Source organism: Anser anser (assembly GCF_964211835.1).
Source record: "Anser anser genome assembly, chromosome: 8".
Taxonomy (NCBI): Eukaryota; Metazoa; Chordata; class Aves; order Anseriformes; family Anatidae; genus Anser; species Anser anser.
This window is the reverse complement of record NC_139728.1, coordinates 16,030,268-16,172,715: the sequence shown is the minus strand read 5'-3', so window position 1 is coordinate 16,172,715 and position 142,448 is coordinate 16,030,268. Positions and strand designations below refer to the sequence as shown.

General features: G+C 41.4%; 5 protein-coding genes and 1 long non-coding RNA gene across 28 annotated transcripts in view; 3 read left to right on the top strand and 3 right to left on the bottom strand.

The window, feature by feature from the left end:
• PKN2 (protein kinase N2) overlaps window positions 1-16,694 on the top strand; it is a 53,771-nt gene extending 37,077 nt beyond the window's left edge. The window contains exons 5-22 of the mRNA XM_083847175.1: window positions 388-533; window positions 623-836; window positions 3,544-3,729; window positions 4,050-4,159; window positions 5,489-5,632; window positions 5,770-5,845; window positions 6,163-6,337; window positions 6,598-6,727; window positions 7,156-7,292; window positions 7,389-7,464; window positions 7,552-7,643; window positions 8,614-8,790; window positions 9,457-9,519; window positions 9,605-9,681; window positions 10,991-11,133; window positions 12,408-12,515; window positions 14,112-14,192; window positions 14,272-16,694. Coding sequence (XP_083703301.1) covers window positions 388-533; window positions 623-836; window positions 3,544-3,729; window positions 4,050-4,159; window positions 5,489-5,632; window positions 5,770-5,845; window positions 6,163-6,337; window positions 6,598-6,727; window positions 7,156-7,292; window positions 7,389-7,464; window positions 7,552-7,643; window positions 8,614-8,790; window positions 9,457-9,519; window positions 9,605-9,681; window positions 10,991-11,133; window positions 12,408-12,515; window positions 14,112-14,192; window positions 14,272-14,475 — 2,339 coding nt within the window. The 3' untranslated portion in view covers window positions 14,476-16,694. The remainder of the gene's footprint in view (window positions 1-387; window positions 534-622; window positions 837-3,543; window positions 3,730-4,049; window positions 4,160-5,488; window positions 5,633-5,769; window positions 5,846-6,162; window positions 6,338-6,597; window positions 6,728-7,155; window positions 7,293-7,388; window positions 7,465-7,551; window positions 7,644-8,613; window positions 8,791-9,456; window positions 9,520-9,604; window positions 9,682-10,990; window positions 11,134-12,407; window positions 12,516-14,111; window positions 14,193-14,271) is intronic.
• A 3,870-nt stretch (window positions 16,695-20,564) lies between these two features.
• On the bottom strand, window positions 20,565-41,465 carry GTF2B (general transcription factor IIB). 2 transcript variants are annotated; one of them, XM_083847224.1, is made up of 7 exons: window positions 41,324-41,465; window positions 39,218-39,324; window positions 30,148-30,281; window positions 23,890-24,036; window positions 23,624-23,753; window positions 22,593-22,874; window positions 20,565-21,043 (listed from the first exon to the last, which is right to left on the bottom strand). In XM_083847224.1, exons 1-7 carry the CDS (start codon window positions 41,338-41,340, stop codon window positions 20,910-20,912), a joined length of 951 nt encoding a protein of 316 aa, XP_083703350.1. In that variant the 5' UTR covers window positions 41,341-41,465; the 3' UTR covers window positions 20,565-20,909. The 2 variants fall into 2 exon arrangements, with proteins under 2 accessions (XP_083703350.1, XP_083703351.1); XM_083847225.1 differs by lacking the exon at window positions 41,324-41,465 and adding an exon at window positions 40,566-41,038.
• Window positions 41,466-45,231: 3,766 nt separating this feature from the next.
• KYAT3 (kynurenine aminotransferase 3) lies at window positions 45,232-67,800 on the bottom strand. 13 transcript variants are annotated; one of them, XM_083847185.1, is made up of 16 exons: window positions 67,444-67,800; window positions 64,850-64,926; window positions 63,992-64,036; window positions 63,013-63,113; window positions 59,799-59,857; window positions 58,415-58,559; window positions 55,271-55,420; window positions 54,573-54,659; window positions 53,275-53,397; window positions 53,065-53,185; window positions 50,105-50,181; window positions 49,120-49,209; window positions 48,421-48,607; window positions 47,851-47,924; window positions 47,365-47,451; window positions 45,232-45,941 (listed from the first exon to the last, which is right to left on the bottom strand). In XM_083847185.1, exons 1-16 carry the CDS (start codon window positions 67,662-67,664, stop codon window positions 45,879-45,881), a joined length of 1,707 nt encoding a protein of 568 aa, XP_083703311.1. In that variant the 5' UTR covers window positions 67,665-67,800; the 3' UTR covers window positions 45,232-45,878. The 13 variants fall into 13 exon arrangements, with proteins under 13 accessions (XP_083703311.1, XP_083703321.1, XP_083703315.1 ...); XM_083847195.1 differs by lacking the exon at window positions 64,850-64,926 and adding an exon at window positions 62,674-62,783 and having other exon boundaries at window positions 67,444-67,474; XM_083847189.1 differs by lacking the exon at window positions 67,444-67,800 and adding an exon at window positions 66,960-67,014.
• A 10,577-nt stretch (window positions 67,801-78,377) lies between these two features.
• On the top strand, window positions 78,378-96,512 carry LRRC8B (leucine rich repeat containing 8 VRAC subunit B). Of its 5 annotated transcripts, none has more exons than XM_083847094.1 (5): window positions 78,378-78,598; window positions 90,910-90,964; window positions 91,678-91,773; window positions 92,447-94,608; window positions 95,611-96,512. In XM_083847094.1, the coding sequence occupies exons 4-5, from the start codon at window positions 92,473-92,475 to the stop codon at window positions 95,881-95,883; spliced, it is 2,409 nt and encodes an 802-aa protein (XP_083703220.1). In that variant the 5' UTR covers window positions 78,378-78,598; window positions 90,910-90,964; window positions 91,678-91,773; window positions 92,447-92,472; the 3' UTR covers window positions 95,884-96,512. The 5 variants fall into 5 exon arrangements, with proteins under 5 accessions (XP_083703220.1, XP_083703223.1, XP_083703224.1 ...); XM_083847097.1 differs by lacking the exon at window positions 78,378-78,598 and adding an exon at window positions 79,023-79,082; XM_083847098.1 differs by lacking the exon at window positions 78,378-78,598 and adding an exon at window positions 79,072-79,093.
• A 15-nt stretch (window positions 96,513-96,527) lies between these two features.
• LOC310903607 lies at window positions 96,528-114,913 on the bottom strand. The gene is made up of 2 exons (XR_014587620.1): window positions 112,327-114,913; window positions 96,528-111,369 (listed from the first exon to the last, which is right to left on the bottom strand). It is a non-coding gene; the product is annotated as an uncharacterized lncRNA (long non-coding RNA).
• Window positions 114,914-115,083: 170 nt separating this feature from the next.
• Window positions 115,084-131,725, top strand: LRRC8C (leucine rich repeat containing 8 VRAC subunit C). Of its 6 annotated transcripts, none has more exons than XM_083847089.1 (4): window positions 115,095-115,237; window positions 117,984-118,196; window positions 126,924-127,065; window positions 129,261-131,725. In XM_083847089.1, exons 3-4 carry the CDS (start codon window positions 126,928-126,930, stop codon window positions 131,529-131,531), a joined length of 2,409 nt encoding a protein of 802 aa, XP_083703215.1. In that variant the 5' UTR covers window positions 115,095-115,237; window positions 117,984-118,196; window positions 126,924-126,927; the 3' UTR covers window positions 131,532-131,725. The 6 variants fall into 6 exon arrangements, with proteins under 6 accessions (XP_083703214.1, XP_083703215.1, XP_083703217.1 ...); XM_083847091.1 differs by lacking the exon at window positions 115,095-115,237 and adding an exon at window positions 115,521-115,641; XM_083847090.1 differs by lacking the exon at window positions 115,095-115,237 and adding an exon at window positions 116,203-117,640.
• Window positions 131,726-142,448: the final 10,723 nt, after the last annotated feature.

The window sequence follows — 142,448 nt, the reverse complement described above, 5'->3', positions numbered from 1 at the left end:
TAAATCCTCAGAACATGATTTGGAAATGTGTAAGTCTCAAAACCTCTTTCTTGCCAGATGAATGATGTAAGGGAGTGTAAGGGAGGTTTGGCTTTATACAAAGGCATTTGTCCCATAACTCCCCTAATGACATCTTCTATTTCTTGCATCTTCTAGCAATTACAGCCCTTCAAGGAGTAGTATCTGGTTTTTGGACTGAGGCCTGATTACTTCTTTATTTCTTCAAAATGCAGATGCTTAACATTTTACTGTTGTTTTTATGACATACTTTTACTTGGTCTACCAAATCTGCATTTTTTCTCCTCTGTGTGCATGGGGGAGGGGTTAGTATATAGAAATTAAACAAGGGCATGGTCTTCAATGAAGCTTGTTTCTATTTCTTTTCAGCAAAACCTGTAATAAGCCCTCTTGAACTCCGAATGGAAGAATTACGGCATCATTTTAGGATAGAGTATGCTGTAGCAGAAGGTGCAAAAAATGTGATGAAATTACTTGGATCTGGGAAGGTTACCGACAGAAAGGCACTTTCAGAAGTAATTTATGTCATTACAATTTCTGAAAATTTACTTTAAATGTTCTTTCAAAAGAGGAAAAAAAAATTTAATTTTTGTATTTTAAAAAGGCACAAGCAAGATTTAATGAATCAAGTCAGAAGTTGGACCTCTTAAAGTACTCACTGGAACAGAGATTGAATGAACTTCCTAAAAACCATCCCAAAAGCGGTATAATCATCGAGGAACTTTCATTGGTCTCTTCGCCCACATTAAGTCCCCGTCAAAGCGTAATATCTACTCAGAACCAATACAGTACCCTGTCCAAACCAGCAGCTTTAACAGGTATGATTTCTGGAGCTTTTTATTTTTCTTAGATGGTTTAAAAGAAGTCTTTAGTGCCAACTTTGATGCCTTTCTGGACATTCTTCATTGTTCCTTTTCTAGACTAAGGCATTTAGAATTTTCAAGCATCTGTGAACCAAAAAATGCAGAAAAGTTTCTTAGATTTATTTGCTGACTGTTTTTTAATCCTGTTGGAAAAAAGTCAAGTTCTGCCCTTAAGTTAGGTCACTAGGGAATGTAGTAGTACTAGTAGTGTTGACTGTTTTTTTATCTTTAGATTATCAAGGACTTTAAAAAGTGGTTAAGTATCATTATCCCCATTTTACAGATGGGGAAACTGTGGTGCAGAAGGGTTAAGTGACTTGTCCCTGGTCACTAGTATGGTACCTAGTATGGCAGAACTGGAAATAGGTACCATATTTCCTTCCACTCCCTGGACCACACTGGCTTCCTAGAAGGTGATTTATGCTACCAGAAACTTAGTATCTCCCTCTTTGGTTTATAAATATAACTAACAAAAGTGCACAGGGCTATCAACGCCCCTGTTTTGGGGTAGATTTAATTTGCTGCAAGGGAACATATTTATAAGATGTAACACAATTTCTCATAGTTGGGTTCACTTGGAATTGTTGTCCTTCATTAGAAGTAAACTATTTTAAAAGATGAGACATACTTTAACAAAGCTTTTAAATATTTACCTTCTGATATTCTTAAAGAAAAGCAAATACTTTTGACCACTTTGAGAGTATGTTGGTTTACTAAATTTATTTAATAAGTGTTCACGTAGGAATCATTTATACAGGTAATGTTCGTTTTGTGTCCTAAAAAGTTGTATATGCAACTCTTAAACTAACTGCCAACAGAGAAAGTTGGCTAAAATCTCTAATTTAAATGTTAACTCTCTTTACATGTGTATAACTGACATCAGAATTTAGTTCTGAAATAAGGTTATATTTTAAAAGAAAAAAGAGGAACTCTTCTGCCAAGCTGCAACCATAATACAGTGGAGGAAGTCTACCTGTCTTACATTTTGGTTCAGTAAGATGAGTAACAGAGGGTAAAAAATATCATAACCTCAGACAAGAGCCCTTGTGAAGATGCAGATTCCATCTAACAAAAAAAAATTCCCCTCAGATGATCAGTTACCATGGGCAGGCACAAAATATCATGCCTTTGTTTTAAAACAGCCCTTTTTTCAGTCTTTTCCTGTAATACATAATCATAGTAACAAATAATTCCTCTTTAAAGAGTATCAACTGATACATATTAGGATATATATTAGCACTTTCTAATAGGAAATATCAGAACAGAGCTACATGCTTGTAAAGTTCTTAACGGTTTCACTTTCTTATTAGCTACACAAAGAGCCTTTGTATTGAACTGGATTTAAATGAAGAGCGTCTTTGTATTTTGTGTCTAACGTTTTGTGAAAAATAGATCAATGCTACTGTCATACTTTTTAAAATGCACTAACAGGACTTTCTGATATGTATCCACTCCTTTTACAAGATTATGACCTTTCTGTGTATTAAATTCTTAGGAAAATAAGCAGAGATTTGGAATGAAGTTTTCTTTTACCTTTTAACCTGTTTTGGGAGCCAATAGCATCTCTTTTGTTATGTTTTTGATTATATTATGTCCTCGTAGCATAATATTTAGAGCTGTGGCTTATGATTGTTAGTTCCTTACAAGATGGGATTTCTTCTCGAACTGCTTTGTCAGTGTCTGTTCTGTGGGCTTTAGTGTTGCCAGGCCATTTGTAGGTCAGGTCTGACTTAAGTTTCTGTTACAAAAGAGTACTTCTAAGTTTTGCAGTTACATACATCTGCCACAGAAGCTGCATTATCCTTGGAGCTGTGTTTCTAGATGACTATATGATTATGAACTGACTAATTTCACTGTTTTTAATAGTCAACTTTGTTCCTGTTAGTGATGTCGTAGTTGTACAGATGCTATCTTTACAGGATGAGGTAAGCCTACCATTCTTGAAACCATCTGTTAAGTTCAGATGCTTCTGTACTGCTGGAGGAAGCTCTTTCAAATTAAAACTGAGCCTCTATACCTCATCTGTTCGAAAAAGTTGAAGAGTAGCTTCCTGTTTCAGCTTTTATAAAGCCAGATTCAGTCATGTTAGAACCATTCAGTGGTTGGAAATTACATACTAACTCCTATTTGACTTCAGCATCAAGCAGGCAAATTTGATTTATTTGTCTTAAACGCGTAGTCACAGTAGTCAATATGCTCATTTTAATTATCTAAGTGATTTATCCAGTATTACATGGTTATGTAAGACTCATGGAAAAACTAATACTCTCCCATCAGCAAGGAGACCCATCGCTTTAACTTCTCATTTTATAAAATGACATTACTTACAACTTGAACCCAAGTCAGTTAGATTCCTAAGAGAAGAAAAGTATTTCAGAGGCTAACATTATAGGACAAAAACTTATATCGTGGCATTGTAGTAAACTGTTGCTCCTTCTAGAAGGTTGACTCCCACATTTTTGACCTTTTTTTTAATGCTTATTTTCAGTAGGTTTGTCTTTCTTGGGTCTATCTCTTGATTTTGTCTGATATTTCTGTTATACCCAGCAGGGGTTAGAATATAAGCTATTGCTATAAAACCAATCATTAGTCATTCATTTTGCACACTTGAGCACAGTTGTGTTTTTTTTTTTCTGACAAATAATTGTTTGTCCTGTTCTAGGTACCCTGGAAGTTAGGCTAATGGGTTGCCAAGACATTTTAGAAAATGTCCCTGGTCGATCAAAAGCCACCTCGATTACACTACCTGGTTGGAGTCCGAATGAAGCCAGATCATCTTTTATGAGCAGAACCAGTAAAAGTAAAAGTGGGAGTAGTAGAAACCTTCTGAAAACTGACGACTTGTCCAGTTCAGTATACTTCTCATATTTTTATGCTTATCTTTTATTATGCTTTAATGTGCATGCTGTATTCTTTAATTAAAAATACCAAGTTGTTTTGAGACTTTAAACATAGCTGTTTCTTCAGCTGTCATGTTGTGATGGATTAAAAAAAAAAAAAAAAACACAACAAACAAAAGACCACACTATTATGCCCATAAGAACCAATTAAATATGAGAACTTTTTTCTTTTTCTTTTTTTCTTTTTGAAGGAAACCTACTGAAGATTTTTTTGTTTGTAGAAAATCCTCTTATAGTTTTAATCTGAGTTTGTGTACTTTACTTACAGATGAAGTCTGTGCTGTACTGAAGCTGGATAACACTGTGGTTGGTCAAACCAGCTGGAAACCTATTTCCAATCAGTCATGGGATCAGAAATTTACACTGGAACTAGACAGGGTAAAGATGTGGTCTTACTCCATTGACAGCTAAAGTTGATTATGTAGATTAGACTCATGTTGCTTTATATCATTTTTTTCCTGTTGGTGTGATTACGTGCAAATTTCACATGTGCAAGTATTCCTGTGCTTAACAGAAGGAGTTCCCTGGAGATAAGCTGATTTGCTGGGTTGCCATTCTACAAGTTTTACCTCTTCTGGCATGTGACGAGACATAATATTTTTGTCTAAGACATAACACTTAACATCTTTTTAGTCTGTAATGAAGGTGCTTAAATTTTTATTCAGATCATCAACTTCTCTTTATCAGGAAATTCTCGTATTTGATGGAGTTTAGATATTTTGGGAAAGTTGTATCGTAGAATTTTTAGTATTTATCCATAATACATATGTTCTCATGTGAAGCAGATGGATTCCTTTTTCAGGAGTAATAAACACTGTTAGTGAATTTGGTTTCCTACAACTTTAAACATTATTTGTATGGACTTAAGTATATAGAATGATGCTCTTCTTGACACACCTTTTTAAGAGAATTTCTGTTATGTAGGTTTAATTAATTATTTTTTTTATAGATACCTGATACTCATAGTATCTTAAGGGGATACAAGGACTTTTTTTTCTTCAGCATGAGCAAGTGACTCAAAACTGGTTTAGCTTTTCATGTGAATGAGGCAGTGATTGCCACTGGAGGACTTTCCCAGCAAGGGAGGAGGCTATAGATTTTATAGATTTCTGATTCTTCCTTGCTTTTACCTGTGCAGTCATAATTTAGGAAGATGTCATGAGGCAAGATACAGAAGCAGTTCTTGTTAAAGTTTTTGGCCCCTCTTCATGACCACGTTAAAAAAAAAATGCATGTGTTTCTACAGATGCTGTATAGTCTTACATCATGATGCATAGCCAGATACAAAAGTGTCACTGTACAGCCATGAAATGCAATTTATACTTGTTAATTAAATGGAAAACTAGCAAAGTTGAGCTTTCTAAACACAGTTAAAAATCTCTTCCTGGAGCTTAAGCTAAGATGCATTTAACTAGCACTTTTGTTTGACTGAAAAAGTATGTGTGTTTGTGACTCTCCTTCTATTTTTGGGAGTTTTACACTTACAGTTCTTATTTGGACACTGGATATCACATTTGAACTGAAGCAAAATGTGATTATCCTAGTGAGAGTTTGCTCTGTACAGTTAGTTAGACTTGACACTTTTTTTTTTTTAAGTAAAAGCTTTACATCTTGATCCTTGAGGTACTAGATCTTATGACTGTGGAGAGGTAACTATTGCAGAACAATTACTAATAAGTAATTTCCTGTGTGTGTTTACTGTCATAGTCACGGGAACTGGAAATCTCAGTTTATTGGCGTGACTGGAGATCTTTGTGTGCAGTGAAGTTTCTGAGGTTGGAAGACTTTCTGGATAACCAACGACATGGCATGTGTCTCTATCTCGAACCCCAGGGCACTCTGTTTGCAGAGGTAAGAACGTTTCGTTAGAACACGTGGGCATACATGTAGCTATTATCTTGCAAGATAGTTTAAGACTTTTTCTTAAACATTTAAGAACATGTTTTGTTCTGAAACTTAAATTATAATGTGCATTATTTGAACTGCAGGTTACATTTTTTAATCCAGTTATTGAAAGAAGACCAAAACTCCAGAGGCAGAAGAAAATTTTTTCAAAACAGCAAGGTAATTGTTTAATATAAATACATAAAGCTTAAAAGTTGTACATACCTGTGATATTTTTTTAGTGAGACTTAATGTTCATCTGTGAATAAAATGGCTGATAATCATGTATTTGGTATTGCACTTAGAAATGTTTTGGTTTAGAATTCCTTATTATGCATTAGCATTTAATACTGAATAATTAGGAATTGCTAAGGAGTATGACAAATTCAGTTTGTTCTTCATAAACTATAAACTAATGAATATGATTTTTTGTTTTTAATTATAGCTTTTCATAATAAGTAAGGAAATTACTTGCACTCTTTTCACAATATCCACAGGCAAAACATTTCTCAGAGCTCCTCAAATGAATATTAATATAGCCACTTGGGGAAGGCTGGTGAGAAGAGCTATTCCTACAGTGAATCACTCTGGCACCTTCAGCCCTCAAGCACCAGTGCCTGCTACAGTGCCAGTGGTTGATGTACGCATCCCTGAACTAGCACTGCCAGCCAGGTAGGCATGTCTACCATTTTTAAGTACTTTTAGGAGCAAGAGTAATGGTGAAATGTTGACACACTGATGTATGTAAAATACGTTTATTCTGCGAGACTGAAGACCTTTCATTGTTTTATTTCGGACATCCCATTTTATACACATACAACACACACAAGATGTGCTCTAGGAGAAATACAAACAACATGATTTTAAGTTGGTTTTCATATTATTAAAACTTTCCTTGCTGTATACTGAGGAGTTATTTATTTTCTTGCCAGTGACTCTCCTGTAGCTAAATTGGATTTTGAACTTGAGCCTGAGCCTCCACCTGCTCCACCCCGTGCATCTTCCCTTGGTGAAATATGTGAATCTTCCTCTGAGATGAAGGCTCCTGATATGCCAGCTCAGGTAAGTAAATTTAAGAATTTGGGGCTATATAGTTTAACAAGGTTGTAATATTGGTATTTTTATGATGGACTTCTTCCTGTGCACTTCAGCATTACGCTGCCTGTTGAGACGATTCTGTATGTGTAAGTTATGGATGCCCTGATTACTTGTTTCCATGGTTGGTGTGTTTAATTTCCCATGTCACTGTTTGGTTCCATTGCGGGGAAAAAAAAAAAAATAAAATCCATCAGAGTATTCAGGGAAAAAGTGGTTTTATTAAAAAAGGGCAGAATAATTGGAGGAACAGGTTTCATCATTCTGTTAAAACCTTGCTTATCTATATCATCTTGAGGTATAATGTTTTAGGTTAGATAATTTTTGAGTTAAGAATTTCTGCATCCTTTTACTTCAGCGAGCTTTTAAATTTTCAGACTTATTTTTCCTTCCAGGATGAAGTAACAGCTTTTGATTTTGAAAATGGCAGAAATAGTATTGTTCCAAAACTCCAGCCTGAAATAATCTGTGAGCCTGATGTTCCACATTCAGACATAAAATACACCAACGTCCGAGAGCCTGAAGATAGAAGGTAAAAATGCAATATTTTTAGTGTTGATTATGAATGTTTGTTAAAGTTAACAAACTAGAAGACTCTTTTTTAACGCTTATTTATTTATTTATACAGAACACAACAAAGATTTCAGTTCAGCCTGAAGGATTTCAGGTGTTGTGCAGTACTGGGTAGAGGACATTTTGGAAAGGTAAATGTCAAAAGGCTATATCAAATGTCAAGGTTATATCAAAAAATAGATATAAGACTTAAATAAATTACTTATCTTCTGTTTTAGGTGCTGCTGGCAGAGTACAAAAACACAAATGAGATGTTCGCTATTAAAGCCTTAAAGAAAGGAGATATTGTCGCTCGTGATGAAGTAGACAGGTCAGTTTGTAAAATTTAATACGTGGATTACCTGAATCAGTTGCTTTCTTTCTGCATGCAACACACACATTTGGTAGGGCTTATGGTAGTTAAACTCCATGAAAGAGCAAAACAAGTCATCTTCCTGCACAGTTGGCTGTTACAGACCCTTAGCCTTTGTTCTGGGGCAAGGAGAAAGCAGTACTGGTTATTTTAGTGCCCGTCTTACCATGCCTGTATTTTTAATTTTTCATCCATTCAGATTCTCTTGTAATCATTACTTCTAATTACTTGTTTTATAGACTTCCATCACATTCCAGGAGGACAGTGACTATTTTCTTTGCTGGCAGAAACATATGATGGTATTTCTCAACCTGTAACATACCGTCATACTCTGTCCATCACATTTTGCCTTAAGTCCCATGTATACTCCACTATTATGTTTTCAATCTCTTTGCCCAAGAACTACGATCTTACTCTGTCTGGAAATGAAATGGCAGGTGGAAAACTGTCTAGGTTCAATGCAAGAAGATGCTTTTACAGCTGTTTAATAATTACTGTTTTCATTTGAATTGCAGGAAGACAGATAACTGCATTAAGAATAAGCTACAAATTAACCAACTGGCTTACAGAGAAATAATCGGGAATGATTGTAGACAGATATATAGTCAAAAAAAAGAGTAATATTACAGATATTATACACAGTTAAAATAAAAATGGATTAATGCTAATGCCACATGATACTGATGCATTCTGATTTGGAAGGAGAACTAGCATGATTTAGTCTTCGTGGAACACTGGGTTGCCTATTTCATTTGTGAAACTCAAATGCAACTTCTTGAGTATCCTAGCATCAACTTACTATGTGTGGAAATATTAAAAGTTCTCTCCTAAAAGGAAGAGTATTCTTATCTTCGAGGAATAGAGGAAAAAGCATAAGATCTGTGGTTTGGGATTCAGCTTTAAATTTTACTGATTTTTCTGTTTGCAGCTTGATGTGTGAAAAGCGAATATTTGAAACTGTGAATAGTGTAAGGCATCCCTTCCTGGTGAACCTTTTTGCTTGTTTCCAAACCAAAGATCACGTTTGCTTTGTAATGGAATATGCTGCTGGTGGGGATCTGATGATGCACATTCATACTGATGTCTTCTCTGAACCAAGAGCAGTGTGAGTATCCATCCCTTTTTATGGCATTAATGGAAGGACATTTTGTTCTGTTTCAGTGAACAAGAACTGAAATATTCATCACCACACACCCTCTGTGTTATGTCACTTCAGAAAATACTGTTCAGTTTTTAAAAGGGAAAAGATTCTCATTTTATTAGAAAAAATACATATGCAGGTTTAGTACCTGAATCTAACTTGAATGCAAAAATGGTATACAGATATTTAATGTTTATAATACTTTTTTTTGGTAAAGATCATATTAAAAATTTAATATCATAATTAAAATAACAGGCAAGGACAAAAAAAGGAGTAAGACAAATTAGAAATTCTTCAGTGGCATGGCAGTGAACACTACAGGAAAACTTACCTTCCAGGTTGAAAGCTGCAAGTTTAAACATTTTTGATATTTGACTTTAAAATCCTGACCCTCTATAAAGCTAATGTAGTGGGTAGTATTAGTGGTAGGGGGACAGTTGAACCAGATGATCTTGGAGGTCTTTTCCAACCTTAATGATTCTATGATTCTGTGATTCTAATCTGTAGCTGAAAAGGCAAAAAGTATAATCTTCAGAGGATGGCTAATAAAAGATAAATTACGATGAGCTTCGCATTCTGAAAAGCAGGACTAGAATCCATTAAAACTTTACATTTCAACTTTTTCAACAGATTCTATGCTGCATGTGTTGTTCTTGGACTTCAGTATTTACATGAGCACAAAATAGTATATAGGTAAGTAGTGATTGATGCATTTCTAACAGATGAGTTTCAGCTATTCTGAATAGTACTAAAAAAATTCTCTCAAATATTCATTTAGAGATTTGAAGTTGGATAACTTATTGCTGGACACAGAAGGCTTTGTGAAAATCGCTGACTTTGGTCTTTGCAAAGAAGGTAATGGCTCTTAAATTTCTTTCTTTATTCCTAGGAAAGTTCTGTCATCTCACTTGCTCTTGACTGTTCTGTGAGATTTGTGAACTGCCAAATGTATATAGAAGGAAAAATACGTCTCTGATTGTACACATGGGGAGATGGAAGGAAGTTCCTTAGTGGAGAAAATACCAAGAACATCTGAGCATAGCCTTTTTTTTTAATCTCAGTTGTGAGGAACACCTATTCTGACTCTTAAATAATTTTCTTCATTCTAAAGCTAAGTTGACAATGAAATCAATCCACACCTCAACTTTTACAGTGGTTTGTTTTTCTTTACTCTCAAATAGTTGCATATAAGTATATAGAAATGACAGGCTAAATATACTATAGCTAAAAATGAGAAATTTATCCCAAAAGGGAAGCTTAGATGCTAGAAAGTAACTCTCAAGCATCCAGCTACTGGCAACTAACTTTCAAATAAGACAAAATAAAGGATTTTTCTGTATTGAGGAAAGTGCCTTTGTCAAACCCCATTGGAGGATATGGGGAGGGAAGATTTGACAAAGTATATTTCCTTCTCCAATTTGTATAGCCTGTCTCCCAAATATTCCTCTTTTAGGTAGCCTAAGAGGGAGAGGAATTCTGTAAATTTGGTAGGTGGTCAAACATGATTATTGCTTTTAATATCCTAGGGCAAGTTGTGTGACTTCAGCTACAAATTCCACAAAAGATGAAAGGAAACGAGGACCAAGAAAGCTCTTCAGTTTACTGACTGCTGCTATAAATGGTTTTCTTAAGCGCTCCATAGCACCTCCACGCACATAGTGGCACATCAGTGCTTGTGGTGCTGTTTCTAACTATGCCTTTCTTGCACAGGGCTTATTTTGCTCCAGGTCGTTTCACTACATTCTGTTTTACTTTACTGTGGGTAGCCTTGCCATTGCAGAAGGATCTGCAATAGGCATGTTTGACTGAACTAGGGTACCACATTTTCCTGTACAAGCTAATAAAAACATAGTATAAGATTGCTTGTATCTTTCCAAGATGGTGACATCTTTGTCACGGGGTGACAAAAGTGTAATTGGAGGCTTGATTTGGCTCATTGTATAGGGACAGAGAAGGTTATATTGAAGCACACTTGGAACAAGGGCATGAGAGAGAAGAGTTGGGGGAAATGTTTTATTTACCTCGTTTAGACTGAGGTAACTGAGACAGACCATGACACCTCAGTATCACTTTGCTGAAGTTGTGTTAGGTTTTACTTGCTGAAGGAATGGTTTGTGGACTTGCAGAAAATACTGCTTGCTTTTCATTAATTGTAACCTTTCAGGAATGGGATTTGGAGACAGAACAAGCACATTCTGTGGCACACCAGAATTTCTTGCTCCAGAAGTGCTGACAGAAACTTCCTATACAAGAGCTGTAGACTGGTGGGGTCTTGGTGTACTTATCTATGAGATGCTAGTGGGTGAGGTAAGTTCTAGTAAAGATACAACACAGTCATAAGACAAACCTATGTTAAAAATATTACAAAACTATCATCCTGTCAACATTTAATATGCCCCTATATAACATAGTTATATCAATATACAGTATGCGTAGGCGTACCTAGTTTTACTGTGAGCATTTTAATTTCATTAAGTAGGAATAAATTCTGAGCAGCTCTTTATCTGATACTAGCTACTATAATGCTATAGAAATCAATTAGTCGTGTCGGGGGCTTGAGTTACCAGCTGCTGTGGAAGTGTATGAGTCATAGTTGGTCCAAGATTTAACCTCTAGATTTTTTTTGTTTTGCTTCTAATTACATCATTATGCCTTAAAATCAAATGATGGTAATAGTATATTAATGCCAGTGACTCTAAACAAGAAAATAGCACATCTGGATTGGGGGAGCTCAGTTTCCAGTGTGCAGGGCACAGCAATCCTAACTTTGATTTCAGTTTCCTTGTCTGTTATTGTCAGATTTGGATGCACACAGCTTATAGCAGGCTTCTGCTTTCAAATGTGCTAGGGGAGAAAACCAACTCCTTAACTCGTGCAGCTTGAATGCACATAAACTTTAATTCATAGAACTGGATAGTAGTGAAAGATTATGCCAAATGCAAAGTTACTTATGATTGGAATTGCACATGCACTAAAACAGAATGCCCCAGTTCTGTGTAAATGGGATGGTAAATAACTACTCAGTTGTTTACTATTAATGCATACATAGCCTGGCCTCCTGGTCCATTTTCTAGAGTATCTCCATGATATCTCCATTTTCATCTTATTGATGATAACAAAGATGGTAACTCCTTTCAGGTTTAAGGGGGGGAAAAAGGAGAAAAAGAGTGTGGGTTGCATCTTTCAAGCCACCTTATAGTAGTTTCTGTTCTTAAGCTATAACATGCTAGAGGTATTACAAAAATAAAGTCTTCCACATGTTACTTGTCTCAAAGAAGAGCTAATAGAGGCCTTCCACATTTCCTGTATATCTCGTGTCAGAGTTCAAAAAGATACTACTTCTAGGTTTTACTACTTTTAAAAGTACACTTTAAAGCATAGTCCTTTAATTAAAAAAAGAAGGGGGGAGGGTAATGACTTTGCTCTCTTCCTTATGGAAAAGGACTGTATATTTTTGGGACAAAGGAAAGTTTAATTTTAGGGAGTAACTCCAAGTTGTCAGCTGAATATCTTGTTTTAAATTGTAAATGATTTTTAAGCCTGTTTTAATACTTGTGGGGTTTTTATTACTTACATTATAGTCTCCTTTCCCTGGAGATGATGAAGAAGAGGTGTTTGACAGTATTGTAAATGATGAAGTAAGATATCCACGCTTTCTGTCCACAGAAGCCATCTCTATAATGAGACGGGTAAGAAAGTAATAAAAAACATTACAGTATTTCCCTCTTACCCTGTTTTGTCTCCTACCTTAAGAAAATTAATCACTTTTATAGAGAACAAAGTACTCTTAAGAACCTATATGCGACTATCTTTTCTACAATTAAATTTCAGGCTTGCTTCATTTATGCTGTGCCATGCTGCCTATCACCATTTTTTTTGCCTTAAACGTAATCTCAGTGCCATTTCACTTAATTATTCAGGAGCAAGTTTTTCTTTTTGAAATGTGAAACGCTAAGATTTATTTTCTCCCTGAACTAAGTTTCAACATCATCTCTAACTAGAGAAGTTCCAGTTTCATTTTCTAGCAGAACACCGCTGCATTGACTTGCTTGCTAGATTAACATAGTCACATGAACATTTTAATTTTAAAGACTTTCTAACTAACTCTTTTTGGTTTCATTCCAACTGGCGTAGGGAACTCTATACACGTGGCATCTACAGCTCCGTTCTTGGCAAAGAAAGGCTGATTTTGATTTTTATTAGTGCTATTCCTTATTGTAATGTCTCTACTAGCTTCAGACATCATCTTTAGATGTCTCAGAGGCTTATCTCAGTTGATGGAAAGGCATTTCCTGGGGAGGGTTCCAAGTCTTGGGATTCAGTCTCTTTGCTTAAGCCACTGAATATTGTCAGTCTAGCACCCAGTTCAGCAACGTGAAGCAGCATTAAAGTTAAAGCATGTCACAGTAACTACTGTTACTTATTATTTAAGTTAGAGCATAAATATAGCTCAAAATGAGTGCTTCCTTTCAGATTGTTTTCCTAGAGTAAGGACAAAGAATACAGCTTTAAGGCAGTACTGGAAAAATGTAGTTTTATCTTGAAGTGCCTCTATCTACATTGGCAGGTGGAGAGAGAATACTGCTACACTGCACCCAGAATGCGCACACAGTGAACTTTGTGTTTACAGTTTACTAGTTTTATCTCTTTGTACTGTTCCCATCTGAGCCAATCCTATACTCTCAAATAGTGGGCTTCCATGGGGCCCTTCGCCTACAATTTCACGTTACTTTGATTCCATTGTGGAAAAAGATCACAGTGACAAGGTAGCCTCAAGTAGAGGCTACCTAGAGAACTGCTATATTTGGCTGGGTGTGTGAAGCAGTATCCACCCCTCTCCTGGTAAATCAACTGCTGTGAAATAGCTGGACACAGCAGACAACAGCCTAGTCTCTTTTGAGCCAAGCAAGCTGAAATACCAGCTTATATAGATTCTATGTCCTCTCCAGCAGAAATCAGAGTTAGTATCTCTGTGCTGAACGCTAGTCCCACAGATTACCTCAGGTACTAAGATGCAGTACATATTTGCAGAGTAAGACAGGTGAGTCCGCTCACAGTACATGTTCAGAGCTAGGCTGCTTGTGGAATCTTGCTGTGAGATCCAGGTGTCTTTAAAAGAGCACTGCTGCTCTGTCTACAGCTTTGTCCTCACCTTTCTTTTGAGGACCAAGAGTTTTTCATAGGTCAGGCAGTATGAAGTCACTGTCCATCCAGTCTTGGTGTCGACTCTTACACAGTAGCATTACCCATGAATTTGCACACTAAAATATCACATGTTTTGTCAGCTGCTACGAAGAAATCCAGAACGGCGTCTTGGAGCTGGAGAGAAAGATGCTGAGGATGTGAAAAAGCATCACTTCTTCCGGGTGAGTACAAGCCAGTGTTAGTTCTGAGGACATTAGCGATAGAGATGGGAAACTAAACATCAGTTGGTTTATTTTACAGCTAATAGATTGGAATGCTTTACTGGCCAAGAAAGTGAAGCCTCCTTTTGTACCCACCATTAGAGGACGAGAAGATGTTAGTAATTTCGATGACGAATTTACCTCTGAAGCACCTATCCTCACTCCACCTCGGGAACCAAGGATACTTTCTGAAGAAGAGCAGGAAATGTTCAGAGATTTTGATTACATTGCTGATTGGTGTTAACTTCTAGACACTGTGAAATCCTAGCTGACTGGCTCACAAGAATGCCTCTCTCAGAAGAATACCAACCCTTCAATTGCTCTCTGTGCCACCTGTAGCTTTTTTTTTTTTAAATCACATGAAGACCCTTTTAAGTACTGTTTTAACACTCTTGTGAAGAGTGGCCTCTTTGTATATTGTTTTTTATCTGAGCACTGGAAAGCAGTTCTATGGAGTTCTTAAGCTGAGTGGGTGAATCCAGGCCGTATTGAGCTTCCCACACATGGGCACACTTGGATCTGTACTTTCTCTCACTCTTCTATGGCAGATTACATTGTTTTTTAAGGATCTGCCTTAAGTGGGAAAAGCAGACTTTGAGCTAGGTAATCACTTAACTCTACTCAGCCACATGAAATAGAAGTTTGGGATACTGATGACACTCGCACAGAACATGGTTCTATCTGGAGAAGGCAAACTATTTCAGTTAAATATTATCTTGTGCAGTCTATAAAACTACACATTTCTATGTACACTTTCCTCTTGTGTTCTTAAAATAATGGTATTGAGAACAGCTATGCCTTGTTTTATAAATTTTCTATGGTATTTATTAGGAAAAATGTTAAATGCCTTGCCTCTGAGATAACAACAGTGTAAGTGCTTCCATTAAAAAGAAAAATTGAGGAAAAACCCAGGAAGTTTACCAAAGCCACTTGCCAAACAGTTCTGCCTTCAAGCTTTTTAAGCATGGCTTAAAACCCTGGTTGAAATGAAGAATGTAACAAGGATGTTGCTCAGTCTACCTACACAGAGCGAAGCATACGCGTTTCCCAAGCCCATCCACTTCCATACTCAAACTTACGCCTTTTCCACTCCTGCAGTGGACAGATAAGTTAACCATTCTGTATTTAACCACCTAGATCATCCTGTATCTGCTGTACAAATCATATCACCTTTTAGAAAACATAAGGATTTTCAATGTATACATGCTGTGAACATGTATATTTGGAAGTTGTAATGTATTCTTATGTCCAGGCAAGTAATTTAATTATACCACTTCATTAATTTTGCACAGTGGCCATGTGAACAACATAGAACTCTTGAGCGAAGAAAATATTCGTGTACCTTTAGGCCACTGAACTCCAGAACTTAGATTGGCAGTTACCAAGGGTAAAAGCAATATGTTGTAACAGAATGTATAAATATTTTTGATAAAAACTGTATATTTTATAAACTTCCTAACACTAAAGCTGTACCTCAAAAGTTGGAAAACAATTTAGACCAGACACTGTGTGTACTTGGAAACCAAGACCTGTTTTTGGCACCTGATGTTCTGCAGGCAAAGATGAGTTCTTAGAAAATAAATTTTCCATGCTGTCCTTAGCTCTCACACCACTCAGAGTTTGTGTATTCAATCTCACAGGTGCATCCTAGCCAGGAGTTTGCTGTTGGTGGGCTAAGACAGTGAGAATCAGCACTCGAATTCAAAATCCCTAATTCTATTCATTCAAAGGAAAAATAGAAACCACTTGAGTGTGCAACACTAAGGTGGTTGTTTAAAATCATGATGCTGGACAGACCTGCAGGGTCAGGCAGAAGACAGGCTTAGGGAAAAAAGGGGAGTGGTTCTAAATCAGGCTTGCCCCACCCTAGGAAGCAGGAAGGCATCTTCACCAGCTCTATAAATCATGTCAGGAAGAGGGAGTGAACTTTTCAGCATTACTTCTTTCTAAATTCTAATAAATAAGAAACAAATTATGTTCCTATATCAAGTGGAAACTAAATGCTAAATACTTTTGAGGTACAGTCAGCTTACCCTTTTTGGTTCCCAAATATATATAATGAGCATCTAACAGGGTGCTTAACACTTATGAAAGTATCCTGAAAAATACCTTTTTGTAACTACATCTTGTACAGAAATCTTTTTTTTTAAATCTAAGTAAATCACTAAAAAAAAATTAGATGGCAGGGTATGTTCACCCAGTTAAGCTGAAAGAAAGCACTAATTTTATCTCTGTAGTTTTTTAAATATTTTTAGGCAGATTAAGATTTTAAACCCTAGATTGTAAATATATTTTGCTATACTTTATCTGTATGTGGCTGCTCAAGCACTTTGTAAGGAAATTAGGATATTTTAGAATGGTACACTATGCATTAAAATGAAATGTGCCTTTAACAATGTCATTTTAAGTGTTTTGCAGTCATTAATATCACAAATTAAAGTTTTAAATAGAGTAATTTGTAAATCGTGTCCCAAACATGATTTTGCTGTTTTTTGAAGTGACAAGTCATGGTTTTTTTCTACAGGTAACTTCAGAAAAGAACTTGCACTCAGGAAGGGACTTACAGAAAACCAGCCTCTCAGGGCTAGTTCACTGTACTCCACCCCCACCCACCCACCCACACTTAACCCACTTTTTCTTTTTTCAGTCTAAGTGACCAGCTCTGAACATACCTTCTTTCAAAGTGAAGGAAAGTCATCTTCTCTTGTTTGGGTGAGCAGTCCTTAGCAGAGCAGGAAAAGATCCCATATATTAGGTTCGCCAGCTTGACTTGGCCGCCTTCCCTCACAAGCTTCCTTTGAGGACAGTGGGAGACAACCCTCCCTCCTGGGTATTTCTTCGTTATTTTTCTCCCCACTACATAGGGCAGCTCTGTAAACAAACAAAAACCTGCACATAACCCACAGTAAATCTGTTCTTTAAGCAAGAATGAAACTTTCTTTTCTGAGTTCATTTAGAGAATAAATCTTTTCTACGACTTTAAAGAACAAGCTAAGGTTTCATGAGGCTATTACTTAGAGCCACCTACCTTCAGTACTTAGCTAAGCAGTCATTCCAGAAAGGGCTGGATCCAAATGAAGATTACAGGGAGTTTTAAATAGTCTAAATTGCAGTTCAATTAAAACAGGAAGCACCTAAAGATACCAGGCTGTGTCCTTTGTTGTCTGTGCTGAATCCAATCCTTCAGCTCGCCTGTGTCATCCCAGGCTCCCCGCAGGACCAGCTCCCCACAGCCACCACCTGTACTTCTTAGCAGAGAACCCAAAGCCTACCAACACCGCGACCTGCAGCTGGCCTCCTTGCCTGCACTTCAGGCTCTGCTCATCATACGGGCTTGGCGGCAGCTTGGCTTCGGTAATACAAGTAGTTAGCTAGCAGGCTGGAAGTGCTCAGAGCCCTCTTTGCACCTGGGAATGCGCCCCAAATCAGGCTGCTGAGGTGCCATGACTCTTCCCACTAACAGGAAACACCCAGCTCAGAAGCACACCACCGAACAGTCACCGCTCCCGCTATGCCATCGTAGAGCGGCTCTTTCTGCCACCCACCCCCACTAGCCTTTTCACTTGACACTTTTATTCAGGAAATAGGGAGAGAGCAGCCTCATCATCTAGCAAGTGGTCACCTTCCGTGTTTAGCTCAGTACTCAGATTGTCCACCAGGAAGTCTCTGGCACCCCAATAATAGGCTCTTTTTGCTGTTCCTGGAAAATCAGCATTACTCACTGCTTGCAGTTCCTGGAGGAAGACGGCCTGTGGCCGTGGCCTTAACAGCAAAAGGCAGACAAGCAAGCACCTCTGCCTATTCTCCATCTACCGAGCGACCACACAGAGCCAGCTGGCTCCTGTGCTGCTCCTCAGCCTAAGGGGGCACTGAGCCTACCAGGACAGCTGAAGTCCCAGGAGAAAGGTTCTCACGGAACAGCATCTCTTCAGCTTCACGTCCATCTACCGCCAGTCCAGCTCACAGCAACTGTCTGAGTCCCTCTTCAAAAGCAAGAAGCATCTGACCTAAATAAAACAAAGTATGGTAGCTTGCCACAGGGACATATGTAAAGTTTAAACTCAATCAGAAGAGATATAGCTATCACTTGTAGCTTTAAGGAGATTTAAGATGCCACCAGACATTTGGAGAGTGCTTTTTCAAGGAGCTATGACTACTGCCCAGCCCAAAGCTGCCTTTAAATGATCCGAGGCTTCCAATTTGTGATTGTTAACAGCAGTCTCTGCTGGACCAAAGCTGCTCTCAGCTTCTGGTGCTATCGCGCCGATCATCTCTTTGTTTATACAATTTCCAATTGACACAAGGTAAGAACACACCTCCCTTTCACCAGCAGAGGCAACGTTAGCATGTTCTCCAGCTGAAGGCCTTGGAAGAACTCACCCACGGAGCATCCTGAAGCACTGCACGGCCCAAAACCCAGAAGAGGAAGTCTCACCCTTCAGTGCAGGGCCTGCGACTGCAGGGCAAGGCGTCACAGCTCCAGAGGTCAGAGGCGATTACAACAGCTACAAGAGTGCAGCAGAGCTCCCAGAAGCCACAGAGCTTCCTTACAGAACAGAAACCTTGTCTCCAGCAGCTCACACCTTTCCCTGCACCGAGAACCACTGAGGGTGAACAGCCAGGAACACAAAGAGCTCATTCCTGAAGGAGAAGCTTCTGTGAGAGAAGACACATTTCTTAACTTCATTAAAGCAGCTTACTAAGGTGTTCATAACTGCCCCAAAATGAATTCAAAGTTGTATGATTTTTTCTTCCCTAAAATGCTATACATTAAGCTTAGTCTATTGGGATAAGAGGTAACTGTTCTCCCAGAATACACAGCCCCTTCAAGCATATTCCTCGTTACACCTCTTCAGGCTGCTGTCAGTGCCATCTCCACATCACAGGAGGCGCACGAACCGCCTGCACAAGTGCAGGAAGAGGTAGGGCCCAGCCAGGACAGCGTATCCCTGCCTCTATCTGCTATATTCCATTCTGAATTTCAATCCAGACAGCTTCTGCTGTATGTAACAAACTGCACTCACCCCTCACGTGTCAACTGCTTATTCATAACACCTGAAAGCATTTCAAATAAGAGCATTATCATAAACGTAAGGTTTCAGGAAAAGTACACTCACTCTAAGAGGCCTTTCATCTCTGCATTTCCAAGCTCTAACAGTGCGCTTAAGGCAGGGCCCCGTCCGCTCAAAGCGTCACACCTGCTCCCACCAAGGAGCCAGCAGAAGTATTGAAAACCAAGACCAGGAAAGCCCAGGTAACAGGAAAAGCTGCAACCAAGGTTAAGGAAATAGATTACATTACAACCCTCCGAACAACAGGAACACAGCAGCCTTACACATCTGCACCACGATCATTTTTCATGACTGCAACCAACCGCCTTGGTGCTGTAAAACAACTGTGCCTCTGTGCTTTAAGAAAAACCGGTGAGCTGCCACGTTTCAGTAGTCTTGCTTGGCAGAACAGGATTTAAACCAAACCACCAGGAAAACAGCACGGGCTGTTGACAATCGGTGCTGTTAGCTTTGGACACAAAGCCCTCCCTCCGGATGGCTTAGGACCAGATGTGAAGCAAGCTGACCCCTCAGCTGTTCATTTTGGAAATTAAAATGAATTTGCACCTGTGAGGCAAAATTAGTTCAGGAACCAGAAGACTTCCAGTTAAGGACATTTGTTGCTTTGCACACAAAAGGAACACTGTCAAGAGGCAGCTAGTTTTCAGAGCTATTATAGTTTGGGAAGGACCGAATAACTTCTGGCCTTCGCTTCTTAGCATCTGGTGCATCATTTCACAAGAGTTAAGTGCTCAAGTAGAATATAACAGTGCCAAAAGCTTAACCACTGGCCAGCCAGACTGCAAGGCAAAAAGACGTCAGGACATTGAACAGCAGTATCAGAAACATTTTTGATCTTCCTTTGTACAATACCAAGCACCACAAAGCTGCCAGGAATTCAACCAAAACTAAGCCTGTTTTGTCATTACAAATTCATGGAAGCAAAGCACCGAGACATCAGTGAAAATCAAGGAGAGGCTGTGCCAGGATGTGAGTGATCTTTTCAATACAAGGCTGGAGACCTTCAGCAGCAGTTGTGCAAATATTCAAACTGCTTTTCACCAACTGTTTGCACTCTGGGTTAAAATCTTCCATACTGCAAATTGTAGCTCACTACAAATATTAAAGCCACGGCAGAGATTTCAAATTGTGAGGAAGGTGAGCCTTGTGACTAACTCCGTAAGCACGAAGCTAGCTCTGCCATTCCGTGGCCTGCATTCCAGTTCTCAGTATGCGAACAGCACGTGCACGTCAACTTGTAGTGATACTCACAAGACGTAAGTGTTTTTGGAAAACAGTTTATTCAGGAATTACAGAATATTTTCAATTTTCCAAAATACATTTTACTAGATCCCTACAAAAGAAATCTAAGTAAGTACAACAATATGAAATTAAGTTTGTTGCAACAGTCATTAAATATTTACTTCCACTAATATATACATACAAAATGCCACACAACGAGCTTGTTTACCCTTGGAATGTGTGCTGCGTTCTGGCAGTATCCTCCAGTTCCACAACATGAAGACTCAATATTAACACTTTGTACATCCTTTATTATAGGCAAAAAAAAAAATCAAAAGTTTCTTTTTTTTTTTGTTAATAGAAATTAAAGGAGCCTTCAGCAATCTCACAGCTGTGGTAGCTTGTCTACTGGGGTATCGAACTTGAAGTCTGCTGGGAAGAGATCAGGAGCCCGAGGATAGATCAGCCTGTACGACTGCCTGATTGTAACATCAGCCACACCAGCAATATCACCAATTTCTAAGACAAAAAGCAGAAAAATGGTTAACAGTTTTTATTTTGTTGCCATTTTTATTGAAGAAATCAGCAAACATCATTTACAACTAAGTGCTAGACACTTAGCTTTGTTCCTAACTCTCCCAAAAGCTTGGAAAAAATGTTTTAGCCATGGTGACTAATATTTTGCATATAACAAGGTTGCTTTTCTCATATACCGTAATTCAACTTATGTTATCCATCTTGGATTAAAATCAGTTTCAAATTAATATAGGGCCAAGAGACCAAAAATCATTAAAACCAGCTACTGCAAAATCTACATATACCCAGCAATACTCTGATAAAACGTTGTCAGCATCAAGCTCTTCATTTTTGTGCTTTAATTAAATATAAGCAAAAGCAGCAGAAAACTTGGACATAAGCAAGAAGCAGTACCTTCGGCTGAACATGAAATACATTTACCTTAAAATGCAGGACCAAATACTTCCCAGGTACAGAGCAAACTACTGTTTAACAGGCAAGGAAACACTGAGATGCAAAGGAACTTAAATTGATTCAAGATTTTACAAAGGTTGGAATTTCAAACCTTGAAAGGCCTGGAAGCCCCAACATTGTCCCAGGACTCTGCAGGAGTATGAGGCATGTATGTATCAACTGCAGGCAGATGTATTTTCATTTAACAAAGACTCAAGAGAGAGAATCAAATAGCTCAAGGTGAGCAAGGATGAAGGCACAGTACTGCTTGGGTTCTAGATCACTCCCATGCCCAAGAAACTGCCAACACGATGAAAGTTGCAAGGACAGAACAAGCAGCACTTAATGCAGAACAGAACACCACAACCCGGCAGATAAAGACTATTACTTACCTAAAATAATCTCTCAAGAATTGCTAAATTTTTAACATCTCTGATCTGAACTGGACCAGACAAAGTGACAACTTCTCTCCGTGTGCCACACCAAGTCCTAACAACCAAGGCAGCCGTTGCTCCCTTCTCTCCCCACGCGCTGCCCTCACATGGGCCCAGTTCTCTCGCAACCCAGAGGCCGATCCCTGCTGTTCTGAAGCTCAGGAACAGGCCTGAACTCTTTACTGGCTTTCTAAGGGCTACCCTGCCAGGAGAGGATAATGCTGAGGTGATCTATGGCCAAGCTGTCCCGCAGTCTAGGTGATCTGGGGCTGCCAGAACGATTTGAGACTAGGAGTGTAAGCTAAGGCCACAATACCAGCTACAACTGCCACCATGTTTGCATTTTGAGTATTTTGGAGCAGCAGAACGTACACGTGCCAACGTTAACATGGGTGGTTAAAATTACGCTCATTTGAATGTCCTTACTGCTCTGCCGCATTTCAGAATCCAACTCCTAGTGCCAGAAGAACGTGAGTTCAGTTTCACTGAGCACAGCTCACCGCTCCATTTTTATTGGGGGGGGCAGAAGAGACGTCCTGGTTTGGTCTCTGCCGCACGCCATTGTAACGCCGGCTTACCGCTACCTCCAGTGACTTTACCCAAGTTCTACAGTAACCCTGAATTCTCTTTCAAGCAGTAAGACATTGAATACAGTGAAGTTTTACCTTTTTGTGTCCTTTTCTCTGCAGAAGCTTGTGATGCCATATAAATTGCTGCAGCTGCTACGGAGATAGGGCTTCTCCCAGGAACCAAATCTAATTCCACGGCCTTACGGGCAATGTGTGTGGCTGCCATTTGCACTTGTTTGGGAAGACCCAGATTTGAACAGAATCTTGACATGAAGTCTCCGGTTGTAATCAGATCAACACTGGTTTCCAGAGCTTTCAAAATGAGTTTAAAACATCGGCCTATTTCCTTCTTTGAAATCCTGGACACTGCACATATTTCTAAACAAAGAGAAAAAACAAACTTCAGCTTGACAGCATCTTCTCCCCCAAAATATGCAGATTTAATTCTCTATGCATTAACACCACAAAGCAGGCCAATGTGATTATGGACACCACCACCAAACAAGCTTTGCATACGTATGAAACTCCCAAAATCACTTAAGTCAGTGCAAACTTTTCACGAGTTATTATATAAAATTATATTACATAAATTATATATATAATGTATATAATTATAAAATATGAATTATATATTTATAATTTATTATATATTAATTATATATTAATTTATATTAATTTATTATTTTATATATAGTTATTATATAAAATATAAATTTATATTTCAATAAATACAGGTTGCTTAGTAAGGGAGATTTGATACTCAGTGTCAGAGTCGTATCCTTGTCAGGAAAAGGACGCACATACTGCAGAGCTGCTGGTTCAAATTCAGTCAGAAAAGTCCCCAATTTCCTCAGATTGAGCAATATCTTAAATTTCGCTGACACTCAGAATGACTCTCAGGTGCCAATTTTTAAATGCATTATCACCAAAAATCCCTTGCCTGAGAGCCTTATGAACATAGCAGTTTTTTTCTAGACTGCCTCCCTCCTCCCCAGACCCAAAGCAAGGCGGACCATAGCTGAGAACAACCAATTCAGCAAAGTCCAGAAATGAGAAAATTAACTTCCTTCAGTAACAATAGCTAGATACTTCACAGCAAAATTGAATCTGTACCACTGAAAGCTTACCTTTAAATGTTCTTGGAACACCCTCTTGCCTACAGGCTATGTAGAGACAAGCAGAAGCAATAGCATCATTACTCCTTCCCTTCAGGCTCTTCTGCTCATACACTTGCTTGAATAAATTATTTGTTCGATCCTTCAAAGCAAGAAGACTAAATTTAATTAACTCTAGGCCATTTAATTAGCAGCAATATCAAAAATTCATGTGCTCATTATATTATGCTAACTAAGTCAATGCCAGAACAATTAAAGAAAGAGAGACATGAACTTACAACTATATTTCTAGGGAGGTTGATTCTGTCTGCCATGTTCGTAATTTCTTTAAAAGCGTTCATCATTGCACGATCAGAGCTACTCATAGTTCTACGATTCTGGTACTTCGAATTCCCAAATTCGTCAAAACTTGCTGCACCTGTGCCCTGAAAAGAAAGATTTTACTGTCAATAAAACATAATCAACTTCCTCCTCATTTCAAGAACGAACAAGTTCCAGCTTTATAAATCCCAATTCATGGCATTAGGTTGGAACAATTGCACAAATACACATGACTGAAGTAAATCATACCATCGAGCACTGTGCCAACCATCATGCTCTATATGCTGCACAAGTCTCAAATCATGAATTGATTTCCAAGGACCACCAATTATGCAAGTATTTTTCTTTCCTAATGTAACAATGGCTTAAAATATGACTAACGTGTAGCCAGTGTACGCATTTCAATACTCCGATCACCAACGCTGAGGTCCAAGATTCAGTTTTATGCAACCCATATGTCACTGGGCTACATCTGCAGCACGGCAGACTGGCAATTGAGAAAAACAAAACTTTATGGCCAGCCGGAGACCGCTTGTTACAATGACAACTCAAATATGTTAGTGAAGGCATGAGCCAAGAGAACATCCAAATCAACAACCAATTCAAAACTTATCTGAGGCTTTGCCTACAAGCAGTAGCAAGTGTTAGTTGTGGCAAATGTGAAAACCCATATATTCTGCCTTCACAATACAACCAAAGAACCTCTTAAAAGAAAAGCTTCAAGTCTTAGGAGAAGTAAAAGCCACCAACTCAACCCAGGAGCTTCAAAACAAGGTTCCAACAGGCATTGTCTTGTACCTTATAACTGACAGTGCAAATTGCATACTTCTAAAAGTTCCCAACTTTACCCAACTAAGAGGGTTTAAAATGTTTAAGGTGTTCAATTACTTATCGTGCTGAAATATGCCTTTAACAAATAAAGCCATATCAGATTAGCAATGGCCGATAACGACATGGCCTGTAAGTTCAGGGGAGCAATCTCTCTAATTATACCACACCCTGGCACCACGTTACTCCCCTGAGCTGCCCAGGCAGAGCCAGAGCACTCATTTCTTCTTTCCCAACCCAAGCTCTCTGGAGCTGCTGCTCTATTTTAAAGCAGCCTCTAATTCTGTCCTCTCTCCTTGGTGTATCTGCACATAATGTACGTTCTTTGGCTGACACTAACAACGCTCACTCCTTACCATTCACTTACACTGTTCCACTTCGCTATACCGAGGACTCCAGCTACATCCCATTCTCAACGAGCTCAGCAGATCCCTCTGTCATCGAGACCCACATCTCTGGTGCACACGTACTTCGGTACTGCTGTGGAAAGCTAGGCCTCTAGCTAAGAAACCTCTCTCTCAAGTTTCCCTATAGCCCCTTGAACAGGCCCCGTGTGACAGCTGTTAGATCCTGAGACTGTTCTTGGCTTTTTTCCTACTCCTTCAAACATCCTTGCCAACGAAAGAACCACAGAGAAACAATCCTGGCACCAACATAGCAGAGGGAGCTCCGAAGACAATCCTACTTCCCTGACTGGATGAATACCTCCACCTACCCAAAGGTTCCCAGGAAGGTTTAAAGGTAAACAACAAGCACAAAGAGGGCACAACAGCCTTCACGCCTGTTCAGGCCTTTAAAGAGCTTTACAAACACATCTGTAGCACTAGCCCTTTCTTTTAGAACCCATGCCAGAACAACATTCCTTGGCCCAAAACACATGTCTCTGGTCAAAAGACTCCTTCCTGGTCATTGCTCGTGTCCCTGCTGCCTGCAATGTTCCCTGTAACATTCACATGCATCACGGCCTCCTGGCCTAGTGCTATGCAGAAATACTTACCAGAATGGCATTTGCTCAAAATCTTGTGAATAAGGGAGTAATGACCACAGCCAAAGGGCCCCAGTCCCTGTTTATTCAGACCTCACACCAGGTAACCCTTTCCCAGGAAACAGCGCTCAGTTCTCGTGCCATGAAGTATGCCCCGTCACCACAAGGATTTTCACCAGTCCACCATAACAGCCCATGAAATACATGTATATTTAATGTTCTCATTAACCTCCCCATTTTTAACTTTCTGGCTGGTTACCTTTTCCTTTGAATGTCTGCTTACACGTACCAAACCACCAGTGCAGCCACATCCAAGTACTGTTAGCCAGAGGACTTCACCCTGACTGCATCAACACCTTCCAAGAGCGATCCCCAACGTACAGCTCACAACTATAAAAGGGTTGGAAAATACTCTTCCATTGCAACTGCTTAAGTTAAACCACAGCAATTCTCCCTGCATTTGCTATTTAAATGCATCATCTACTTTCCTTCTGAATCCTTCAATTGAGGGACAATGCTTTGTTGGCTTCAGCTCCTCACAACCATGTTAGGAGTCCCTTCCCCTACATGGGCAAAACCAGAAGCCATACAGTTTTAACTGAAATCCAATAGGCTTTAAGAATTAGGCATCTTTTGGCTGTGTCCTTTATAAGGCGTCTACTCATACCTCAGCAAGAAAGGTGTCAGTCAGGAGTTCCAACCTTTTGGCTTTCAAACAGAGCCAAAACCTTCATGCGCTCTTTTTCTGTCCTGAAAACAGCCTCAAAGACAGCTAGAGTCAAAAACCAGTTCAGTAAACATCGGTGATCTCTAGAGACGCTCAACGGAGGTTAGGTTTACAGCGCTGGCATCCAACAGCTTTGCAGCCTAGTATATCTCCTTTAAGAGCAGAAGGGAGAAATATCTCCAGCATCGCCGACTTGAGGCTATCCACAGCACCAAGGAATGCACCCGTATCAGGCAGTCTGCTTGCCCAGTACAACCAGCTCATTATACAGTCTGGAGGTAACCATGGATCCTTTCTTCTTTCACATTCATCAGCCCTTGGTATCTTGCCACTGCTTATCAATACGGCACTTTGAGATCCAGGCCACGCAGTCTGACAACACCCAGCTTCCTTTCAGAGGCACCTGATCAAAGGATAGGAATTCTATACTAAGAGAATGCATTAGTTTCCTGTTCAGCCAACCTAAATGCTCTTGTAACTGCAGTCACTACAAAAAGGACTAAATTAACAACAAAGCATGACAAAAGACAACTTCTCCCACAAGATCTGTAGCAAAACTGCAAGTTTTCTTTTTAGACTCAGGGAAAAGAGGCTGATGTATGTAAGCTGCTTCCTCAGTTATTTCTCTTGAATTTTGCATGAAGATTTTAGAAATAACCATGATATCCTGGCAATCGAGTCACAACACCAGACCTCACCACGTCTCCAATTGATCTGCATTGTCATCAAATCAATCGCAGCACACTGCTTCAGAGGCATACAGTTCTGTGTCAATACCCTAAAGATCTGTCTGAAGAATGCCAGCCACTTCCACCACAGCCGGCTATGCTATTCATCCTCCTCTTCACAGACAAATTAATCTTTCTTCCAGCACAGGCTTTTGCTACTTCAGACAGATGGGTCCCATAAGTACTAAAACCAATTAGGAATTAATCCATTTGTATGGGCAGAACAGCCTCTCTCTTGCTGCTAGCAGACACAGACCACGCTCCCCCAGCAGAAAGGAGTCCCAGAGCAGGACCTCCTGACTCCAAAGAGGAAGGACTGGCAAACCACTCCGAGGCAGAACTGACCCCCTTCTTTTGCTATCCCAAGTTCCATTGTAACTGGCAAGTGGTTCGGGCTCTGTTTTCCCCTATATCCTCAGACGTTTGCAATGGATGTGTTTTGTTATATGCTATGAAAATAATCAATCTCCTTCACTTCTGGCTTTTCCACAACACAGGTTTTATTTCTGTTGCTGTTGTTTTGTTCGCTTGTTTTGACTATTCCATTGCCAACAGCTACCCCAAGCAGACAGAAATAACTGTTTCCTGCCCTGCGTGAAAGGCTAAAGGGATTTCAGACACACATCCGAAGTCCACTCCAAGCCATTCTAGGAATTGTTGTTAACCGAGAAAACAGAATCTCATCCTGCTTCGTCGTCTGGAATTTCTGAAGGCTGTTCTTTCTTCTTTTGGATAGTACTTACCTTCCTCTTGATTGCACCAATTTCATTGCTTGACCACTCTACACATCCAGGTCAATTCTCACACCAGACTACTGCTGGCACAGACTCCAGAAGACTGCTTTAAAAATGTGCTACTCGCCTGGTTCAGTTATTTTTGCTGCAAAATTCACTCTTCCTGCACTGACAGAAATCTTCTTCAGCATCTTCTGATAAACTATCCTCTTCCTTCCAAATAACTGATGAAAAAGGCAGCTCCTGATACAAAGTTCACATCAGTGAGCTGACATTCCAGAGCCCCTGGTTCAGTGGCAACACAAAGACAGGAACTCTCGTCCAGAACATATCCTGGTTTGTCACAGACAATTTCCTGTAGAAAACGTCGTCTCTTCTTTGGTTCCTCCCCTTGTAAATGAAATACCCACGGCAGGACAGATTGTACCCCGAAATTCTCCATGGCAGTTCTAGTGCTTGGACATTTTCATGCATGGTTCTCATAGGCTGTATCACGCCTCTGACAATCCTGCACACCAACTTCACTAAATTGCTCTCTGCTACTGCTGGTTTAGTCACGTCTGTCCTGGGGTGTTCTGGTTTAACGACAAAGCTGTTTCATTTATTGAATCTTCATCTCTGATTATTTTTATTTTTCATTGAAAAACAAACTTTCACAGGTATTTCTCTAGGTCTTTAATTCTCTCATTGGGGCAACTATCACTGTTATTCTAAATAAGCAAGTAAACCCCAAGAAGGAGGAGGGTTAACAGCTCAAGTCATGGTTCAGCTGGATATGAATGCTATCCAGCAGAAACATCTTTTGTCTTCTCCAACATGCAAGTTCTGAGAAGAGCTGAGGTGATCATCCTACCTACCGAATCAAACCAAGTTCCCAGAAACACACCCTGTATTTGTACAGTCCCAAAAATAAGACAACCATGTGAACCTGCAGCAAACTGTCCATTTCTCCGCCTGTTAATAAAGGTGCATTTCTGATCTTTACCATAGCTCACCAAATCTATGACAGAAATCCAAGCCCTGAGGATTATCATCTTCCTGAATCTATTAAGGTACCATTAAAAACTCCAATGACTCCTTTTCCCATTAGGATTCATTGAAAAGAGGACTAGTATCATTCATAAAGGTGCTAATGCCCTTTAAGAACCCACCTGACTGCTGCCGGAGTAGTCAATGCATATATTTATTGCACAATTATCTGATTCTTTCTAGGACTGTAGGAAATTCACTGAGTTACTAGAAGTTTACCCAAACTTTGCACAGTTTTAAGAAACTAACCGTATTTCTTTGGTAATCATTAAATATTACAGGTTCCCAACTAATGGCTGAAGACCATCTCCCTACCATGTATGAATATCTACGAAATGGACACTTTCTTAAAAATAAATAGAAATACTCTACTAAAAACAGGCTATAATTGCATATGCTCATTTCATTAAATTACTGCAAAAGATATCAGATGATATCTGTAAAGATCAGACAGCAAGAAACATTCAGGAAATGCACAAATATGAATTTGCAACTTGCAGTAGGAAATATAACAAAGTACAGCAATGAAAGCTTATCTGGGTCACTATTTCATTAGGGGGAGTGTATTTGTGCTATTAATCTTGCTCTCTCTTTCTCATGGGAAACATCAGGATAAGGCTGTATCACAAAACTTCAAGCCAAACATGCACTGAATACTTTCTTCTGCAGCAGTTATGCCATAGAAAATTCTACATTTAGTGCTTTAATGTAACATTAACTGAGAAAGAAGGTACAACATGCATGTAGCTCTCCAGGTCTCACCGAATACAGTTTTTAATCACAAAAAAGGTAGCTCGAGTTTGCAGTACAAGCCATCGAGACCTCAAAACTATGTATCTGTTAATTCACAATTACCTAAAATACACAAAGTATTAGAATGTTAAGTCACAGTATTTGTTGTTTTGTTTGTTGCAATTAAACATTACAACATCAGCTCTTCTATCTACAGCAGCATATCAAGGGGTGGCAACTAACGCCACAGCACTGCAAACTCTTCTTGAAGCATTCAGCCCCTTCCTGCTACCAGAGACAGCCCCGGTTACACACCACTGAAATGCAAGAGTACCGTTTAGACAAAACACCTTTGTAAACACATTCTCTGAATAGTTTCGGTATGGACATACAAATACATACTTGACATTAAAATGTTCAAGCTTAGTAGAATTTTTTATTTTAAATTTTACCTTGCCAATCATTGTACTCAAGTCACCATCACTCAGCAAAGGATTCTGGGTATCCCCAACTCGAGATGGGTCTTTTGTCGCTTTGTCATTGCTGAAAGTTCTCCACTCTGACCCAACGTCTATGACCCGGTCACCTGAGATCACAGAAAGCAATAGTTTGCATTAGTGTATTATTTTGAAACATCTCATGAAACATTGTTAGGCATCTGAGCCCTCAGTTATAAAAACGCAACCTTTGTCATTTGCAAACAGAACAGTAACTTGCAGGACAACATACCAAAATGTTTAGGCTTTCCAAGTTAAGCGGAAGGCAATATAAAAAAAATATGCAACAGGAGCTGTATAGAAAATTATATATCTAGAGAGATGCATTCAGAACACCAGGAGTTACAGCCATCCTTAAAGAATACCGCAGGTTATCTTCAATACAAGTAAGAATCAAGACCTTGATTTCCAGCTGCAGCTCATGGTTGCCTATGGACATCCTCAGGGCTTACACAAGTGAGTAAGTTATCTTACATTTTCCACGTGATACAAGTGCTTGTGAATTATCAGGCACAATGTCATCAAGCTGTAGCAAATCAGTTCTGTGCGTGAGCTCCATGTCCTTGGTACTCCAAAACGTTACTGTGGGTTAGAAGGCGGCGTATACAACATTTTGCAGCTCAATTTTGTTCCTTAAGGGAGTTCTAACCCTGCCCAGCTCCACTTCATTTATGATACTTGACAGAATCAACTGAAAATACATACACACAACCCTTTCTTAAACTCAAACTACCCCTGGATTTGTATCTGGAAGAGTTTAAATACAGATTCAGAACAAGTAGAAAAAGCACTAAACCCCCCAGTCTCTGAATGAACGAAAACTTTCCTTGGTCTCCTCTCAAATTCATCTACATGTTCCCAGCAGCAGCTATTCAGATTGAGAAATACCTCTAATCAACACTCTGATACTGGCAAAAAAAAAATCACAATGATACAAAGTTAAAAAAAATAATAATAGTCCTGTTCCAGTTCATTCCATCCACAGGTCTGGTAAAACCTGTATCTCAAAGGTGGGGTCTCCACAGCAATATTACAATACTACAGAATTTTTAGAAACACATGTACAGAAAAGCACTAAAAGAACACTTTTTTTGGGTTTCACAGTAAACAGATTACAGCTCTGTGGAAGAGAGGGTATCAGTAGAAACTTCAATATAATTGTCACCTCTGCTTTGCTAAACCTGAGGGAAAATTCACTACCTTCATCAATGTTTAAGTGTGTCGTGAAGGGAACGTTTGCAAGAAATAAATAGTACGGACAGCAAGAAAATTTTCTGGTATGAAGTCCAAATATGAACCCACAAAGGCTGGTTTAACCTACTGAAAACATAAGCTGTCAGACAAAAGCACTCTCCACCAAACAATGATAATATAAGATATGAAGTGGGGAAAAAAAATACAAGAGCAATGGACAGAGCAGTGTAACTGCAAAATTACTTGTGGAAAAAGAAATATCTAATCTGAATCTGAGGAACTTTATTCCTAACAAAAGATGATGAGAGGAGTATGTTTGAAATTGAAAGGTGTGATTGAACCATAAGCAATCACCACAGACTAAAAAGAATAAACTCAGATTAGAAGGGTTCTCAGTGTTAGTCCGCCATACCCACAGCTATGCTCCAACTTTATTTGTTTAATGCTCTAACGAAGACCAAGAGAGGTTGTGGAAATACCAAAAGCTAGAAGATCAAGAAGATAGCAAGGGGGCACAGATCCATTCTTTCCACCACGAAGGTCTCTGCCTTGCAAGGTTAAATTAGCAGACTGCATGCTCCTCTGGCTCCCGGACTCTCTGTAAATATTTGATTCAGTAATGCTCCTTCTATGGCCTAGCAGTAACTTTACTTTAAGACAACCCCCCAATACTGTTTACAGCATCTAAAAAAAGCAAAATGTACTTAAAATTCTGGCATGGTATAAATAGAACACTGAGTACAGAGCAATGATGTAATATTTTTTCCACACAAGTGGGAATGACCTAAATGACTCACTCAAGGATCTGCCTCTTGTGAGTTATGAACCATTCCTGCTCTAACAAAAAAGTGTTATATCACTGCCTGCTTTGGCAAACGTATTACAAACAGAGGATTGAGACTACTATTTCAGAGTGAGAAAAGATTAAGCAGAACAAATCGCTGGGTACAAAGCATGTGTGAGGATGAGGTATGCAAATACCTTTACTTTGCCAAGACATCTAATATTGCAGAAGAATGGTTTTCCTGTATATTCTGTGTTTTACCTAAAATATACAGAGATCCTAGCAATTGCATTCCACCTTTCAGAAGGCTTCTATAAAGTGTGACACAAGCTAGAAATACCAACAAAAATGCAACAAATACGCCAAACGTTTCCACAGATGGAAAACATATTCAACTACAAGCAACTAATTATCTAATTCCACATGCACAAAAAAAGCATGGCATTCACTATTTTTAACTTCTCAAAAAATAAAAATCACTTTGGAACTGTCCTGTTAGTATAGATGCACGTAAGGCCCACCTTTAAGTGACAAGAACAAAACCTTAATATGCTAAAGTCAGTCCTGTAAGAAGTAGTGCAAAACAGTAGTGTTCAGAGAATGAGCTCCACACACTGCTCACTAAGCTGTCATTTCAAGCTCCGAGCTGGATGTCCTGGGTCATACCCTACTGACTGGCTGTCCCAGAGCACCTGGAAAATGGGTCTGGAGTGGCAAGCACCAGAGTAGTAACAAAAGCTCCCAAGAAGCACCACCTGAATTCTCTGCTTTCCCCCATTACTATTATATGGGTTTTGGCAACTGTATCCAGCTATGATTAAGTATGGGAGTGGTTGCATATTCCCTTCACTGCTTCCTTTTGATGCCCTCTTTTTGAACAGAAATAAAATTCACTAAATATGGTGATACTAGGCATATCTTTTCTTAATTTTCAACAAAGAGACGAGTTCATCCCTTCCTCCCCTGAAGGGACAAAAACACAGTGTGCAGGACCGAATCCTTGTGGAAACCCATCTCCAGACTAACAGCATGAAGCATCTTTACGAACATGTGAGTTTTTCTTCACTGCCCCATCCCTTTTCATTTTGTATGCCATTCTTCCAGTATAGAGCTACTCTTTAAAATTACAGTCTGGTTGACTAACACGTGAACCGTACTGGAAATACACACAGCAACCTTCAGTGACTGGAGTTACCCACCATTGAAAAAATCAGTTAGTAAGACACAGAACTGCTGTCACTCAGAACAGAAGACCTCAGACCAAAGTTACTTTTCTTCATAACTGCCAAATGCAACAAGCAAGCGTGATGGAAGTGCAAGAGTAAACTCGGGCCAGTATCAAAAACGTAAGTGTCATTTTGAACAGATTTTAATAATTAGTTTTAAATGTCTACACAAAGTATGTTTACTTCCTCCCCCAATAGAAAGTGCTTTATCAGAGGGAAGCATTTTCACTTGACAAGCTCTGAACTCACAATTACATCTTTTCAGAGAAATAATACAAACTATTTTACTGTCACACTCCACTCACAATACACATATATTTCATTCTCTATTTGCATTTTATATTATTTGTTATATAATTAAAATAAAGCTGCCATCTGAAGATGTTTAATCAAAACAAGTGGGATGAAAATCAAGCCTCAAATGTTATTCTCCATGTTCAGTCTTGAAGCAGTTCTGAGAAGTACGTCTTAAGTCTTTTTAAGAGGACTATAACATTAGCTGTATGTTAGATCAAGTTACATACATTAACAATTAGTATTTTAATCTTAAATACAGTATTACATTTATTTGCACTTTAAAATACCGAAATACCTACACCATTTGAACAGAATGTTTGTTTCATTCTTACAATTAGTTAAGGAATCTGCTGCCATCTAGTGAACACATATATGGAAACACATTTTACAATGTTAACTTTAAAAATATGTAAGAATTATAATTAATTTCTGTCAGCTCCTTATTAAGGAAAGTACTGACATGCTGAGACAGAGTACAATGGAAAACTTAGGTGGCAGACTACAAGCCAAGGAGACTTGTGAAGACTTTCAAGAGTGCCAAGAGACTTGTGAAGAGGTTTGTGGAAACTTACTCTGCTTCCAGCAGAAACACAGCTGAAATGGGTTAGACTTAAGACAAACTATTTGAAATGCTTACTGCTAAAGGGTAATGGGTGGCTCTTTTGGTAACACAAATTGCCTATGTAAATTAGGCAGCCATGAATAGCCATGCATTCGACTGCTCAGAATATCTGCAAGTATAAGCATACTTTATAATGAGCTTTCCTGTGGATGCAAAGCAGTTTACTTGCAAGCACAAACTTGCCAAACACTTTTTAGTGCTCTGGACACCAAGTGCAAAAGCAGTAACCAGACGCTAACATAGCATCTATAACTAAATGTTTTTGACTGTTCATTTAATATGTTAAATCTAAATTAAAATCTTCATTTTTAAATGTTAACAATACTTACAGAAACAGGTAACCATAAAAATACGCAGAGATATGAAAAAATGGTCACCATTTTGAGGTATAAAGATAGTAGAATAGCCATAAGTGCCCTCTACTGGACCCAAGTCAGAAGTACTTAAGTGCCTTCACTTACAGGTTGCTCCAAAAATAATAAACAAATAAATAAAGTTATTTGGTTTATTTTACAAAAGAAGCATCTACGTACAGATGCAATCAATCTTATCCCTGACAACAGTCATCATAACGTGCTGGCAGAGTAATTGGTCAGGCTAGCAGACAATCATGAAACCCATTTCATCCTATATTGTGAAAAAAAAATATCTGTGGTAAAGTTAAATCTTACCTATACCACACAGACTACACCTGAATTTAAGACACACCATTTAGATCTCAAACGCTTCACCAACATTAGCCACCTAATAACGTGTCAACTTTATAACAGCATTACCTCTCTGACCAAAAGCTGTTGAACATTTTTCCCCAAAACTCACTAACTAAGCAATCAGGCACACACATGAGATGGAACAAACATCAAATATAGGTCACAACCTGATTCAAACCTTTAACAAGTTGATATGCATCCAAAGACTCCCATCAGGTGAAGACAGGCTTCCACTTGTTTTTTAATTTAAGGTGGTTATCCAGGAAGACTCCATACACGAGCTTGTTCTTCTCTAAGCCATACCTGCCTACTGAAGCAGAAGGAGCTAAGCAGTTCAAGAACTTACACTACTCACAGCTGCAACTCCTGCACGCTTTGACACAGTAGTTTAAGGAAAGTCTTCAGAAGTACTCCTGCCTAGCCAAGAAGCTACGCAGCTGCACAGGCTACCAGACTTAATCACCCTCCGAAAACCAGCTCAACACTGCCCTGCAGCAAGTCAAGTCAGTGCTTTGTATTCCACTTCTGTTCTGCTTTCTTCCACCCCTTCTGGTGTCAGCTGACTTCCAGCCTTTTTACTGCCTAAAAGGTAGCAAGCAAAATATTTACCTGTCAAGGAAGAGGATTTACTAGTTTACTAGCCTGTGTTCTTGAACAAAAGGCTTCCCCCCCACAAAGTCTACCTGAAGAATGACATAGGGTCAGTATTTCTAAGTTAACCCAGAGCTATTTATTCCTCCAAAGCCTAAGAACTGTGTTCATGAGCTCTCGAGCCAGCACATTAACAATTACTGTACCACATATCCCAGAATGATTTGGTAATTTTAATGAAACAAGACACACAACAGCAAATAATCTAGGACACACTTGTCACAATTCAGATTTATGTCAATCCAGAATATAAAAACAACACAGATAATTGCAATTTAATCTCTGATTGATTTTCATGCAAAAATGCATCTAATGGGGGAAGTTAGGAAGTTCAAAACGGTTACCAGGAAGAGACAGAACACATGCTATGGCAGAAAAAGGCTGCAGTAAGAAGGGAGATAAAAGTTTTTCACAGACTGAAACTATATTTTAAAGCCACGATAAAACAACCATCAGCTTCAGTTAAAATGTTCTCAAAAGATTTGATTACTTTAACACTGCGCAGTGAAGCAGCACGGTTTATTTAGAACAAGTGAAAATTACTGTGCAAAGAAAAAGCACCATACTAGATCTAACTTAATTTTTCACTCTCATTAAGACACTAAGACCACCTAATGAGTACAAAACATCATCAGGTAAAAATCTCTGTCAAAAATCCCTTCAAAAGGCAGCATTTCCAATATACAGCTCTAAGGCATGGGGTTCAACTATTGGGGGAAAAAAAAAAAAAGAAGAAAGATCAGCCTCTACTTCTCCTAGGCTCCTTTCCCCCAACCTTTTCCTGTTGCTTCACTCCTCCCTTTCAGCTTCATACCCCATCAACGCAACCCCAACCATAACACTAGTAGCACTGATTTCACCTCACACTCCCAGAAAACATAGTTTTCAAACTTTGGAATCAATGTACCTGCTATTTTAACCACTGACACACTGTTTTAAATAATAACAATCTGACTTTTTCCTCAGCTATGTGAAATTTTAGTATCTTGCCACAGCAAGCAAGAAAAACGACAAGTGGACACACGCTTAGTTTAGTCAAAGATTCTTCGACCTCATTTTCAGCCAAACTGTACTAAAAATCAGTCAAGTCACATACTACATACTTTATGGCAGTAGAACAAGTACACCTTCAGTATGTACCCTTCTGCCATACCAGTACACCGGCAGCACTCCCCAGACACCAAAACCAGAGTATTTTCAAGTGAAACTGAACATTTCTTTGAACACAGAGTATATCAAATCTTTCCCTTTCTTTAACCTTTCTAACGGATCCCCTCCAGCGGTCTCCCCAACTTTGAACCCACCTCCATCCAAACATACGAGGCAGACCTAACTCCCATCAGCTACACATCCTGACCACAGTCTGAAGAAATCAGAACACAAATATGTGACTTCACTGTGTAGGAACAGGAAGTGAAATCACAACTCTCTTAAGGGGAACCTGCAACAAATATATAGAAGTTTTACCATCCTGAAACAAAGTTTTGTCTTCACTTTACACATCCTAGAAAACATCCCTATGCCATGAACCTCAGGAAAAACAGGCATCAACAATAGGATCTGTTTTTCTCCTCCACTGAATTTCCTAACAAACCAAAAAAAGAAATGTGCAACGTTCACACCTCTGTTTGGTCATACACTCTTCAATCATTTACCTTCATCTGACTAGTTTTCCAAACTAGCTGCTAGATACACCAGCTCATGAATTGGACATATGCAGGAAGACTCAATTACTCCAGGATGGAAAACAAAATGAGAGCAATGATCACAACAGAAGTACGTTACAACATTTTAATGATAAATCTATAGAAAGACCTGCTTAAAAAAGACTGCATGCTTAAAGAAAAAAACACGTTTTTACCCTACCAGTAACGTTAGCGCTAAAGAAGACTAAGTTCAGTTTAAACACATTTTGAAAATTCAACTTCATGAAAGCCTAGTCTAAGGATTTTGCTCAAAAATACTGAGCATTTCAACTAAGAAAAGCTGCAAAGCTACTGAATCAGAAGAGACCCAAGAGTAAATCTCTAAAGCAAGAAAACCTTGTGACTAGATAACAAGAAAATACATGAAAGCAAGATTTCTCATAAATTTCAAAGCTCCTGAAAAAGAAATGTAACAACAGGCAAGCAGAATCTTTCCCTCTTCTTCTAAAGCGAGTATTATCTTAGAAGTTATGAACTGATCAAGATGGACTTCTAAACTTCGGTTCAACTTCCAGAGCAGCTGTGCCAAGAGCTGAACGCAGACCAAGTTATTGTAAACAACAGCATAGGAACTTGATACCATGTTTTAACAGGAAACATCACTGTGGATATTTGCATTTTCTAACAGCAGATTTATCATGGTTCATACATCTCCATCAGAATTTATGCAATCTAAACCAGCCCTTCTTTAATACTGCAAGTAACAGTGGGGGGTTTTCAGCCTTTTATACGGGTTCATCATTTTAAATAAAATTGGTACCAAAGTTAAAGTATTTTAACAACTAGTTTAGTAAAATATATGGAAGTTTGTCTTCTGCATGAACAAAAATACATATTTTAATCACCTGGCTAAGTTAGTGCTGTATTTGTTGCAACTTATTAAGCCTCTAGCTTCATGCTAGAAGCTGTACAAGAACTTAATTCATTGCAAGAGTAGAACCAGTATAAAATCATTACAGTCTAGGAGAAAGGATTATGATGCTACCAGAAAACTTTAGTACTATTGAATTGATTGAACATTAATTATTGAACACACACCCTCAAAAACAGAGTATTTTCTTTTGGTCACCGCATGTCTAAAGAAAGCCTAATAGACATAAATGAGGTTTAAAGAATGAACATAATACAAGCAAAAACATCTTTCCCACAAAGAGAGATGCATAAAAATGAATATACAACATATTTTACGACAAAATTTTCTCTGTCATTTAAACAAAGACAATGCCTAAAAAGCCTTTCATTTTAAATATGCATTACACTTATAAATACAGTTTAGCCTGTTAAAGTTGCTGCCACATAAACTACGTAAAAGAGATCAGCAAAATTCCAGTGAAAAACTGGGTATTTACTTTGGATAGTGTTAAAAGCTTTCAGAGAAGTAATTAACAAAAACAAGCGAGGATATAAAGAATCATCCTTCAGGGTAGAAAATAACCTAGAAACACAGATTTTTTTATTTTATAAGCAAGGTATTTGACTAAGAGCTTTGATTACAGTTCTTTTACTTTCCTATCTTACTTTCCTGCTATCTGAAATAGCAGTTGTGATTAAAGACCAAATACTGGACTAGACAGCACAATATTCTAGCTCAATATTGCAAAATACTTTAAGTTTTCAATCTTTAAAGCAAGTGTTTTTTTCCTCCATAATGCAAGTTACCAGAAGATGGGCTATTCAAAACTTTTAGTCAACAGATCATCATAAAAGGAAACGTTTAGGTATCAAGATAAAAAGCTTTTAATACTGAAATTATACACCATTCTTGTGGAAAAAATAGAACTATGCTCAAAATTTAAGTTACGTGGTAAGTCACGAAAACATGAATAGCTACTTACCTACTACTAGCCCACACTCAGAACAAATCATATCACCAGCTCTGTAATCCTCTACCAAAATGGAGTCCGGATGGTTTGGACAAGTAACTCGTGGAAGCACATCCAAACTAAGAAAAAAAAAGTGTTAATTCTTAATCATGTTTAATCAAGGAGGTTGCATATCCAAAGTACAAGTTCCTCGCCAAAAAAGAATTATTTAGTAATACTGGATTTACTGTGTTTTGAATGATAGCATATTAACCCAAACACCTGAACTTCACCTTTTATTCAAAGGCTGTAGCACTACATTTGACAATCAAGACTTCAGGTCATCTTAAATCCCAGAATTTTTGCAATGAAACTCGTATCAGAAACATAAAATGCTTCCAATTAGAACATCAAAAACTCAAAATACAGACATGATTAAGCATAGTCTAACCCAGTCTACCACTAAATGAAGGTCCCCAGGAAGTCAGTGGTGATTGCTTCACTCTAAATGAGTGTTCCTACTCATTCTTATCAGACCAATGTTATTTATCAGGCCCTCTAATCAGCAAGTAATGCACATATATAACTTTTTTTAAAAAAAAAAAAAAGAATACATGACTCTGTCCTTGTTTTTTCAAATATTTGAAGAAAATCACCCATTTTAAATAAGACTAAAACAAGATTGTGTAAATTAAGCAAACCATTACTTGTTAGATCTTAATGGAAAAACCATCAGCTCATGAAAGGGACTGCATGAAAACAAATTCTGAGAACAGGGAACTGCTTCTTGCACACCCATGCACATTCAAGAGCTAGAGCAGATATAAAAGTCTTCCCATAAAACATTAGCATTATTTAACACATGTATAAACACAACAATTTTAGTTGCTGGCTAGAGCAGTGACCACTTGTTTCTAATCAAATGTTTTAACAGTAAATGGCTCATTCAAACTAATAGCGACTCCTCAGTAATTCCATTTAAATTATTTCCCTTAAAAACTAGAATCATCTCTGCTTTCAGGTGTAATCGTTTACAATTACGTTCAACAAAGCCATTCTCCTTAAGCTGGAAACACTGGATACAGATCGATCACAAAAAGTTTTCTCACATGTACTTGCCAACCGAAATGTGATCGTGCCATAAAATGTCTACTCACCCTTTAAATTGTAGAAAATATCTTATTAAAAAGTTAGATTAATCTGAGTTTCCCCCCTTCCCACTAGCTCGTTACTTCAGCCTAATCTTTATACAGCCCCATCTCCGTTTTCATGTTTTATATATTTTTGATGCGTCAAAAAGAGAAAAACAACGCTCTAACATTTTAACCCGATGGCTCTTCAGCCAAAATTGAAAATCAACAGCAGCATTAATATGAAAAACCTGCAGAAAGAACGCGTTCGTGCAGGCCGTCCCGATGTAAATGCCGCTCGAAGCAGCGCCCCAAACCGCCCGAAGCGCCCCGCTGCTCCTCTCCCGGCCGGCAGGCTCACAGACACAAAGCTGTTGACAAAGCGCCGTGCCCAGCACCTGGCGCCCGGCGTTATGCAAAATACCAGCGACACGCTGAGTGCGAGAAGAAAACCTGGGCAGCTCCAGCGAGCACGAAGAGCGTTGCGTTGAGGCTTCACCTTCGCAAACTACTGCCAAAAAGGGTTTTTCCTGTGCAAGCGCTAACTAGGGTATCTGCAGATACGGGGCCGCGGGGCCGGGGGCCGAGGAGCCGCTCAGCACGGGGCCCCCGCACCGCGCCGAGGGCGGCAGGGACCGCCCGCTGCCTCCGGGGCCGGCTCCCGGCGAGACGCGGCCTGGCCCCGCTCCCAGCCCGCGAGGGCAGCGGTGGGCCCGCCGGGAGGCCGGCACCGGGCGAGGCCTGGGCCCGGCCACCGGGAGGCCCTGGCAGGGCACCGCTCCCCCCCCCGCCTCCGGCCCCCCTCCGGCCCGTTCCGCAGGGTCAAGGCCGCGGAGGCCCTGCCGGCCGCGGGAGGGGCAGGGCCGGGGCCGGCGCGGCGGCTCCTCAGCTCCGCGGGGGCGTTGCGGCCATTTTGTGCCGCGGGGCGCGGAGATACGGCGGAGACATGGCGGAGCACCCCCCCCCCCCAGCGCCCTCTCCGCGCGGCTCCCCCCGCCCCCCCGCTCACCGGCTGGTGGACGCCATGTCGCCCTCCCGGCCGCAGCGGCTGCGTGGAGTCGGGCGGCCGCGCAGCGCTGCCCCTTATATAGCGCCGCCGGGGGCGGGGCCACGCAGCTCGCTACGGGCCGCGCCAGGGCACACACCGCGCGGGGGGGGCTCGGTGCCACCGAGACAGCCGGGGTGGGCCCGGGGGTTACCGCAGGGGGCACGGCTGCAGCGTGTGCTGCGACAGCAGCTAGGGCCCGGGCAGGTGCCTTTCCTCATCGGTACGTAACAAGAGAAGTGAATAGGGCAGGAAGGTGCAGGGCTTTTGAAAATGCTGTAACCGGGTTAGCACGGCCAGCTCCAGCACTGCCCCTCTCCCGTCAGACACACGGGCCTGCTCGCAGCGCTGAGGAGTTTGTCTTCACACTGTTACAGGAGTATTTTCCCCTTTGCTAGCTCCAAGAAGGAAATAGAGCAGGGCTGAAAAGTCCTGTGAATCCTAGTACGCCCTATTCACCTTCACACAACTTCTAAGCACCCTTCTGCTTAGGGCTCTCCTCATCTGCCATAAAATCCTGGGATAAAGGAGTCAGGGGAAGAACGTTCACTTAATCCTAAACAGAGCTTTATGGTGCTTACCAACATCTATTTCATTAATAGAATCAGAGGGGTAGAAGTTATAGATGTGCAATAAAATTGCATATTTTTTTATTCTTGATGGGAGAGGCACATACTTCCTGAAGGCTGTGTTCAAAATTAACTTAAATATCTTACTAAATTAAAGACCTGGTACAACTCTGAGATCAGTTTAATGCAGAGGAAGAACAGAGACCCCAAACAGCAAATGCACCCAAACAAACACTTTCAGTTTTCCTTTTAAAACTGGACAGCATGTTTTTCTTTTGAAGAATGCTCCTATGCCAGACTGCAGTGTAGTGTGCACAGACTGAGTCTAGTTTTAACTTGCCAACAGCCTCCTTTTACTTCAGATAAATAAACAAAAGCTTTAGGATAAAAAAAAAGCTGAACTAATAGAAGATACAGACACTTAGACAAATTTAAAGTTTACTTTTTCCTATTTGCAATGACCCGTTTCACAAATACTCGATAAAACCAAAAGATGAAATAGTACTCGAAGCATTTGTTTTCTGTTGTTTCCACCCTGTCCCCCCCGATGAATACAACTTCCTATATTACATTTCCCTATAACTTCCAAAATTTGCATGTAGCTGTCTGCAACAACGTGCCACATCAGCACTGTCAGTCCCATCAAGCTTTCAAGGTTTGTCCTGGCTTCTCTGTTCTTTGAAAGCGGTTTTCTGCTGATAGCCACTGATAACAGCAGGTCCCTCCTCACCCAATTCTCATTAACAAGAATTGAAAGAGTTTAATTTCCAGTACAGAAAAACAATCATTTTTAGAACTGTTGCAAAAAAAACACAATAGATCATATCTCAGCACTTCTTTATTTCCTGTCTGCAGCAATTTTTCAAGTGCTTTGTCCCCAGGCAGCCAAAAAAAGTGGTTGATGTGGCAGATCAGTACAGCACTATTCACAGTCTCAACAACAGACTGTTTTCATAGCTTATGGAAAGTTCACCTTGCTATCCCCAGCTGTTTCTGTTGTTTCTCATCACTGTAGTCACAACAATAATCCTATTTTCAAACCATTCTACTTCACTGGTCATTCTGGAGTTTCTTAAAATTTCATCCAAAGTTGTCTCGTGGTGGCTACTGTCAGTGATGAAAACATAATAACATTGTAATTCTTACATTACTAACAATACCAGCATCATTCCAACAAGAACACAACGGGATATTCAGCTGCCTTTGTGAACACAATGAATAGTACATTAATGAAAATAAGTCATCAGATCTTACTTGTTTGTCTAAAGGTCCTTTGAAATTGGTTTGTTGATTTATCCAATGTTCATTTTGTTAAAATAGCGGGTGTCAGTCAAATGTCTCAAAGGAGCAAATGAAGGAAACAATAGACAGCCAGAGCAGCTGAATTATGCTTGGTAAATTAATTCATCTCTGTACTCTATCTTACACGTTCAGACCTTTAATGAAACAAAAAGATTAGCACATTAACAGCACCTGGACAACACGGGGAAAAAAATTTAAAACTAACTGAAGTCTAATACAATGGGTCCCATAGCGTAAGAAAGACTCTAGACCTATACAAAACGCAGAGGTATCTTCAAACATCAGCCACCTGTGTCCCCCCACTCAGATTTGGTGTTTTAGCATATGAGTTATTAGCATACCAATGAAGTGTTTGAAACACAGTAAAATGTAGCAGTAGAAAAACAATTACTTTGCTGTACTTTTCTTAATTTCCTCTTGAGCCCTGCATATCATTTTTCTTTCATGCATATTCTAGACTGATTTTACACGATATCCCATTTGCCAATGAGAGTAATATAAGCAGAGATATTAACAGTCATGTGTTGTATCAAGTATTTTGGAAGCAGAGGGGCTTTTGTTTATAGGGCAATGAAAACACGGTGAAGAGGTGACTGGAAGAACCCTTAGTACCTTTCTGCTTTTGTGAGGATACATAACCTAGTTTATATGGGTGCTCACACGCTAACAACCAGCTCTCTCTGGGAAACCTTAGACAGCACAAACAGGGTTTTAAAAATACTTACAAAATTGTGTTCTGTAGCTGCTATATTTAAGACAAGCATAATGACGAAAATAACATTACTGCCATAAGATTTAATTGCATTGCAAAGCACTGCTTTCATAGACAAGAAAACAAAATTCAAATATTTATTATTTCGTATCAAATGAGAGGCTAATCAGCTGGGAAGTTTTGATTCACATGATCATAACTGAAAACATTTCATAGAAGACCTATGTTTTAAATTTGTATTTATGCTAGCAAAGATTTGTTTAATGAGTATTCATTTTTCAATTAAAATGGCAAAGAAAGTGTAAGATGACTACCAAATTATCATGCAGCTCAACAGACTTGGGCTACCCTCTTAGTTCTTGCAACACCACAAGTCTCTAGTGCAACTTACACAAATGGATTTTAAAGGCCTGGTAAAATAGAGTGTAAATTTCACAGGAATGCAGTATCTTAAAACATATTCCTCCTGGAATTTCATATAGGAATTTCCATATGAAATTCATGCTGAAATTTCATTTAAGTCATTTTAATTACTAAATTGATTTTTCTACACAAAAACTACAAGCCCCCTTGAAAGTATCAGGTAACAATTTTCTGGTGAGATTTGGGGAATGGCAGTGCAAGACAAATGAAAAGACTACAGAACTCCCAGCTCCTGGCCTCAGAAAGCCCAAGAACTCCCAACAAAGCAGCCTAGCAGCTGTTCTCGCAGCCCAGTTTCCATCCTTTATTTTTAGGCCTTGCCATAGTCACAGACTGATGGAATTCAGCTAGATTCCAGCTCTGTGACCACAGAATAGCTGCAAAACCAGCTACTGAATTTGTTCAGACTTTCTACCATAAGGCCTGTGGGAACAATGTAAAATAATGTGAAGAACGTCAACACAGACTTAAAAGGTTACCTACCTGGATTGCTTCTGCTAGTGGGAAACCATCCAGAGATTAAAAAGATCGCACAGACAGGAGGCAACAATGAAAGAATTCTGCACATTGATCTCTTTTGAATCAGTCCTTTATCCACTGAGCGTGAAATAGTGGAAAGTTGAGCTCCACAGCACAATATTAGGTTTATCTCCATGTTCCTAGATCTTAAGGGTTTAAAATAAGTTTGATGTGAAGTTACCAGTAGCTTTTGTGAACATGCAAAGAGCGGAAAAGAGATTACAGGATTAATTCTCTCACTGTACATCTGATTGTGAAGAAGCCTCTATAGCAAGTTTTTATTTCGCTTTGTAGGTTCGTCCACATGGTAAACAAGAGGGTAGACACAAACAAATGAATTCCTATTCTAGATGTCACTTTTATAATTTTATTGAGGACTGAATACCTTCCAAACAGCACGATTACTGTGAAAAAATGAAATAGTGATTATACAACTTAGCATTTTATATCTTGCCTATATATAAACACTATATTGATTTAACTCAATCACTTTACCTAAACTGATGCAATTTGTGCACAGATATGGTAGGCAGGTATGTAGAAAGGCAATGCAATTACCTTATTTGTGATGTCTTAGTTTTCCTCCACTGCAGGCTATTGGGTTTCACAAATCACGTTAAAGTCTCACCCCTAATTCCTGTATTACCCCATACCAAAAATTTTAAAATACCTGTATCATACATTTATTCTTACACAATCCCAGAAATCTTTGTCTTCCAATAAAAGATGAGAATACCACTTTTTTTTAAAAGGAAAAAAGAATTTTGAAAAGACTGAAAATAACTTGAGTTGCATTACACATTTCAGTAAATCAGCATTTTAACTCCTCAGCAGGTGGCAGCACAAATTTGTTTACAATATCATTAATTCTGTACTGTATTAAGTAATAATTAATTCTTAAATTTGTAATTAAGTAATTCTTAAATTTGCAATAAAAAACTCTAGTGTAAGATAATTATACCAGATGGAAGAGTTAATTAAAAAAATATATATATCAATCTGTCTGTTTAGTCCAGTTCTTCAGGATCACTTCAGCTGCATCCAATGTGCTGTCTTCCTGCAAAAAATGGAATACCACTATTACTACAAGTACAGAGTTCTTGAAAACAGAGTAGCAATCACAATTACATGATCCCAAATCAGTATTTGGTAGTGTCACTTACATCCTGTAAATATCCCAGTCAGTTTTCCCATTAACAGTTATACCTACAAATCTACACTACACAAGAGAATCCCAATTCCTTGCAAATATTTATTAGGTATATTTGTTTAAAAGATAACATTTTTCTCAGCATTAATATTATCAATGATACTGGATACTTCTTATATAAATGCTTGGCATTTACACAGTGATGTACTTGGCTGCTTTATGTTGAACACGATAATATAGTTTCCTAATCTTTAGGTGTACAGCTGGGGTTTTTAAATCTTCATGCAACTGAGCTATGCTGTTAACTACTTAAACATAACCCCTCTGAACATGGGTAATCCACTGGCCAGTTGCGTGGCTTGGCTGCAACCTGGTCAGTCATACAAATAGGCTTTAATTTGGCACGATTACTGCAGTTCATTCTTGACAAGCCACGTTAACAACCAGCAAATTTCATCCTGGTTGTTACTGGCTCAATTTGTATCACAGTCTTTATACCTCATCCTAAGAGCTATAACGTAATCAGAAACTGCCCTTCATTATTGGTTCAAGCTAAGGTGCACATTATTATACTCTGACAGTTAAAGAGTTCGCACACATTCCATCATGTTAAGTCTGTGACGAAGCAATAGGAGAAACATCTTTTAAGGCAGTCAATTTATCAAAGCTTATGCACATCCCCAAAGTCTTTCTTTTCAAGAACAGAAGTGGGTGAAACAGGAGGAAGAAAATATGAAAAGCAAGCGCTCACAAAATGGCAGATGTCAGCCCATTCACAATTTGTTTTCTTCAAAACAGAAACGGGTGAGATTCCTTCCTGTGTCTTTGTTTTCTTTTGTAATTTGCAGCCTGTGTAAAACCCTCGGTATTTTCAGGTAAGTGAGATAAACTTGAAGCTGACCTACCTAATATTTTTGGTTTTGGAAACTGAATGGACATGCAGTACACCACTCTGCTAACATAGGCATTATTCTTCATTCTGGATTAGAGAATCCACCTTAATTGATAGCATACCTGCCTCATAGATTTTCACTGTCACCATCGGTCAAGAATGTTTTACAAATCAATAGAATAAGCTAAAAAAGACTAACCACCAAGTTGTTTTCTGGCAGCTGCCCTTCTTAACCATGCTGCCCATATTTATGGTTTCAAGTCTCTCAGCAAAAAAGACAGCTGAAGCTAATTTGTGCTGAATTTTACACCAAACTAACTTTCTGCCTCTAAAACCATCCAACTCAGGTCCTCGGCAAAAACGTAACAAATGGCCTCTTACAGATTTTGGTACTGCACTGATTTTTGAGCCTCAGGTATTCCCAGGAGGCACATTTACCTTAATGAAGCAAAAACGTATATATTTTTCAAACTGCCCTTTTGTCTCAGGACCACAGAATGCTGAAAGAGGGATTGCTGAGAGTTTCTGAAAAATAGAAATATTATTTGTTTATACATACATACTTAAAAAATAGTTTTAAGCATGATTTTACTATTCCATTTCTATAAGTCTCCCAACATTAAAAGGAAATACCAGGTTGGATTTTGTATTCACTAACTAGGCTTAAAATTTTCTTAGGCAAAACAGTTTAAAGGTACTTTTCTACAGCTAGCATTTAAGCCTGGAGAAAGAACAGATGCTGGGACTTAACACAAAGCATGCTTAGCAATATTTTAGCCACATCATTTCCAGCAGTTAGTATAAACACCAAACAATATTTTGAAAGTAGTATCCCTACTATGTTATTAAGTAAGCATGGTTGCACTGCTCTTGGTTTCATTAGAAAAGCATTTCTAAAAATAGAGTACAGCTAGGATACCTTACCTTAGATTTTATCATCCATTTGACAAATTTATAATCATAAGGTTGATTCCCATCTACATCAGAGAGATCCACATCTAAAAAAAATTTAATTTAAAACAGACATCATATTGTAAGATTTCCCAGACCCCAGTGGGAAGGCATTTGCTAACAGCACTCTTACAGTTAATACTACAGAATAAAGATATATAATTTTATTTAAAAATATTATTAAAATTATAACAATTAATGAGTACAAACTCAGGATATAGAGCCAGGTGCTTGGCTCCCAAACTTTTCATAATCATGAACTTTTAAAAAATATAAATTGTTTTTATCCATCTCCTTTACCCTTCCTAAAACTTTGCCAAAGCTTTGCAAAACAAGGACAGTAATTAGAATCACAAACATTTTCCTGAAACTTGTAAAATCTAGCTCCTGGCTAAAGTCAAGTAGAAAATTCCAGTCTCAGTTAGTATTTCTGAGAAGTGTTATGTGAATATGAAATGAGAAGATAAGCTGAAAATGCAGCTTCCATTTTGAACAAACTACGTATTTGCTTTCCGCACGCTTTTTAATAAGCTTTTTACTAACTTAATGTAGAAACATCAGCAATCATAAAGTATCCTCCATCTGGAATGACAGGCTTCAGTCCAACTTCTCGAAGTAGCTGAGCCATCCGATCACGCTTGCTTTCCAGCTCTCGAGACAGTGAGTAAAAATAGCAGTCTGGGTCATCCATGCGTTTATAGTCTATCCAAAATGCTCGTGCCAAAGCCTCCTGGAAACACAATGTTCAAAACACTCGGACACACACACTTCCTACTGAAATCTCATAGATTTTTCCTTGATCCTGTAGCAGGATCTGGCCCTTATTAAGCAAATCAGCAAATTAGAGAAGCTATATCCAGTAGCATCATTTGTTTCTTTCTTTGTGCTGTGGCAACGTCCCAAGCACCCAAGTACTCACTAGTCAGTAATCATACACACAACACTAATAAAAAAATGTGATCTAACAGGTAGAGATAATGCTCAGTAAAACAAGACCTTATTGCAACAACTTTTACTTATATTTAGTAGTAAACCACAAAGACTGTCATGTTTGTTTTATGCAAAAAGCAGCAGTTTGTAGCTGAAAGACTTCTGTTGTTCTTAAAAACATTTGGTGAGCTGAGTTTATCTTCCTCTTTTAGCACCCCAGAAAATTCATCGTTGTGATTGTCTTATCATAGTGAGGCCTACAGATTTGCTATGCCCAAAAAAAATAACTTCCTCAACTTCATCTGTACCTACCTGTAACGGAGTTGGGCAAGTATACAGTGTATTTTGATGAACAACTTGCAAATGCTTAATAAGGTTCTGGGGACCAATAGACCAACCAAGCTAAGGGAAGAAAACATGCATTTGTTACACTTACAGCAATGCTGTTACTTCAAATTAACATTAAAGTTAGCAAATGTCTCAAGTTTTTCTTTTTAAGAATTAGTCATGAAATAGTTTTGATAAAGAATTCAGAAAAGGGCTAGTTTACCCAAATTTTGCTGAATGATGCCATTAAGTCTAAATATGAGGCAACAGTTACAGCTTCACCTATCCACATCTCTCAAATGGTACTGAGCAAACTTTGATTTCTAAACCCTTTTATATGAAGAATTAAAACAAAGCTTTTATTAGGAATCCTATTCCTAATTGGTTTAGGATCTTTCCATCTCACAGGAGTCCACGTGCAGGGTAGTTTGAGCATAAAACAAGAGCTTACGATTGAATCAAATACATTCTTAACCAGATACAACTCAAATGCTATGGGTCAGTTGGACCACAGGTGGTGACGAAGAAAGAATTTAGCTGCCAAACAGTTAAATATTTTGTTTACTTTCTGATATGTATATTAAAGTCAGGCAAAACATTATTATTAAATATTTTACAGAAACGTAAACCATTCTAAAACATTACCTCAATCTGAAAATATCACCACAAAACTAGAAAGTTAAAATATGATAGTGCTCTCCAATAATTTTGATTGATTTTGAACAAACCATGCGGTGTTTATTCTTTTTATTATTATTATTTTCTCACAAGGGCTTATTAATCAAGAGATAAGAATAGACTTAAATCCATGGGTGTTCCAAGAAGACAGTTGTTCCGACTGAATGTTATCTTCACTTTTTGGAGACACCGATTTGCCAGAAGCTTTCAAAAGACAGGTAACAAAACCAGAGTGTGATAGATGCATTCTGTAATTCATATAGCTAAATTCTTTTCTATTGATTCTTCTTACCTTCCAGCCAGTTACACTGTATGTTTTTCCAGCACTTCCTATAGTTATTGTTCTTTCCCACATACCCGGCAACGTGGCTGTATATAAAATAAGATTAATTGGTTTCATGCACACTCACATATTCCATGTAATTAGAAAAACTGTACTGCCCCTAGCTAAGAACTACAATATGTTCATATACCACTGCAGTGAGAACATTCTAAAATTACAGCAACTCTAACAAGTGAGAAAGAATATATGGGCCAGTGATTCTGGCATAAAAAATAGGATCAGAATTAGTGAATGGAGAAAGAAAAAGAAAATAAATAGAGGCACAGTTGGTGAAAACTATCTTACTTCTCCTCAGCTAAGATGCAAAATTATTCATAAGAGATACAATCTCTCTTATGTGCTACGCATTCATCTCAATAAAGCATTATTTCTGATGCCTGGTAACAACACCATACGCAACATGAACTCAAGCACTCACAGCCATTTTAACAGACTTGTTCAGCACACAGTTCAGCATCACCGGATGTCTCAAATCAGAAAAAGAAGGTTTCTAAAGACGTCTAACCCAGAACCAAATGCCCCAAAAATCAGAAAGTCAGCAGAGAGACTGAGCAAATACATTACGTTTTGTTCTATTCGGTCAACAGATCTGGGACTGACAAGCAATAAAAGCTAGCTAAGGATGCCTGCAAGGATTAGGGGATTCATGGAGGCCTACCTCTGTATTTGTATCTTGTAGGAGACCAAAACCTCTGTTTTCTTTCAAAGGAGGTGACAGAGCAAAAGTCTTTTCTGTCAGCTTGCAATTTTCTTTTGTATACTGATTCCCAGTTTGGACTCTCTAACTCAACTCATTTTCAGTAGAAACAGGTAAATCAAGACACACTTAAGTCCAAGAGAGAAAACTAGACAAGGTCATAACATTACTGCAGCTGCAGTTACAGCACTCAGCGCCACCTGACTCCACCACACTTGTACATTACAATGCTACCAGTGAATTTGTCAATTGTTAAATTCCCTCTCTGGGGAAACCAGTGAACGCAGATTTTTCCCAAACAAAAATGTTGATTTTCATAAGGAAGTTTTTGCAGCAGTTACATTCATTAGGCATGGTACAGGTCTTTGCAATTATTTGAAAACAGGCATTGTACTCTTTTGAGCACACTTGCCAATAAAAGAACCAAAACAATTCGCAGGAAAGAGACTCATATTCCTATTAGCTCACCCATATTCACTCAACTGCTCTGACCTTGAAAACAGAAAGGCAGTTTGAACAGATGCATCTTCTAGCTGGCTAGGTCAAGAGCATACATCACTTCCTAAAGATGACCAAACTAGTTCTCACAAACTGCAAAAAGACTTGAATTTCAAAGCAAATGCCCTCTAGTGATACTGTTTTGCCACATAGTCATGGGAATTCAACCTGGGAGACAGAAAGCAACAGCATTTCAAACAATAGCTGCAGCAAAAGGGCACAGGGAAGGATCAGCTCCATCATTTTTACAAGCAGCAGGTTTTAAATAGGCAAATTCTTTCATGCCATATGGCAGCATCATTATATGACACCACAACCAAGTTTGATTACAATTTATAACTAACAAAGTGCAAACTAACACACATAAGCCTGTTACCTGGGCTTGCACTCAGCTTGTTGAGATGCTTGTTTTGAATCCTCAGTTACAATATGCAACCCTAATCATTACTTAGAGGAGGTTCACTGTTTGTTTTTTTTTTTGTTGTTTGTTTTACAGAAGTTGGATAATGATGAGAAACATGACTGAGTGCTCCACACCACAGAAAACTGCCTCAGTGACAGCACAAAAACTGTACTAATTTTATGACCTGTGGCTAGCAACTCCATGATTTCTTAATATAATTTAAGAGATCAGATGCTAAATTGATGCAATAACCATTTTGTACAAAGGAAGTGTCACTGCATTTGATGGAACATGTAAAGGTTAATATGAAAACAGGAGTTTTTAAATAGAGAAATAACATTCAATTTTTTCTTGTATTATCTTTTGGTAGACTTAAAGAATTCTAAGAAACTGAAGTCAACAGATTTTTTTTCTTTTTACTGAAATAATGCTATTTTTCACAGTTTTATCCTGAAAGTTTTACGGTCATCTTAACAATAAAGTTAAAAGATGATGTCATGGGATCAATTACACAGTATATACCAAAACCAAGTTGACTAACTTTCCAGGCTTTAACTTACATTATCATCACAAGGGATTTTTACATTTTCTGCTGAACTACAGGATGTCTTTTGTTCAACTGTAAATGTTTTGGTTTGAAGCGTTAACATGACAATACTGACACTAATGAACAATAGAGTTACTGTGTTTTAAGAATTCACCACCTGTCTACTAAGACAAAGCGTAACTGACAACATGAGTGTTCAAACCTGCTGCCATGGCAAAGGAAAATGGATCACCTTACACCACCCACAGAGACTTTGGTTCTAAAGATGGCTATTTGCATGAACCACCTGCTAAGTCTATGAAGAAAGCTTTAATCTAACTCATTTTACTTTGTAATTGGGACAGGATAAAGGACCAGTTACTGTGGTAACTTGGTATGATGCACTAACTCAGATTACGATCACGTGAAGGTATCAAGCCACCATAACAGCCACGAAGTCAGGCCTTTCAAAACAGACTCAGCCCACGCATGGCCAATACAATCAGCATAGCACAGCTGTATGATCAGCAACTGTGTAGCTGAGCATTGCAAGGTCATTTAATTTTTTTTGTTGTTATTTGTAAGAATCAGTTTCTACAGTAATGCCGTGCTCTTAGTGTAGCCCTCACTAATGGAGAGCTTCTTTTACTGCCACTCTAGAGATTTTACAATGGTAAAAGCTTTAAGTTTGAACTTCTCTCAGCAAACGTTATCTTTGAGAGGCTTGTTTACGACACCATTCCACAGCCACTTCTACGATTCCACACACACAAAAAAATCAGTACCTATTTTGATGTGCTTTTTTCCTTTGTACACCAGCCATTCATACACCTCATCACTGATGCACAGGGTGTCATGTTTAATGCAGAGATCAGCTATTACCTGGAGCTCTTCTCTGGTAAATACCTGGGATGCAAGAAAGTAAGGGCAATGCATTAATCATAGTCTTTAAGGCATACTCTGAAATTACAATAGCGTTAAAGGAGGACTCTTACCTTGCCTATAGGGTTGTGTGGGGTATTCAGAATAATCGCTTTTGTTTTGGAGTTAAATTTCTTTGCAAGTTCACCAGGATCTAAGACCCAATCAGCACTAGATGCACAGTTTCCATCATTTTTCTTAAAAATAAATAAATAAGAACTTAACATGCATTACTGGGATGCAACGTGTTACAGACTAAACAGAGATGCCCAACTCATCACCCTCAGACACTTTACTAACCACACACGACAACTTATCCCACCTGTCCTGTTCTCCTGGGAGGAAGCAATTCCAGAACAGGCAGGGAGGCCAAGAGCAAGATACATTTCTATGACAGCGGCAGTCTTCTCCTGGCCACTGTCTGTCTTACACACACACTGACCACAGTGTGTGATGCAGGAAGTCACACGACAGGAGAGTTCACGGCCTTCCCATACACTAGAACAAGTGGGTGCATGTTTGGCTGGAAAGACTTATCACTGCCTGCTGGACTAAGACGTCAGCTCTTTCCTTCCTCGTCTATGGGAAAGCAGCCTAACAGTTACAAATCTGTTCCACTGAGGCTCTGGAGTTACTGCGGCATTACATGAGGACGACAGAAGTTTGGATCAGTTGCTGCTGAGAACAATAAGCGTGGCCATATTAACTTTGACACCTGTGCTTTACTGGGAGAGGGCCAAAACAACAAACACACACGCATGAAACAGAAAATCCATGGAGGAACCCCATCCCTAGAAGGAGGGCACCATGAGGAGCAGTCTCACCTAGTCCCCCCGGTACTGCCCAAACAGTCCCTCAGCCCTCCCCCAGTAACGGGATCAACACCTTGTATCCATAAAAACCTCTGCAAGCTGCCAATAAGGAAAATGTCTACCACAAAAAAGCTTATTTAGTAAGTGGATTTTAGAAAAGAAATTGCATTCTATCACTGTATGAGTTGCTGAAGGGATCAGAAACCAAGTATTTTGAGATGCGGCAGATACAGAAATTGCACTGATATGATCATCCTTCCTGTATTTCTACTGAAAACATTTTCTGATCACATCCAAAGGAACGTTAATTTGTGCGTTCTGAAAGCTGATCAAAGTAAATGAGAAGCATTGTCCTACTTTTACCAATATTAGTAAAATATTTTACCTGCTTTGGATTATCATCACCTTAGACTCACGCTATAGCGATCTATCTCATTTTTATATAATTGGATATTATGAAAAACTATAGAGAAAAGCATCTCCTACAAGGTGTTCATCAAACTGTATTAGGTATCGAAGTACAGTTGAATATAATAAATATATTTTTAAAAGCTACTCACATTTCTCAAAGGAATAAAAACAGGCTTCGCACCCGCCATCTTTACCATTGGTTCATAACAGTCATAAAATGGCTCTATTATTATTACCTGAAATTATAATCATGAGTATCAGAAACAGAAAACCTTCAGTGTGCAATGCCATCATATTTCCAGATTTGCTTTGGTAATATAACTTGATAATGTTTCTGGCACTCCTGCCTGGTGGAGGAATATTCTGCAATTTTAAAACTATCACATAACTTCATATAAAAATGCCCTCAGTCTAAGGATGATAAGCACTGCTCGTTTTTTTTTTTTTGGACAAACACAGGCTGTTCTCTAGTTACTTCACAGACGTCAACATGTAACATCAGGGATGCTTGGATCCTGCACAGAGATGTTAAAGTGCAGGACAAAGATGGGAGATAACCAAAGATGGCAGATAAAAAAGAAACAAGCAAACTAACATGAAGAGCTAAGAGCAGAGAACTGTTAAAAAAAGCGACTATCAGAGCAACAAAAAAGGAATAAAGGATACAGACGAGAATACAATATACAAATGAAACTGACAAAACACTGAAAGCAAAATGCAACAACAAAAGAAACTCTTGTCCACTGTAGGCACAATGAAATATTCCCCCCCCCCCAAATTAATTTTAGTATCATTATCAAAAAGACAGAGAAATTCTCTGAAATGAGAATTTTAAATAAAAACTTACTTCATCTCCCTCTTCAATTAAAGCCTGTATTGTACTAAAGAGAGATCCATAACCTCCTACTGTCACCAGGATATCTGTGAGAGGGTCAATCTTTCTTCCACAAACTCTCTCATACACCTGAGACAAGGCTTTCACCAGCGACGGATGGCCCTGTCCAAAGCAAAGAAATGTAACTGATAGGCTTTGTACATTCTGAAGAACGCAACAAATTTTTTTGCTGTTTTTTCCCCTCCCCACATGGAGGGAAATTACACATTTTGGAGCAGAATACGGGATGGATGCTCAGTATTAATGGGTTTTAACAGGCGGTATGGTTTAAACTTCTTATACATGGGGGAAGAAAAGTTATTTGAATTTATTTGTATCTTCCAGGATTTTTTTTTAAATCTAGTTCTTTTGAATTTCTATCTTATTATCATATCTCGGGATAGCTTCAGGTAGCCTACAGAAGAGCTAGAACAAAAGATAGGAGGAGAAAAGGGAACACTCCGACACCAGTTCATCCTCACTCCTTTTAGAGTCTCTTTGTTCCTACCTGACCAGATCTCCATCTGAAGCTCCTTCTGTTTGTTATCTTTCAACTAAAGTTTTTTTGGTGCAAAGGAAACTTTTTTTTTAATCCTTTTTATATACTCCTGATAAACAGCACTTGTGATCGGAATTATGATTCATATAATGATACCCCAAACCTCAGAGCACCATTTACCATTTGTCTCCCGCAGGAACACAGTGGTTAGTGTATTCTTCTCAAAACGTGCAAAGAACAAGAAAACAATTAAACAAAGACCACCTACAACTTATAAATAAGGCGGCACACTTCTGTTTACACAGGAAGACTAAAGATTTCCTGTTCTGAAAATCTTTTATCTTTTTTCATACTTGGTAGAAAGATAGAAAACAGCTCTGTAAGAAAATGCAGCTATGTAATAAAAAGGCCCTTCGCTAAAATATTGAATATTGTACCTCCACATGTAAGGTATAAAATCATGAACCCCTCTGTAAACAAAAACATTACCATGAATTAAGGCTTGCAAATCATTGCTGATTCAAATGACAGCCATTTCTTCCCATGAGTGTGTCAACTGCACAGGAATGCTGCACCACCCAGCTCACATTAGGTCACTCTACAGACCATAGCCCTACAGTCAACGAGAGGCCCAAGCGCTGCAGCGACTTGGGACAATGTCTCAATTATCAGATGGATGTGCATCATTTATATTCATCCCTCCCACGTTTGCTATCCACAAATGCTTGTGCTCAAAAACCTTAGAATTGCAGGAGTTTGTAGAGAATGCACAAAGGGAGAAGATGAAAATACTGGTTAAAAAAATCCTCTTTAATTACTATTCATAGTATAACTACTGCAAACATTCATAAATATCAAGGGAATTTAGAAGCAAGGAGCAAAGTGACAGAACTAAATACTGAATAATTGCACACATTGGAAAAGTTGTATTTATGCTTAATTTGCAGATTGTTTTAGAGAGTCTGTCTGTGGTTATTTGCTCAACAGGGGACTGTAGCCCGTTCTGTCTGTAACAGTTCTGTGCCACGGCTCCTCCATAACCGAGTCTGGCTGGCAAGCAGAGATTTTTCAGGTACCTTATTGTGGCTGGTAAACATATTCATGTTTAGTCCAGAAGGTCACTAAATTCCAGCTATCTTTTGAGTGCCCCCTACACTAAACAATGGCTTTACACTTTCAAGATTTACATATACATACACACACATACATATATATATTTGCAATCAGCTAAAGGTGACTAAACAAAGTGACCCAAATAGGGATGATTATGAGACTGTATTCAGTAAGGAATTTTTTGTTCTATTCTTATCAGGGTCCCAAGTGCCCTAATAATAATGAGACTCACCAGCCTCACCTGGGGCCTCTACCCACACAACTGCCCCTGGTCCAAAGGCTCCATTTAAGTGCTATGCTTTTGTATTTTCTGGCCTGCAATTGTTACAGCCATGCCTGTACCTGTCCATGGCCCCTGTTGATCCTAGGCCCCTACCTGCGGGCTGACCTCATGGCTTGACCTTGCACCTGCCTTCTTCCTCTAGACCTGCCCAGCGCTCCCTGGGTTGTGTCTAACCGTGGTTAACACTGCTGGGCCTGGTTTGTGCGCTGACTCCCTGGCTTGACCTCAGACCACCTCACCACCACAAGCTTCCTGGCCACCTGGACTCACCTCAGCTACCACCTCCGGGCCTGCCTTGCTCAGGTACCACAGCACTGGGCCCTGGCTGATGAGGCCTCTGCCCTGCTCGTTGTGATCGTTTGTCCCTGAGGGAGCTGCTGGCCATTGCTGCTCCCTCCCAGTTCTAATGCATGCAGAGCCTCAGAAAATAGGCAAGAAGTTATATTGGAATATATGAGCAATGATGCTACAACTACCAACTCAATCACTGGCTTACCAGTCTATATAATGCTTTCCTATCCCTGCTACATCATGTGATCATCTAGAAAAACCTTAGATCGACTCCTTAGGATCTTGTAGCAACCCTAACACGTGATTCTCAGTTGGGCAGTATGGTTTATCTTTACCACAAAAAGTGATAAAGACAAACCAAACAGGAACAAGAAAACAATCATACTGAAAGAGGACAATAGGCATTGCCCTGCCTTGGACAATGACAAATGCCACACATTCACACCCAGCTCAAGACATAAATGCTACAAGACAACTTATGCAGCATGCAGTGACTGTCCTCCAGAGGCAAAACCTTACTCTTTCAACCACTTCCTCATCTCTACTAATGTTATGGGTGAATCTTTTCTTGATCCAGGAGGTTGTCTCAATTGATACAAGTACTTCTGTCTCATTCTAGGATTAGCCAATCTGACTCACATTTACGCTGACCAAAATCAGTAGTAAATGTGTAATTTACAAATCCTTAACCTTTGAATTGATTGATATCATCTTTGAAGGGTCATGCAATCTCATGTGCTCTACCATTTTGCTCTTGCTAAAGGTTTCTGCCTTGAAGAAGCATATACAGAGGACGCTGGTTAGTAACTGATACAGCTATTAGGGAAACTTAATTTGGGACATAAGAGTACAAACTACTGGTAAAACCAAGTTAAATTAAAGTCTTAAATTTTCTCCCTGAACTTGGGTCCTCAAGTTCCACAGTACTTACAAAGCCTCGCGTGTACTGGTTCAGTCTGTCAACTGCTGCTACGTTTGCCAGCTCTTCTTTAACATAGCTGGGAGGGGATATATCAGGAAGGCCTTGACCAAGATTAACAATTGAGGGATCTGCTGCCACCTTTGTAAATTCAACCCTAAAGGAAAAAAACAGCTTAAATTTAACATACCAAACAGAATTATCTTCTCCTTCATCAACATTAGAAGGCAAAAAAAGTATTTTGCTTTGCCAAACTCACAGCAGTGGAAACATCTTTATGTAAGGAGTGCTCACATGGAGAGATGGGCGCTGGGACAATGTTAAGTAAGCACAGGAGTCACGCAAGAACCCAGTAAAAGGTTTATTTCCTGCCTCCACAGAACAACTTTCTTGCCAGCAGAACTGTACTTGGATGTGCACACACACAAACATACAGTATCTCTGGACATGGGCAGAAATGAAATACTACCCTCTTTGCAAAATGAAGTAGACCTAATTAGAACAGGTATGTTAAGTGATTTAAAGGCTAGATACTGTCAAGTGAAGGTGTCACTTAAACTGTCCAGTCATCTCAGAGCACTATAATTTTGTGTGTGATTTTAGACAACAAACTGCTGCAAGCTCTTTATTAACTGTTCCTAGTACCCTGCCAGAAACTGATGTTAGGATTCTTGAACTATTTTTTTCCTCTTTTCATGGAGGAGTTTTACATTTCACCCTTTCCTCACTACCCATGTTAAGAGTAGTTTAAAAAAAAAAAGCATCACAGTTCAATCAAAAAAACACAAATTGCTAAAAAATGAGGACATTTTTTATGTCCTCATAAAAAGGACTGAGGACAGATGACAAAACACCTTACATGTATATGTATATACACACACACGTACACACTAATGTAAACCCAAAACACCACTACCATCATCTAACAAAATCCCATCTTTACCAGTGATGGCAATAGCGCTTTGAGACCAATTTAATACCTACAAAAAAAAGTGTATTAAGATGAATGAATTAAATTATCAAGACAAGTATAATGGTTTAAAAAATAAAATCAGATTAATTTGGGAAACAAAACTCAAGTGTAACTGAAGTAATTATTCAGCAATACTCACATTTAAATTTTAAAGCCAGTAACACTACCACACCCAAGAGCCATCCTTCTCTCATGTGGTTTACTAAATACACAGAATCCTAAGCCTAATGTTTAAAGGTAAATTATTATTTTTGAGTTTTAACAGAATTTGATTCATTGCTTCTGTCTTAAACAGGTGCGAAATATATTTCAGCAGAGACAGCAAGTGCTATGCATGTTCTCATTAGTAGTAACTATGAATTTGGAAAGAAAATACATCAGCCAAAGACATTTTCTGAAATTTGCTATTTTCCTTTTACTTACCACACATTGTTGTCAAGGCCTTCAATTCGTCTTGTGTTTTTGTGTCTAAAGGCCATTGTCTGCAAGATTGAAATACACAGACATAAGGGTTTTGTTAAGAAAGACAAAATACTTTATTGTTGGATTATGCACGACAAACCCTCTTTCATGCTTTCTCAAATATAGCATTGCCAGTTGAATTCAGTTGTTACACAGCATTATAGACATGGTCTTTCATTAAAGCTTCTGTAATAGCTTGAATACAGACTAACAAGAAAATACACAAAAATGTCCTGAATTCTCATTCATTATCATCTAAACCCACTGAACTTGCAGCAAGAATGGAGCAGAGGCATAATGTAGGTCAGTAACTTGAGAAGATGACCTAAAAATAAAATAATAATAAAAGGATACATTCATTATTCTTTATTTCTAGCCCAACCCAGTTTGGAAAGTGTGTTTTCTATGCAATTTTATTTGTTAAATTGGTGGCTAACAAGAAAATAGGATAGACATTTCATCTTTTCATTCAGGCTTTCAACACTTTTAAATATTTAATTACAACACAGCAAAATCACATTAGAGCATGTTTTTGCTGTATATTCAGAACTTTAGTTAAGGCCTTAGAAAACATCTTTAGAATAGCCTTTCATTGAGTCCTCCCTATAAAGACAGAGCAAAACTTACTGATGGTTCAGGTATTTTTAAGCTAAAAATGAAAAAATGAAAATAAAATCAACAGATTTATTTGTATGTACAAACAACAACAACAAAAAAGCAGTGCATGCCCCTTTCTATCTGTAAACCAGCTAGACACTGGGAAAAAAAAATAAACACACATAGAAAACAAGTCCCTCAAAACTCCAGAAACTGTTTCTTTGAGTCAGACTACTCGTTTTAGTGACTTTTATGTAAGACTGCTTGCTATTTTCATTCTGTGAAAAATTTTAAAATAGCATACTCCAGCTAGCACACTGTGAGATGTCTGAGTTGCCATTATACTCAAAGTTTCAACTTTGAATTGATGGGATTAACTTGTAGTTGAAGTATTATTACACAGGCACACATTTGTACTCAACTTGTTTACAGTAAAAATAAAAATAAAAAAGCTACCACATATGTAATGATTTGAAAAATGGAAAATCATATTATTAAGTTAACAGATATTTCTCTGTTTGTATGCCTTCTGCACAGATTTAATTCTGACCTCATCTGTAAAACACAAGTACCAGAGGAACCAAACAGTGACATCTTTCATTTTACTCAGGAAGAAAAAATATGTATTCAAGGTAACTAGACAGGTGAAGTTGTACATCCTGATATGGAACATACACCACAGTTAAGAGAGAGTTCTGACTAGGTGATCTGTACTGCATCTGTTGAAAAACACATATGGTTTAAAAGATGAATCCAAATTTCCAATGTTTGTCTTCGTAAATTAACCCCTGGCTGTACTATATAAATATCAATAACACAAGTATTAGCCTGAGCCTCCCTAACACACACTTTTTTTTTGCACATGCCAGACTACTACTCGTACTACAAGGAAAAAGAAATCTCACCTTGAATCTTCACAGTTAAAAATGAAAATTCTGTATGATACCATGGGAAATTTGTTCTCTTGACCAACTCTTCTTGAAATTGTTTCAATTTACTAAAAACTAAAGGCTTATCCACACTGTAGGATTTTATCCTTAAATGTAACATAAATCTTAATTGCAGTAACTAACTTTCCCTAGCCAAAAAAGCACAGTTGAGAAAAAAAGCCTTTGCCTGTTACAGCCCTCTTACTATCTGAAGTTTAAATACTTAGTACTTCAAGTCTTCCTATTTTTCTTGTGCCTTGAAACTAGATTTAAAATGGAATAGCTAGACCTGCAGTAGTTATCAGGGGGTTCAACTTACAGCAGAGTTCAGAGCCACCTCATTACATTGAGAAAGTAAACAAAATACCTTGCATTTATAAATGATACCTTAAAGAGCATTCTTTCTTCGAGAAGGTCATGAAAGTCCTTAAGAATCTTTTTTGTTTTAGCCTAGTTACATCATAGCTTGATCATCTTCAAGCCATTTTTAGGTGCAAGGATAGGATTTCCATGAGTTTAAGATCAGCATTAAACAAGAGAGGCATGTCCTCATCAAGTTCTAATTCTGACCTCCTGCTTTCCCTGATTGCTTTAGATGGAAAGTCAGGTGCTACTCATATTTATCTTTCTTCATAATACAAAGAAACTCGTGATTAAATTGAATGGGAATATGTTTATGGACAGAAGTAAATACTTTTACATGGTACATAATTAAATTGTGAAATTCAATGTTGAAAGTTACAACTGAAGCCAAAATCTTAAGTAAATTCAAAAAGAAAAACGGGATTAGATTTCAGCATGGTCAGTAAGAACATCCAGGTACCTTAAGTAGAATACAAATACTTACAGCAGATGAAAAACTGACTCAGGTAAAATCCAGCCCCCAAAGTGGCTTGTACGTTAAAAGAAGCATCTCATGTAAGCAAACTATGCTGCAGTTGTCTGCATGACAGTTTGTTTCAACACCTGCTTGGGGCAATCTCACATGTGCGTTGGTTGACCCAAGCTGCTGACTAGATGAACTCCTGTTCTGAACTCGGAGCACAATTTACATTCCAGTCTTCTACATGCAATGCAGAGAATGACCTCCAGCCACCCATCATGTTGCAACGCTCTTTTTTCTCTCAACAAAACTGAAAGACTTAAACTGGAGTTACACAACCTCATAAGCAGTTAAGCTGGGAAATGAAGAAGATTCTGTATAAAATCAAGTTTGAGGTACTTATACATCCCTTGTTATTGCAGCATCACGAAGCACAACTACTCCCGCTTCATTAGCAGAAAACTGACAGAGGAATTAACTGACTTACCAAAAGTCTGTGATAAAGGTGGGATCGAATCAGTCTCCTATATTTCAGGCTAGTGCCCTAACAACTAGGCGATCCTTCTGGCCTGGTACCTGCAGCTCTGACTTTAAAGACTGAAAAGGATACACAAAGCAATGATTGCCAAACTGTTGTGCTAGTGTGGCTAAATATTTCACTGGTTGGAATAACTTACTGTAGTCTTAATGTTAAAAGTTTGGGTCAATGTAACAAGAAGTAAAGAAAGTGCAGCTAATATATGTTTATTGGCAACATTACAAAATCAGTGCATCTCTAAAATACTGCACTAAATAGTTTTATCTATGAAGTTGACGGGATACTTACATCAGAGGCTGAAAGCTTGATGGATCTAGAAAGCAAATCTGTTCGTAGCTGGTATGTTCTAGTGCCAAGGCAACAGAAGCTTCGTGAAGCACATAGCATGCCTGCATAATAAATACATAACCTGAAAAAAAACTTACAGATTCCAGGAACAAGTTTCCTAAACTAAGGAAACCTAAGTAAACTAAGGAATCACTAAGTAATTTTAAAAGGTAAGATCTTCTTCTCTTCCTTTCAGCAATTTTCTTTCATTGAAATCAGTTCTAGTAAATTATTACCTTTTCATGTATTATAAATATCGAGGACAAAACATTAACTGACAGGGCTTAAAAATGTTGCTGAATGTCATACAACGCTAAGGTTTCCTCTATCTGAAAATACTGTTTTGTTGTTGTTGTTGTTTTCCTTTGGATGAAAATTAAGACTAAATACATTTCAAAGTCTCCGTTAAAATTGTGAAAATATGTTTGTGTAATAAAAATTGTTATCAGAGTTGCCAGTTTAGACGTGAAATAAAAAGAAACAAATTTTTTTTAAAAGTCACACCCCATTAAAATTGGTCTCAATTTTCAAGTGTTTAAAATCATGCACTTTGCAACTGAGATGCTCAAGATCACCAGTCACACTAGAGATGGAGGCCTACACAGCTTATATAGCTATACTAAGTTTTGCCTCAATGACTTGGCAAACATCAGATATCTGCAATGGGAGAAAACACAGAGCTAGGAAGGATGTTCTGGGTGGAGTAACAGGTCATTCCCTGACTACAGAAAATGAGCCCTGTTAATCAATAACCATAAAAAAGAAGTAAGAGCTGGTACTTAAGGTAACTGCTTTCAGGATGTATGTTTAAACACACGCATTGGATGATGTTGTCAAAATGACTGCAATTTGTAAGAGAAAAATATATAACCCATAGACCTACATTAGAAACACAGTAGGCACAGCTATATAATAATTAAATTTGTTTTCCAAAGCTTACTTATTAAAGAATAGGCAGCCCCCACTTCCCTCCAGACTTTGCTACCTGAAAACAGAAACAAAAACAAAGAAAAAATAATACACTATTTTTATTAGAAAATATTAATGTTGTCACCTGTAAAACAATACCATGCAAGCTTTGCAGAGAGAAGCTGAGTAAATATAATAGTACAGCATGAGTTTTTCATGAAGAACTGATTTATTACAACAAGAAAGTGTTCCTTCCATTTTAAATGTAAGCTAACATAAAAGGTCCACAAATATTTCTTTTAAAGATGCCTCATTGAATGAGTTAAGTTTTAAAAGTATGTTCATTTTGCCTCTCTTACACCAGTGCTACAAACTCAGTCTCAGCTCTGAAAATACAGGCTTTCCCACACACTACTGAGTTGTAGCTAACTCAATTAGGCCCTCAGTAATATCAGCGTAGGTCCATTTAGTGACATGCAAGTATGCAATTCACTGACATTCCCTTCAAAAGGAGAAACACTAGCATTTTCCTCAACTCTGCTGGCCTAACGAGTAGCAAAAACAAACAAGAATTGAACATTTTACACTAGTCAGCAGATACTCTGAAAGAAACAAAATAAATATATCTGTTTAATAAGACCTGCAAATACATTTTAAGTTATTTTTAATAATACAGAAATATGCACCTGGCATATTTGACATAATCTCTCACAACTACAGAGTGAAGCCTTTCTCATTGCATATTTTGACAAAAACTATTTGCATAACATATGGATATTATCTTACAATGTGACTACAACAACCGTGCTGTTCTCCCAAGAGTCAGCCTTACTTGTACTGCAAACAACTGCAGTAGTTACTGCAGTGTGACAAATATGCATATCTTTACCTGTTTCATTTTGTACTGAGGAGTAGCAAAATGAAATCCAAATTTTCCAAACTTGACACACAAAACTAACTTGCAACCTTAATTAAAAAAAAAAAAAAAGTAGAATCTGTAAATATTTCTCACATTATTGCTGCATGAAAGACAGTGTGGTATTTGACAGGTCATTGTTTGATGTGAGGCAATCACACAAAACCACATCACATGAGGGGCACCAGATCTGTATCACGTCAATCTCTGAAGGTACATGAAACACCTGAATTAAAAATTTATATCCATGTTTAACACCACAGAACTGTAGAAATTGTCAAAACTTTATAAGGAATATAATGGAAAAAAAATTTTGTAGAACGGCCTCAAAAAAACAAGTCAAGGCCCCAGTATGGAAAATTTGTACTGCTACATTTAAATCTTTATGATGCTTTTCCAGGAAATACTCTTCTCTCTGCAGTTCTGCAACACTGAATGCTTCCATTTAAGCTACTCAAGGAAGTAAAGCCAAACGCCTCCTTAATATACCCAGGCAATCCCCCACACTGACATCAAAAAGCAAGCACGACCTGCTCTTTTTTTCCACACACACATATTCCCACTATTATTGTCTATGACATATTAACACATATCACAAGCTCAGGAGAATTATTGTTACTTTTAGGATGAGTGCATGCTTAATTATTACCTCTATACATGTTTTGTCAATGGGATGTTTTATAATGTCCTATGGTAAGTTTTTCTCATCCAGATAGGAAGTTTCTTCCACTTCAGGAAAGTTACACAGTGCTTGACAGCTACAAGGGTGTTGCAAACCCTATTTCAACTCTTCTAAAAATTTGTAAGGTTCTTCAAACACAGACAACACACTGGTCTTTGTGGGGAAGTGAAAAGGTATTAATTTTTTCTTTCTTAAATGTAATGTTTCCTTTTTCAATCTTGGAACCAGACAGTGACTTTTTGACCAAGAGTCATGTCTGTTAAACTCAGAAATTAACATTTAGGAATACTTTTCATCCCATTCTAATTTTCAGTGCTCTGAAGTATTCATGCTTTTAGTCATAGTCAGTCCTTCTGGAATTTAGGCTTGCATAGTCGTACAGAAAACAGGAAAGTCAACATACTAGGTGAAAAAAGGGTAAAAAATTACTATTCCTGCAACTTCCTTTTTTTTTTCTTTTGTTTTTGTTTAGGGTTGAGAAGCTAAGGCTATTAGAAAGACCAACATGGCATTTTTAGTGGGGCTGGGAAGAAGATACACGTGGTTTTGATTCTGATTGTCAATCTGGTTTAAACTTGGGAGATTTGGTGACTTCAACCAACCTAGAATATGTAAGAAGACTTTGTCATGTGAACTCCGAGAATACATCTGTGCATTAACAACCATGTAGCTCATGCTGTGCTTTATAAGCACCCAAATACAGAGACAGCCTCTGAGTTGCAGGGTCTCTAACTCACTTTACAACAGCTGCGCAGCTTCCTGGTCATACAGTGCCCTAAACTATGATGCTGCTGTACCACTGGAAAATTTTATGTGAAGTTACATGTTTCTGATGAAGTCATTTTTTTCCCCGTTGAAACTATATGCCAAATGCTGCTGTCCCTTCAGTTTTGAACTTCAGTTATACCATCTCTATAAAAATGCCTTTGAGTTTGAAAAACTTATGGTCAGACCCCTTCAGCTGCTGCATTTTCTCCACGCAGAAAGTAGTCTCATTTACTCTGCACTCTCAGTAACAAGTTATTAAAACCAGCACAAGTCCTTCAGTCCTGCACCACAATAATCTAAATGCAATCACTATTATGCTTGTGTTGGATTTAATATCCATTGGATATGCAAACTTCGAAGTTTCTCAGCCAAACTTTGTGAAGTCTTTGAAGGACTGCATCTTCATAGGTGCCCAGAGTGCAAAAGCTTCAGAGAAAGAAAGGGCGCCACCTTACCGGCCCCTCTCCACGGCTTTTTGTGCCACATAAAACTAATTCCTGACAGGACAAGCCAAGAGATCTGTTGTTAAAAACGCTGGCCTCGGGGAAGCTGCTTATTCTTACTAAGGACACTGAACTTAAAAATGGCTGTATGTGGAGATTTGCCACACTCTGCACTATTTTGTCACTTCACCTTCTGTAGCCTCCACGAAATGGAGACAGACAACCAAGCGTGGAGAAACGAACTTTACAATGTAGAGTGAGGAGATGGATCAGGTTGGGTTTCACTTTTCTCCCTCATGCTGCAGCTGTGGCACGTAAGACATTTTACACGGCGGGTAGCATGCTTTCAGTGGCAGCTCGGAGCACTCCGAGTTCGCAGTACAAAGTCTGAAAGGCCACAAGGCACCGGCCACTAGCGGACCTCCCTCCCTCCCTGACGGCCTCTGCTCCATCGGCTCCCGGCTGGTTTGGGGGCAAACGAACGCGCCCGGCGCAGCGACACGGCTCAGGGCGGATCGAGGCCGCCCCGAGGGCTCCAGGCCCCGCTCCCTGCACGGGGCAGCGGCCGGCCGCCACCCCACCGCCGGCCGGGAGCGGCCTACGAGGCCCGGCTCGCCCCGGGGCCCCTTCCCCCGCCGGGCCGGGCCGGGCCCCAGCCCGCCGCCACAACTCACCGCCCGGCGCCGCCGCGCTCCCGCCCGCAAGGGGAGGGCTCGGAGCCGCCAGGGCGGAGCCGGTCACCGGCATGGCCCGGCCCGGCCCTGAGGAGCCGGGGCAGCGAGAAGCGGGCAGGCACGGCGGCGGGCAGCGCCCGAGGCGGTGCCTGAGCGAGCGGGGGCTGTGGTGGGGCCGTGGGTTTCCCTCCCGAGGGGAACGTGGGCAGTGAGCGCGACATGGCTCGTTACATCGCGGCAGGCAGCCGAGTGGAAGTGCACGCGGGTGTCAGGGATGTGTGGTGAAATACCGGGTGAAAGGCTGCTGAAAGGCTCGCAAAGACGCAATCAACTTGGCTGAACGTTTTAGAAAAGCCTCTGAATTTTCGAGTTCTGGTGGATTTTTATTTTTTTGCCAAAGCTTGATTTATGATTTTCCCAATCAACTTGTTCTCAAATACTTCTTGATGTGAAACCACGTGCATGCACAGTCTCCCGAAAAATGTAAGAATTGGTGCTAGGCTGGCGTAAACTGGGCCGGTTACCCAACTCATTACCCTCTTGGGACATTCTTTCAGGAAGGAATGAAATGTCTAACTCGTTAACGATGTCATACGAAAGTTCACCCCTTATTGAGAAAATACGGGGTTTGTGGGTTTCTCAAGGTATTCCACGAATTCACAGGATTTACATTTCTAAGATTCTTTTCACATCCACATCGGGTAAATAGAAACTTCATTTTTAACTGACAGCTGAGGTCAGACAAAAAAAAGAGCTGTTGGTACCCTCGTTGGGGGACACCCTGATTGTTTCTGAATCTTGCTCCAAATAGGTGTATGTGGTTCCCTTTAATCAGCACCTCATCATCACTAAATTAGTGAGGGAAAATGTATTTCAAATGTCTTCTTTGCAACCTTTTTCTGCTTCTATAAATCCTCACAAAACCAGTTTGCCTTAATACCAACATCACCACAGTTTTGAGAAAGGAAGTAGGCATTCTGTAACGCGGTGATCTTAACATCCAGTGTCTTAGACCGCTGCAGAGCTGAGGGAGCCTCACACCGGATTTTTGTGGGGGCCTGTAGAAGTGGCAAGACACTACATGTCAAATTCATCTCTTGTTCTAAAATGTCCAGTAATACAGATAAATATTTTTAGAGGAAGTGTGCATGACCAAAAGAAAACAATTACCCTAGCAAGTCTCCATGGTTTTATTTTTAAACTTTAATGCTAGACTGAGGTCTAGGATATTGATAATAATCATGAAGAGATGATTAGCAGGCAGAATGCAGATATCAGATGCAATAGATACTGGGATATCATTACTGTATGTGTTATGTTACATATGTAATCATTGTATGTATTTATGTATAATGAAAGAGTGAGAGCTGATTGAAAAAGACCAATGTGTCATAGAATGAACTAGAACACATCTACTTGGACATAAAAGTACCCTGACAGAAAAAAAAAAAAAAAAAGCAATATTAAGAAATGAGACCCAGATATGTTTTTTATGCTAAATGTGGTACACAAAGAACTTAGCACTTCATTACTTCTTTTTTTTTTTTTCTGTAGTGCTTTTTTAAGAAATTTAATGGTCTCAAGCATGTTGCTCCTGCTGTGCCTGCACAGTCCTGCTGTTTTAGACGTAACCTCTGTAAGTATCCATCGGAGGGCAGCAGATCACAAACCTTGTCACACCACAAGGAGGTTCCAAAAAAAAATCAAAAAAGGAAAAATTCAGCCTTCCATTGGCCATTCATGACATCAATGCCCAGATTTTTCACTTAATTTATTGTACAAAGAAGACATAATTGGGAAATCCGTAGAATGACGTATTCTCTGGGCTAACCTCTGCACAATAGCACTACTCTAGGTCCATGATGCAGATAGTTGAAGAGATGTTATTAAGATACTGCTGATTCATCCTCAACTGATGAAACAAGCACTACTTTATTCTTTCTCCCTTTAAGTGATGCTTATTGTCTACTCGATCAGCTGATGTAGAGAAGAATAAAGGGGTTTTCAAAGGCTCATCTGCCCCATCTCCTCTCTGGTTCTGACATTTAATCTCTTGCGAGACATCTGATTATTTTATTTTAACAAACAACATATCTATAAAACAGAATCTTAAGAGAACATGAGTTAATAGAACTCACTGTAGTTTAATTAACATGGCAAAGGCAATATTGTCTGCTTTTTTAGTTATAATTTTGTAGTATCTGGTGCAGCAGTTTTGGTTTAAATTTCAGCTGACATAGTAAGAAAAACTTATAGCAGGTCTGACTTAAGCAACAAACAAAGCCTGCTGTAATGATAGACAACTATGAAAATCTTAGTTGCTTCCATACTGAGTAGCGTTTTTTTCAAGTTATCACCCAAAACTGACAATTTAATTTAACTTAATGGAATTTTGTGCTTTAAGCGGGAAAGTTTCACTTCATATCTCAATCAGGTCTTGAAGGGGGCCTGTCTCCTGGTGTTACAGAAATGGATTGAATAGTTCAGTCTTGACAGTGTTAACAGTGTGAGGGCCCAAAGCTTCTGTTTCAAAGACTGCTAACTCCAAGGGTTCTTCCAAGTTCTGGCATGGCAGGGAAAATGGGGACACTGACTGAGCCTAATGACTAAATACGTTAAATCTTTTAAATTCAGCATTCAATGGTGTTCATAAAATGAAAATGGTCCAGCATCACAGGACTCAGCTGAAGTAATAAATTTAGGCAGAGTGAGGTATTTGCATTTTCAAATTCATCTCTCGTACTTGGAAGTAATATTTATCATCATATTTAAAATAATAATTATTTTTCCCAGCACCCTCATTAAATTGTTCTGGTTTTATTTAAGCACCCCAACTATCTCATACCGACTTTCAATTTAGAGTCATCTCATTCATTTTGTGACTGCATTGTACGACCTGTTTTGTTTTTTTTTTATAGAAGTCTTGCATGGCTGGTCTACCTGTTTAACACGTTCTCACTTTAGAAGTGAGAATTTGTGCATTTTTAGATTAATTTAATATAACTCATCTATGTCTTATTTATATATGTCTTATTTATAAAAGAGGAATGGTAGTCAGGAATCTCTACACTTCAAAACAGATTAGTGAGAGGCATCTCAGTTGAAGAGGAAAAAATTCCTTGGCAGGACTTGGATGCACAAATGCAACTGACAGTCCATAGAAAATCAGCTGACTTAGCTAAGTTTTGTCTGCTGGAGTTTTCTAGCCTAGCTGCAGTACATAAGATTTTAATGAACCTGGATATTGGTCAAATCAAGGTAGAGAAGAAAAACAAAAAAATTAGATCAGCTTTCCCTTGGAATATAGCCAGTGCTTTCCAAAGTGGTGTTATGCAAATCATAAAAATAAAACTTTTCACTTGACAGCTCAAAAAGACACATATGTGTTATAATTTCATTTTTATCTGAATTTACGACCCCAAGGTTGTGGGTTTGTGGTTTTGTTTTGTTTTTTGCCAAAAGGAAAAAGTATTAAATTACTGATGGGGCATTCAGGTCTTTGACAGTTTTTTTGCTAATAAGAAATGATAACAAGAATGCTAACAAGCTAATGCTGTTTTTCTGATCCTAAAAGCAACTGGACAGCAGATGAGAGACTTTCTTTGCTCATCATTTCTCTTCTTCGTGTTTTCTTCTATTCCTCTTCTTCCTCAGGACTGCACGACTATGTTGTGCTACCAGTCCTGCTTTTCAAGCAAAAGCGCAGGAAGACATGCTGATGTCTGCAGCAGTTTATTGCCCAGTCCTACACCCACGCCTCTGCAGTAGGTTAGGCAGGACACCCCCATGCCTTTTAACCACAAATAACTTAAGAGTCTCTCAGCTGGGAGGTACCTTCCTTATTCCCAGCCCATTGATTGCCAAGCTGACACTTTACAGTCTGCCTTGTTGTGGCCGTAAGCCCTGTTCAAGAAAAATAGTGTGAATCTTTTCTTCAGGAACTGCTTATTAAAGAGATGTTCTGAGAAATTAGTGTGCTATTTTAAATAAAATGTACGATAAGGCAGGTGAAGGAATACAGCCCAAATATCTCACAGCTTTATTGCTAAAGGCTGAATCCAGCCAGCATCTGAATTGGGGAAGAGGATGTGGCTATCTGAGTGCTCCCACACTGTGTGACTAACCCTGGATTGCATCAGGGGACTCTACGAAGCTGGAAATACTTCAGTGAGAATTTCCTGTATTACTCACAGTATGCAGTGTTAAACAAATACATCAGACTTTTGAGTCGTTTGGGGTGAGCTGTATGACTCCTGTCTAACTACATTTTTTTATGATTAAACATTCCAGTGATGTGCCAAGGAACTCCTCATATCACACTGTGCTTTATGCATTTATTATTTACTTTGATTCTCATTCAAAAATAATATTTGGGATTTGTGTGTGCCTTTTTTTTTTTTTTTGTCTGGTAGGCTGCACTGTAACAATTTACTTATCAGATAGTAGCTACAGTATATGCTTGGCACTGTTTTAAAAAAGGCATCATAGCCAATTAGCTTGATCCTGGAGTTCAGATTATGCTGGCTTTATTGCCTCTAAAGATCTAATCTTAGCAGGTGCTGAGAACGCTCCAATTCTAAATGACCTCATACATTTTGTATATCTCAGAGAAAATTGAATACAATTGCAGAGTGAAGCATGTGGTGGGTAATTCTGGCATTTCTTATCATTATCTATATCCAAATTAATATTCATTTATTTGGATATCGTTCACACTGCCAAGGCTGATTTTGTGCTGACAAATTCCAGAGGTGCCTTCTCTGTTTATAAATTTGGAAGGAGATGCTTCAGTCTAACATACCTTTTCATGTTGTCTTTTTCATGTTCTCCAGAAAGAAAAAGGCGAGTTTCTGCTTGAGATGTAGGATCTGATCATCTACCAGAAAGTAAGTCTGTGGCATTTTTGTTGTCAGGGGCTGCAAATAGCACAGAACTGGTGTTTTCACCTTCTGTAGGGGCATTGGGAATATATTTTTCAGATAAATCACTGCCCAAACCACACTTCAGAAAAGAAGACTGAAATGACCAAGAAATAAAGGCCCAGAATGAAAGTGTGCTGAAAGACAAAGAAAGTGGTTTTGGTCATTTTATCCAACATCTCTGTGGATCTGAGGCTGCAGAGTGCCGAGCAAGTCCTTCTATATTGTAAGGGCAAGTTAAATGGGAAAAATGTTGTATTGGGTGATCCCAAATTGTTTCTTTAATTTATCAGATCAGTTTTGGTCAAACCAAACTGGGGAGTGACATCACACATAAATGAAACTGCAGTTCTGACAGTAACTTCTGGTGATAAAATAGTCGGGGACTACCAGCAGCAGCAGGAGGTTAGTTGAAGAAGGTGAACATCTTGAGTTGTCTCAACTGAAATCAGAGCTGCGTGTCTGCGGCCTAATGATTAAAGCAACAGTGATTTCATAAAACAGCACAACAAGTAGTTTCCTACTGGAGAACTTCCGATTTCTAGTCTGCGAACCTCTACAGTAAGCATAAAGCTGTCTCCAGACAAGTTCTGGATTAACTAGAAATATGAGACTTTGCAAGAGTGCTGAGCAAACAGAAACTGACATTAATGAAATAGTTACTCAGTGTAAAACTCTTTCATCTCTGTACAAGGCGAGTGAAATACAAAAACTAGCATAGCATAAAAGAAGGTAAGACCTAGGATGCTTGTGAGAAATCTGAGTCTGCATAAGAATTTCCTGTGTTTTCTGCAGAAAAGTATGCGATGCAGAGTTTCAAGAGCTAGAGTCTTAATTGTATTTTTATTGACTTGTAGCTGCAATGTACAGTAGAGTCAAAGCATTTGTAAACAACACAAGTGAGTGGCAGAGGAATCCCTAAGCACTGAAAAAAACCTTCAATTTTGTTAGTAGCTATCTAGTAGGCACTCATCAATGATTAGTAATGCAGTATTGTGTCATGTGTGAACTGTTTATGCCTATAGGGTTAGTAGAGCTAATAAATGTTTACTTTGTGTTGAAAGCAGTTAGGGGGCAAATACTCATCATTAGTTGCTCTGTTTACTAGGAGTCCACCTCATATGTTTTCTTGAAAATTAGCAGACAAGACTTCACAATTAGTCAGTAAGAGTAAGATACCAGGAGACAAGAACGCAATACAGTTAAAGAGAAGCAGAGAGCAATCCTTATTCTTTAGCATTTAAAACATAAGTGATGACTGGAGAACATCCTGCCTAGAAAAGCATTGTTTATGCTACATTATGCTGTACATTTTTTTATTTCCTTTACCTCTTGCTGTTATTTAGGATTTCACCTGGGTTCCAGCATTCTGGTTTCTTCCTTATTCAAGCCATTTGTTTCCTCTCCCAACCCATTGAAAACGTTTATTTCATGAGAAATATTTCTTATACAATCTTTTCTAACTAGACCTACGATACGTTTAGTACAGGCTTTGTTCTGAACACAAATCAGGAATTACTTACTGTGTAATCACCTGTTTCCTGCCTTCAAGTGAAGGTTTATTCCATTTAACCTCAGCCTTTAGCACTGTTACCTGTTCTACCTTTTAACACTGAGTACCACTTTGATTCAATCTTTTGACGATTTTTTCTGTGGAACTTCTCTGATTCCTGTTTCAAAGTAAATTTCTCTGACTGGGAATATTGTTTTACGATTATATCTGTATTGTCTGCTCGCCTTCCCCCATGTTTCATTTATGTGTCATTTTCCTATGTTTTGACGTCCACCAAAAGCCTTCATTCAGCAGAGTATGTGAATGGAATCTTTGTGCAGCAGAATGCTTAGTTACGATTTTAAGTCATGTTTGTATGAGTGAGTTAGGAGCACATGTACTATTGCACTGGGACCAGTTCCTGTCCACGGAGAACATGAATGAAGCACAGCTTTAGCCAGTTGTCTCCACAATCACCTCTCTCCCCTCCATCCGCTCTCCCTCCTCCCTCAGTTGTGGACACTGTTCCTATAATAGTAAGATTCAAACTCAAACTGTATCTGAATATGGTAGTTTCCATCAAAAACTACCATAAAATGTAATACTCTGGTTATTACTAGCAGTTTGGAACAGATGGCCAGATAGGAAGTATAGCACCCAATTAAAATTCAGTGTACCACTCTTTTTTGGTTTCTATCACAGTAATAAAAAGTATGGCCAATATTTCTCTCTGAAAAAAGTTAACCTCTTCCTGTAGTGCTGTATATACACACACTCTACAAAGAAATGCCTGTTTGTCTGAGTAAAAGGTATTTTCACTTAGTTTTATCTGGCCTGAGGCTCCCTTTGTCACTTAAGAATGAGAACTCCTTAATTTGTTAATAAATTTGTTAATAATTAAAATCAGCATTGGCTGGATAAAAAAGTCTTTGCAGACAATGGATCCATATGTAGGCGTTGTCTGCAAAGCGGGGTTCATGCTAACAGCCCTGTATGTTACATGTTTCTGGTTTTTATGCTGCCTGCTCTCTAATGGGACAAAAAATGATGTTAACATACTGCTGTCGCTTTGCCTGTGCTCACTTCCTCACAGATAGAAAGGTAGCAGCACGGAACAGGGAACGAAGAACAAGCTTTCTTCTCAAATACCCTGTATTTTGCAGGATGTCCTGTGTATGGTGTCTTTCTTGGGATGCCCTAAGATCCTAATGCTTTTTCACTGAAGTACATCCAGCCAAGGATACCTCTCCTATTCCAGTTCTCTTATGCTTAAATGTTTTTATAATACCAGAGTTTATCTGGTCTCTCTTTATTCTATAAACTACTTTATTGCAGCTCAAGATCCAACGTGTCTGGGTTTTAGAGTGAATATAAAATGACAGGCCCTAGGACTCCTGATTTTAGTAATATTTACAGCTTTGAGATACTTCTGTGTTGAACAGAACATAAATTCATATTCCTGATCAGCTGATTCTGGATTAAACTGTTATGATTACCATATTTATTTGATAAATTAAGAAGACCCTTACTAGTGTCTTACTGTCCAAAGCTGTCTGGAAGGAGCAGGGATCCTGCCTAAACTATTGACACAGGATTTGGGCAGATCCCTTCAGCACAGGGACAGCTGTCACTGCCCACAGATCCAGCAGAGGGAAGTGTTGTTCTAAAATACCCACCCCTGCGGTGAGTGCCTTATTTACAAACTGCAAGTCACAGTATTGCACCAGGAGATCAATCATCTGGAGCCTGTGTAATATGTGATTTATAAATTCTCAGCAGGAGACAAAGAAGCTTTAGCAATGCCAGAAACAGTAAGCATGGTAACAATCGGGATGTGCCAAGGACTGAAATGAAATTATCTTTAGATCTATGGAGCTTAAATGTTTTTTATTCCCTTTAGGAGAACAAATGTTTGTATGGCATTTTAGAGGTTGAAGGGTTATGATCTGTTGGTTCATGCTTCAGCTAACTTTGAAGCTGTAGCCTTTCATATGAAAAGACGAGATCTTGAAAAACAGATGGTCAGGAGTGCACTTGGTGATCACAAGGCAAGTCATCACAGAATGCTTTATTCAAAAGGACTGGCCCAGTTTCAGATAACTGCTTCCAGAGCAATTGTCAATCACGATGCTTTTGCTCCTGCAACTCCAAGTGGTACTGGAGGTTTAAAAGTCAAGTATAAAATCACCTGTCTGATCTGAGAAAGAATGTTTATTTAGAAATATTTTAAAGTGAAATTTCAACTCCAAATATTACCCTTGTAAGTATACAGGACACTGCCATGTAGCTTTCCCTTTCTTACTGCATCAGATTTCCCAGAGCTGTGCATGTAGAGGGACTGAAGTACATGCTCAAGACACCCCTTAGTCACACTGAGCGTAGCATTTGAAACTGTTAATTCTTTTGAGATTCAAAGCTGGTTTTGTAACATCTAAATATCAAGTTAAAAAAGATGAGGGGATAGCATGATGTGTGAAATGAAACTCAACTTTTCTTGCATTGTCAAGCTGTTGTTTTTCAGTATCTTATAAATGTCTGTGACGAACAACTAGAAAGGGTGTTAGAACTTGAAGAATGTTTTCTGGATAGTGCTGCTTGAAAAAGACTGGAAGAAATTAATCCTAATGTAATAGCACCAAGATAACTCTGAAGATGAACTTGATCTGCTGGATTTACAGTCAGGAGCTGCACAGCTAAAAACAGCGTTGTTTTTGAGTAGGCGGTTAACAGAATATTCCCTTTGCTCAGGTATCATTACTGGGAGATGTGTGGGGAGTGATCGGTGAGAGGAGTGCTCCCCTTGTGGATCCCCAGAAGCCACTCAGCAGCGGAGTAAATAAGAACCAAACCTAGAAAGTTAGGTTTCAGTCTGTTACTCAAGCAATTATGAACCTTGTAGCCATTAGGTTCTGTGTTCTGACTTAATATTTTTCCTTTTATTTTTAGCACAACAAAGTGTTCCTGGTTTTATAATTTAATGAAATATTAATTTGTGTTCCTAGCCTATTGCTGACAAAAAGAAAAGCATGGCAGATCATGGAGACAGACATTTCATTTTAAGTAAGTAGAAATAAAGATTATAGAATAAGACATACTTTTATTTAGTTTGCTCACAGAAAGGGTAAACAGTTCCAAGAGGGGAAAACAGATGAAATCAGGCAAATGCTAGCAGAGCAGATGATTTATCTTGATGGTGGAAGTCAAGATACATGAAGGCTATGAAGGTGGCAGGTCAGGAGACAAAAGGGAATTGGTCTTTTAGGAAGATTGCTGGCCTAGCTAATGTTTACCAAACTTTAAGAATGATTCTTAGAGAAGAAATTGAAGAAAATGCCTCGCTATTGTCACCTCTGAGGTTAAAAATTACTATTAATCAGTGTATCACCATAAGTAACACCAATCAGCCTGAAACAAATGCAAAACAAATACATTCTCCACTATGCTAGCAATATGGCTGCAAACTGGGAAAACAAGTGTGCTTTTTTTACAACGTACATATTTGCATTAGCAGTTCTATACGTTTGGGTTAAAACACCAGTTTCACTTTTATTTGTAAGTAGTTTCAGTTTTGGCTCAACGGCAGTGTTTGTGTTCCAAAACTTGTTTTGCACAAAAGTATGTTGTATTTTAATAGCTCTTTTAAGTTGAAACTGATAATAATAGATAAATGTGAGCTCCATATGATTTGTAAATTATTTTCACAAAATCTAGAGTCTGCTGTTTAAATGAAGCGGGGGTTGTATAGCTGTGAGGAAAAGGATTTTGGTGTTCTATGGAGGAAAAACAACATTTTGAAAATAGATTATTTTTCCTAGCTGATAACTAGACAGTTAACAAACATTATTGTAGCAGAATGAATGTAAGGAGTATAATTATGTTGGAAATACATTTCTGAATAGATTTTTTGCAGTGGGGTGCCTAAGAATGAAAATATTGAAGGAAAATTTCTTGAGCAGATCGAGATGTTTGTACGTCTGGCTAAGAGGAGGCAGAAACACCCCATTTGCTGAGGTATTGGGAGAAATCTAGGTAGAAATCAGCCTTTTCTTTCAGGCTTTCACACATTTACCCCTGCAGAATCAGCTTTTCAGACACGGCCGAGGGCGGGAATTGCACTGTCAGCTGGAGAAAGAGGAAGTGGAGTAGGAAAGTCAAATAACTTTTGGTGTGTGGGCTGTTTTTTTAAGCGTTGTGCATACTTGTGAGGTTTTGTGAAACGTTATCTGCTTTTGACTGGACCTGCATGGCCCCCGCAGGCTCTGGCCCCGCAGCAGCGCGGCTTTGGGCTGTCGCTCTCAGGAGGAGGACGGGCACTGCGTGCACCCGACCCGGTGACGGGACCGCTGTCGGTGTGCGGAGCGGTGCCGGACGAGCCTGGGTGCGCCCACAGGGCCCCGGGCGGTCTCCGGGGCCGGGCGGGACGAGCCCTTCCCCTCAGCCGAGCCCCCCGCCCGGTGCCCGCCGGGCTCCCCTGGGGCCGGGCCGGGCCGCAGGTGCGCGGCGCCGCCTTTGTCCGCCCAGGCCGCCACCGCCCCGCGGCCTGTCAGCGGGCCCGCCGGCCGCAAGCCCCATTGGGCGGCGCGGCCGGTGACGCGCGGCGGGGCGGGCCCGGAGCTGAGGAGCGCCGGTTGCAGCCGGTGCCTCGCGCTGCGCTGCGGGCTGACGGGCGCTGACGGGCGGGCGGCGGGCGAAGCTCGGCGAGGGGCTCGGTGAGGGGCGAGGCGAGGCTCTGCGCCGCGGCCAGGTAAGCGCCGGGCAGCGGCCGCCGGCAGGTGCCGCACCGCCACGGCCTGCGGGGAGCGGCCCCGCGCCCTCCCGCCCCGGGGGAGCGGGGCTGGGGCTGGGGCTGGGGCTGGCGCTGGCGGCCGGCGCCATGCGGGTGGGGCCGGGGGGAGGCGCCGCGCCCGGTGCCGTTACCGCTGCGCGCCCGCCTCCGCCGGGCCAGGTGTGGCGGCGGCACCTGCCGGTGCCCCGGGCTCCGCTGGGCCGCGGCCTCCTCGCTGCTGCCCGGCCCGGCTGCTCCGCCCGGAGCCCGGGGCACCCTCCTGGCTCCTGGTAGCGGCGTGTCCGGGGGGCGATCAGCCGGTGCTGCGGGGTGTGGGGGGGTAAAGCGCCGAAACGGGCTTCCCCGGGGCTCGGTTCTGCGTGGAGGTTGTCATTAACCGTGCTGCTCGGCTCGCTCTGCTCGAGTGAACACCTGGTGCGGTCCTTTCCAGCAGCAGCCCTGGGTAACGCTGCGGTGAGCCGGGAGCTCCGTGCTCACTTGCGTTTTCAGGCGTTTCAGCGGTGTGTTCTGCTGACTGCTGGCTTCCCTTGCCTGCTAGCTGAGGCGATAAGATAAGGCATCGCTCCCTTCCCCGTGTCTCAGGAGTCTCCTCTCGTTACCTGCTTAGCAGGGAGGGCGGCTGGTCAAAGGATTGCTTATCTGTTTTGGCTGCGTTCATAAACTTTTTTGGGGGGAGGAACGGAGCTCACAAGGCTTAAGTAATATCATCTTACAGGGCATCACTCATATAATTTATTATGTATTGTCTCCGTATATTGCATGTGTTTTTTTCACTCTGTGCAACCCAGCAGGCCCTGGGGGGAATGGACGAGTTCTCCCAAGTAGCGCTTTTCTTCAGCAGCTGCGGTGCTGACCAGGGCAAGGGATGTGGTAGGAGAGAGAACGGGAGGGAGAAGGGCTGCACTGTAGAACCGGGAGTTAGGATAGGCTACAAGTTCCCTTAAGGGCTTTCCCTAGTGTTTTTAAAACATCCTGTTGTAGCTAGGTAACAGTGCTCATCACAGAGTTTCATGCTAGCACATATTTTACATAGTAACCGTTTCAATTTCAGTAGGTTTCATGTAATTCATAGAAATTTACATGTTTGTTCTCTTATGCTCTTGAGAGAAAAGTTGTTGGTCTGACCGCTATTTTTTCCTTTTTTTTTTTTTTTTAAGGAAGATAGCATTATCATGGGGACGAAAATAAAATTAATTTCCTTCTGCTTCTCACAAGATACCTGTACAAGTGCTCTTTGAAGTTGGTGACAGCATGTTGAGTAAATTTTAGAGCAGCAATACTAAAGAGGCATCCATCTGTAATTCAGCATTATAAAATCAGCCTCGTAGAGCAGTATCTTACTGCCAAAGAAGTATTTTTATAATGGATTTCTTGAATGAGAGGAGGGAGGAAGAAAGTCTTGAGTTCCTTTAGTTGCTTCTGCGCTTGCCCTGCCTGCCACACTAGAGGTAGCGAAGGAGGCTGTAGCTCTAGTAATACTACTACAGGCTGCTAAAGCCATAAAGCTTTACTCTGCTGGGATTAGAAATGGATATTTCATGTGACTAAGGGGATACAGCATGGTTTGTACTGGTCTCAGCTGCCTGTTTCACACTGCTGCCGTTATTTCCTGCGCTAACCTGTGGGCTGTATTTATCCTTCCTGTAGGCATCCTTGTAACAGCTGTTCAGCTGTTGTTTTGCAAATAGCATTATTCTGCCAGTTGCTCTGGCAGTTATTCTTTTTTCTTTTTAAGAAGTTAGAAGCCTGTGCTATGACTATGGAGATAATTGGTTCAGATTACTAGGGTAGCTACATAAAAGGAGAGGGAACGTAAAGTGGAATTAGTATTTGAATCTTTAAATATGCTGGAATGTTAATGTTTGAGTGGGGTAGGCTATGTTATTTTAGGAACAGAGGAATCTATTCTTAATCTGCTAATTAACTAATGAAACGTTTGCTTGATTCTTCTTAACTGGTGGCAAGCTATGGCATGTCCTATCTGACGAAGGTTTGTGTTCTGTATGGAGTGAGTTCAGGAGCCACACACTATGAGCTCGTAACTCAGCTTTGTTGTCGCTGGTAAATCAAATTGCGTTCCATATTGAACTGAAGTTTTAGAATACGTATGAATAGTTTCCCCAATTAATTGGTATGAGAAGACTGATTTCTATTGGTATAGTACTTTGCAAGAAAGGTAGACAGTACAGCTATCAAGAAAGCCATTGCAAATGCAGTTTGGTGCATAGCACAGGCATGCTCTCCTCCAGTGTACACCAGAGAGGGTTCTAGAGTCTTCCAACAATCAGAAAGGAATCGTGGAGAGAGCACCTAATGGCATGTCTTCCATTTAATTCCTACTGGTGCCATTCTGTTTCAAAGTAACACACGCTCCGAATTAGATGGTGTGAGTGCACTTCCATGAGAAGTGTTCAACTTCTCATTGTGTTCTAGTATTGTAAGCTGGAATGCAGTTTCTCGTAAATTGAGAACTTTCAGTGTAGGAAACTGGCATTTTTGATTTCTTCAATACGGAATCCAGTGATACCAATAAAAAAATACGTTAGCAAAGCAATCTATTTTTGTTGCTGCTAATTGTTAGTAGGCTTAGGACTTGTTTTGCATTGTTGTGTTGCAAACACTATTTGCTTGTTTGGGAGATACTTGCTTGAGTTGTGGCTTTTGTTTAATATGGAAACAAAATTTCAGTTTATAAATAACAGCTACAAAGCTATGGTCATGTAGTCCATTTAGCAATAATTAGTGACATCAATTTTAATGCTCTCACTCAAAACCTTGGAAATATAACCCATGATTTCCCAGACCTTCCTGCTATAGTTTTCTGGGGAAAACGTTGGTATTCTGTGAGTAGTTGAGGTTTTCATATATTTATCCAGATATTTTATGGTAGGTTAAGTTCTCCTGCATGCAAACGTAGATGTCTACTGAGCTGGAATTTGAGAACTGCAAATTTAGATTCTAATGTTAATATATTTATCCTTTAAATTCTTTCCTGTGAATGAAGGCAAAATCTTGATATGCAGTTGTAGTGTAATCTGAAATACTTGAAGAAGGGAGGCGCTTGAAAAGCTTCAACTGAAACTGCCTGTTTCTGGGCTGTTTAAATTATTAACAGGGATGATAATCTATCGCTTTCCACCCACAACAAATGGAAGTGTGGAAGTGATTATTACTTAGCCAGTGCCCTTGCAAGTAAAGGCACTTGTTTTCTAAGTAAATGTCATTTATTAAACATTAACATTGTTTAAATACTAATTTTACAATGACACTGGCTCAAAGTCAGGAAAGCACCAAAACATTGCTTAGTTGACTCCGGGCACATCCTGTCTCAGTTCATGTGCTTTTCTGAACAGGAGTTCAGTAACGTTGGCTTTGCTTGGAGTTGTTACTCCATTTCGTACAAACTGGGGGCTGGAGGTTTTTTTACTTCAAAGCTCTTAATTGACTAAAGCGGTGGTAAAACCTTGACTTTTGTTTTTGAAATTACTACATTTGGCTTCATACTGAAAAGTGGCTTTTGTTCTTGTAGTAATGCTGTCTGGAAGGAAAAAAAAATCTTGCCAGTTGTTAGGTCTTCTCAGACAGCTTGCTCATAAAGGGGATTTGGTGCGGTGGAGGACTGTTGTGTAGCACGCTTGGACTTGACACAAGTATAAAGAGTAAGTTTACCTGCTAAGCTAACTGTCTGTCAAGGTATCAAAGCAGGATTACTGCAGGTTTACCGTAGCACTCGGTTCTGATCACTTGTACCGTGTTGTGAAACAGCATTGTTCTAGGAGGTGCTTCTGGTAGGTAACTGTAACAGTGCTTTTAGCTCTCACGGTTGCATGTGGACCTCTTCTCAGAAAATGTAGTATTGCGTAGTACGTGCAATGTGGAAACTTGTCCTTCAGTCCTTTAATTTATTTAAAGAAAAATGGGTGCTTGGCTGGATTGATAAATAGATAATTGGCTGGTTTGATAAATAGATAATGCAGAGTAATAGAGATGGAAAGATGCTTAGGAGATTGAAGTGACTGTGCAGACAGCATGCACCCTGCTGGTTGGTTAGTAAAGCCTATTCCACTTCCATCTCAGGGGAGTTTTGTATTAGACTGCAGAGCTTCACAACTGTTTTTTTTAGTGTTTTCTTTCCTTTTTTTTTGACTTTGAAGTTCTTCAAAATGCTGGCAAGATGGGTTTGGGAGAATTTGCATACGCAGAGTAGCTGAGTTTGAATCAGATGTATGTTGGATATTTATCTATTCTTTTTTATAGGTATTTAGATGGAACATCTAGAATCAAGTGTTTCAACTTGTCATCTGGCTTTTGGCAGTAACTGTCTTTCCAATTAATCAAGAAGAAATGCTGCTTCTTCTAAGAAAAGATAACTAGCCATGCTGAAAATGTGAATCAACTTTCCAATGTCGAGTAACAGAGTGAAATCAGATACATTTCTGTATGACTGCTGTGATAATTATGTTTTCCTAGATGCAATTAAATTCTTTTCTGGTCTGTGGAAGTAATAACCTTCCCTTCTGGAAAGTTCTTTGAAACTTATGCAGTATCAGGAGAACTTAAAACCAAAACACATTTTTTTTTCATTTGTTCTTAAATCTTGTGTTTATGTTTGTGTGGTAATAATTATCTTGCACAGGCAGAGTGTATTTATTTTTCATTTGTGAACTCGATGCTTCTGTTTTTTTAACATCTGTTATCCTGATAGGATGTGTTTGGTCTTGGCAGTCTATAACTATTGAAAAATCATCAGTTTCCCTAACTAAAAACTTTCCCAACATAAAATAATTACATAAATACATCGAATTTCAGTACTCTGCTCTCAGCAAAACAGGCAAGATTTCCCATCATATGTAGCATGTCGGCCACTTCGCTCTTGATCTCAGTTCAGCGCTGCTGAATTCCTCCTGGGCCCTTTATCCAGAAGTATCAAACCAGGACATGACCATGCTTGGTGAATGCATCGGTACCCACGATACTGATTTACAGCAGCATGTACACTGCTGTGCTGCCTAGCTGTAGCACCGTGATCATTGCGGATTGAAAAACTGGCCCAACGCTTACCTGACTTCTTGGGTAGGATTTGTAGTCCACTCTGTTGTGCTGTGACAGCAGCACTGCTGGTGCTAGTTGGAAAACTAAATCAGAGCTCGTTCAGGTGTGCATACATACTCTAAGGTTCCGCTTTCTCAGAATATTTCCGTATTTCAGACTTGATTTCTATAGCCTCACTGGGAACATGTTGGATATTACTAGGGTCTCTAGCCATTTTCAGTTTTTCCAGGAATCAGTTTATTGGAAAGTACACTGAAAATGGAAGAGCACGTCTGCACAATTCCTTGCCTTTTCCCAGGGGAGGATGGTCTTTTGTTAAGTATTCTTAACTTTTTTATGCAGCTGGCCTCTCTTGTACTGCTCTTGAAGACTGAAGATAACAAACTATATTATAATTAAAGAATCTGCTGGTAGAGGAACCTTGTAGCGTTTAAGTAATGACTATTCTCTAGTGTTATCTTGGTATGCTTTGCTTTCTGATGTCCTGAGCATAGCAGCACAATGAATGGACATCGGGAGTATCTGTCTGATTTCTGGAAATGAAGAGGGTAAGAATTAATTTTCTATTGTAGCACTTATCTTGGTATGCAGGATTAAGTAGATACTATTGAGACTTCCTTTAGAATGCTGGAGGGATCCTGCTGATACCATTGTTTTACGGTTATGTATTCATATTTCTCAGCATGAGGAAGACTCAGGAATGTGGATACAAGAATAAAAAGGCATTAAAAGTGAGCTTGAAAATCTAGTTCCATGCGGTTGGGAGATGTTGAACTGTACTAGTCATGTTAGTATTGGGATGAAAGATTTGGTGTACTGTTCTTTAAGATGGTTTCTGAGAAAGTTGTAGAAGGTACAGCATGCCACAGATATCAGACCCAGTCTAGACATGTTGGGATTTCTTCCCTAAGCGAGATTACACCAAAAGCATAGGTGAAGAGCCAAGGAGGAGACCTTTCGTACTTACTGCTTCAAACTTGCTCACAGATTTCTTTGGAACTCAGAAGCAAGGACTGCTTGTAGTATTGGCAAAGGATTTCTGTCTTCAGCATTGCAGTACTGATTTCAAAGCTGGGACTTAAGGGGACAGCAAAGGAGGCCTGTTCTTAACTCCTTATAGGTATCACTTGAAAGTGTAATCTGTGCTGCTTCCCTGATACTTTCCATGGCACGCTTGGGCTGGAATGTCTGACTGCTTGACATGTCTGCAGTCATCCCTGGAGAGAGTGGTCTGCTCCCACGCTGGTTGGAATAAGCATTAGCTGAGCACAGACGGGCTGTGTGCATCTGTCCTGAGAAGGCAGATGTGTTTCCCAGGCTGTTCTGTTCTCTCCTCTTCACCCCCAGTCATTTCTCACTCATCTCTTCTCCTGTACTACTTGCTTAAGAACCACCAGACCTCTGAGCATTCTTAGTCTCGCAGTCCTGATTCTGTTGTGTTTTTTTTGTATTTTTTTTCCTAAATGAGATGATAATGAACTTTCATAATGCAAATGAGGTTTGTACAGGGATGTTACCCTTCTATGGTAGAAGTGTTTTCTTTGGTATTAATGTAGGACAGCCTTTGCTGCTCCTAGGGCTGCATCCTTGGTGGTGTGTATTTTTCCTACAAAAGATTAGTCCAGGCAGGACTTTTCCCCTCTTTTGGTTGCTTCCAACACATGGGTCAAGTCATGGCAAAAATTTGTAGTTCTTAGCCTCTTTTTGTCTTTACACATTCCTATTGCGGTAGTTCTTATAAGTGCTAAATCTTTTTTTCTTCTAGTCTAGCTTTCTTCTTTGTTCAGCATGGCCTGTGACCTGTCTCCCCTTCTGTGAGTGGCTTTTAATTTTTGTGAAACTACCAATTTTGTCTAAACTGGTATAGTATGGAGTCATTCTAGAAGCTCTTGGTAATCTAGATTCAATCTCTTACGTTTGGCTTGTTTAGAAAAACGTTTACTTTATCAAAGAAATGCAACTAGTTGGTCTGACAAGCTCCATTTAATTTTTACTTCTACATCTGCAGTGTTGACTGCCATAGTTTAGAGGTTTGTTTTTTTTTTTAAAGTGGACTTTTTAAAGTGTATGTGAAGTTCATGATTGTACATTTGGGTGATAGCATGAGCTGTTCAAGGGTGGTGTTGATAATTAGAGTACATTGCTGTGGATAACATAATCTGGTACCTCAGTGCTGTCAATCCTATTCCACAAATCCATTAACAATTCACAAAAAGGGTAGCTTGTCTACGGAGAGATCCTTCATGCATTCTTTGAACATGCTTGGCTTCAAATTTATGTTTAAATGTGTCTCGTGTACAGTTTGGGTGCTGATCCTGCTTATGTATCTGTGTCCCCTTTTTGAGACTAATGTGAACTGACTTTTTTGTTGTTTCAACTTGTGTACGCCATTATGGGCTAATGCCAAGCTTAAAAGAATAGACTTCTTTGGGTTCTTAGAAGTGTGTATGTCTTCAGAAATAGCAGATCTCTCGCTAGCAGGAATCCATGCCCTTCTCCTATGTTTTTTTTAATTCAATACTGAAAATGTTACGGGGCCGAAAAGGAGGCTGAATGAAGACAGTGCTTTGCTGTGAATACTAACTTCTTTGTGTTGAAAATGAATGAATGTGACTAGACTGTGTGGTGCTGCACAACAAATATTTGGGACTTGTTTTTTGTTGGGTGGTCCCAAGCTCCTCCATGTCCTCCTTTTCCAGTCAGCAGTGCTACACTTTATATTCACTTAAAAAAAAAAAAAATAAACTAAAGCCTTGTGGAACTGCAGTTATTCGTCACGCATTAATAGGTTTTGCTGTTTGTTCAGCAATTGCCAAGCAGACTCTTGATGGTAGAGCTTCAGGTGGCTGATATTTTCAAATTTGGAATACCAATGTGAAACTTCTGGTGCACCATTTATCATTTCCTTTTACAGGGAAATATGTGCAACGTACAAGTGTTTGAAGGAATGGAAACTAATGGAGTGCAAAAAAACCACTCTGTTTTCTATGGAAAAAGTGCTAGTTTCCTGTGAGAATACAAATTAAATAAGTTGATTGAATTGCTAATTAAATATTAGGGTGAAACAAAACATGTCTCTTAAGTGAATTTACCATTTGGCTTCTCTGTATAACCAATACAAAGCTCTGCTTTTTCCATATTGATTGTAATCAATATTTTAGATGCTAATATATCTTTTATTAATTTTAAGCTAATGTATTTATATTTTTAGTTAATTAAAAGGATGAGAGCACAAGCTGAAAATAAATCCATAGTCTGGGGAAGCTACTGCATACAGCTTGACTGAAGATTTACATTGCCTCCTTAAGGAAGGAGGAGGCCAGAACACTAACATTTGTCTGCTTAGTGAAAACCCTTCCTCTGTTACACTGCCATCACCATCTGATATAACCTTAATTTATATTTTTTTAAAATATGCATGTCTGAGTTTGGAAGTATTGCTGGGCCACTGAAACTGTACAAACTACTGCTCACTAGAAAAGTAAATCAGAATTGATTCAGAGTCCAGATTTTGCATGGGTCGGTAGAGATCTCAGAAAGCACCCTGCGCAGTGAGAAAGCATCCCAGTGAGGATCACTGCCTAGAATGCAGAAAGCTTACTTTTGGGGAGATCAGTCATGATGCAATGACTTGCAAGACAGACAAAGCAGGTCTACTTCTCAATTTCCTCACATTTTCTTTACCATCAGGTTGCTGTTTAACTCAAACATGCCCGTCCAGAAGACTAGCTTTGTGCCTACTTGCCACTTCTGTTTTGCAGTGATTTTTCTGTAAGCTCTCTCTCAACTACCATCTGTCTAGCCTTAAACTTGGACTTAAACTGGGTAGTTTGTTTTTATTTTTAGCTTGTGTGCATAAATGTTTCTCACCAGTACAGGCCTTTCTAGGAGCACAGGTTGTGACCTTAGTTTCAGCTAGAAGGCAACATCTTGAGGAGAGGGCTGGGGAAGTGCTTTTACTAAAGCTGAAGCATGTGTTTAGAATTGTTCTCCAAGCTAACTTAGTATGAGACTAAAAGTATTGTTTTTTTCCTAAATGTATGTATCTTGTAGACTTGTAATACGACTTCATTACAAGGTTAAACCCTCAAAATACTTAACTTGGTTTCTCCCTCCCATCCAGCATTGCAAATTAGGCTCAAGTAACTCCATGCACTTGGGCAGACCTCACTGATGCAATCCATTGTCATGTGGCCTACGGGCAGGTAACGAGAACTGGCTGTGCGACAAGACTGTTGGGAGGTGATCCATCTCCTAGTGACTATTTGACCAGGGACCTGTTTTAGTATCACAGACTAATTCTTTACTGGACTTTCTTAAACACAGAACAGATTCAATCCTTGCATATTGGTGGCATTTGAGGAGAATTTAACTACATATCGTTTGAGGAAGACCGTGGTCTTTTCAGGAGTGCTTCTGCGTAGCTTGGAAATGCGTAACGTGATGTAGGTAATCCCGCTCAGTCAGATTTCAAGAATAAGCCTTTTGCTTGTAAAGCAAGTCAATTTGGAATAAAGCTTACTTCTAATTTAGATTAGACGGCAAGATAAAGTATTTCTCTTGAGTTAAGCGTAGCAGAGAAAGGAAGTAATAAAAATCAACACTGATATTCTGTGTTTAGGTGCCTTCAAGACACCTTTTTTCACCTGCTCAAAGGCCTTCTGTGTTGAGCCTAGGAATGTTCAAGCTATTGGGTAGTTGGGGAAACTACTTACTATATCCTTGCCAAGTTGCATGCTAATCTAGTTTCTCAGCTTGCGGAAGTTTTGGTAGTGGCAGTGGTAGATAGTAGTTTAATTTTGCAAGGCTTTTTTTTCTTCTATCGGCTTGTGTGCTAGGCAGTTAACTTTGAAGCAGTAGCAGGGAAGGATGGTGACCCATGTAAAGTGAAAATGTAAGCATAGCCTAATTTACTAAATTTTATACTAAAAACATGTTTATGATTTTCCAGAAATGAATGGGCCAAATAGCTTGGTATAAGTAGCCTTCTCTAGAGAGAAAGGACTACCTTAAACAGTGTAAGACTTTGCAATTACTGCTGAACATAAGATGCGGGCCAGTACTGTCCTGAGCACAGCAGTGCTTAAGAACTAGCTAATCCATACGCAGAGAGTTGAGATTGCCTAGCTGTGGTTAAGATCCAAGACTGTTTGAGAGGTCTTCAGGTATTTAATGGTTTGAAAGTTTGGGAAACTTCTAACGCTACTTTTACTGTAGTCTTGAACATCCTGTGCTCGAGGAACATTTGTTGCAGAGTTTGGGAATGTCTTCAGGCTTATTTTGAATACAGAAGGATAATCACTTAAGTTTAATCATCATTTGTGACCTTCTTCAGAAGGAGCTAGAAAGAAGCTTTCTCTAATCTTGTTTGCATGTTGTTTGGCATTCAGTGGAATGCAGATGCAAAAATACAGATCTAAAAGATCCCAAAACTAAATCTCTGTGCATGCAAGTGGTCAAAGTACAAGTTTTGGAAGACCATATATCAAATGGATTGGATCAAGTATTCTATCGCTTGGATTGAGTATTCTGTCACTTCTCAGTAGAAAGCAGAAACAAAAAGCAGTAGGTGTGTGAAGGCATCTGCTGAGGCTGTGTAGCAGTCGTGTTCTTCGTGAATTCGGACCTGTCCTAGGACTCCTGCAGTTCCTGGGCTTTTTGTTGTTTAGGGACGCTTAAAAAAGGAGATGGTGGCATGCCTATAGAATGGGAAGTTTTAACCAGAAAAGATGTGTTGGGGGTGAATGAGTAAGGTTTGTTCCTTTTTTCCTTCGGTAATATTCATGAGGATTTATTTATTTATCTATTCCAGTGTCACTGGAATACCTGTCAAAGTATGCTTTAGTTGTATAAAATATATTTTGATTAACTGTCAGAAACATCTGTTCAGTACTTAAGGCTATTTTTTAAGTTGTGTAAAACGAAACCTCCTGCCAGGTATTGGCTTTTGTAGCCCATCATCATCTGGGGAGAAGTGTCATGTCAGAGCCACCCCTAACCAAGTGTGCCTACAATTATATAAGCAGTGACCAAGTGGCAGAGTAATGCAACATTAAGCAACCTTTTGGGGGAGCAGAGAAGTTTCTGGTGGTAATAGGTAACATTTTTCAGAATGGTAGCTTCTTACTCATGCTGGATTTGTTTGTATTGAAGTTGTAAGCATGAAGTAATTAAAAATTACCTAGATAGTAGTGAATGTTATTACTTTATTTTTCTGGCCTGAGGCATGGTTCCAGCCTGGGGTAACTCCTGAAGTCATCACTTAGCTTGGGGCTAAATTTCTTTCTCTCATCTTCTGAGAAAGAGTGCCAATTGAATTAGGCTACTTTGAAAAGCTTTTATGGCTCTGATATGGGTTGAAAGCAGCTGGAGATGAGAGTCATCAAGCCCATTACACTTCAGCTTTTTTCCATTTGATTAGTCAGTCTTGGCATACAGATAAGATCTGAAAGAAAACTGTCTTGAGCAAAATTATCATTAATAATTCACATGTTTACATTATACTTGTATATACTGTGTATTTCTCCAATGGGAAAGTTGATTTTGCATATGTGGAATTGTAATAAATACGCATGCTTCATCAGGAGGTTACAAAAGTGGTCATTAAGATGACCAGAAATTAAATATCTAAGCCCTTAATACTGAGATGCTCACTTTCTGCTAGAAACTGTTCTAAATCCCCAGTAAGAATGTAGCTTTTTTTCTAGGATATGCAATAGGGCCTAACAATTTAATTTGATGGGTTTAGTGTTTTGATGGGTTTCTGTGTTTTTACACCTGTGAATTTATGTCCAAGCCCCAGAGAATTATTACAGAAGAACTGATTTTAAAGATACTTACAGACCGGTTTTTGCAAGTTGAGCTGCAGTGAATGAAGAAATTGCAATTTCTCAGCTGTGGTTATAACACCTCAGCTGCAGGAGTAGCAACTTCTTATGTAAATGCAAAACCGTTTGTGCTTAAATGGCTTTTTTAGCACTTAGGTGACAATGACAAGGGCTGTTACTCCATCTCTACTTCACAGAAAGCATGCTTGGGTAGTGACCCAGTAAATATTTCACAGGGGTGGTATCTTAAAGGATTCTAACTAGAACTTTAGCTTATTAAATGTTAGACCTTAAAACACTGCTGTGGAAAGACTACTGAAGTGCTGTTGTATTACTCAGCTGTGGGGATCCAAATGTTTCATGATCTGATGATACCTTATTTCTCTCCAGGAGCATATTACAACCATCCTGTCCTTCTTCAGCTGCTTTACCTTGAGCCGGCCTGGTAAGTTTCTGCATTTTATTAAAAGTGGCCTTGTCAAATCAAGAAATACTAATTTAATTTTGGCCATTCCTCTCTCTTCAAATGTTAATGTAGGATAAGAATATGGTTCTGACTTAATTCTGCTATTTGTATTTTTATAGCAGCTTGTCAACTCTGTTGGAAATTAAAAGTACAGTAAGAGTACATCAGGAAAAATAAAGAACATCACCATTCCTTGTTATCTGTAGTGCTTAACAAAATTTTATAGTAAGTTTGCCTCCAAACTGGCAGTGTCTGTGTTATTGCTTTTGACAGTGGACAATTTGTTTCACAAAGTAAAATATGGCCCTCCATTTTTGAGAAACCTACCTTTCTGCCAAACTTGGGTGTATCAAAATTGACTGAACTATTTCTCAAAGTCTTGTATGTTGAGTATTTTATTTTCATAGAGCTGTTTGGCTGTAAAAAAAAAAAAATACTTTCCAGTGAAATAGTTAGCTGTAGGCTGTTTCCTCTTTTTTCTTTTGTTGATATGATGGTGTAAAACTTTGACTTCACACTCTAGATGTTCATGTCCGAATGTGCTCTGTTCCATTTTGTGTAGCTCTAGCAGTGCAGAGCTTAACAGGTCCTGATGTCTGCAGTAAGGCATTAGTTGTGCTGAAAGCTGAATATTTGCTCTATATTTTAATGGCTTCACCCAAGTAAAGTATATTCAATGTTTTTCCATCCAGAATGAAGACAAATGTGAAGATGGCATGTCCAAGGAATTTTAAAAGGTGTAGACCTCCTGACTGAGAGGTGCTGTATATTTCATTCTCTTTAATTAAGTAAGTATTAATCAAATGTATGCTGCTAGGGGTTAAATTTGCCAATTACATACATGTGTGTGTATGTATATGTGTGTATGTGAATGACAATAATGCACAATAACAATGTTAGAAAGCTACATTTTCAATTCTCTTGGTAGGAGAAAGGAAATTATATGTAAGGATATGTAATGCAGAACTGTTGTTTCAAGAAATTTTGTTCACTCTTTATTCTTTACAAATTGGGTGGAATGATTTTAATTCAGTAGAAAATTCTAAATTACAAGAGCAATCCTTTTACAGTATTGCTCTGATTTTTGGCATTCTTAATAAAAGAGAAATAACTGTAGTTACATAAACTTAGGATAGAGGTCAAAGACTGCTAGTAATATCTCAGGCACTTAACTCCTACCTGCTTGTTCTTTTTACTTGACTAGTACCCAAATGCTTGATCAAAGCATTTCTCCTAATTTCTGGTGCTAGTTTAATATAAAAATAAATTAAAAAAAATAAATCATGGCTATGGTTAAGTATCAGGAATTCTTGGATCCTTTTTCTATACTTTGAATACTAGGCCAATATTTCATATTAGATTTACAAATCATGAAAATGGTGATAAGCTTCAAGTGTTTAATGGTGAGATAAACTGTTTTAACCATTCTCTAAGGATGTCTTTTCTTTTTTCCTCTACCAGCTGCTGTTCTCTCACAGGTGAAAGTCATGATCACGCTAACAGAACTCAAATACTTAGCAGATGCCCAGTCATCCTACCACATACTAAAACCATGGTGGGATGTCTTCTGGTATTACCTCACCATGATAATGCTGCTAGTTGCTGTGCTTGCTGGGGCTCTCCAGCTTACTCAAACCAGAGTGTTGTGTTGTCTTCCTTGCAAGCTAGAATTTGACAATCATTGTGCCGTGCCTTGGGATTTAGTTAAAACCAACCTTAACATGTCTGCTAGCTCTACAGCACAGATAATCATCCCGCTTAAAATCCAGAATGATCTCCATCGGCAGCAGTATTCCTATATTGACGCAGTATGTTATGAGAGACAGCTTCATTGGTTTGCCAAATTTTTTCCATACCTAGTGCTTCTGCATACCTTTATTTTTGCAGCTTGCAGTAATTTCTGGCTTTACTATCCTAGTACAAGTTCCAGGCTTGAGCACTTCGTAGCAATTCTTCAGAAGTGTTTTGATTCTCCATGGACAACACGTGCCCTCTCAGAAACAGTTGCCGAGCAGTCTGTGAGGAAGTTGCCAATAGCCAAATCCAAAGCAGTGATTTCATCACCTGGGAGTTCAGTAGATATAGGGGCTAGCAGACAGTCCCTGCCATATACGCAACCTGGCTTGGAAACAACTGGAAGAGAAAACTCCTCGAGTGTTCTTGACAAAAAAGAAGGGGAACAAGCTAAAGCTATATTTGAAAAAGTGAAGAAATTCAGAGTACACGTTGAAGAGAAGGATGTCATATATAAAGTGTATATGAAACAGATCATAGTCAAAGTCCTTGTGTTTGTAATAATAATAATTTATGTTCCCTATTATTTATCCTTTATTACACTTGAAATAGATTGTGTAGTTAATGTTCAAGCCTTTACAGGTTACAAAAGGTACCAGTGTGTTTATTCACTAGCAGAAATTTTTAAAGTTCTAGCTTCGTTTTATGTTGTTTTAGTGATCTTCTATGGCTTAACTTGTACGTACAGTTTGTGGTGGATGTTAAGAAGTTCACTTAAGCAATATTCTTTTGAGAAGCTGAGAGAGAAGAGTAACTACAGTGATATACCTGATGTAAAGAATGACTTTGCGTTTATTCTCCACTTGGCAGATCAGTATGATCCTCTTTATTCCCAACGATTTTCAATATTCTTGTCTGATTTGAGTGAAAACAAACTGAAACAGATTAATCTGAACAATGAATGGTCAGTGGAAAAACTGAAAAATAAACTAGTAAGAAATTCCCAGGACAAGATTGAACTTAACCTTTTTATGTTAAATGGTCTTCCAGACAGTGTATTTGAACTGACAGAAATAGAAGTCCTAAGCTTGGAACTTATTCCCGAAGCCAAACTTCCTTCTGCTGTGACCCAGCTAGTCAATCTCAAAGAACTCAACGTTTATCATTCATCACTAACTATGGATTATCCAGCAGTGAGCTTTTTAGAAGAAAATCTGAAAACATTACGTCTGAAATCGAGTGAGATGGGAAGAATTCCCTTTTGGGTCTTTCATCTGAAAAACCTTAAAGAATTGTGCTTAACGGGATATTTCGTGCTAGATCATCACAACTCCATTTACAATGAAAGCTTTCAGGGACTAAAAAATCTGAGATCAATTCATTTAAAAACCAACCTTTCCCGTATACCTCAAGTGGTTACAGATCTTCTGCCTTCTTTGCAACACTTGTCTATCAACAACGAGGGAAATAAATTGATAGTGCTAAATAACTTGAAGAAGCTGGTAAACCTGAGAACCTTGGAATTAATCTGCTGTGATCTAGAGCGCATTCCCCATTCTATTTTTACCCTAAACAATTTGCATGAAATTGACTTAAAAGAAAATAATCTCAGAACAGTGGAAGAAATAATTAGTTTTCAGCATCTTAAGAACCTTTCTTGCTTAAAACTGTGGCACAACAGCATTTCATACGTTCCAGTGCAGATTGGTGCATTATCAAACCTGGAACAGCTGTACCTAAATTACAATAATATTAAAAATGTTCCATTGCAGCTATTTCTTTGCAAAAAGTTGCAATACTTGGATCTTAGCTATAATAAGCTAACCTCTATACCTGAAGAAATCAGTTATCTGACCAATCTGCAGTACTTGGCTTTGACAAAAAACCATGTAAGTAGAACTTTGAATTACTACTTAAAAAAAGAAAATCAAATACTGACTTAACCTCCCATTCCTTCTGGAGCAGTCCCTGATTCAAAACGTTTTTGTAGTGCTCGTGATTGAAGTAAGCCAGGTAGAGCTGAAAGAAGGTAGTACTTGTTTAATTGCTAGAACTTTGGTGTCATAAAAGCTTGTTTAATACTAAGTACTGTCTTGGTCCTAAAGTGCCTTCAGGGCTCTGATCCATAATCACAGATAGCATAGGCTGGGACGGATGCTAAAATGTACCTTCCATTTCCCTGCACCCGTCTATCCTATGTAGTATATTAATGGCAATAATCTGTGTTAAATTTTTACCTGAAGTGGCCAAAGTGAAAGCTTTAGTGAATCAGCAGCTAGTTTATGAGCAGCACAGCTGTCTGATTGGGAGGAGGGAAATAGCTGGTAACCTCAGCAGCAGTGCTGAACTGAGAGGCTTGTTATTGTGGGGTTTATGACCTGAGGACTTTTGTTCAGGTTTCAAATTGCTTTCACTAGTAAGGTTGTTTTTATATGTTAATAGTGTGGACCGGGATTAATTACCGCTGTGCTGCTTGTACAGGTTTCACAACACTGGAGCTGCTAATGTCTCTCCACAGAATCTGTGCTTTGTCTTTGTTAAATGATTCTTAAGAGATGGCGGTCTATTTATCTCCCCTGTCACCTGCGCATGCACATGTTTGTACACAATCCTGCGTGTGCACACATGCATATGCTCTCCCCTGCCATGCTTCTGCCTTGACTTCTGCCAGTAGCTAAGCATTTACTTAACAAAAAATTGCATATAAAATGTTGTAGCGTTCTCAAGCACTTTCTCACCTAACGATAAAAACGTTAGTTATCCCTTCCATGTCCCTCCATAAACTAAGAGCTTTCTTACCTTAAAATAAAATCGGGAAATGTAAAAACTTGCAGCTATGTGCAAGTTAACGTATTTTAACTTAGGTTATTTTTGTTCTTTCCTTTTTCTAGATTGAAATGCTGCCTGATGGATTATTTCAGTGCAAAAAGCTGCAATTTCTTCTTCTGGGAAATAACAGTCTGATGAATTTGTCCCCTTGCGTGGGTCAGCTACTGAATCTTGTTCAATTAGAGCTCATTGGAAACTATCTTGAATCACTTCCTGCTGAACTAGAAGAATGTCAGTTCCTAAAACGGAATAGTCTAATTGTAGAAGAAAGGTTGTTAAAAACACTTCCACCTCGTGTAAGGGAGCGTTTGCAGACATGCTCAGATAAGTGCTAAGCTTGAAATGAAACTCTACATCAGTGCATCCTGTAAGCCTTTTCACTTAATACTCTCTAAAGATCTGTATAGATGGAGAGAATAGCAGTTTACAGATTAGTCTTAAACCTAAATGCATTGAACAGAGTTGATTGTAGTGGAAAATAAAAATGGACTTGAACAAAAAATACAGCCTTTAACAGGTAATCACATATTTGGAAAGTCTGAAATATGAATTGCCAATTTGATTCTACTATTTGAAATAACTTAGTTAAATGTTTATGATAGTATCGGAATGGAAGAGTTGATTGCCTGGCTACAGTGAGTGTGTATATACTTTTTTTTTTTCCTATGGGAAATTTTTTTCTGTTGATAGTGATAATTTTAAACAGTTTCATCTCCTGCCATATGAGGCCTAAAAACTGTCTGGAATTAGTTTCTAAATGTGAACTCTTCACTAACTTCGAATATCTTAAATTGAGAATTTAAACTGTTTGAGCAGTTCAATTGCATGGGATATACTGAAAATCATTTTTCAAGATACCTTAATTTTTGAAGATTTTTGACAAGTACTAAGCACTAATTTTATAATCGTGGAAGATGCCATTTATGTCTTGCTATTAAAACCAGTTGGGCAATAATATCTGAAATCAGTTTCAGTATTTTTGTCTTAAATAGTAAGTACAAAATGTTGCCTAGAAATTGGGAGGAACCAGAAGAATCTGGAATAACTGTTGTGCACATGTACTAGTCAAATTTTACAGTACTGATTTTCATAGATAATGACGGCAAACAGAACACGATAAGGTTATAAAGCTGTCTTCTGTGTGTTGTGAGCATCCCAGGTGTCACTGTAATCTATGTTGCTATTTAATGTTTTTTTATAACCTCTCACTGACTGACTGCCTCAGTGCTTCTCCATGCCCAGTTATGGTATTTTGGTGGCTGAGGAGAGGAAGAAAGAGGTATGTGTTAGATAGGAACTGAAAAACAAAGTTAAAACAAACCAAATAGTCACACAGTTCATAAGTACCTGGGAGGGAAAACCAGGAAAACGTTATAAACTTTGTCTCTTTGAGGGATGGAATAATTTCATAATTAACAGTGGTGAAATAAGTTCTTATGCCATCCTTAATACTTGCAAAACTGGATGGAAATAAAATGGTTCCTGACTTTATTCATTTTTCTGCTGTGCGCTGTTTTATTGTACTTGAAACTTAACTCTGCAGACATTTATTATGCTCACTTAAGAAGTTCTGCCCCTGGAAAAAGAAAAGAGCATGCTTTCCAAAAAACACAGATTTGAAACCTTCTTGTAGTATATTAAAGTTTTTAAAAACAATCTTAGTTATAGTAAAATAAATGTGATAAATTGTGCTCTTAAAGACTTCATTGCCATCAAGTGTGCTAACTATACATTCCAGTTTGCAATAACAAATAATCACAGATAAGCCAGTTTTAGTATTAGACTGTTTCTAGTCATCTCTTGCTTCCATTTCAGTGCCACTTCTGTGGAGAGTAAGGTTTATTTTGAATGAAAATACCAAAAGTGAGTGATCAGCGTGGAAGTAGATGTCTCTGCAGTAGCAGTGCAAGAGGTACCTCTTTATTCACTGTACTGATGGTATTCCAAAGACTGTGTAGTTAGAGCACTTTTCTTCTCAGGGACCAAAATGTGTAATTATTATGTTTTATGTAGTTCTAGAAATGGTTAGTGTAAGCTGATTAGTTGTTTTTATGTGCAGATCAGTACAGTTTGAATAGTCTTTCATAGCAACCGTATGTAGCTCTCCCAAACTCTATTTTCATCTAAGTTTGAGTTGTGTAATAGTTCCGTGGGAATTGACGTGGTTCACAAACACAGCCAGTCTGGTAGATGTGATCGATTAAACTGGAGTATGGTGATTTGCACCCCTGTGGCTGGAGCTTTGTTAATAATTGTAGTACACTAGGGAATGCTTCATGTCATAATTTGACACCTGAGACTTGCGGCTTAGTAATTTTTTGAAAAAATAGGCAAGTATTTTCTTTAAAGCTTTTTTGAAATTGAAAAGCTGTATTGAAAAAGTTGAATAAACAAGTAACTGTGTACATGGTTTTGGCCAATAACTTCAGTTTTTTAGCAGTGAATCTGCCCTTTGCCACAGTCAACACAACTGATAGGTGAGCAATGATCTTAAGTATGCATTTTATGGTAGTTCTGCCAGAGTGAAATAACACAAAACTTTGAAAGGTACTTCATTTCTGTAATGTGTAATCTCAAGTCCTTTAAGGAAATGGTTAAAAAAAATGCATAAGTATCAAACAATGTTTTATAATTTAAGTAGTTTACGTTTTTTCATTCAGACATCTTTTTCAGTGTGCACCACCTTAAGAGGGTTGGATTTTTTCACTGTATGTTTGAGTGTTTACAAGACATCCAGAGAAAAGCCAGAAAGGTTAAAGGCTAGAATCTCTAGCCTTGCTTTCAATCCACAGTGTGCCTTTATTATCCATTTTTCTACCATTAAGCTCAATCCCAATGTTTAGAAGAGAGGACGGAGACGCATACAACCCTGGATTTCTTGAATTTATTTCAGCTGTGACCTTAATATTCAGTATTTCTTCAAAGAGAGGAGGTTTTCAGGGAATCAATCTGAATACATTGTCATAAGCTTTATACAATAAGTGGTACTGGCATCTAGTCTTTGTATTAAACAATCGCTTCCAATCAAAAAAAGGCTTTTCAAGTTGTTTGTGTTGTGTTGTTTGAGAACTTTGTATTGTGTCCTTCCATATCATGAATGCTTTTTTAAAAAAAATTAAATTTTTGCATTACAATTCTATGAACTGTTCTTTATTTCCCAAATGAGATGTTGCATCTAATGCAAAGCTCAAGAGTTTGCTTCCAGCTGTCTGTATCTACGTGCCTAGTAGGCATGTCTGCTTCAGGAAGGTGTGGAAAAAATGGATGCTCTGCTCTTCCATTTTGATAAAAGTTCTCATGTTCTGGGCCAGGAGAGAAGCTCTTGTGTTGGTTAGAACTAAACTTGTGTCTTAATTGTTGTTAGAGAAACTGCAGGTCCCCCAGTTTGATTTTTGGGAGCTCAGTAAATATGGAATGCAGCCCGGACTTGTACTGGGAGAAGTGGGAAGGCAATGATTCTCTTCCCAGCTTGGCTTTTTCCCAAAAAATAATGCTGCATGTAGTAAGCCATGCATATGTTTTAAGTATTGTGTTTTCTGTGAGCTTGAGGATCTCGCATCTCTTGAAATACAAGATGGTACCTGATAGTGGTTGTTTTATTATTTCTTTTTGTGGGAAACCGTGGTTTGGTTCTTCTGTTTTGAAGAAAAGGAGGCAAAAACAAACATGCATGCAAGTCACGTTACATGTTCAATTGCTAGCTTTGTATCTTTCAAAATAAGAACCTTCCTAGCCAGTTTTACAGAACTATCTCTATTTCTTCTTGGAGATGAAATTAAGTTTCAGGCTTCTTCAGATCCACATATTCTGTCTTCATGGGAATTTATTTATTTATTTATATTCTAATGGCTTGGGTTTTTTGCCAGTAGACTTGCATCATCATTGGTATACAGACTTTCCATCTTCAGAATGTGAGTCAAAGTTCTCTCTGTAATCATTTATAAGTAAATCTTTCCCTCTTCCCTTTCCACCCCAATAAATGCTGGGATTATAGAGGGCAATATGGGACCAGCCAAAGTAGAGTCTACTAGTAAGCACCTGATCCCAAATCCTGAAAGCAGAAGGCAGTGCGTGGCATCCTATGGATTGCTTATATCAAAGATTTTATGGAACTCTGGATATTTCTAGAGATTAGTAATTGCCCAAGCTCTTAGTTTATTCAGCCTTACTGAGTGGGCAAGTCCCTCAAATGCCCAAGCATGGCAACTTGTTTCCCAGAGAGTGGTATTGGCTTTACTGTAGTGCTTGAGGCTTTCTGGAACAATGCTGGATGTTTTATGGTGGAATGGTTTCAGACATGGCTGATCAGGAAAGCCAAACTGAACCTTATTTTAATCAATGGATACAAACATGTTTAAGCTAGCATTGAACATACAAGTTGTGTTTTTAGCTTTGATTCATTCTTTTTTGTTTGTTCCCAAGTGTTGAGCTCTGCACTTCTGACACCCTGCACACCCAGTGGGAGATTTGTGTATCTTAGTTGAAATCTAGGATGTTAAAGTGGTCCCATTCACTCGCAGCAGTAAACTAAGGGGCTTCCGGGTCCTCAGATCACTTGCTCTGGGGCTCTGTGTGTGTAGGGTGTTTTGGGGGGTGGGGTGAATAGTTCAGTATGTTTTCCAGCTAGCATCAAAATGGTTCCAATCTGGCTGTTTCTGCCAGCTAAAAGCAGGCGCTGTCACTGCAGCATACTGTTTAGTTCCTAGTGGAGGCTGTTGGCAGTAGCTTGTGCATCTCGGCGAATTTCAATTGAGATGCAGAGACTGCAGCTTACTTGCTGTCACGATGGAATTGGCAGCTAACGTGGACTGGCAACAGAGGAGGGATTGTAGTTGACTGATAGGAAGCATCAAGCAGTAATACTACAGCACTGTGCGCTTGTAGGACATGGCAATGTCGCTGGAATTCCTGTGTCTGGAGAAGGCGCCGTCCTGGCGTTACACAAAGAGTTTGGCCCTGTCCTCTGCTGCCAGGACGCGTAGGTGATGGAGGGGGCAGCAGCAGCCCACTCCAGGGCTGGACTGGCCTCTGAAAGGGCTTAGGCACTAACTCAGTTTAGTGTGTTTAGTAACTGAGCTGTTACAATTCTGTATTGTGGCTTCCTTATGTTCCTCCACTTAAGTGAATATATCTGTTCTTTGTCCAACCTCTAATAACTTTCAATCTATTTTTATTATATTTTGTACCACAGTGTGCTGCTCTTCGCGTAGCAGCAGCTAAAACTTCCTTTGTCTTTTCCGCTCATACTTGCATATCTGACCATTGCAGAACAAATGCTCTTGTCAAAATACTTTGTAAAGCAACTAACAGGATTAGTATTTGAAAAGTGTGCAAGGATGAAAGCTGTCTGTAGTGGAGGTCTGTAGAAATGCCAGTCACTGCAAACTCACTGCGGTCTCAGTAGCAGCAAAACATTAATTATTTTGCTAGTTTTCTGCTGTTTTAACAAGCTGAATTATCTTGCTACAGTCTGACAGGCACCAAAGTCAATAGGAAAATGGGATAAGGATCAAAACCTCCCATTGTGATGGTTGCTTAGGGTGCAGCTTTGCACTTGCTTGCAAAGTAATCATGCTTTGCTGCTGCTCCTTGTAGTACTTTCTTACAACCAAATGATAATGCCTTCTGTGGGTGAGCTATAATGCACACACGTATCTGGCTACAGGGGCTCACATTGAATCTGGATCTAGTATTAAGCGTGTCTAGGAGACGGTAATGTACTGAATATGTTCTTTTATCTTAGTAAGATCTTAAAGTAAGATACTAATGAAGTGGAAAGTATAAGCATAAAAGATACTTAAAACTTATCAAGAATTTATAAATAGCACGTCTTGAAATAATCCTATTGGATGACACATGCTCAATTACCTCAGCCGCAATGGTTGCCTAAAACTTTACGAAAATGAGGGGAAGCCAATCAGACCGATCAAGGTGTGCAACCTGTGATAGTCGGTTGTAAAGCAAGATGCTTCTACTCCTGAATCAGTTCCTTATTCTGGCTGGCAAGAGAGACAGCCTGTTTTTATTCAAAGCAGCCTGTCTTGTTACAGAAAGCACATGAAGTAACTTGATGGCTATGCAGGGATTTACTCTGTAAGGTGCTGAGTTTTTGAGTAACTGCTCATGTGAATGAGCTTGACTCCTACCCGAAGTCAGTGGGAGTTCAGGGTATTCATACTACTTCAAATAACCCTTGTTATTCTCAAAGATGCCTTGATAAAAGGAGCTTGTAAAACAATGATTTGTTTTCTGTCTGTTCTGTGGGGATAAATCGTAACACATGCATGAAAAGGAAATGGGGAACAGTTATCTCTTTTAAAAAATGGTTAGAAACAAGCAACAATGTCAAAGGCAAGGACATATGAATCTTATTTGTTTTAAATCTGTTTTCATGCCAAGTGTGTGTGGTTTTGCTAGCTTGAGAAATAAATCAACTAACTGGTCTTAACTGATAACATTCTTCCCTGCATTGGTTCAGAGGAAACTTTGATATACTTTAGGTACAAACTCAGTTCCAAATTTACTGAGTTTTAGGTATAGCTGTGTATTTTTCTGGATTTAATAATTCTAGTAGTTTATGAAGAAGGAATGGTTTTCTGCTCGTTCACATAGATCTATCAAGAGTATAAGCAAAGCACTGTGTGCCATAGCAAAGGAATCTGAAATTCTCTATCAAGCTTCTAGTTTCTCTAGGTTACAATACAGTTACATTATGTATGTTAAAAATGGAGGCTTTTAAGTTAAGCTCACAAATAAAAATTAATAAGTGGTACTTCAGATATTTTGATGAAAAACTCTGCATGTTTTATGCTGCTCTCACTTAGTTCTTAATATATCAAAGGTGTGTGTTGGAAATGCACAACTGTCAGTGAGAAGCTGGAGCAATGGGCAGATGGGGAAGAAGAAAAAGCACAGGAACTGAGTGTACTCAAGTCAGCAATGAAACAGCAAATAGTGCATGACAAGCTGTCTTTTAAAACTTCAGGCTTAATCAGACAAGATCTCAGTCATTTGCTTCACTTGGAGTATTGCTCTGGTACCTTGCAGACTCAAGAAAATGGAACTAGAGGATAGGACAAGTCAAGGTTCAGGGATCTTCCTTCCCTGGAAAAAGCTGTCGCCTTTTCTTTAAAGGAAAACAAGTTGTGCTGCAGGAGTCTAGTATGTTCAATAAGGCTTTGAGTTCCTTCAAGTTGCAATATCCCTTTTGAATTTTTCAGAATTCTCTATTTAGGGAAAACCTGTGTGCAAGTTGATTTCAACCCTGCCTTTTCTCTGTAACAGCCCACTCTTGAGTGAGTTTTAGTGGTAGTTATAATTGCATAGGACAAAGGAATCCCTTACAGCTTCTAGATGTCAGTGAAAGTCATCTCCCTTGTGTCTAGGTAAACAGTGATCTGGTTTCTGTGCCAAGGGCAGGGAGATGCTAATCACCGTGGCTTCTGAGTCCAGCCGTTGCTTACATTCACGCTTGTGCTGCACAAGAGAAGGAGCTGGGAGGGGCACAGTAGTGCTGATTATTCTGGTGGCTGTGCCAGTTCATGTGAGTTTTGATTGTTTGTAGGTAGAACTGTGACCTAAGTAGCGTTGACTCCGAGTATGGAACATTGAGTAAAAAACAACCAGACTGGGAGGCAAACCCGGTACTTCTCTGGAAGTTGTCCCTGGTACACACTGAAGGAACCGAACTGGCAAAGAATAGTGGGGGTGGGTAGAGGGGAATTCTGTTTGGAGGGGAAAGCTTTGGTTAAAGGGCTGAGTCCCTCCCGATGTGAACATTTCTCAGTTTGCATTCTTAGCATTCATTTAGCTAATGGCTTTATTTTTGCCATCTTCATAAGATTAAACCAGTAGCTTCTTTATTTAACACTGCCCAAGTCCATAGGTCAGTGGGAAGGAAGTAACATTTACTTTAATTCTTTTTCAGCCAAAGTAATATGCTAAAAAATCAGAGAAGGTTAGCATGAGCTGTACATGCTGGTATTGGATTGGATTGCCAGTGAAGCGTGGGATGCGCATCCTGCACAGCTAGTGACCCGATGCATTTGGATATGCTAAGTGATGTCTTTGCCTTTCCCTCCCAAATGCTACATGTGCTGAGAACGTAACCAGCTGAGAGAGAATATACCTTGAGGAACCCTAACAAAAGGATTGCAGTTATTTACAAATATTGCACAAACATATAAGGTATGTGTGTATGACTATTTGTTAAAATTTGAAAATTAAGCTACTAGGTAAGGGTTCGAAAGTCATCGGTTATACCCAGAAAATTAAAACAAGTATTTGCAGAGAATATTTACTTTGTGCCATTGCTTGTTAGCATTTTGTTTTTCATTTGTTTCTTTTTTAAATCCCCTACTTAAATGACAGTTTAATTTTGTTTTTAAATGATATTTAAATGCTGTATGAGGCATTTCATTGTAAAACTTCGGTCCTACCCGTGCTTTATGCAGCCTGAGGCATAGCTTGCTCTTTGTCTCCCTCTGTCGGCACTATCACGTGACTGAATTGGTACAGTAAGATGCTTCCAGGCATGGACGATCTCTTTGAAAAGACAGTTTAAAAATATTTTAGTAAATTCAATGCAAATAATTGAAGCAGATGCAAATTATAATTTAATCTTTCTGAAGTTTGGATGTAAACGCACCCCAGTCTTCAAGTTGCTGCATTATAGAGCAAAGCCATGAAAACTGAGAATGGAACATTTATGGGGCACGGCAGTACCAGTTCGTCTTCACGCTGCCAGTTAACCACTGTGTGCAAAGCAAACACAATACCCAAATAGCACACAAAAAATAATCTTACGTATTTGAGTGGCAAAATGTGCATTTTAGTTTACTTTTTGCTGGCTAGCAGGGTGTCTTCACCCAGTTTGGAGTTAATTAGTGCAAGCAAGTAAACAGTGATATTAAGATGGATGTTAAGCTCTACAAGAAAAGTTGTATAAGTTCTCCAAAAAATGGGAAAAGTGATTTTCCATTGAGAAACAGCTACCTTTAATTCAGGAGGAACTAGATTTTCTCCCTACTTCAAGTCCATGTCAGAATTGTTACTGGTAAGCATGCTCTACTCACCTGTTTCCTTTTGTTGGACAGTCGGTATGCCACTTTGCTGTGTCATTAGTTTGGAGTGTCTTTTCCTTCCCTATACTCTTTCTTTAACTTTTTCCTGAAAATCTGCTGGTTTTTTGGTATGCTTGGAATGGCTTTCCTGAGAAGAGTGTTTTCCTTCATGTCTTCAGAAGTAGTAGGAAAATAGAGTACTTGTTATTTTGAAACTGTGGCTAAGATCTGAGTAACTTCCAAAGAAATCTGTGTTCTGTACTTCTTAATATTTATTATGAATGTGCAGCATAACATACTGTACGTGATTTTTCAAACGTAATTAAGTAGTCCTGTTATGCAGAATGGATGAGGCTGAAAAACCAAGTGCATACATTGCTGATGTCCAGTATTTATGTCTAACTACTTTCTGTTAGTAATAATCTGGAAAAATGTTGCATCTAATAGGTTACTTCAGGTAAGAGATAGAAGAAACAGAAGCGTTCCCTTGCTGTCTTGCTTTTTACAGGAAGTCACAGTTACCTCCTCCTGCTTCATTTCTGTGTTTTGGAAAATGGATTAATCCACCAGTTTCATGTCAGGTCTCTTCCTTAGCTGACTCCTCACCCGCTGATATTCTTCTAAAACTATACCACAGTGTCTGTCTCTGGGGACTGCTTTGTCTAGTCCTCTCATTGAGTGCATTTTTCTCTCATGGTTGCAGCCATTGTACAGCTGAAGGCATCTGTGCACCATTGTTCTGTATTCAAATATATCTGTGCATGCATAATTTATACTATGTAGCAGCTTTTCTGGGCTCATTGTTTCAGCTGGGGGTTTCTGTTCCATCAAAGGGATGTGCAATTACTCATCTGCATGAGGAGGATGACTTTTCTTCTGTGCCAGCTTCAGTGAAATTTTTGGCTAGCTGTTCGCAGAAACATTTTGCTGTAATCGTGTCACCAGGTATCCCCAGACTAGTCACTAGAGGTCAACATTATCATCTCCTAATAGAGCACTAACTCACACACAATCAAAGGACAATGTCTTGTAGCAGTCCATGCTTCTATATGTTAGATGTTCATGACAGGATGTTACTGATTCTGCCACTGCTCGAGGTTAAGAGGAGAGAAGGCGTAAAGACAGGAGATAGTCATTTCTTACAGTGTGGGCTTTTTAAGGATACCAGGAGCAAGGAGGGGTGGGGGAAGCTGAAGGCTGCTCGTTTGAGCCTGAGGTTGCTTTTGGTGAGTGCTTTGGAACAGTGATAAAGCCAATAGGGCAGAGCAGCGAAGAAAACTTTTTCTGAGGCCATTGCTGTGTGTCAGATTTGTGGGGTCTCCTAGCTAATACGTGTAGCCAGGGATTCCTTTCAGCACAATGTAGCATCATAAGAACTCCTGGGGATCCCAAAAATTTTCCAGATGCAGAAGTGTTATCTTTGCATTCCTTCTTTGAGACTTTTTTTTTTACTGTTTCTAGCTTGGAAAAGCATGCAGGCTCTTTCTGAAGTCTCTGACTAACTGCTCCATAGCTGGATGAAGTTAAGAAAATTGAAATGAGGGAGGAAGAGCCCAGAACTGCATCATTTAACAAACAGCGGAAGGAAAGAAGCCTAGCCTACAGATCAGTGTCCCTGAAGATTTCCTCATAGTTAGAGTATTTAAAAGTGACCTCCCTCTTCCAGATTTTCTGCTGTGTTCTCATCTTGCAGGCTTTTTCTTGGCTGGAGGACTTGCAGGATCTTTGTCCCCTACATATCCAGTTGCATATTTTCATGCAACTCAAAGGAAATCGGTTTGAGATTTCTATTCTTTTGTTGCATTTGTTTGAAATCAACTAGTGCATTGAGTATTTATTAAGGGGATGACGCAAATCACATTATTTTAATGCTTTTTTGTTACCTGATTTCCTGTGGAAATGAAATAAATAGTCTTCATCCTAAGAAATCTGCAGAAACTCTTATCTGTTATGAATGCAGTATTCTCTGGTCTGAATCATCTACTCCACATCTAATAAATTCTGGAAGAGGTAGAAGAATGCAACATTTTTAGGGAGAACATGGATCAGAGTTTCAAGTGTGCATCTCTGTGTACAAAAACTGCTTTTGGCTTATAACTTTCCCTGGTAGGTCTAAGAGGAACACTGAAGGTGAGGGAGAAGAAGGGAGGGTTGACCTGCCTACAAAGGCAAAGAATGAGGTTGCCTGAGTGGCCCTGAGTGGAATTTTCAAGGCCTTACCTAGGCAGGGTTTTTGTTGTTGTTCCTTTTATTGTAAAGTTGCTCATAATTTACTGTGTTCCTGTTTTTTCGTAAAAGTGTGGTGTTCCTGACAAATTTATGGAACTTAAGCTGGTATTTCTTACACTGGAAGGAAAAGAACAAAAACAGTACTTTACAAACACTTTTTTTCTTACAGGAGTTGTTTTCCTAATTGCAGTCAAGAGACTTGCCAGGAGAGGGAATGCAAACTGCCCTCCGTCCTAACCAGGGTGCTGTGTCCTGTTTTCTCATTCTTAGCTAATGCGCCTCTGCTGCTTCTGGGCTACAAGCTGTGCCCTGGGCTTTGCCAGGCAGTGCTTCCAGCTCGTCTGGACTAGCTCAGGATCTTTGCATGGTGGTGTCACACAGCAATGAGGAGACTGAAGTCCATGCCAGAGAGATGCTGTGGATGCGATGGCAAAAGCGTAGGTGCTGGTGGGAAATGTTCAGTTCCTGTTTTCTGGTGCATCACCTTTAGTAGACTGACACCTGTGTTTCTTCTGAATGCGAGTCTGGGGAGGGCTGTTTAGCTGTCATATGGTGTTGTTGCAGCTGAAATTCCCTGAATAGTTCGAGCTGGCACAAACTGATGGTACAGCAGAGGGAGGTAGCCCTGCTGCCCTTTTTCCACTCCCTCCTATGTCTGCAAATATTTCTGCAGCTGTGTAGGCTACGTGTGTGTGCATGGGTAAGCTAAATAGGCCTGGGGCGGAAGCCAAAGCACTCGCATCTGCTGTATCCATACTGCAAGTTGTAATGTTGTCCACAGCACAGCTCTGGCCCAGTCAGCATCCTTCCCAACAGCGTGCAAGCATGGCTCTGGTTGGCACAGGCCAGCTGGCAGTTTGATTTTAGCCCCGGTGGTGGCAATAAGGGAGTTTAGCTGTGTGGACACAGGCTGTTCTTTGCAATACATAGATATGAAAAGTAACTGTAGTATCATGTCTCTGTTTGCTGCTTAAACATCAATAAGCTGTCTGTAACTGGTTGCATATCCTTGGACTCATGTAAGTGGGTTTTCATATTCCTGCTTCTCTCTGTGCTGGACCAGAAAGTAACAACAGAAAAACAGGCATCTTTGTATACGGTGAAAAGACCATCAGAAATTGCAGTATGCAAGCACTGTGCAGTAAGCATGAAGTCACCTGGATTTGATACTTGATTTCTTATTAGAAGCTGCAATCTTTACTCACCAGTAGTCAGTTTCAGGACCTGAGCTGTGCTTGATAAAGCTGAGAAGCAAATATTTCCAGGGTTGAAAACATACTAGATTTGCACCTCTGAGACTGACCTTATTTAAAAGTAAGATTTCCTCCGGCATGTTGGAGCAGAGGTTCCCTGAAGGAAGAGAGCAGAAGGCTTTAACTGGGAGGTTTGCATTCATTATATCCAGAGGCCACACTCCTGCTCGTGCTGTGTGGTACTTTGCTTTGACAGTGCTCTGCTTCTCCGCTGCTTCAGAGTAGTTTCTAGTCAGCATGAATCAAGGCAGCAGAATGGATTTCTTCATGAACCTGAATGGATGTCTCCTCTTGCTTTTGCTCCCCCAGATGCACTGTTCTTTCCTTTCAGAACGGCAGAGTTAACCTGTTTATATAGAATTATTGCCTCTGTCCTTGTATCTAATGACCACCAGTTACTCCTTTATTATTGCTGGATGGAAGCATTTACGTAGAGCTCTTAACACTTCCATTAGCAGTGAGTTCAAGCTAAAAATGGATTTGATTTCATAAGATAAAGTCACGGACAGCTAACATCTTATGCTGAGATCAGTTTGTACTGTTTTATTTCATGGTTTGCTTTTGACATAAAGGCTTCCTGTTAGCCTGGTAAAGTATGCTTTCTTCATTCTTCTTCTCACAAACTAAAATAGCCTCGTAGTGCAGAGACCATCGGCGTTACCTTTGTTCCCTGGTTCTGCTTGTATTTTACACAATCTCCGGGAAACAATCCTATTCCTGGAAATCCATCACATTCCACACAGTTGTGTGGCCTCGCTGATGGTGTTCTTCAGCTGCTTAAAATGATTCAGTGGAGCTTCCATTTGCGTTTGGGATTCCTGGAAGGTTTGTCATATGCAGCGCTCTAAAAGTGCCATACAGCAGATGAAGCCAGGCATAGAAAAATGCACGGTTCAGTCTCTTAAATTGTTACTAGCCAATCTAAAGGGGAAGTTGTCTACTGCGTAGTCTGGTGGCTATTAAAGGTCTCTGGTATAAACACATCTGTAGCCTTTTGCTGAACAGTCATCTTACTGTATACAGCCCAGCCAGCAGCTAGCTTGGGTTCATCTCCTTAAGTTTGTGGTACAAGAAGCAATCCTCTCTCTCATCTCAGCTGCACGCAGGCTTGTTTTAGTAAGCATACATGTATGTACCCACATATGTACAGCCTTAACTCTAAATACTTAGGTGGGATAGTTGTTCATACAGATACAGGCTTCTGGCAGTGTAACCTGGACTGTTTGGACAACTCTGCAAATTGCATCCACCAGGAACGCTAACAGCTGTAAGAAGGGAAGAATGAAGCCTTTGGATTGCACGCTTTCAACTGTGTGAATGGCTGGTAGCCAGGGCCCAGAGGACTGAAAAGCACTTCTAGAGGTAAAGAAAGACTTGAACGTGGAGTTGCTGATGTAGCTGAATCAGGTGTAGTCGCAGTGGAAAGCCAACCTTTAACAACCTGGAGAAAGTGAAAATGAAAAAGAAGGTGCGTGCCTTGTGTATGGTAGCTGAATAGTTGGACTGACTGTGTTGTCTACAGGTTGCTGTGATTGATGCCCACTCATGTCGAAAGGCTGTTACAAGTTCCCTAATGCTGCTCACTTTCCTGTGCAGTCACCCTCTTCAGAGACTCTGCCCACTAGGGCTTTTTTTTTTTTTTTTACCAAAGTCCTGAAACAATGGAGTATCCTGTCTTTTGGGTTGGTTCCCTCCTGAAGAAGCGTGAAATAGCCAGAGCTGAAGTTGTGAACTTCAGGTTTTTTTTTTCCTAAGAGTTGGATTCAAATTGATTTGTAGTAAAGTACAAGGCTCAAAACTGTGATTGAAAAACAACACAGGGAATAACACCTCTTTACTGTGTGCGCTGAAATATGGGCAAGTCTGAACATTAATAATTGGAGTGGGGTCAGATGCATTCCACGTAAGCAACTGTCAGTGATGAACAAGCACAAAGCCCGTGACAGGATGTATGCTGGCTTCCTCTGCTGGAAGTAGTGTAGGCCTGGACCTGTGTCATATGCAGGCAGCAAAGCATGCATCTGTTCATCTGGTGCGAGGGCCTCGTCTAATGACACAGGAAAATGTTGGGACCTGTCTTCTGCTGTTACACTACTGGTTTAAAGAATCACTGGCATCGAGCTAGCGTGATGGGGAGGTTTTCATTCTGTTGTGCCTCCTTTGGCAGCAGGATGGCCTGAGAGCTGTGCTTCCACGCTGTGCCAGAACATAATTTTAGTGCCTAGTATCTCAGTGGCATTATAAATCCAAGATGTGATTGCTTTTATCTGACCTGACACTTCTGCATCCCATGCAGAATCCCATGGCTCTTAGAGCTCCTGAGCTCACAGAGAAGCCACCAAAAAACACTTCACATTTTGTTCCTTACTAGCTATGTCTGTATCAGCTAATCACCTTTGCGGGTAACTTGACTAGCTCATCCCCAGTCCACCAAGCCTTCTCCCCTGTCAGGCACCAAATTTCAGGGAATCATTTAGTTGTGTTTTTTCTCAGTGTTGATCTGTTCCAGCGATTAACACAAAGCATTGTTTATTTGAAGTTTAGGCAGCCAAGATTGCTGCTATATTTTAGTACTTTCTAATTCTGAGAGTCTGTTCTAATCCTGACCCTTTCCTGGCTAATAAGCATACCATATGTCTGATTACTCAGGTTCCCATGCAAAATAGGAAATTAAAAATTCCAGATGATCAATAAACATTTCTTTTTGTTTATTTTGAGATGTCTTTTAAAATACCACAGAAGTTCAGGGACCTGTTTCTCAAATGTTTACTTTATCATTGTTAGATGTGTAAGAGGATATTTTCGTTGAGAGCACACTGTTTGTTTTTAATTTTATTTATTGACACAGATTTGCTAGCAGTAAAAGATCTGCAAATAACTGTTGAAAGAGTGGACAAAAAGATGAGCAGTCTGACAGTGGAATTTCGGGGGGGGGGGGCATAGGGAAAAAAATGCAAGCTGAGGTCTAATGACAAGAAAAAAATGGGTTCATCTTTGAAAGATCCAAGCACAAAGCATGATGCAGGGTGTACCATAACTGCCAGTCTGTTACCTCTTTCCGTGGTGTAAACCAGGGGAGTGTGCCACGGAGCCAGTGATTCAGTCCCATAGAGCATCACAACCAGGATACCAGTCAGGGTATGTCACCGTTCTGACAAACAGACACTCCCCTCTAAGCAGAGCCGTTTTGTACTAATTTATATTCTGTGCATTAATTTGGTTACAAGCAGGCTGGCTCTGTGAGCATCGTGGTCTGGCTTCTGTGAGGGGTAGGAGGCTGTTGAGAAAACCAAGTGTAAGAGAAAAGTGATCACCTGAGTTAAGCCATCTGATGCGTGAATGAGGGTAAGAGAAGGTGCCCATAGAGGAAAAGAAAAAAAGCCAGTACGTATGTGAGAGCAACTAGAGCAGTTTAGCAGGGAACGTCAGAGGGGGCAGAGTTAGGGGAAGGCTGTGAGGCAGGACCTCAGGCAGCCAAAGGTGTCTGGGCTGCCCCAGCTACCCCTCGTCCTAAAATCCTCCCCGAGATGTCCTTGCTCCTGCTTGCTTATTCGGTCACACTGGTAGTGCACTGGTAGTATGCACTGGTAGTAGTAAGAACAGCCACTGTTTGGACAGCAGTGTTTAGCAATTATAAAGTGCTTGTTCTGAGCTCTGGTTACTGGGCTCCATCCCTCCTGCCTTGTGTGAGCTACCCCCCCTTACTGCATCACCTCTAAAATTAGATGATAAGATGCTGCATCCTGTGAAGCACGTGGCTCAGAGCTGCAGGAGGTGTACCGAGCGTAGCTGCACGGCTCCCCAGTTAAGAAGTTTGCAGACAGATCACTGAAGAAAACTTAACGATCAGAAGCCTAACAGAGGTAAGGCGCCTTTCAAATCCAGGAGCTCCAGTTCAGCCAAAGGTCAGAAAATGGGAGTTAGTCCTGTTTCTTTTGGCATGTCTCTTGCTCTCTGTTTTCTGAACAATACAAGGTACATGGGGAGTGCTGTCAATACAGCACTCCACAGAGAACTAGTTAGGCCAAATTCTTCCCTGACATAATTGTACTGCTTTCACTGTAATTGTAGCAGTGCTGAATGTGGCTCCTTTTTACTTAGGAACAACAAAAGAGTCCATGAGATTAAAAATCCTCTTGTGTTTTCCTTCTGATTAAAGTAGCTGTTAATATGTTAAAAAAAAATAAATAAATAAAAATGTTGCAGGCTTAAGAAATGGTAGCATACTACTCACCTTGCTCTGAAGCCTTGCTTCTCCTACCTGGATTCAATCCATAGCATCCACGTGATCTATTTTAAAAGTCTGCATTTCCAGGACATTGCTGTTGTTTAAGCATCTGGTGGTGTAAAATCTAAGTCGTGTTTCAAAAACACTGCTGTGGAGGGAGAAGGGTTAAAATGTAAATCTGGAGGAGAGCAAAGTAGAGGAAAAGATAAACTGACAAACTTCAAGTAGCTGAGAAGCACTAGAGCTGTCAGAGCTTGCAGCTTGGACGCGAGTTAAATCACAGAAGTAATTTTTCAGTACTTTGTCTGAAAGCAATTTAGCTTTCTGTGTTAGCAGATTATGCTGTTTTCAACAGTTGTTGGAAAGAGATGACTGATGGAAAGCATTTTCATCGTGGGTCTGTTTCCAAGTATAGTCAAAGCTCTTGCACTCTAGCCCCTGTTCTCCTGCCCCAGTTTCTCTCCTGAGGCTGAGGGGAGATGGGATCTGCCAAGCTCTGAGCGGCACCATCCCCTCGTCCCCAACTTCAGGGCTGCTCTCGGGAGCCAAGAGGCTTGGGGATTTTGAGGGGGAATAGGAAATTTAGGGCTGTATCCCAGCAGATGCTGTGCTGGCACTGCGCATCCCGACCCTGGATCAGGCCAAGGAGTCAGACCGTGTGTAGCTGAGCGGGGTGAGTGCTGATGGTGCCGGCTGTCCCTGCGGCCGGCTGGTCGGCCGTGGGTTTAACTCGGAGCAAACCAGTGCTGCACTGGTTTTGTTGCAGTGTAAATGCTGCAAGGCAGCACACAGTAGCAGCAATAACACTTCCGGAATTTGTAAAATATGAATGATAGAATAGGCCAATTGACAAAAAAGGCAAATGCACGAAGTCGGCAGCAATGGCATTTCTTAGGTGGCCTGTCCCACATTCCTTTGGAGTCAGTGGAAAACAAAGAGGCTATCTGAAATCAAAGCAAGCAAACTTGCAGTCACACACATGGTTGAATCCTGTTTCATTGTGGTAGAAATGATGCTTTCAGTAAAATAAAGACCCCCAAAGGACTTCAGCCTTCAACTGCCTGGATGGCCTTAAAACAATGGGGGAACTTTCCAAATAAATTACACATTTTTTTGCAGGTAGCAAAGGAGTGTGTATAATTTCAGATGTGAATTTTGGGCCTTCTCCCACCAAAAGCTCATGCAGCAGAAGCGCACTAAGCCTCCATCCCACCGGGTGTAATTATCCATGGACTGTCTTTTCTGTTGCAGTATCAGTGACCTTGCCTGTGATTATTCTTCTTCGGGAAGTTTAGCTCAGCGCTCAGAGTACATCAGCAACTCCGAACAAAAATAGCCCAAAAGTCCACAACAGGAAACGTTAACAATGGCAGGCTTACTGGCCACCATGTCACTGTGAAATAAATGAGCAACTGAGAGGGACTTCAGGGAAAAGCAGCAATGTGATTAGGTAACGGGAGGGACTGCCTTATGAGAAAAGACTAAATGAGCTAAGTGATGACGAAAGGGTGAACAGAACAACTGCAGATGGCTGAAAGAAGAAACCATCCAGGACAGGGAGGGATTCTCTTAAGCTGCTGCCAGGAGTTAAGAGTAATGGAAAGAAACCAATAAAAAGAAAATGAATGCAGCAGTCACGGTAACGGTTTCTTTAGCTCAAAAAAAGAAACCCAGGGCATTTGTCCGTACGGAAATCTTGCTCATTTGTTTTAATCTTCTGCCATATCCCCCGGTGCCTGGGGACAAGCATTAAAATTATATAATGGTGAATTACTGCGGAAATCTTTTAGGCTGGCGGCTCCGCAGGACCAGGAGGGAGCTGCGCCAGCTTCAGCCACTTGGTTCTTGAGGTTCCTCAGAAAACACAACCCAACCGGGGGCTTCGGCTGAGGGAAGCGGCCCTGTGCAGCGAAGCACTTAAGCAAACGCTTCGGTCGGACGATGAGCTGAACTTCCACTGCTATAAATCGCATCAGCGGCTCCCGGATGAGGAACCTGCGCCTGCCCTCAGCAGCCCCGAAGCAGATGGCTCAGAAGGACGCGAAGCCAGAATTCCCCGCAGCAGCCCCTGGGTCCACATCCCGATCCAGTTAGCGTTTCTGCAGTAAGACAGCTGTGATGCCTCATGGCGTATTTGTTTCCATTAACTCCCCCCAGGGGGGTTATATATTTGAGTTTCTCCGTGTTTACATATTTGCGTGTCCCTGCGGGGATACACACGCTATCCCTAAGGCTCGGGGCAAGTCATCGGAGGAAAAGCAAGCACCTCCCTCTGATGCTGAGCCTGTCCCGTCCCGGCTCTGCCAGAGCCGTAAATCCTCCTTGGCAGCGCCGGGCAGAAGTCCCTTCCAGCACGCCGCTCCTTTCAGCAGCAGCCTGCAGTCCGCGTTGTGAACCGCCGGGCTGCAAGTTTGTGTTTCCAATTGTCACCCTCTGAGGCGCTTCGCCGCTGTCAGCGCGCTGCCAGCCCGCTCTCCTCACAGCCTTCCCAGGCCGCCCCGCCGGAGGCCGAGGCCGAGGCCTCGCCCAGCTCCCCCCGCCACCACCCGCCCCGCGGCCGGACCCCTCCCGGCCGCCTCACGCCGGGCCCCGGCGCCGCCGCGGGCCGCCCCCCCCCGGGAGGCGCCGGCTGCCGGTGACCGCCGCGGCCTCCCCCCCCCGGCCCCGGGGCGGAGCGCGGCCGGGCCCGAGGGGGCTGCGCTGCCCGGCCCGGCCCCGCCGCCTGCCGCGGGCCGGAGACGTGGCCCCGCGGCGGCGAGGGCGGAGCGCGGCTGCCGGCGGCCTCCCCGCCCCGCCCGGCCCCGCCCGGCCCGGCCCCGCTCGGCTCGGCTCGGCTCCGCACCGCTCCGCACCGCGGCATGAGCGCCCGGCCGGCCGGCTGCCGCCCGTGACCCCGCGCCGAGCCGGCAGGCAGCAGGTAGGTAGGCCCCGCGGCGCCGGGAGCGGGCTCCGGGAGGCTCCGTGCCCGGGGCCTGGCGCTGGGCGGAGGCGGCCCCGGGAGGTGCCGAGCCCCGGCGGCTCCGCGCTGCCCTCTCCCCGGGACGAGGCAGCCCCGGCGGGCGGCTCCGGGGGACCCCGGCCGCCGGCTCTTCCCTTGCGGCTCAGGCAGCGGGGCCCCGGGGCGGTGCTGGGGGCTCGCGGCCCTCCCGAGCCCGCCGGGGGCACGGAGCGGGGGCGTCCCGGTGCTGCTGCACCGGCTGCGGGCAGCCCCGCCTCGCCTCGCCTCGCCTCGCCCTGCCCTGGCGGGTGCTCGCCCGCAGCCGCTGCAGCTCGCCGGGGAGAGTTGGCCGAGCGCGGCGAGAGGCTGGGGAAGGCTGCAGGGTGCGTCTGGTAGGGTTTCATTGGGAAGAAAACGCGTGGAAGCGGGGGAATGTGCAGAAACGGGCGTGCGAGCTGTGGCCCGGTGGGGTTTTGGTAATCGCTTGCTCCGAGGTCGGACGTGCGGTTGGCGAGCAGCGGGGTTTCACCACGCACGTGGGCGCGTTCGCTGCCGGGAGCGCTGCAGCCCCGCGGCGTGCTGGAGAAGAGCCCGCGGAGGCAGAGGGCTGCTTTGCGGGGTGGTGGGGGAAAGAGGAAAAAAGATGGCAGTGCGGGGAACACGGGAAAAATGCCTTCCCTGTTCAGCCGAGGGGGCACGTTTCCCCTCCCCCCTGCGATTTCAGAGCCGCTTTTACTTTTCTTTCTGGCACGATGGAAGCAGTCCGAGGGCAGCGCTCCCGGCCCCGGGCCCGTTCTCGTTGTCCCCGGACACGCCGCGGTCGGCAGCCGGGGCCGGGCCCAGCTCCGCTCGCAGCCAGTTCCCCGGCGCGACCCGGCCCCGGGTTCCCGGCACCTCGCCTGTGCCCAGGGCTGCCAGCGAGGCGCAGCAGCCCGCGCTGAGCACCTGTGGTTTCTGAATCATTTCCTTTTCCAGTTGCGCTCTGAGTTTGCTAAAATGTGTGGCAGCGGTGATGCTGCTTTCCTCCTGTCTGGGTAGTTACAGGCCCTGCTGTAGGTTTTACAGTAATAACGCCGTTCTGTGGTGGCTTTTTTTTTTTTAATTGTTTACTGTTGGAATAACTTTTAAGAAGAAACTTTCTGACAGAAACCCTAAAAATCCATTGCTTTGTGTGCCCGGCATTGGACATGGCCAGCGCTGGCTGCCAGAGAAGATCGGCATCGGAGACTCCTGAACTCCGCCAAAGTTCCTCACTTCAGCGCCCAGCGCTGTTGGGCAGCCGGATCCTGCAGCAGCCCGGGCTGCTTCCTGCGGCAGCACCGCTGGAGCCGCCACCTGGGGCTGGAGGCCTCTGGTCAGGGCTCTGCCCGCGAGCAGGACAGCGTCACAGCCGGCGGCAGGGAGGTGACACGGCATGGGGGTCACCCGAGTGACTGCGGGGTCCGAAACAAACCAGGCCGGAGGCTGTTGGGAGCAGCAGTTCCCCCGATTGTGCATTGACCCCTTAGCATTGATTCAAGTGGCCCCTATTTGTTGCCAAAAAGGCATTTCCCAGCCCAAGCCTCTTTGAATGCTGCAGGAAGTGAAAAATCTCCAATGGTACTCCAAACAATTCACAATAGCAGGAGCTAGAGTTGGATTTTACAGTTTTTTCTTTTCCATCTTGAGAAAACTGAGTGAAAAGATCCTGTCCTCGCTGCCGGGGAGCTGTGAAGGGCAGCGGAGGGGGGCGTGTGGTAAAGAACCGTCTGAAGAGGAAACACTGTACGTCAGGGAGAAAAGACAGGAACTCCAAAATACTTCCCCCAAAATCTTAGTACAGCAAAGAAGCCGCTCTCTTTCCGAAATGGTTTGTCAGGAGACTGTTAGCCAGTGTTGGATTTCATGTGTTCGACATAATGGAAACTTTTCTCTCTGCTTCATCCCCGAGCTGCGCGCCCAGCGGTTCTGTGTGACCCAGCTCTGGTGCAAGCTCGAGCCATAGCACAGTGGCTTTGGTTGGGTTCTGTGTTCCTGAGACCTCTGTCCCCCGAGGAAGATGGGAGGGTTGGTTCGCTCCCTGGGCAGATGCGACAGTGCCATTTGCTGTGTCGCTTCCCACTGCAGCGGAGGGCAGGCCCAGTGCTGCCCCGTCCCCAGGCAGGCACAGCATCTCGGGCTGCCTGCGAGGCTGGCAGCCCTGGCTCAGCCTTCCTGCTTCCTTTGGTGCCTTGGTGCCTGATGCAGTGGCTGGTCAGGCACGGGACAGACCCTAGAGCTGCATCATCCGGAGAGCCCGAAGCTTGGATCGGGATGGTGGGGTTTTTCTCCGTTTTTTTCCAGTGTGGAGGTTGCGTCGGCTGTTTCCATGAAGGGCTGATTTGCAGTCGAGTGTTTGATCAGGTAGGTAGGGCGGTGCCATGTATGTGCTTTGTGCATTTTCTAATCATTTGGGAGAATCCTGCGTTAAGCTGGAGTGCAGGGTTCTTGGCTGTGTTATCTCGGATAGGCTTGTAGTAATGTGTAGGGTCTGCTTCTTGGTGTTTCAGCGGTGAAAGAAATGCCCCCTGCAGGGCAGCGTGTCACGGCTCTCCTGGAAAGTTGCTGGCACTGCTGCTGGGGTGAGCGTGGAGATCCCCGGGGTCTGAACCAGCGCGGGTGGCAGAGCCTGCTCCTGCAGAGTGGTATAAAAGGCATGTTTCTCTCTCTGCCGGAGTCAGCTTTCAACTTTTCCATTGACCCTTAGGCAAGCAGCGCCCAGCCTTGTATACCAACTTCAAATCCTGGACTAAGGGATGCTCCACTGAAACCAGCGAGACACCAGCCCACGTTTCCCTTCAGTGACAATAGCACCCAGTGATTTTGTGTCGATGGGAATCCAAAATTCAACAAGCCAGCAATGAGACTGCTGACGTGCTGAGAACACTTCCAGTTTCATTTGCTCACCGTTGGAAACGAGGTAGGAGCTTGGACCGCATGCTTGCTCTGGAGCTGGTGGTGAAGCAGAGCACGGGTCGGGTGCTGCCCCTGCCCGCTGCGCTGTGAGGGGCTGACACGTGCCGGCTTCACGTCGCCCTGCGGCAGCTCGGGAGCAGGGGTTGCTGTAAGGAAGCGGCTCAGTGTTCTGAGAGTGCACTGTCAGGTGTCTCTATTTGCCAGCCAGCGTGTGTGCCTGAGCAGTAGTCCCAGTGGTAGGCTGTTCTCATGCGAGCTCACAGGGCGAAAGTGGGTGTTTGTGGACGATGTTGTCGGAACAGGCCCCGCCTGCCGCAGCCCCGTCCGAGCCCTGTGCGATGGCTTTGATCTGGTGAAGCTGGGGCTCAGTGGATACAGCCTTTCGTCCTGTGGGGCACCGACAGGCTTTCTGATGGAGTGCGTTTCGAGCTAATCCCTCCAGCGGGCCACGGCTGGGTGCAGCACTGAAAACGTCTGGTAAAGAATTTAGGCAGGTAGCTCTGGTTTCCCAGACCTCTGAGGTTTGTGATCTTTAAAAGCCTTCCTGCATGAGTAGCAATTCGGGTTCTGTAGCTGTTCGTGTTTATCTTACCTGTTTGCATCTGAACAAGATGATCATACCCGTTATAAGAATACCCGTGCTTGAGTTTCTATATGTTATCCTTTCCATTTTTTCAGGAGTGCAGGTGGGACTGAGCTATGTTTTCATTGTTGGGGATTTTTGTCACAAAGGATGGTTTGGGGGCAGGAAAATGCATCAGCCGTGCTTCAGGCTGAGAATACCCGCATGTTTATTTGGGCGTTTGGGGATTTGTGTTTTACGAGACTATTGCAAAGTTTAGAAAGCTCTCTTGTGTAGCATGCGAGCAGGAGCAGAAAAGATCCCTTATGCGAAGTAGTCTCACAAATCATGAAAGCAGCATTTCTTTAATGTTTTTGGCTCAATCACTGCATAAAAAGTTTTTAACTAACTTCTCAGATGGTTGAACTGCTTAGACTCAGAATGGACTCTTTGTGCTACATGTCCCAATTAGGAATTAACTTTTAATTATATCATCTGAACATTTTTTATTCTGAGCACTTGTTTTAGCCTGGAGTCCCTGAATATTCCTTTGATAATCACTGGCACTAGTTTATGTAATATTTTCTATCCTATGACATGGTTCCTGTCTTCATTACCTGAGTATATCAGTAAGTGTTTGTGGAAAGCCTGTTGTAGCTTCGATTAAAACTTGATCAGCATTTACTTTTCTCAATCATTCAGACGTATTTCAGCAGTACTAAAATAGTACTTTCTGGATAGTTTCTTGCTCTTGGGTTTGCTGTTAAAGGTTTTCATGTGCGTTAAGAACATCTTGCAGCTCTGGAAAGAGGGCCCTAGGCTTCAGTGATAGCCCTGATAAACTAAGAATGTGATTGCCAAAGCCCAAAAGTGGAGAGTATCCCATGGAAATGTAGAGTTCACTTTTCTTTAAATTTGGACAAAGAGTTCAGCAAAGCTAGATCTCCACACAGTGCTATGGTACAAAAGAGCTGCTATCGATTCCACTGAGATTTTATCTGGCAGAATCTGGCCCTGGACATTTTTTTGTCTTCAGTCCAACCAAACAGAAGTCAAAGAGCTGCTGACAATAGGAAGTATTTTTGGTGTGTAATGCATGAAAAAGGACCGAGGCTCAATTAAAACAACAAGGGTATTGTATGGGATGCCGTCGCCAAGGCGGCGCTTACTGGATGTGTAGGTGGAAATTGCAGCATATACTTTGACGCGCAATTATTAAAGTCGCTTCCTCATTACATTCTTCAGGTCTGCTCCGAGCTCTGGATTCGGGGCTGGGAGCGGCTCCCCGGGCACCGCAGCAGGGACGGGGCGGTCACTGCTGCCTCTGAACCCACGACGCTGGCTGCAGGCGTTGGGCAGGGCACGGGCTGTAGGGCCACCAAACTGTGGGCGCTGGAATAACGCGTCCTACGGGCTGGCTGTGTTCTGTCCGCTCCCCGCACGGCAGCCTAACGGCGGCTGCTGTTACGTGCAGCATCAGCACAGCTCCGGTGGCTTTGCAGAGGAGTTTGGGCTTGCTGTGAGTTCAGACTCGATCACTTGCAGAGAACTGGAAAAAGCAATATATTGTGGTTTTGTATTCATCCCTCCCGGTAAAGGCAGTAGGCACCTTTCTGTTTGCAGCTGGAGGCACGGCAGGGCGATGTGGCGTGCCCAAGGCAGGGAGTCCATGGCCACCTCCTGATGGGAGTCCTGACTCATGCTCTGTCCTTTCTTCTGGCCACACTTCCTTGCCAGCCTCATCCCCGAGAAGACAAATGTCAAGTGGTTTGTTTGACGATACAGTAAACATATGTCTCTTAAAAATAACTTGTTTGGATGCAAATGGATTGTTTTTAATGACTTTCCAGTTCCTCAACGTGGGATTTATGTTTAAGCAACAGCATCATTTGTTTGTATTTCTTCCAAATGATGGTACTTCTTCCTATGAAAACCTCTGCTGTGATCAACAGAACAAAAAGTAGCCCATCATGTTTGAAGAAATGGCAACATGCGAGACCTTTTTGCTGTACTTCCAAATACTCGGTTTTCAAAGTAGTTTTTCCATCCCCCGCTTCCCCCTCACCCCCCCCCACCCCAAAAAGACAGTTTTTATTTTATTTTACAGGAAACACCAATGGCTGTAGAGCCTGACGGGGACACTAGTTTCCTGCAACGCTTCAAATCCAGGGAGAAATTACTAGTAAAGGTATTACTGTCTGTTACATGGGAGCAGACCAAATGCTGGACATCTTGGTCAGCGCAAACAGATAGCAGGGTAATTACCAGAGCTCAGTGTCAGGGCAGTTCAGATACCATTCCTCCGCACGTACGATTTCTGTAAGAACTCAGATAAGGGCATGGCATCAAACTCTTGGGAATTAGGAGTTGCTAATTCCAGCCCTTATCATCTTATTTCCCCCTTAGTCTAATCAGTGCTGTTTCAGACTGGAGGCCTTGTCACTGGGCCCACTTTTGTTCCGCTCTCGGTTAGGTGATGAAGTGGAATGGGTTCGTTATCTGTGTCTGCGGTGCCAGCACAAGCAGTGCCAGGAGCTGTGGGGGACTCCAGGGCAAGCGCTGGAGATGAGGATCAGCCTTTGTAGTTGCCACAACCAGCAAAACCACAGTTTCCAAGGTTTATAAATTAAAATTAGTCAGCTGTGGGCAGCTGTTTACAGTGCAGTAAAAAATGCTTCCCCAATACACAGGCCAAATTTTGGGTCATAGGGGTCTGGAAAGTTTGAAATAAAAAGACAGCAACTTCTGTAACATGCATAGTCCGGTGCTGTTCCCCTAAGCCTGTTTCTAGAAGCGGTTAGAACAATTTTTGGTGCCACCTGAGAAGTGACTTGACAGTATTTCTGTGGAGCGGTGACCACTTACAGCCAGCTGCAGGGCGCTGGGGATGCGTGATGCCAGTCCCATGTGCCCTAGGGCTCAGCAAGTCCCTGCCACCAAGTCACGAGCTCGTCGCTTCCTGTAATTGCTGTGGCCTCTGTTACATATGTGCTGTGCTCTGTTCCTTTAATGAAGATGAATATGCTATAAATCATGTATGGGAACCAGCCCAGAGACCTACTTGCAGCGGTATTCCCAAAAGGCATTTCATAATTTATCCTAACACATGCAATATGTTTAAAACAGCAAGGAGAGCTGGTTCTACCCAGCCCAATGCTTTCCCCCCTTGATAGATCTCTGATGTGAAGCACTGCATGGTCCCAGTATAAATTCTCTCTTGCGGAAACCCGTCTCTGCCAGCGGCTCAGAGCCATGGCTGCGGTGCCCAGGGCTGAGCTTAGGAGGTGGTAGTGCCGGTCCTCTGCCCGAGATGGGGTTGGTGCAATGGCAGGGAAATGTGGTTCAGTGTCAGCTGGTGAATAATGCTCACATCTTTTCTGGTTAGCTTAAGAGATATCACCAACTTCTTGTGCTTCCTCATTCTAAACTAAACCATTTCTGCAACTTTACCTCTGTCCTACTGCTGTGTTCCTCCTTCTTTCTCCCTCTGGCCTGTTATTTATACCCTGCCCTAACTGAACCAATGCAACCTTGACATTAACTGCCTGCCCAGTGCCCAGGGGCCCCGACTGTGTTGCGAGGCTGTGGATGTTACCTAAAACAAGTGATGGATGACAGCAATTGCCTGAGGGCACAGCAACGTGGTTGAGTACCTGCTGGAAGAGTAAGATGGCAAAGAGCTTGCCTTCTGGTGAATAATGTCTGTAGCCTGACAAACACAGCGCTGCCAAGCCGCGGTCTCTCACATACAGCACAACAAGCAGCTGTGCCGCCGCCATTCTGTCAGACGGTGGGGCGGGCCGGGCCCAAAGCATGGGGCACGTCTTCGGGCTCTGCTCAGCAAGGATGTGATAGCTGGGATGGTGGCAGCAGGCCTCGCTGCTCAGCAGCTTTCTCAGCAGTCTGGAGGTCGTCCATCCCCTCATGGCCAGGCCGGTCCCCAGCCTGGGGACGGCGAGGGAAGGACAGCAGGTGACAGCCCACGGCCATCCTGCTGTACCCTGCTGGGGTCTGGGGTCTGACAGACCTGCACCAAGAGGCGGAACAGAGGCAGGGACGCCCAGTTATCTGTGTCCATTCAGAGTTATGCCGCCTAAAACAAGTTAAGTCGCTCCACAAGCACCTACTTAAAAATAGCGACGGTCACCTAGCAATAGCTGAAGCGTGGGGAGCCGCGAGGAGCCAACAGCGTTTTTATTGAGGGCTGTATCGGAGGTGCACAGCCACGAGCATTAACGTGTCTGTACCCTGTAACAGTGCCGCATCCCTCAGGCTGCTCTGAGCACGGGCCGAGGTGAGGAGCTCTGGCAGCCTGCAGTGCCGTGACAGGAGGGCTCTGGTGTGTCCGCCGGTGTCACCGGGAGCGGCAGGGTGGCCGCAGCTGGAAGCCGTGTCTGTCGGCCTACCCCCGTCCGGCCACTGACGCAGCCGTTCCTTGGAGCACGAAGCCCGGCACAGCCGCAGATCCCACTGGCAGCCCTGCCTGCCCGCTCCTGCGGGCTGCCAGCGCCAGACAGCTAATTAATGAATTTCCTTTACGTTCTGCAGCGTGCGTCCACACAGCATCCCCGCGTTTCCCCTGGTGAAGGCCAATTGCTCAGGAGGTGCTTTGTGACGTGGCTGTTTTGGAGTCATCCCCTGATTTAATCTCTCATTTATTAAGTCTAACTTGTGTCTGGTACTTTCCTTTCCCACTTGAACCTATTTATTCTCCTTAGCTCTTTCAGGTCACGTTAAATCATCGTGCTGTGCTTCTCATTGCCCATGCATGAGCTGATTTCTGTGGTTAGATTTCTGCAGGAGTAAATATCTGCTATTTGGTTGGAAGCTGTTCCTGTTTACATCAGTGAAGAGTTTGGACCTGAATGTTGTGGTTTTTGTTTTGTTTTGTTTTCGGTGTTCTTCCACATCTCTGTTTCCAGCAAAAGCCGTATCTGCTTATTATCTTGAAGTCTTTGCACATGCCTACAGGGTACTAGATTTGACCCTCCTTTTCCCTTGCAGGAAGATTCAGGTATTGTTTACACATCTTCCTGGATTCCAGCATTTCATATTATTATCACATACTTACTTTCATTCATAGACTCTTCTTTATATCCTAGAAAATTTAAAATAATAAAAACCTCCTAGTTTCTCTCCCCTTCCATTTTGTTGTTGTTGTTTTTGTTTTTCATCTGGCAAACTCTCAGCAGTTTTCTGCAGCACTGCTCAATGAGCCAGTACAGCTCTTAATCTGAGTTTCTTTCTGATTTCCTACTGGTAGCAGAATGCCAGGTGATCTGTTTCATGTGCGGTTTTCTTTTCTCTAGAGATTGAGGGTTGTTAGAAATACAGGATAGAGAAAAAAAGAACAAATTCTGGTTGTAATTAGAAAAGTTACTCCAATATTTAGAATTCAAAGTTTCCTAAGGTGGGTTAAAAGACTATTCAACTTAAGTCACGTTTCACGTTTTGGGTACCGTAAATTGTGCCATTAAATAGCATTTTGAATGTAGGCGAGCTGAAATCAGTCACACTGTCTTAATTTCCACCAGCTGAAATTTTAAACTCATGTTCTTCCATCTGCATGTGGTAAGAGGAGGTAGCGACCTGCAACGGATGGTGTGCTGTCCCAGAGATGGCTCTTTGGGCTGCGGTAGGAATTTTTACCATCTCTGGTTTGATTTGTTTAAATGAATGTAAAGATTGACAGAATCACTTTGTTTTGAGAGAATCACAACAGGCCTTGTTTGTGCGCGTGGCCCTGGGTGTCTGCTGTGGACAGGAGGGTTATGTCGGGGTTGTGTGGGCCTGCTGTGTCTCTGCTGGGGCTCGGAAGCCATTGCTAATGGATGTCTTCCTGGTCACTGGACAAGCCAGAGTGTGAAAGCAGTGACAGGGAAGACGGAGATGAAGACGGCACAATTTTGTGTAACTCTTTGTCATGCCATTACAGCAGTGCTGGCAAGCCCAGGCTCCTCTGTGTTTCTTTCCAGTGTTTTTTCTTTAGTGCTGGTGTCACAATGAAAGAAGCACTAGGGTTTCTCCAGAGAATCCTGGAAAATGGTTATCCACCTTCTTCGTGTCCAATCTCCATTTAAAGCTTCTTGTGAATGTCATTTTTTCTGAAGCTTAAAAAAAAGTAGCCTGACATCAGACATTGCTATTTTATTTACCATCGCTATGTGCAGTACTACTGCCATTGTTCAGTAACTGTTTCATTTAAAAAAAAATAAAAAAAAAAAAATAAAGGAAAATATAAGTGGCAAACAGATTGTGGCGTTGCTCTGCAGACCTGGCATGGCTCAGAGAGGCTGGCTGTGCACAGGTCTCCCCGCTTGGACCATTAACCAGGGTGACAGCATGTGCACTCTGCTAATGAGGAGTCACACTATGCAAACGGTGACCACAAAAGAGAACAAGGGATGGGAGTAGCATGTATTTGTGCCACCAGGAACTATCTCCCTTCATTTAAATTCTCCACACGTCACTTACAAGAAATAAAGCGACCAGGTAACACAACAAAGGACCCTAAAAATACAGAGCGGAGCCCATCAAATGGAACAGCTATGCTGTGTGGTGCAGGTCCTGAGGGCTGTCCCTGTGCCATGGGTCCAAGAGAGTTCCCAGCCCCTGCTGCAGCGCAGCTGAGCATGCGTGGACCAGAGGAGCGGCTCCGGGGTGCGCATGGTACCGGTGGCTGCATCCCTTTACCGCCAGGCAGCTGTTCAGGCCAGCTGGCAGCTTAATAAAATTAATAATAAATTAGTTTGCATGTCCTGCAGGGGAGTGCTGGCTGTGCAAGGGAGGTGCACGGCTTCACCTGGTTTCATAGCCTGTGTCATGTCTTGGGGACTACGTCCTGAAGACAAGAAGCTGACAGAGACTCTCTTGTCCGCCCAAGTGATGCTAAAAGCAACACAAAGAGGTTGAAAGAGGGCAGGGAGCAGGGGCTAGGAGGTGTTTATGCTCCCCACTCAGGAAGTGGTGAAGCCCCAGCCCAGCTATTAACCCAAGCTCATTTACAGGCGTCACCTCGTGCGTGCTGCTGCTTTTGGGGATGGGTCCAGCTCCTGAGGAGCTGCTGGGCAAGCAGAGACACAGTGCTCCTTGAGGGGGTGTTGAGCTGGCCATCTTTTCACCCAAGTATGGCCGGTGCAGTGGGAGCAACGATACATTCGTAAGATGGCCGTACACTTGCAGTTAGGGCAGTGTCCTTCCCTCTGGATGAGGCTCTGGATGAGCCAAATCCCCCCAGTCCCTGGGAAGTGTGTCAGCCTCATGGCTGAGTCTTTGTGCTGCTGGGTGGCACCAAAGCCACCCCATGGGTTCCAGCACACAGCTGAACCGGGACTGTAAACTCTTAAAATATGGCTGTGACATGAGGTGATTGTGGTGGGCGTTTCCCATATTAGTTAAAGGACATTCTTCATAAATTGTCCTTGGGAGTATTTTTGTTACGTTCCCATGTGGATTTATCTTTCCACTGTAATTTACTGGGGAGTTTCAGTGCTGGTTTGATCTCAGGGATTCAGTTACACAACTCACTGCGGACTTACAGATCGGTGTCTGTCTGTACATGCTCGTGCGGGAGCTGATTTCTCCGAGGAGGTGATGATGTAAGCCTAGACATCTGAGGTGAAGATAAAGCCCTTGATCTGCCCATACTGCCTGTAGTTCTGGTTAGCTAAAGCACTTTAGCAACTTGCGCTCAAAACGTAGTAGATTTAAAACTGTAGTGAGTATGCACACAAATATTCAAGAGCATCCCAGAAACCACTATGAATACAACGGAAGCGAATGAAACATGATAGCTAAACGGGCCTGTGAAATCCGAGCACCGGATAACTGCTTTAGCCAGGCCTTTGAGATCAAGGCTAGCGCGTACGGAGCTGGCAGCGTTCAGAAGGCCGTTTCGACCCGTCGGGCGGGGTGGGAGTCAGCGCAGAGCACGTTGGTCTCCCTGCATGCACGGACCCTGGTGCTCCTGGGTGGCAGCACGAGTATTCCCTGTCAGGTGGGTGTCCGAGGGACCTCTTGGGAGGCAGCTGGGGACTTTGTGCCACATCCCGGGCCTCTCATGTCCAGAGCGGGTTGTGTCAAAGCTCTCGGAAGAACTTTCTCACTGTCTCGCATAGACCGCTGGGTGCTGGCCGCAGGAGGCTGATCGCTGGCCTTGCTCTTTTCCAGGAGGATGATTCCCGTGACTGAGTTTCGCCAGTTCTCAGAGCAGCAGCCAGCGTTCAGAGTGCTGAAGCCCTGGTGGGATGTGTTCACGGACTATCTCTCCGTCGCCATGCTGATGATCGGTGTGTTTGGGTGCACACTGCAGGTAAATCGGCCGAGGGAGGTGCTCTCGGGGTCACTGAGAGAGCAATAAGCGAGGACAGTCCTCGCGAGGACAGTGCCTTGCATTGTTTATCTCTTGAATTTGCAGTGAACAAAGCAAAAATTTGCTAGTCTGGGGATTAAAGCTGCTTGGGCAGAAACATCAAATAACACAGACCAGACTTTCTGCAGCTGTAAATCAGTAGAGCTGCACCAGAGTCAGTGGAGTGATGCCAGCTCAGATAAGAGCTGTTGCTTTGGCTTTTGCATGTATGCCTGTTTTCACCACAATCTGGCATAACAAAACAGATGATCAAATTAAGTTCTTTTTTGTACCACTTTTTTTTTTTGCTTAGAAGCTTGGAAAAATGTGATTCTGTAATTTCTGTTTTTCTTTATTTGGCAAATGTAAATACTTTTTGCTTTTGTGTTTCAAAGGGATTTGAAATGCATGTGCTTATTTTATTAACACCACCCACAACTAATATTACGCCTCCTCCATTCCAAAGCATCTCTGAGGATGCTGACGCATAAACAATTGACATAACTGTCACTCACTGTAGCTAAATTTTGCTGAAGAGCCAAAAGCTGAAAAGAAATGGAAAGTACTGTTTGGGATGGACTCCACAGGAGCAGAAAGTTGTAGTACTGGCTCAAACGTGGGTCTCACGTATTTTGGCATGACTCAGAAATGGAGCTAAAGGGACACACTGACAAAGCTCTTATTTCAGGAGGATTTGCTCACCTATATGGCCTAAGATTTTCACTTACCTTGTCCCAGGTTTCATGTGTAATCAACTATGGTTTCGCCTGTATTCACCATTTTAAATATTTTCAGTTGAGAAGATAGGATGTCCATGTTTAAAAATCTCTCTGTACAGTGCTGTGTTTTGCATAATAAACTAAGTGTTTGCTTAAGCACATGAAGTAGAGCGTCTGTTGTTTCTAAGTTTACCTGCTTGACTGGACGAAGCATGCTGGAAAATAATGCATGGAAACACTTCAAATAACGGGCAGGTTCTTTTTATTTCAACTTACTACCAGAGGTATGAATCCAGAGTGTAACTAATGGCAGTGTAAGAAATATCAGAATAGCATTTACATGCAAAAATTAATTGTAGGAGTTTCTGAAGTGTCAACAGTTATGGTTAAAAACGTGTGATCTCATCTCAGCATCTCCCTACACCAGGGTGGATCGTCAAGGAGGATCTGCATTTGGAAGCTCTTGTTGCATACCCTATTTTTAGTGCTTTCAACAACCACGATGTCGAAGGATATATTCATACTGCAGTAGAAGGCACGTTCTTAGTTTGGCTAATCCCAGGTAGTCATTCAAGGCAAATTACAGATCTTTTTGTTTTATCACATGGATTAGTATTTTAAAATTAAGACCACTGGGGAGCATGGCCCTGAACTCAGACTGTTCTCCCAACTTAAACCAAAGGTGATTGGTCCCTAAAGGCAATCTCACCTGAGTTTACCAACGTGAATGGCGAGCCCAAATTAAAGAAGTTGCTCTTCTTTTGCATTACAGACAGTCAAGGACAGGTACTTTGTTCCCACAGGTGTGTCCTGTGAGAACTGTCTCTGTATGAGACACTGAATAAAAATGATGTCCATGCGCGTACATGTATAAAATGCCATTGACTCTCTAATATCACTATCTGTATTTATTTAGACTGAAGATAAACAGCATCCTCCCAGCATAGATATGCCCGCATTGGCTCTTTGTCAGCCATTTTGGGTGTGATAGACATCACAGTTTAAGTGTAAAGCCACATGAATGCAGTTATGCTGCTTTCAAAGCCTAAGCTCTTTCTGAATACTGTGTAGCACTTGCCAGGATGAATACAACCGTCAAGAACAGTCTTTCTCTGGGGAGAGCAGTGCAGGATGTCCCTGGTCTTCTCCGGAAGCATTACCCATACTTCTGCTTTTTCTGGATTATCTCAGTGTCCTTTTATCCAAATTATGGAAAGCTAACCATTGATGAAAAGGGGTGACCTAGTTCCTGGCATATAGAACAAGTATCTTGTTGGGACTAACAACAATAATAATAATAGCACAGACTGTGAGATCAAGTGCCAGGCTATGGGACGGAATGCCTGACAGCTGGAGGAACTCCAAGGACAGCTACCCAGTGGTACTGCCACCATTGTTTGTACATCAGCTTAAAAGATATCTTTTTGTGTGTTTCAGGTCATGCAAGACAAGATAATATGCCTTCCAAAACGAGTACAGCCTTGCCAGAACCAATCTAATAGTTCAAATGTGTTTAGTGCAATCCCAGATACAACCCCTCTTCCTCCACCCAAGCCATCCACTCCTCCAGCTACAGTTGAAATGAAAGGGCTGAAGACTGATTTGGACCTTCAGCAATACAGCTTTATAAATCAGGTGTGCTATGAACGTGCCCTGCACTGGTATGCCAAGTACTTCCCTTACCTTGTCCTTATACACACGCTGGTCTTCATGCTGTGTAGTAACTTTTGGTTCAAATTCCCTGGGTCGAGCTCCAAAATTGAACACTTCATTTCAATACTTGGGAAATGTTTTGATTCTCCCTGGACAACAAGAGCCTTATCTGAAGTATCAGGTGAAGACTCTGAAGAGAAAGATAACAGGAAGAACAACATAAATAAGTCTAATACTATCCAGCCAAGCGCTGAAGGCACTTTGGTCAAGACACAGTCTTTAAAATCAATCCCTGAGAAGCTGGTTGTGGATAAGGGAACGCCTGGGGCATTAGACAAGAAAGAAGGTGAACAGGCCAAAGCACTGTTTGAAAAGGTGAAGAAATTTAGACTGCATGTTGAGGAGGGTGATATACTCTATGTCATGTATGTTCGCCAGACTGTGCTTAAGGTAATTAAATTCCTTATTATTATTGCATACAACACAGCACTCGTCTCAGAAGTTAATTTTACAGTAGTCTGTAATGTTGATATAGAAGACATGACAGGATACAAGAATTTTTGCTGTAATCACACGATGGCACATCTGTTCTCTAAACTCTCCTACTGCTACCTGTGCTTTGTAAGCATCTATGGCCTCACATGCCTTTATACTTTATACTGGTTGTTCTATCGCTCGCTGAAAGAATATTCCTTCGAATATGTTCGGCAAGAGACAGGAATTGATGATATCCCAGATGTCAAGAACGACTTTGCTTTTATGCTTCATATGATAGATCAATATGATCCTCTCTATTCCAAGAGGTTTGCTGTCTTCCTGTCTGAAGTCAGTGAAAATAAGCTGAAACAGCTGAACTTAAACAATGAGTGGACTGCGGATAAACTGAGACAGCGGCTACAGATGAACTCCCATAGCCATTTGGAGCTACAGCTTTTCATGCTCTCTGGACTACCAGACACCGTTTTTGAAATCACTGAGCTGCAGTCTTTGAAGCTTGAAATTATTAACAATGTAATGATACCAGCGACCATTGCACAGTTGGACAATCTCCAGGAGCTCTCATTGCACCAATGTTCTGTGAAGATCCACAGCGCTGCCTTGGCGTTTCTGAAGGAGAATCTCAAGATCTTGAGCGTCAAGTTTGATGACATCAGAGAACTTCCCCACTGGATGTATGGCCTCAGAAATTTGGAAGAACTGTATTTAATTGGCTCCCTAAGTCACGATATTTCCAAAAACATTACGTTGGAATCTTTTCGGGAACTTAAAAGCCTTAAAGTTCTTTACATAAAAAGTAATTTGTCTAAAATCCCACAATCTGCTGTCGATGTTTCAAGTCACCTTCAAAAATTGTGCATCCATAATGATGGCACTAAGCTAGTGATGCTCAACAACCTGAAGAAGATGGTCAACTTGACACAGCTGGAATTGGTTCACTGTGATTTGGAACGCATACCTCACGCAGTCTTCAGCCTTCTCAGTCTTCAGGAATTGGATTTAAAGGAAAACAACCTCAAATCAATTGAAGAAATAGTAAGTTTTCAACATCTGAGAAAACTGACAATCCTAAAGCTGTGGTACAACAGTATAACATACATCCCGGAGCATATAAAGAAACTCACTAGTCTCGAACGGCTTTCCTTCAGCCATAACAAAATAGAGGTTCTTCCATCCCACCTATTCCTATGCAACAAAATCAGATATTTGGATTTGTCTTACAATGACATTCGCTTTATCCCACCTGAAATAGGAGTTCTTCAGAGTTTACAGTACTTTTCCATTACTTGCAACAAAGTGGAGAGTGTGCCAGATGAACTATACTTTTGCAAAAAACTTAAGACTCTGAAAATTGGGAAAAATAACTTGTCAGTCCTTTCACCTAAAATTGGTAATTTGGTATTCCTCTCCCACTTGGATATTAAAGGCAATCACTTTGAAATTCTCCCAGCTGAACTTGGTGAATGTAGATCTCTGAAGCGGACTGGTTTCACTGTAGAGGACACCTTGTTTGAAACGTTGCCTTCTGATGTAAGGGAACAAATGAAAGCTGAATAACTAACTTCCTCTTGCTCAGTTTTACAGAAATAATGCTTCTACCAAATATGCTGTAGAAAGTGCATACTTTGAATATGCATTTAGTTTGTGATTATTTTTTTCTTTTTCAAAAAGTCCTTTCTGTACAAAGCAATTTGGAGTAAGGAGTACATATATTTTTAATAAAATTTTCTCGTATTTTTTCACTGTTTTAAGATATTTTAAGTTTATTTTACCCTGAGAACAAGGGTGTCTGTAACTTAATTTTTACTGGCAAAAGTAAATGTTTTTATCTGCTGACTTTTTTTTTTTTTTCTTTTTACTTTGGCTAATCCCAACAGGGGAACTGTGTTTAAGTTGTATGTTTTGGATTGCATAATTTGTAACAGGTGATTATATTGTCTTCCTGGTTATTGTTAATCCGTTAGGATGTGGTCTTCAACGGGTAATCCTGCAGTTGTTGAATGCCCTGTTCCCTCTTTTCTTCAGTGGGAGCTGAAGGTGTTCAACATCTAACAAGATCTGGGTTGTCCTTCCTTTTATTTATGACACTGTTTTCTCATATGGTCAAAGCAGGTAGAAAAGGTTCTTTATGTACAAGGGCTGGAGGTATTTTAATTGGTCTGAGGGAGCATGCAGAATTCCTCCAGGGCCTTCTGGAAAGTTTAGTCCAGGTCTCCATTCACATGCAGCACCGAACAGGAGGCACTGATTGCAGTTTCCTCTCCAGAGCTGGAAGAGTAAGGCCACAGGTCACAGAGGAGCCACTACCAAAATGACTCATGCTGAAGATTTTCTGAACAATGCAGAGAGGTTCAGGGGCCCATTTCCTGCTGACCTGAGTGTAAGGGGTGCAATGAACTCACTGTTTTGGAAAAGGCAATGCAGGGAGATAAAACACTAATTTCAAAAATCCCCTACCTATCCTCCACTAAAAGCCCAGTACCGCAAGTGAGCAAGTGTCCTCTGTGTCCCTCAGGGGTGCTGGGCACCTTGCAGGACTGGCATTCAGAAAAAGTGCAATCGTGTTTAGTTTGTAAAGCTTCTGGCAAGGAAATGATAGTATTTTAAGCAGCTAATATGCTCCTTTTTTTGAGTTTTGGTATTGTATTACAAGCTCAACGCAGGAACATTTGCAGATTTGGAAAAATGAGGTTAAATGAATACATTAACTTCTCAAAACCCTCAGCCTACCAAAGGGCAGCGATGAAGGCTATATTTTCATCTCCCAAATAGTAATTAAATTGGAAATCATACAGTTGGATGTCAGCTTTTTAAAATATTGTAATAATCTGTAATATCTTTAATGCATCAGGCTGGGAACTTTGTCCTCTGAAACCATTCTCAGTTGTTTATTTATCCAGCTTTTTTAAAACTTATCCAGCCTTTTATTTATCCATCCTTTCTCTTAGGCAAGTTTGGCAGGTATAGTCTTTGATAACTCTCGTGCTACTCACAAGCTAATTTAAGCTAATAAAAATAACCATATAAAAAATAACCAAGCAAAATATCTTGCTGGGGGGAGATCTCTTCATCCTCTCCAATGACGCATATTTGAGTCAGACGCAGGCACTGGATAAATGCTTTGCAAGAATATCTAGGAGTAACTACTTCTTTCTGTAGGAGGCAATGCTGTTTATAAATTGCAGAGGTTGAGTTGCAGATTGTTTAAAGTTATGTAAAATAATTTTTGATGATTGTCAGATTGGTTGCTTTTCAATGTTCTCTAACTGCCGTTGCATGTCTTGAACTCCAGTTAATCTGGGTTCTTGAGTTTATTGTTGTTTTGAGTCTGATTTATAAAGGTGGGGAGACAATCTAAAATAAATATTTCCTAGTTAAACCAGGGCATGCTGCGCAATCTGGTAAGTGGGCTTGCTACATTACCAAGTCAGACTTGCTTTTTGCGCTTGGCTATGTTCTGCAGAAAAATCTGTGTGATTAATCAGAAATGGGTCAGGCGTGAAAGAATCAGAACAAGCTTTTTTTAAAGTGGTTTAATTTAGTTCTGTAAAAGACCTATAACTGATGTAGCTGTTGCAAGAGCTACTCTTACTCATATGGAATGCACTTACTGGAACAGCTTGGCAGTATATATATATATATATATATATTCTAAATGTATTTCACTTTGATGTAATGTGAGGGAGAGAAATGTTTCATTGCTCATATTAACCTAATTATGTAAACCAAAGTGCTGTTGTCTCTGATGAATGTAAACTGTTTAAACTGTCCAAGTAATTGTTGGAGCTGTATAGTTATCTTATTTAGATTTGAAATATGGGAATACATTTGAAGTTTTTTTTAAAAAATCTTTATATTCCTAGATGTAGCATTTTAAATCCATAATTTATTTTGTGTCTAATGTTTCATGTGTAGTGGTCTATCTTCTGAATGGAAATCATGCACACCTCATAACTGAAGGTTGGAGACTGGTTCTACACCTTTTTTTTTTTTTTAAATACATCACTTAGAGGATGTGGAGGTTTTGTTTGCCACTGATTATATTTATGTCAGGGCAATCCCTCATGTGGGCACAGTTACATGAGTATAAAGTGCCTTGTGCTGGTATTTCTTTATTTACCTTCTAGATAGGAAGAAACTATACCAGTGTAAGCACTTTCACGCTAATAACTGTATCTCCTCCAAGGGTTTGGTCTGCTGAGACAGCTTAGTCAATCGAACAGCCAATAACTATCCCCTCCAAAAAGGGGCAGTTTCCTTTGTTTGCCCCTGCTCCCATCCCTGGCACATGGTCCAGCCGCTTCTCTCGTACCTCTATGGGTCCGGTGCTTGTCTGATCCCTCCACAGGATGTATCAGTTTACTAAGCCAGCAGAAAACTAAGCCAGTAAAAAAAAAAAAGGCAGATCTGCTGGGTCAATGGATGCTAGGGTAGGAGCAGCAAGGGAACAGGACTCTTCAGCCAGGGTCTGGGCAAGGAGGAGGAAGGACAGGGCACTTTAGAGGTGCTAGGTCAGCTTGTTGTCTTGCCGAGCCATGTGCTTGGAGAGCTGTGCTGTTGCATCTATAGCAGCGTTAGGCAGCATGCCTTTTGTGGGTAGAAAACCCACATAGTGATAAAATATCAAATTACTGTTTATTGCTTAAACTTAATGGAACAAACTCAGGTAGCTGCACTGTTGACTTTTTCTAAACTTCTTACTGTCTGGTCTGTGGGGTGTATTTTCCAAAACCATATTACAGTATTTTAGAAGTGCATCAGCTAAGAGAAGATTGTTTCCTAATTCTGTATGACCTCCAGAAAAATATGTAAAAGTGCCATATTTACTCAGTGATTCATGTACTGCTCATATGTATATTCACATGCAATTGCATAATAGAAGACTTTTCTGTGAACTATAGTATTTGACTTAGAATGGATGGACTTTTTGTGGATAATACTTCAGGCATGGTTTCTACGAGTTTATATAATTAGTTATATTAATCAGGTGCCTAACAAATAATACAATTGCCAGAATATAAGCAAGGCATTTTACATTATTGCTCAAAAATAATATAAATCTTCCTTGGTAATGGAAGCAGAGATGACAGAGTGCCTCAAAAATAAGAAGACAACTTTAATAGTATATTAAGCCTGAAAAACAAATCTACTATGTGATCAAAATCTGGCGATGTACACTTCCCCCTTTGTCACAATTAGGATTTGTGCTGACCTCGTGCATCCAGCCAGTCCGGCAACTTGTGCAAGTTCGGATTGGAAAGCACCCGCTCCAAGTCCCATACCACACTTCTGGCACTTCCACTAATTCATGTGCTTAAGTGGTGACAAGTCCTGTAAGAATGCCAAGGAAAAACTTTGAAATTTGACCAAACGGACAAACACCTTAATTCTGTAGCAAGAATCTTAATATGATAATAGACCTGCCTAGTGTTACATTGCAATATAGTACACCCAGGAAAAAGTGAAATAAAATGTTCTTTTGTAATAATGAACATTGTCAGACTGCAACGTGATTATTTGTTTTGGAAACACTTTGTTTCTGGGTTACCTAAAGATCAGACATAACCATCTTTTGGGTTTATTCTCTCGGGAGGGAAGTCAGGAAAACACACTTGAGAAAACATCGTTAGACTTGACAGGATTTACGGTGACGGTTTGGCTTCCCGCGCTCCTCCTTCCATCCCGTCTCTCCGCAGCCAGCTCGAGGGCACACAAAGAGGCCGTCCCTGCGGGAGCAGCTCCCTGTGCTCCACGGGGGCTGTGGGGGCCCGGCGCCCGCCTGCGCTGTGCGGGAAATGATGCTGTGAGCCCTCACGGCTGATGCAACCCCCTATAAATCTCCCTCCTGAAGGCAACAGGCTCGTGCTGCCTGCGTTCGGCATGGTATGTGTTCCTCCTTCCTTAAGGTTGGAAGCAATGGAGTGTGTTGATGTGTGCAAGGATGTGGAGGGCCAGGAGAGCTGGCCCACTCCCAAAAGGCACACAGGAGGCAGCATTTTGGGGCTACACCCAGCGGGATGGGCACAATGGCACTGGCAAAACCATTGCAGGGTCCTGGCGTGTTTGTTAAGCGTTGTGGTTGTAGGACAAGCTCACAGCCTGAGCGAGCTGAGCTCTGACAAACCTCATCTTTCAGTTTGCTTAGGATGTGTCCGGGGAAGTGGGACCTGAGGGACTCGCAGGGTTGCCTGCTCAACAGTGAACAGCAACATGAGAGCCAGTCTGTCCTTCATTGCGTGCCAAATAGCTACTGGGAATTTTCAATAGCTGTGATGGATGCTTTGTTTTCGTGTATTGCATTTAACAGTGAAGGCCATGGTAAGCAAATCGTGTGTCTGTCCTCTTTTCTCCTTTGGAGTGTACATGAAGCCCTGAAGAGCCAGGTGAAGAAGAAAAAGGTGGTTTCTCTTTTTTTTTTTCTTTTTTCTCGTGATTGCCTCCAAAATGCCCCTCCTGCCAAGGGTGCAGGTCTTCCCCCAGCCATCCCCGTCCCTGTGAATGGCAGGCATGTGGGAGCAGCTGTCCTCAGGTGAAGGCCAGGGCCACCGCAGGAGCATGGAGGCAGGACCAGGCCTCGGCCGGACAAGCCCTCAGCCTCCTCCTCCCCCAGCTGGGGCAGTGCCAGGGCAGGCAGTGTCCCGCCGTTGGGGCGGCCCGGCACGGCAGGTCCCTGCAGGCCCTCCTCCACACACCGGCGCCCATGCGCCCCAGGCACCACTCCCAGTTTCCTGTCGCACGTCCTGCCCTCGTCTGTAGCAGAGGACCTGGCAGGCTAATCCAGGCCGGACCTGCCCTGTCCCCACTGGGATGAGAGAGGGCTGACGTGCTGCAGGCGGACATGAGGTTTGGCAGACATGCAATGGGCGGCAACAGGCCCAGAGCTTCCACATAAGGAATCCCAGACCATCGTGAGGACCTTCCTCCAGTCCTCTGGCTCCAGGCATGTGTTTGAAGGAGCTTGTGCTGGCAGAGAAGTTGTTTTTATCACTGTCTCGATACTAAATAGGCTGTCTTGTGACTGGGCTGTGGCCGACTGCTTTGGCTCTGTCTAGTAAACTGCGATGCTACTCGTGGTGGTTTGTAGGGCTGTGATGGGTCCTCACACGTGGGCTGTTGGCAGGTGACTGGCTTTAAGAGCGTGGCTTCCTCCACTGGGCCTGTGAGGGCCTGGATGTGCCCAGAGGTTGTACTTCCAGTGAGAAAACAAATGCAGTAACCTCAAGGAGCACTACCATCATGGCCAGTGGGGTTTGGTGGCTCTTGGCCAAGGCAAAATTTGCAGGTATTACATTGGGCAGTGCTGGCAAGATGTGTAATCCCAGGGTGTGGAATTAAAACACCTACACTGCAGGCAAGCATGCCTTTCTGCTGTCAAGCACGATTTTATCAGCCCCTCCTCTCCTCTGCTGTGAAGGCTCATGAAGCTGCACCTAAAGTGAGGTGTCTGCGTGGCACATCCAGCAGCACCCTTGATGTGGCAAGGTGACAAGGGAATGGGTGTTGGGAAAGGACAGGGCAAGATGGTGCTTCCTTCAAAGCCATTGGGACGTCGGTGAGCTCGTTGTTTGTCTGTGTGCCTTTACAGTGCTGCCATGGCTGGCATGTGACACAGGTGGACCCTTACCTGCTTCGGACAACTGGCAGGTCCCTCAGGACCACAGGTGGCAAGGGAATTTGTGACAGCCAGATGCACTGACAGCCACAGAGCACATGGCGATTGCAGCGAGGAATGACTTGGCTAACACACGTGTTGCTGCCAGCCTTGTGTAGAACATGCTGCAGAACATGCACTGACTTGATTTGTTGTGCTTTTACATTTCTGGAGTAAGAGGGATACTAATCTGTCAGAGGTATTTTGTCACATTAAATTTATGGAGTGTGGTAAATAAGTGTTGATATTTTGCTGAATTAAAATTGAATTTAAATGTAACCCTTGTCTCTTGCCAGTTGGGGTCATATGGTACTGCTAGATTGTGGAGAGTCTCCTTGTGGAGACTGCCTGCAGTTCAATTTATTTAGGAAAATATTTTGGCAAAGCTGTGGCATCCTGTTTCCTTACTGTGAGCAGAGAGAAGAAAGTAGTTAAATGAGCACAGAGCTTCAGCGTGGTAGCAAGGTTACCCTTCAGAACAAGTTGCTGGCTACAGCTAGAAGCTAAATGAGATTTTTACAACTCCAGAACAAGTTGCAAACCAGACCAAAGTGCAAAGTAATCCCCTTGGCAAAGAGTAACTTTGGAAAGCTTAAGTGCCAGGAGTGAAACCAGGCAGGATCATTGCTGGTGAGCTCTGCAACCCCATTTCCCCTGTGCCATCCTCTGAAGGTGATGCCACCAGTCAGCCAGTTTCTTTGCCCTCTTGGCTGCACTAGGCATGCTGAGCAGGAGGGGACTGCCAGGCTCAGTGGGACAGGATTTATTATTTTCTTTAAATATCCTCACTACACAGACTCGGTGTGCAACCCATGACATTTTGGGAACACTGGCCATTCTCACTGTCACCACCAGCATGTCAAAACTTGCAGATGCACTCTGCATGGGGTAAGATGTGGTAAATAAATAACATCACATCTGTGCTCCCAGCTGGTGGCTACACTGCTCCTTTAAAGCACAGTGAGCCTTTGGGGGGATTTTACCAGAGTTGCTTCAATGAGATGAAGAGCTTCAACCAAGCCAAGGACCCGGCCATTGGTTTCACACCTTCAGAGATAAATTTGACTTTCTGAGCCAGGCTCTGCAAAGCCTGGCACTTGCCCAGAGGAAGAGCAACCAAGCGGTCCCGCTGGTTCAGGGCTGGGCCGGCTGGCGCCAGCTCCTCCTGCGCCTGCAGCCCTACCGGGGTCTCTTTGCGAGTGGCCTGACGGGCTGCCAGAGGAGCCAAGCCCTTGCCTTGCCTAGGCCAGTGACTATCTCTGCAGGAGTTGTGAAAGCCGAGAGGATCCACTTCTACTCTGCTGACTGCACCCAACCGCAGGAACCGGCCACACGAGGGCTTGCCCAGCCAGCTCTGCCACAGGAGCCGTGCCGTTTGGGGCTGCGCAACCCCTCCAGCGCGGTGGGAGCCATGAGCACGCTCTCTGAGAGCGCTCGCGGGTCTTTTCTTCAGGCAAGTGAGGCTGGGGCTTGGTGGGTGAGCAGCTGGTGCATCAGCTGGAGCTTATATCAGTGGAGGTTTGCCACAGATCTCCCAAAATAAAATATCTGTAGTGGGAAACCTGTGAAAAGGACCAGAAAGGACAACCTGGGACTCGTCAGGCCTCTGAAGTGAAAAGAGTGAGGTGATGAGGCAGGGGCTGCTGTTTCCTGTGGGGCATGACGATACCCACAAGGGTACCTGAGCCCCCGGGGCTGATACGGCATTTTTGTGAGCTGGGCAGTAGCAGCAAGGCAGGTTCTTTGCAGGAAAACTTTGGTTTTGGCAATCATTGAAGAGAGGGCTGTGGCCTGGGGTGTGAGGTTCCAGAGGGGAGGGGTTTTGCTGTGACTTGGACTTCTCCTGGGCTCACATTGACGCTGCAGGGCCTGGAGCCCTCCCTTGGCAGGGAGCAGGAACATGGAGGAAGCAGCTGTGTTGCCATGGCAGTGCGGGCAGCGGGACGTAGGCACAGCCGCCTTTTCTTCCACTCCTCAGCTCGCAGAGAGCCAGCGCGAAGGGCTGGGGCCTGGGCAAGGCCGCGGGACGGGGCACGGGCAGCCTCTGTGCCCAGGGCCAGGATCTGCCAGCACCTGCTTTGCCTTTAGGAAACCTTGGGCTTTCATGTATGAAAAAAATAGCATTTACTGAAGGTTTGTTTTGCTTTGTTGTTTTTTTTTTTTCCCCAGTTTCACAGCCCTGATTCCCATTAGGTAGGCTTGACAAGTCCCTATTTATAAGGGTGCAGGAGGGTATGTCAAAAGGAGGCCAAGAGGCCAAGCGGCCATTAGGTGAGGAGAGCCATGCCCAAACTCCTCACAGTCAGATACCACCATCCCTGGGTGTTGAAGGATGTTTGCTTCCAGCAGCTGGGTGTAACCCTCTGTAAAGCGCAAGCCAGTTGAAAAACGGGCCAGGATTTTGGTACGGGCTGAGACATTGCCCAAACAAAAGTGAGCAATGTCCCCCCACCCCTGAGTTGCTCATTAATAATGTGTGTGGATGTTTTCCCCTGACAACAGCAGAGTCAAGCCTTAACTTCATCCAAATCTCATTTAATCAGCTTTCCAAGAAAGTCTTATAGAGAGACTGGAAATTCTATCAAAATCCATCCATTTCTGTACAGTACTTGTTTAGAAGAAGTTATGCCTGAGAAAGCTGCCTAATGTGTGAGCATGTTTTCCTTACACATTGACTGCCTTAACATTATTCTATTAGAGATCACTCAGCTGTTGGGGATCTGTGATAATGATGATTTAGAAACCAGGCCAGCAAGGAATTCAGACAGAGTGCAGACAAATGGTCTCAAGCTGCCTCCATCCCAAGTATATTTCCACTTTTCACACTCTTTTTGTCTACAGCGTAGAAGACTCTTATCACTGCGTAAGTACGTGTTTAAAGTTGCTTCAGGCCTCCAAATACATCCGGCGTTAAACCCTCTGTCATTGTACAAGAAATCCTTTCAGTTATAGGAGCCTTTAAACTGAACGCCATTACTGCTGTGCTTCTACCAGCCCCACAGCTCCCTCGCTGGGTTTTGATCCCATCTTTATGTGCCTTGGGTGCTTTGGTTGCCTTCCAAGATAGTGAGGCTGACTCGCTGCTCTTTAATAACATGGTGTCCCTGAGCACTCTGTTTTCAGGTCTTTAATGTATTATTTGCCGCGGGTGCACAGATAATGCAATAGATGCCAGATTTATTATGCCTTATGGAGCATTCTGTGAATTTTTTCCCCATTGCAGTCCACATGAAGAAGTTTGTTTATTCTGCAAAACTTCAAAGCATTCGATTTCAAACGTTTTGCTTTTCCTTTTATGGCCGTGGAAAGGAGAGGTGGGACCGCAGGGTGCAGGCCTCTCGCAGTGTCAGTGAGGGGCAGCAGGCACTGCGGAGGCCAGGGGAAGCGGGGGCACGCCGAGCAGCACCGTGTCAGGGTGGGGCGCGGGGGCTGAGGGGCGAGCACACCGCGGTAATGGGGTCTGGGGGCATCGGCCCTCGCACAGCGCTGCCTTGTGCGGCACGGAGCGGTGATGGTCTTCCTCTGTACCACGACCCTCTCTGAGGTGACAAGAGCAGAATTCACTGAAGATGTGGCTTGGGGGTGTTGGGAGAGGCCTCCCTCCTTCCATTGCCAGTGAACTCCGTGGGCACGCACCCAGCGTGATGCTGGCTGCTGCTCCTGTCCTCAGGAGGGGGTTGTGCCGGGCCCCACGTGTGGGTCGTGGTCCACGTGTAACAGACACTCATTTGATTCAGGTGGTAGCTGCGCGTACACCAGACGTTAATTAATCTGATGTGCCATGGTAGGAAATACAGTTCCATCCCTGGCCTAACGATGATCTCTGCTCCTTTACCACTTCCAACACGACTGCTGGCGCGCGTGCTGTGGTGGCCTGTCTGGCTGACCCCCGCTGGCTTTGTGTGGCCATGGGGATGCTGCAGCCCTGCCCCAGCTGTGCACAGGGCCACATGGACATCTGCAAAGGGCAGAGCTGAAGCTTTGGGGGAAGAGGAAGGAGGTTTTCCTGCAGTTCTTGGTTTCTGTTCTTTCTTTATAACTAAAATCTGATAGCTATCTAGGGGAAGCTCTTGTCCTTGCTATCATTCCTCTGAAAACCATTCTCTTTTTTGCCTCTATTTGCTTTAAAAGTTCTTTTATTCCCTCACCTGCTTCCCAAAGCCTCTTCCTTTCCTGGTTCTCCTGCCATGGAGGGGAAAAAGAAGCCTCTAAAACAGAAACAACAACAACGAATGAAACAAAAAACACAGACTTACAGGAAAAGGTCAGCTATTTTTGAACTTCCTCTCCCAAACTTTATTTCTGTCTCTTTCGATACCCAGTGCCTTCTGCCACCCACCTGCGGGCACGGGTGGGTCGCGGGTGCCTCGAAGGGCCCAGGGGCACACCGGCCTACCTGGCTCTTCTTGGGACCAAGGTGCTGCCCCTGGAGAGGGGGAAAGGGAGGCCTGTGCAGCTCTTAAAAGCAAAGGAATCACCTTACCTAGCTGGGGAAGTTTAATGCAAGTCGGGTATGCAAGCAGTGATTCAAAGGCCTCCCCAGATCAGAGCATGCAGAAAAGCAACCCTAGATTAAATCACCTTAATGCTTGTGCCCGGCTTCCTGGAGTCACAGGCTGATTACACAAAAAAAGGAGCACTTATTGAATCTGACGTGGAAATGCTGTATTTCTCTGAATGTTTCCCAGTGCGTGGCTACGTGGAACTTTTTGCTGCTCTTGGCTTCATTCTCCTTCAAAAACAGTCTTCTAGGCAGGATTATCACAACTCATTCAGGGAATGTCTCAGTCCGATTTGCTTTCTGCTGCTCTTTCGCATTCGGA

Bases quoted from the DNA above. Each gene is read 5' to 3' on its own strand.
- GTF2B (XM_083847224.1), bottom strand. The intron at 30,282-39,217 runs GTAAGTAGCTAT...CTGTGATCTCAG, and splicing joins TGAGTGTGGGCTAGTAGTAG to GTGACCGGGTCATAGACGTT. The intron at 21,044-22,592 runs GTAAAACTTCAC...TTTTTGTCTTAG, and splicing joins AGAGAAAAGGACACAAAAAG to AAATTGGTGATATTGCTGGT.
- KYAT3 (XM_083847185.1), bottom strand. From the start codon at position 67,664: ATGTCGCGCTCACTGCCCACGTTCCCCTCGGGAGGGAAACCCACGGCC. The intron at 55,421-58,414 runs GTAAGTACTGTG...TGCTTTGGACAG, and splicing joins ACCAGTACACGCGAGGCTTT to GGCCATCCGTCGCTGGTGAA. The intron at 47,452-47,850 runs GTAAGGTATCCT...TCTATTTTTCAG, and splicing joins AATGGATGATAAAATCTAAG to AAACTCTCAGCAATCCCTCT.
- LRRC8B (XM_083847094.1), top strand. From the start codon at position 92,473: ATGATCACGCTAACAGAACTCAAATACTTAGCAGATGCCCAGTCATCC. The intron at 94,609-95,610 runs GTAAGTAGAACT...TCCTTTTTCTAG, and splicing joins TGGCTTTGACAAAAAACCAT to ATTGAAATGCTGCCTGATGG.
- LRRC8C (XM_083847087.1), top strand. From the start codon at position 126,701: ATGCACGGACCCTGGTGCTCCTGGGTGGCAGCACGAGTATTCCCTGTC. The intron at 126,751-126,923 runs GTGGGTGTCCGA...GCTCTTTTCCAG, and splicing joins GCACGAGTATTCCCTGTCAG to GAGGATGATTCCCGTGACTG. The intron at 127,066-129,260 runs GTAAATCGGCCG...TGTGTGTTTCAG, and splicing joins TGTTTGGGTGCACACTGCAG to GTCATGCAAGACAAGATAAT.